The sequence below is a fragment of the Lissotriton vulgaris genome, chromosome 4_1 (genome assembly GCF_964263255.1).
Source record: "Lissotriton vulgaris chromosome 4_1, aLisVul1.2, whole genome shotgun sequence".
Taxonomy (NCBI): domain Eukaryota; kingdom Metazoa; phylum Chordata; class Amphibia; order Caudata; family Salamandridae; genus Lissotriton; species Lissotriton vulgaris.
The window spans coordinates 1,571,070,214-1,571,214,392 of NC_141691.1; positions in this window are offsets into that span (position 1 = coordinate 1,571,070,214).

The following is a 144,179-nucleotide window of genomic DNA, read 5'->3' on the forward strand; positions in this document are numbered from 1 at the left end:
ATTTAGCCCTACATGAGGAGACAGAAGTCTGGGGTGTCAGAACAACCTAATCCCAAATCATATCTAATATCTTGTGTTTGAGGAACTGTATTATCTAGAAGGAAAGGTCTCTCGGGCAGAGGCTGTTCTATACTGACTGCTAGTGCGTGCATATGCGACTACGTGTCTACATGAGATGCGAGGGGCCATGGGCCTACCATGGTAACAGGAGCTATGAATTACTTGCATGGAGACAGTGAGGCCGGGCCCTTTGCTCTGCAGCTGGGAAGGATGTTTTCCTAAACTACTAGACAGGAATGTATTTTCGAGGAGCAGAGCAGATAACTTGAAGGCTGAATACAGTCTTGGCAGGCAAGCAGGCCGAGCCTGGCACCGCTCGCCACACAGGGAGTAAGGTAGAGGTCAGGAAGGAGCAGACTGTAGCTTTCAGAAACAGAAGTCAGAAAGGCCTCGATGGCAGGAATCAGGGCCTAACTCACCAGAGCTAGAAAACATGAAAAGTGCACCATGTAAAGACGTTGGCAAGGCACACTTAGGAACCGAATATCCGACCCATTCATGGTGGATCTGAAAGAGGACATGTTAACGTTGGACGCAAATGTATTTGCGTCTTCATAGCTGGAAGTGGAGGGAACATACATGTACTTAAAGCACGTACATGGAGCCGTTGGGGTCTACGATAGGGGACACAATTGACTATGAAAATTCATATTACCTCAGCCCAATTCCAAGTGGCAAGCACATGTGGATGTACCCTGCGGTACTGCCAGAAGGAAACGTAGAAAGATGTTTTCCACCTTTTGCACCTCATCAATTTTGGCATGCCCCCAAACACCTGCCCCGTAGAGTGCACTTGATGTCCACTTGGCTCTGTAAATTTCTAATAGTTCTACTGTAGGGCGCATGCCCAGTTTATTCGCGAACTTAACCAATGCAGCAGTTGTCCTAATAAAGGAGAGTTTCCTGGATTCTATGGCGGGCTTCCAAGAGCTTTTCTGATCAAATATTATTCCCAGATAAGGATACGTGGGAGTGTTCTCAATCTTTTCTGAATCTACTAACACTGGCTTGATGTTATGAATCCTCGATCCTGCAGCCATAACAAAGGTTTTCTTGATATTAATCTTTAGGTCGAGACTAGCCATGTGTGTGCTGTACCTAATAACAGCACGCTGTAGTTCCATGGGAGTGCGAGACAGAATTACTGCGTCGTCCGCATAGAGTAAGACCGGGATTGGGGGATTTTTTATTATAGGGAGGTCCCGGCTACCCGTCAACATTGCCTTTTCAAGGTCATTTGTGTACAGATTGAATAAAAACGGGGCCAGGACACAGCCCTGCCTTACCCCACGGTCCACTCTGAACGACTTTGTTAGTTCTCCCTCCGTGCCGTATCTAACTTTGGCAGTTGCATCTGAGTATAGTTCGCGGAGGAACATTAAAATAGGAGACTCTATACCCATATCTGCCATGATTGACCAGAGCTTATTGTGGTTGACGCAGTCAAAAGCTGCGGAGAGGTAAACATATGCCATATAAAGGGCCCCTCCTAAGGCATTAACGTATTTCCCTATTAATAGGGAAAGGTTAAGTGCTTGCTCAGTAGTTCCTAACCCCTCGCGGAACCCAAATTGCAGGTCCGAAAGGACTTTGTTTCCTGAGGCCCACGATTGGAGGCGGTGTAAGATGACCCGTCCTGCCACTTTCCATAGTGAGTTCAGGAGGGAGATTGGGCGATAACAGTATGGAGATTGCCGATCTCCCTTCTTGAAAATAGGTACTAGGATTGACTGGGACCAGGAATCTATGAGCCCCAAATCGCAAGTATCCTGCAGGACCCTTGTTATAATGGGGGACCATAGGTCCAAATTGGACTTAAAAAGATCAATTGGGGCCCCGTCGGGGCCTGGGGCTTTACCATTTTTACTAGCCTTAAAGGCAAATTCCACCTCCTTGTGAAGTATGTGAATAGGCAGCGGGAAGTACGTCTGACCCATCCCAGGTGCGGTAGGTTGGTTTGCAGTTGACGAAGAGCCAAATACCCGCTCGAAATGCTCGACTCAAACCTGCTCGTCAATCGCTACGTCCATACTGGGCTTGTCTGTTAAAAAGGGAGACTTCACCACCTTCCAAAAAACGGCACTGTCCTGCATAGTGCAGGATTTATGAAGTTGCGTCCAGAGTTCTTGTTTAAGGATCTTTTTCCTGGTCTTTAGGGGCTGATTATAGGTCTTTCTAAGAACTGCGATATCCTTGGGGTTTCTGTTTTTGTTGTTTAAAGATACTTTTAGGTTCTGGTATGCTTTAGTGCATGAACTATTAAACCACCCCTTAATTCTAGATTTTCCTACTTTCACTTTTAAATTTGTGAACAGTTAAATTTAGTAATGCTATTCAACAGTGTAAGATGAAATGCATGTTTAAATTTCTTACAAGGGTAAGTTAAATTTGTTAATATCCCCATATGTCTATCCAGCTATAATACATAGTAATAGGTGACCATAGAGCATGCATAAGGTCAAGGTGTGTCACTATGCATCTCCAGCAAAGACCACTTATATGCAATTTCACTTTAAATAAATCGGGTGGTGCCTGGCATTAGTTTTGTATTATCTTTCATTGTATGAACCTAAGTTTGCCTTTCCTCAATTAATTGTTGTGAGTTCAGTAGAGAGACTCATTTATCCTCAGTATAGTCCAAATGCAACTGTGTTTTCCAGTCCCATCATGTTCACAACTCTAAAGGCTTAGAGAAAAGTTATGTAACCAATATAATCTAAATGCCCGAAACCACACCAATGTTCCAACTCCATTTTGTAATTTATAAGAGTATCATAGATTGACATGGTAATAATAGACAAGGCTGATCCTGTTTGAATTGCAGTGCTTGATTTGCTTGCATCTTTATCCCTAAGACTAAGGTGAACATAACTTAGAATGCCAAGCCTCGGAAGTATTTAAGGAGCTACCCCTGAATGACACTACTTCACGATTATCAGAACTCATAGCTATTATTTGGAAGTACATGTAGTTCATTTTCTGTCGTGATATTTGACCACTACATAGTAGATTCATGCAATGTTTCTGTAGAAGCTGTCCCAAGAACAAAAGACCTTCTGTATTAATCGTTGCATTGGATGTGATGTCAAGGTCCTCAATAAAGTATGTTATAAAAATAATGAGCTACCCCAGAACAGAAACCTGATTTACCTATTCAACAGTTCGACATGAGTAGCCATTTAAATGTAGCACACCTTAATTATAAGACCTGTGGTGAACTATAAATGGGCCACTACATGAATGTTCCTACATACTTTAAGTTTTGTAAGGGAAGGAGTCCAGAAGTCTAACATGACCTTAATGGTAAGCAGAAGGCATTGAAAAAAGGGAGATTTCCAAAGTACGAGCATTTGAAATTCATCCACATTGGAGGACCTGGCGAGCCTGGAGCCATGCATACCAACTGCAAGAGTTGATACAATAGGAGATTGAGGCCCACATTCAAGAGTTGCAGATCCCCTGAAACGTGATAGTATGTTAATTAGCAGGTATGGGGCTAGGTTGTCAACCTACCCAAATTAAAGGTTTATATATGCCTGTCCATGACCTGCAGTTTGGATCTATTGATGGGAAAGGAACGCATGCTTAGTAAATAGTTTTACCTCGGCAATACAATTATATTCACAACATGTATTCACCCATAAGGGGGAGTTGTTTGAAGGATCATTTGGCCAAGTTGGCAATGTTTGCAATTAGAGACTGTAGGTCACCAGATACAATACTAATTAATGCTCTACTGACTGGGTCACACAGGTATATTATTATACTGAACTCACAACAATTATGGAACTCAAAGTATCAATTTTGACAGACACATGCCATCCCATCGGGTCAAACCAGATCTTCTGGATTGTGTTTACCTGAAAAGTGTCACTACCAAATGCCTTATAGGAAGAAGAGGCTGACGAGGGCTCCGCAGAATTCATACTTTGGAAAAACACTGTTTTATACCAAATCTTTTTTCAGTTTATCAGATTCTGGTGGCAAGAGATGTGTTTTTTGTATAAGAGTAATATCTGTGGAATTTGTTTCCAAATGTACAAAACGTTCTTAAGTTTGATATGGTAAGTCGGTCCAATAATATTTAGGGAGGTCAAACTAAGAGGTTGATGTTGGATTTGTGGAGACATGAAATAAAGTGGAAAAATGTGGACAATCAGACAAGGTAATCTGCAACACCAAAGTCAGCTGCTGTGATAATGAGTAAAAGCAGAAATTTAGGGTTAATTGTAAGAATCACATAATTAATAAAATACTAACTTTTGTGTGCCATTGCTTATATGCGTTGAGACAGGCTCTCAACACCTACCCATTAAATCCGCTACACTTTCAGGAGCTTTGGAGAAAGCCGGACTACCACTTGGGCTACTGACAAGTTATGGCCCATAAATCTGTAAAGATGTCTCACAGAGCAGTAGGTGACTCTTTTGTTGATGCGAGGAGATGCGAAGCTGGAGGGTAGCCTACCACTGTGGGGGAGGCAGCGTATCATCACGAAACCATAGAAATGGTTTGTACTGGTAGAAAAAAGTCGATTTCATGTCTGTTGGTGACCGAGGAGTATTAAAGTAAAACACTACACAAGAGCTCCTAAGTGAATGCCGGGAAGACAGGTGCCTCATTGAAACTGGCACAGCAATGTTTAGCGCCCCTCTGTACAGCCTTCAGTACACCTCAGTATATGAACACAGGGAGGAAACTGCAGTTTGATCCTGGAAAGCAGCTGTGGACATTGATATGGACATCATTAATTCAGGATCAGAGGGAGCACCCACTAGACCACAGAGGCATGTTGGACCAAATCCCCTGGACCCCACTGGTATGGACATTAATCTAGACTAAGATATTGATGATTTACTGCCCAACATGCAGACTCGGGTACTTCCTTTATGGCACTTTGTCGCTAGATTAAATGCGACCAAAGATGATAAGGCCCAACTACATGCTTTTATCAGTAGTTCTCCTGGGAATATCATTGCGATGCTAGGGGAACACCAATAAAATGTAAGAAGAACCCTCATTCTGCAATCATTAGCCATCACGAAGTGTCGAAAAAATGATTTAACAGCCATAAAAAGCCAATTGGGGGACACAACTATAGCAACCAGAGATGCCTGTTCACGTACATATACTTTATTTTTAAAGACTTGGCGCAAAGGAACAGGATCACATCGGATGGCCCCCAAGGAGCAGGTTATCAAAAGAGCAAGAAAAATTATGAGATAGAATGAACAGTTTTTGTGATGGGCAGATCTATCAGGAAGCAGCAATGAAGATAAAACTGACAACAATGATTCATTCTTTTGGTACTCAGACAATCGTGCTCAGATGTTTCATTAAAAAAAGGAAATGCAATTAAGATGACCCTTCTGGTGCGATAGCATCCTTGAAATGCCACTACTTGGCAATTTATCCAACGTGACATAGGGTCTGGAAGATGGTATGGACAAACAGACAAGTTCATTTTCCGATGGTCAAAAATGGTCATTGATAGCCCAAAATGCTACTCGTACGCTGTAAGGGGCAGTGTGCAATCTGGCTAAAGTGTGCATGAATTTTGGGGAATGTTTAAAAGAACTATAGAAGCAGACTTAGGAGTTGGAATCTAAACTAAACATAAAGGTGTGCAATTTATCAAGCATGAGGGTCGAAACACTGAAATTCAGTGGAAAATAGAGGAGTTAGTTTGAGTATAGACAGTGAAAAAATAACCTCCATATTCTCAGGATTCACCATTGCATCGAAGTAAATGATATACGTGTTTACGTTGTGCCATTTTTAAACACGTTTTCCTTGAACTAAACACTCTGGCAGTGGGAGTATCAAATACAATTGCCTCATTGTAAGTAAGTAAGTAAGTAATTTTATTTGCACAGTTAATTAAAACCAATGCAATGCAATACAAAACATAAAAATTGAAGCACAATGTAAAATCACATATGTTTAAAACCATCATTGTATGAACATTTATGTTCTTTTCTTAGTAATTTTAAAATCATATCAGCCTCATTGGTTTCCCTTTAAGGTGAAACAGCACAGAACAAGTACAAATTAATGTTGGTATGTATTGGCAATTGTTTCCTGTGATAACATATCTTTGAGAAAACCCATCCTGAGAATCAAATTCAACTATATGACTATATGCTTTTGTAAGGCCAGACTATTGCCATGTCACGTTAGAAAGAAAATGGCACCTTCAGTAATTGACAAAACCTTTTCAGATAAAAAAACTGCCAAGCATACCTGCATGGGTCCGCACAGTGGAACGTTATAAAGAAGGGCACATTTCAAATTTTTTACTCGGAGATTAATGCACAGGCTTTTCTAGGTTCACTGAAATTACATGGTTTGACATTTGAGTATAAAGATAAGAAAAACTGACTAGTCGGATGAGATGTATTATAGCTCTTGTATAAAAGGCAACAGAGCTACACTAATTAAGAAACACCCATACTAGCCCTGCTACTCATATGCAGGGATGTTTCTCCCCTCACAGGTGGGATCTTTATGGTTAGGTAGTAGAACCCTGGCAAGGGTGGATATGTTAAGGGGCTGATGTGGTGCTTAGGGGACGGGCTGTGGACCTCAGGGGAGGGGAAGGTTGGGGTGATGGGGCGAAGGGTCTCATGAAAGCAAAAGAACTAATCGAGAATCGCACTATGGTTGTCAGAGAAGATCACAATGTAAAATATAGGACTGACATGAGGTGTGCAAATATATGGGATCATTTTAATAGCATAATACAATATCAGGGGTCTCAAAAGAAAAGAAACGGTAGAAACTATCATTTGAACTTGCCTGAATTAAATTGTATATTATACATCACCAAGAGACACATTTAGTATCTTAAGGTAGCAAGGGACTGAAATATACAGGTTATGAGGTAATGGCTAGCCCTGTCAGGGACTGTCAGGGGCTGTCTGGGACACAGTCAGGGACTTGGGCAAAGACTGGTAACTGGGTAGAAATTGAAGCGGAAAAATTAGTATAGCCCTGCCCAGGATCACACTGGATGTCAAAGGTTAAAAGGGATCCAAAGGATAAGCCTGCACAAAGGAACAAGATGGCTAAGACTCAGAAAGGACAGGCACTCATGAGGTGGTTCAGCATTCAGAATCACTACACCCAGGACAGATGTGCAATTCACTTATATATAAAACAACATTATCAATAAAGGGAAGTTGGGGTAAAGAACTCAGGATCTCCACACAGTAGGACTGAATCTCAGTAAGTACCTCACCAATATTTACTGTTACAGATACTGACTGCAAATACCCACATATAGGGTAAGCATGCAAAGGTAGGGTCTGTGGAGCTGATACCTATGGTGATGTTATAAATGTAACTCAAAGACAATATTCACAGTGAACCAGAAACATTACTGTGGTATTTCCCACCTTAATTCCCCCCGGCGTCTCTGCATGTAATGGAGCTGCTCGCGGTGACATCACTTAGAATGTCACAGCGACCAGCGTTCCAAGGCGAGCGCCGGCGGGCAGTGTGAAGCTGCCACCTGTTGTGGCCTGTGCTGTGGCTGGGGTCGTTGTTCTTCCCTTGACTTATTGAACCCAAATAATCTCCTAGGATAGGTGCATTTACTTTGCTGCATTACTGTCTAGAGTCTTATCATTACTGCTTATGACCTGTAGTCCCAGTACTTAATTCTTCCTCATTAACACTTAGGAGGGCTTCAAGTGACATTGCTAGCATGCAGAGTGTAACACCCCCACCCTTCTTTTTGACCAGCCCCGGGGAACCTACTATTCTGTGGAAAAAAGTGTTTTTGAATTATGCTACTGTGTGTGGCCCAAATCTTGGGCTAGAAAGGAAGGTAGCATTATTGGCATATTACCGAGGAGCGGAAGGGGAAGAGGTTTTAGATCACCTCCCAGATCTAGGGGCAGAGGAAGCAAGAGGTCTAAATGAGCTAGAAGTAAGCTTGAAGAAATTAGACTTACACTATCTCCCTAAGACGAGCACCATAATGGAAAGATACCATTTTGGGAAAAGAGTACAGAAGGAGGGGGAATCTATTGAAGATTTTGTGTCTGAACTAAGGAGACTGGCTTCTACATGCAAGTTTGGTGGTGCCAGTGAGGAAAGGATCGGGGACCAGTTTGTGTTAGCTTGTAGGATGGAGCGCGTGAGGGAGGAGTTGTGGCTTGAGGATGACCCACCCCTGAGGGAGGTTTTAATATTAGCCAAACAAGTAGAACATATGTTACTGTGCGTCAGTGAAATAAAACAGGACACCAGTGAGAAAAGAAGCGAAGACAAACCTAAAGTGAGCGAAGTTGTGACTGAATGTGAGGCTGTGTCTGTGATCAAGGGCCAGAAAATAGTGAGTAAAGAGCAGAAAGAGAACAAACCGGGAGGGTCATTCAAGGGCTCCTGTTATAGATGTGGGAAGCAAGGGCACATGGCCAATGACAAAGAGTGTCCTGCCCTCAAGTTCACGTGCAACAAGTGCAGAAGGAGAGGTCATTTTAGGCAGTTTTGCAAAAGTGGTCAGGGATTCAGCAGACAGGGCAAAGACAGGACCAACACTGTATGTGATGAAATAGTTGTGCGAGTGAGCGAAGAGCAGAGCTGCAGCCTCATAAACACCACAATTACCTATGTAGTCATTTGGGCCCACGGCTCCCGATGATCATACAGTAACACGCAAGGCAGTAACAGCAAGGGGGTAGAACTAAACACAAGCAAAATAGACAAAGAGCTAGCAAGGAGGAGTGCTTAACAGGAAAGGAAGAAATCACAGGGCACACTTGGCAGAAAGCAAGTAACAAACATACAAGGTAATAGAAGCAAGACAGCAGAATAGAAAGACAGAAAACTAGGAACTGGTACCAAGGAAATGGGAAGAAAGCCAGGGATTGGCAAATGATATACATAACGTAAGGCTACAAGGGTATACTTGAATAATGCTGGAGCAGGAGTCACACAATAAACTAGCACTGAAGGCTGTGCTGGAGCAAGAACAATCATTTAGCAAAAGCTCAAAAGTCAAGGTAGTACTGCAGGCAGTGCTAGTTCAGGAACAGGAAATTAATATAGCTCAGGAGTCAAGGTAGCATTGTAGGCAGTACTAGTACAAGGAAACATGAAATAGCTACAGTTCAGGAAACAAGGAGTCAATAGAGCACCAAAAGCAGTGCAAATCAGGAACAAGAAACAGATGAAGCTCAGGAACAGGAACAAAATATAACTATAGCTCAGGAACTCAGGAAACAAGCTAGCACTGCAGACAGTGCTAATTCAGGCACAAGGAATAGCTATAGCTCAGGAATCAAGGAGCAAGGATTAACTATGGCTCAGGAATTAAGGAAACAAGGATAATAAAAGTTCAAGAAAAGAGGGTTGGTCTCACCGGTACACAGCTACCATGACCAACACTGGACTGAAGGGAGCTGGGGCTTAAAAGAGCTCACGGTAATCACATGCATCAGGTGTGAGCAAGTTAGCAGCAGCCAGCCACAGGTGAGTCGAATTCCTCCACCCATCCTTGGCCTGCAGGGGTGGAGATAAAGCAGTGAGCAGGGTAATCTAGGTAATGGAGTTTCAGGCATGAGCAGGCTGGCTTCCACAAAATCCGGCATGGATTGGGAATGGATGCCTATTCCCAAATAGTGTCCAAAGGGCTGGAAATTAGTATATGCATGAACGGGAGGGTCCAGTAGCTTATTATGATCCTGGAGAGACACACAGGTCAACCCCCTCGTGGTGGACACACAAAAAATGCATTAAGCAAGTCGTGACAGCACCACATAGCAAGCCTCAGTTTGAGGTGTGGCGTTATTAATGAAACCCAGTTTACTTAACCGTAGTAGGAAAAACAATGATAGATCAGGAAGATGAGCTATTGTAGAAATATGTTCTACAACCATCCAATGTACCATATGTGGAATATATGGCCCCAATTTTGCTTAATTGGAGATGTACCATTTTTCAAGAACAAACACAATGGCACTCTACACTTATTTTCGGTGGGATCCTTAATTCTAATATGGAATGAATAATTCCATTACAACACCATGGGCCTAATTTTGATGCTGTTAGGAAGGCGTCCTAACAGCATTTGCTCCGTCCAAATTGGATCGGGAATGTATCTTTCCGACTGACTGAGTACCATGTGATTTAGACGTTAGGAATATTCAAATCCGAACCAGAGGGCATTCGGAATGACCATGCCATACGGAGCAGAATCGGACCACATTGCGGAACGATCAATTACTATGCTGGATTCAGACATCCTTTCTGAATTGTGCCGTCTGACTTGAGTCGGCAATCAGAATCGGACTTTGGGGACCTGTAGCGGACCCCCCTGCACCCAGGGCTTTCTCAATCGGGCCCATGGGGGTACCCATTAGTCCTCCTTTATCAGCAATGCACAGTGTGGGTCAGGCACCAGGGGGTGTCCACCACAGGGTGCCTGATTTTTCTCAGCCACCCCTTTCTTCAATGGAAGACAATGCAGTTTGTTGGAACATAAGTATCCATTGAAGTCAATCGGAGTCCAACCAAATCGTATCTGGAAGCATCCAGATGCTTTGTAATCAGTCAGTCTAAAACAGCCACACATAGGTCACAATTGACCTATTTGCCAGTAAAGGGGAGGGAGGGGGTGGGGTAGGCTGGGGGTGGCTGTCAGGGTGGGAAAGGGGGGCAGGTAGTAAGGGGGGAAAAAAACAAGTACGAAATGACATATGTTGTAAGGAGCAGCACAGAACAGGAGTCAGCAGTTTAAAGACAACACAACAAATGCAGTATGGCATGGTTTATTTATTTTCTGAAATTGTTACTATCTGCCAGTACAAGTATCAAGAAATGTTTTATGAACGGTTTTCCATGATGGGCAAGATCTTTGATGTGTTTTAAATGACGTGTAGGATAGCTACAATCAATGTCTGTGGTCTTAATGATTCAAACAAAAGACTTAGGGTCACTGCACTACTAAGAACACTTCGGCTGGATTTGGTTTGCCTGCAGGAAACACACATAGAGGCATCAAGGGGATATCTGATGGAACAACTGGGGTTTACAGTTCTGGCAAACTCTAAACAGACATTAAGAACCAGAGGGGTAGCAGTATTAGGGATAAGTAGGGACGTGGTGGTGATAAGAGAGAAAGAGGACTTATGGGGTAGATGGGTGCTATTGGAGATAGGATTTAAAGGAGAGGAATTAACACTTGCCACAATCTATGGGTCAATGGAGGATGACCCTGAGGTCTGCCAATATCTGGACACAGAGCTAGCAGAGTGGCCAGAGCCTATAGTATGCTGTGCCGATTTTAATATACATGACCCTAGTAGTATTTTTCTTTAGCCACAGGGTCAGTACACAGGGAGGAAGAAGAGGGTACACAGAGCACTTTCAGATATGGTGTTGCATAACTCTCTGGATGACCCGTGGGTCAAGACTCACCCCTATATGGATGGAAGTACTTTTTACTCTTTTCCCCATAAAGGTATGGTTAGGTTGGACTATTTTTTGATCACTAACTCCCTGATGACTGATGTACAAATAGAAAGGAAACCCCAAATTATCTCCGATCATAGCCAATTAATTTTAACAATTAGACTAGGGCAGACACAAAGAAGGGCTACTCAATGGACATTCGAAAGAGCACTATTAAAGGACGAGACATATAAAAAACACATGGAAGGGTGGATCAAGAGCTATTGGGAGATCAATAGGGAAGTGGTATGGGACGCCTTTAAGGCGGGGGTCAGGGGCGAGACATTGAGCTTTGTATTGTCCAGCCATATTCCTCCGCCGCTCATTACAGAGGAACAAAAGGAGGGGTTAGACTCTTCCTTTCATCTTGAGGAATTTATGTTAGCCTTGAATAGTCTCCCTTTGGGCAAGGCAGGCCCGGATCAGCTGCCAGTGGAGTTCTATAAGGTTTTCCAAGGAGTGATCGTTGAAGACATGTTTAATGTTATGCTTCAGGCACAAAAGGGTTAGTCGATACCTGAATCATGGGGGGAGCGGACATTATTTGATTTTAAAAAAAGGGAAACCTGCAACTACACCTGGCTCATACAGACCGATCACACTAATGAATGCTGACGCCAAAATGTACTCCAAAATGTTAGCTATGAGGATTGCTGGGATTATAGAGGGGGTTGTAAGTCCAACACACACGGGTTTATCCCTGGCAAGGGTACTACACAACATGTGAGGCAGATGATCACAATGTTCGATGCGGCAGGTACCCTGGGAGACCCTATGGCAGCGCTTTTTCTAGACGCTGAGAAGGCGTTCGATAGGGTCTCCTGGGACTACCTGTGGCAAACATTGAAATGGAGTGGCATAGGAGAGGGCCATATAAAAGCTATACAGACCCTATACAAAGAGCCAACGGCAAGAATTAGAGTCAATAGGGGATACTCGGCAGCAGTTAAGAGATGTAGAGGGACCGGGCAAGGCTGTCCTTCATCCCCCCTGCTGTTTACGCTATATCTGGACCCTTTTTTACAGAGGTTGGAAGGCAATCTTGAGATTCTCCCAATGAGAGAAAACGGCTGTGAGGTAAAGACGTTGGCCTACGCGGACGACGTGGTCATTTTGACACCTAGCCCATCTGAAGCTATTGGAGAAGTAGAAGGTGAGGTACAGCGGTTTGGGCAGGTATCGGGATACAGTTTGAACAGAACTAAGACTCAGATAGTAGGCAATAGGTTTGTAGTTTGTAATGATCAAAGGGTGGTAAGTTCGGCAATATATCTGGGAGTGGCAATCTCTTTGGATCTAGATACAGTGGTACAGAGTAATATGGCTCCCCTAATGGATAGGGTAAAGTTAGACCTAGAAAGAATGAACAATCTGCATTTATCTTTAGTGGGCTGTACTAACGTCATCAAGATGCTAATATTGCCAACATTTTTATACTTTTTTAGGTCGATCCCGTTATTCTTTGAAAATAGTTGGTACAATGCACTCAAGACAATCCTACACAGATTCATATGGGCACAGGGAAAGACACGAAGGGCCTATAGGTTCATATCCCTGCCGAGAGAGAGGGGTGGGTGGGGCGCACCAGATTTTAGACTATACTACTGGGCAGCTGCCATACAATATATGCAGGGGCTGTTGGGCGGTGGTGGTACCGACCAAAGAATTACGAGCTATTCCACCAAAATCTATGCTGCGGTTCTAGGGGCAGAGGCGGAAAATTGCTTTCTAAATTGTACTGACTTCCGATATTGCAAAAGGACAAAGTTCAAGACAGTAGGGGCAGCTATCAAAATCTGGAATGCTCTTCTAAAGAGATCTGGCCTGGGGAGATTCAATTGGTATACTAGGTTGTACAAAAATAGGTCCTTTCCAGTAGCAGTCTTTGCAGATATGGTAATTGCAGGATGAACAGAGAAGGGGATTCAACAGATTGGGGATGTGATGGATTCAGAGGGACTTGTGCAGTTTTCAGATTTGGTAAATAAATTTGGAGTCGATAGGCGGGACTTTTTTTAATATTTGCAAGTGAGGAGCTTCTTAAACACCAAACGGGGAGGGCCGGCGGGCTTCACCAAAATTGAAATACTGGAGAAAATTAGGCTAGGGGGGGATTGCACTATCCACAGTTTCTACGCAAGCCTTATAGAAGTGAAAGCGGACGATAGAGAGAAATACAGTAGGAAATGGGCAGAGAAACTGAACGGAGAAGTAGGATGGTTCGAGGAGTCCTTGGACTTGGGGCGTACAGTTCTTTGTTCTGCTCCCCTACAATCACAACATTATAAAACCCTATATTCACCGTATTTTACACCAGCAAGAATAGCAAAATGGGATGGCACTACGGGTACATTGTGTCCACGCTGTAATTCATTAGAGGCAGATATAATACATATGTTTGCTACCTGCCCCCAATTACACACTCTAATAAGAGATGTAGAGAAGTTCTTGGATCTATTCTTAGATATTCAAACAACGCTTAACCCTACGAGAATACTACTAGGGATAGGACCAGAGGCAAATGCACCGCAGAGAGAATTTATGTTCATCGCTATGGCAGTGTATAGATTAAGTATAGCCAGGGCGTGGCTGGATAAAACCCCCCCAGTAATACAAGTATGGTTGGCTAATCTTCTGGCAGCATACAATTTAGAAAAGCCTATCTATGCACGAAAAGGCAGGAAAGGGAGGCAGATAGGCTTAAGAATATCGGGGCCCATTTACAGATGGAAGCAGGGCTTGGAGTCACTTTGAGGACATAAAACAAGGAGGGAGCTAGATGCGATAAGCTCTCTTTCCTGATTTCCCTGTCCTACGTCTTAGGGGTTGTCTTTCAATATTGGTTATTTTTACTTTTATGTTTATTTTTTACTTCAACCAAGAGGCGGTGCCATAGCAAAATAAATTTGTTGTAATGAAATGTAATTGCAAACAAAATGATACTGCTTATTAACGGCTGAGAAAGTAGGATATTAAGTGCGTTATGATGTATAATCTGTGCAAACTTGAAAAACAAAAAATATATTTAAAAAAAAAAGGAATATTCAAATCCGAACCAGAGGGCATTCGGAATGACCAAGCCATACGGAGCAGAATCGGACCACATTGCTGAACGATCAATTACTATGCTGGATTCAGACATCCTTTCTGAATTGTGCCGCCCGACTTGAGTCGGCAATCAGAATCAGACTTTGGGGACCTGTAGCGGGCCCTCCTGCACCCAAGGATTTCTCAATTGGGCCCTTGGGGGTAGCCATTAGTCCTTCTTTATCAGCAATGCACAGTGTGGCAGGCACCAGGGGGTGTCCACCACAGGGTGCCTGATTTTTCTCAGCCACCCCTTTCTTCAATGGAAGACAATGCATTTGGTTGGAACATAGGCGTCCATTGAAGTCAATCGGAGTCCAACCAAATCGTATCTGGAAGCATCCAGATGCTTTGTAATCGGTCAGTCGGACTCTCCTGATCCGAGTCGGTTGGAAGCCATTCCCAAACTGATTCGGCTAGAATGATTTCCTAACCGCACCGGAATCGGGCACTATGAGGGAAAAACTCCAAATTGCATCAAGCGATTAGAGATTTAATATAGATACATTACATTAGTGATGCATGGTCTTGTACCATTGTTGATTCAGGATACACATTTCTATGATTTCATTAAATATTAATTGATGCTCAAATATATAAACTTTTGGAGAGTTTCTCAGATCATAATCCTATTGTACTGCACATTGTTGATCAGAATCTTATCAAAGAAAAAAAAGATGGATATTTAATAGAAAATTATTTAAGGATATGTATTTGGCTTGTGGAGCAGTCGATCTTGGAATGTATTCAAAGAAATATATGCTCAGCCAAATTGAACTCTGTTTGCAATACATTTAATGTGACAGTCCAGGATGTCACTCTTAGCTGTACTATAAATAAAATCTAAAGGACGCACAACAGGATTGAAAAAGTGCTATGAAAAATTAGAAAAATTAGAATTGAAACATCTGCAAGCAGTTTTAAAAATAGATTCTATCGAACAAGAAATACAGGACCTGATCATTAGTAAAACAGCGGAAATATACGAGTACTAAAGCAGGGAACAAGCTCGCAAATATGTGTCTAACAAAAATCTAAATTATGATATAAAGACTTAATTGGGAAAGTGCTTGCATTCATATTTTGTCAGTGGGCGAATAGATATTTCATAGTAGCCATTCTTGACAAAGACTGGAAATGGAAAGATAAAGCAGATGGTGGTGTACTCATGGTAATTTAAATAGGTGTCAGAACTGTGTAGTGGGGGTTGAAGGCACAAAATATAAACTGCAAGTGTCAGATGGGATAGCAATTATAATAAAGACCTAACAATCAAAGCTTCGCAAAAGAAGTACTACAGGTAAACTTACAAAAGCAGGGTGGACCTCACATCTCCCTACCTTGAATAATCTCATTGAAGAACAGAAGCAGAAGAAAATGCAGATGCTCCGTACATGGGTGAGAAATCGAAAATGAAATCAGCAGTACGCCTTTCTTTTCACTGAATCACTTATGAGCTAACCTCAATTGTGCAGGTCAGAAGAAAAGTGTATCTGTCATACCATAATTTATACAGAGAGAAAATGCACTTTAGCACTGATCAGCATTAGTAAAGTGCCCAGAATCCTATAGCTAACGAAAACAGGGTCAGAAAGACAGGAGGCAAAAATTTGGGGGCAGGTCTAACACACACCCCCCTACCAGCCTAAAGCCAGTGGAGACAAATCAACACCTTGACAGACTTCCCTGATTGGGGCGATAGAACATAGACCCGGGCCAGCAGCAACAGGGGGCCACTCTAGATCCACACCTTCTTGAACCCAGGTAGATTCCTCTGTCCATGCTTTGATGAAACACATTCCTCATGAGTTGTGCGAGAGTCTGCCTGGCACATGTCTCCATCCTTCTGTCTACCCAACAGTGCATGAAGACCCCCATGGATAGAAGTGGCCTCACCTGGGTCAGTCATGGGGTGCTCTGACCTCAGAGCTGCAAACCCATGACCCACTGGTCCTTCCACTTGGAACTGTCTGCCCCCTCACACCTTCCTCTGGACTCATGCAGACCCCCAACTGGAGTGGTGCTGACAGACACCAGAACTGCTGGGAAGCTTGTTACAGCAGTCCCCCCAAGCACAACTGACACCTTGGGACCCCCCTCAGGGAATCAACTCCCGGTAAGACTAGGCCCCCAACCAGGTGATCACTCATGGAACCAACCATGCTCTGGGACTGAGTTACAGACACCTTGGGATTCAGCCTATACACACTACCTCTACTCAGAGACAGGACAAGGAACTCCTCACTAATCACGCTACACTGGGACCTATCTGGGTTACTCCAAACCTCCCCTACCTCACCTGGTTAGGGGAAACCTGAGCTACCTCATTCAGGATCACTCCCAAAAGCCTCATCAGACCCTCTAGAATCCACCAAAGGTCTGCCTCCAGTGCAAGCTCCCTGGGATCAGAGGACGCCCACTCCACAGGGTGTTGGCTTAGCTCTGGAAAACAGGGACTTAAAATATGCTCTCAAACAATTGAGTCATACAGACCCTCAGATGTCTTAACCACGCTCCCGTTCACCATACAGTGCCTCACATCACCCTTTTGCAACTGGTAAGACAGCGTCTGACTGTTTCTGCCAAACGACCTACACTCTTCTGGGCGGTATCCACTCACACATACCAGGACTTCTACCATGAGGGAATCCCTCTCCCTGCACCTCTCATCTAGATTCAGTAGAGTGTCCCTCCCACTATTAGTCCTATGAACCTCTGTGCCATATCCCCAATCCACCTCAGGGACCCTGCGCACCACTGGAGCTATCTCATAACTTGAACCCCCTGATGCCAACCTCCTACTTCAAGTCAGGCGCCACATCTCCAGGTGTATGCACTTCTCTCTCAGCACAAGACATCACATTTTTGCTGCCAGCCTCTGGGACGGATTCTGCACTCACAGCTTCTATCTCCAGCCCAGCCAACCTTAGTTCCTGAGCAACACACATTCCCTTTTGCTTGTCTAAGACACTCAAGCCTCTCGAGCTCCTCATCAAGTTCTGTCTTTCTCAGCTCATGCTCCACATCAATCTCTCTCATGCTCGCCTCATGAGCCAGAATCATTTCCTTTTCTCTTATCTCCCATTTATATTGTACTAACTTCAACTCTTGATCCCTGGACCTCTGTCTGTCCTCCAGCTCCCCTGGGGACAATGTTCTTGAGCATACATTGCAGCCAGGCCTGGAGGTCTTTACCTTCACAGGCAGCTCCTGAGCTACTAAACCCCATGTTCCTCATCATACTCCTCAACCATCTGGTTTTTGGCTGTCGACTAGGTCAACAAGGCATCCCGCAGATCCACCTTCCTGGCGAAACGTCTCACATGACAACCAAGATCCTGACAGAAGTGCTTAGGTCTCTCACAGTGTAATAATACAACTTGTTAATGTTAAATGCAGTTCCTGCCACAGCAGCTGGATCACCCAGGTGGGACATGACTGACTTTCAAGGGGTGTCAAAAAATATAAGAACAAGAAAACACTATGTGGTCACTAAGTGGTCTAAGTGCAGAGGTTGTAGGACAACTGTGAGTTACTGTGGTACTGCACAAATGCCAGTCCTATTTCACTGCTGCCACCAATGTTAGACGTGGGGTTTCTGGTTGGCTAGGGTATGCACCTAAGCCAGGCGGAACCCACCACTTTAGTCAGGATAAGGGAGTTACACACCCAAGACAACCCCTGCTCACCCCCTTAGTAGCTTGTCAGAAAAGTCAGGCTTATCCCAGAGGCGATGTGAAAGCATTTGCGCAATACACCCACAGACACTAGTGGCACACTAGGCACACCACAAAAGAGACTCCACACAGGGTTATATACAAATATCATTTGTATTATACATATAACACATCAGACCACAATCACATAAATCACTGTGCCACTAGGCATTTGTCATAAAAATGTGCATAAAGCACATAGATAACTTTGGAAATACATGAGTATTGTCAATTAAGCAGCGGTAACATCATCTTTAGTGGTCACGAAAGGGAATAGGAAAGAAAAAGCTGCTAATTACCTTCAAAATTATATGAATCGCAATGAAACCATACAGGATTATTATGTTGTTGTCAGCACCACTCCGGTTCAAAGTTGATGTGGCAGGTAACCAGGGCACCTGCCTGTCCACCACACCAAGTGTGGCCAAATCAAGGAAAGGGCCCCCAATGAACTTGCCCAGGCGAGAAGCATGAGGTACCAATCCTGCACTGGTGCGTGGCTGGCGGAAAGGGCGGAGTCCCTCTTGGTGGACCCTGGCTGATGAGCGTCCTTCGCATATTTACCACTGGACTCCTCTTGGCAGAGCCAGCTAGCTGGGAAGCCACTTATGATGCCTCTGGGGGTGTTGCTCAGCAAAACAGGGAACTCTGGTGGGCGGCACCGGTTGCCAAACAATGCTGCAGACTCCCTCGAGCTAGTCTCACTGCCGTGCGGCCACTCTTGCACTTGTAGATCTTCCCTGACCTTGGGCTCTGCACACAACAGGGTGGGGGCTCAGCCCAGAATCCTAAAGCAAGATTAATGCTCACTTGGGCTCCAAGGAACGTAACATAGGGGGTTCTTTCATCAAAGTAAAAGCACCGGGCAATTCTTTACAGCGCCACGGAGCCTTCAAGTAAAAACAAAGCACATGTAGTCTTTTCAGCAAACACAGCCTCGGTAATTCTTTAGCAACGTGAAGGAAGGAACAGTGGAAGCTTTGATGACCTTCAGTTTCCCAGAACAGGAGGCCATCACACACAGACCCTTGGGGAGTCCTTCACAAGCAGTATACCACAGCAGGGTAAAAAGAGACAGTCCTTTTCCACCACTACAGACAGAACAGCAACTGCAAGCCAACCCACCCCTCATGCAGAAAAGGCAGCATTCCTCACACAGTTCTTCGGCTCTTCTTCTTGGCAGGGTCCTAATGTCCCTTTTTTTTAAGTTCAAAGAAATGTTATTGATTTTCCTTACAAACACGAAATACATAAAAGGAAGGGCAAAGTATTTTGTGTACATCACGTCAACCCTGTCTCCAACACTAGAAGACAGTAATCGGTGGATCAGACATTACATTACAATACAATAGGACACAACTTAGTGCGTTGGAATGTAGTAGGTTCTCGAAGAGACAGCATATACCCCAGTTTTACTTGGTAGTTCCATGTCAGGTCAATGTGCTTGAGTTGTGCATTCCTACGTAATGGTCCGTGAGGGGCAAACTGATTGAGAATAGTCGCCATGAACAGCATATTATCCTTGAAGTTGCTGAAACTCCTAGTTCCAGCATTGGACGAGTTATGGAAAATATATGCCCGCAGGAAAAGGCTAGAGAAGTGGATAGTAAAGCAAAGAGAGCAAGAGGTACAGAAGGAGTAAGGGTAACAGGAGAGAGGCTAGAGGCTAGAGCTCAGCACCAAAGTGGTAGAATTCGAGGTTGTGTATTAAAGTTAAATCAAAAGGAGAACCTTCAATTAAATCCAGCAGGAGGTCTCCATAGGCAGTGAGGGTCCTTAGGTGATATGGTGCGTGATCATCTTGGTCTAGCAACTCAGGGGGGTATAAAAACCATGGGACAGTGTCAAGCCCCTTCCAAGGTTTCCTGTGCCTGGGTTTCCAAGGGGAGGTATTTAAGACAGTATTGTCTGCTCCTCCATTCTTGCCATTTCATGAATGAGATTTTCTCAAGGCTTTTCCAATTACACAGGATTATTTTACACGCAAGTGTTAACATTAAATCAACCAGAAAGCGGTCATCCTCCCCTGACAAATCAGGATCCAAAAAGCCTGCCAATATATAAGATAGCTCTTTAACCAGGGAGATATTGGGTGTCTGTGAGATGTACTTGAAGATTTAATTCCAAAACTTTTCTAGCATTGGGCATAGCAGGAGCATGTCAGATAAGTCACCTGTGTGAGCACTGCAATTCCAGCATAATGGTGACTGGGTTAGATTTAATCTAAATTGTCTTGCAGGGGTCCAATATGACCTGTTTATGATCATAAATTTTGTTAGCGAAAGAGTAGGGGAGATTTTGTGTTTGAAAGGCATTAATGTATTTGCTTCCAGTTCAGTGCAATTGTTTTGCTGTTTGGTTCTGCCTCCCATTTTGCCACGTTATTCAAATGTTGTTTGCACGGTTCGCGGAGGAGTAGTTTGTAAATCCTTGAGACTGTGTGTCCTGCACTTAATAATTGGGTAAGTCTTGAGGGGAGTGAGGGGGGGTTAAAATTTGAGTTACGTTTCGAGATGTGGACTTTCAATTTCAGAACATCGTAGAAATCCAACTCGGTTAAACTCTTATCTTTTTTAAGTATGGAAAATGGAATAGGACCAGTCTCATTATATAGGTCTTGGAGGAACTTGATCCCTTTGTGTGACCAATCTTTCCAGAAAATGGTTTCTTTATTTATTTTTATTGCAGGGTTGTTCCAGATCGCCTGTAAATTTGAGGCATCCATTCTTGTTGCGTAGAGAGTGTCCTATCGTTTTAGGGCTTTTTTGTATTTGTCATCATGTATTTAGAATATTCCAGTTGGTTGGTCTGCATTGTCATAATTGCTTGAAGGGGAATTCTTTTAGTGAGGTGTAATTCCACATCTACCCATTGCGGATTGTAAATAGGGTTATCTATGAACCATGCAGCTCCCTGTTTGCAAAGGTATTCTATTTGATAATTAATAACTCCTCCCATGCTTTTCTTGAGTCTTAATTTACTTGTGGAGATCCTCGCTTTTTTTCCCTTTCCATAGGAAACGCTTTCTTTACCTTATTTACGAAGTTATCCGATAGCATCATGGGCAACATACTAACGAGATAGTTTATGAGAGGTGCAATGATAATTTTATTAGTTTCGACTCTTTCCCACCATGATAGGAATTTTGGAGACTACCCTTCTAAAAGATCTGTGATTTCTTTTTAAAGTGTTGTTTTCGTTCACCTCTAGAGTGGAGATGAAGTCGCTTGTGAATTCCAGGCCTAGATATTTTATTGGACCAGGTTGCCATGACAGTCCAGACTCGCCTAAAATCTCTCCGGAGCCACCTAAGTTGAGTAACTTTACTTCGGTCTTTTCCCTATTGAGTGTATAGCCTGAAACTCCCGCATAAACTTGGATCGACTTCATGAAGGCCGGAATGGCCTTTGCAGCATCCTTGGACATGACTAGTATGTCATCGGTGTATGCTCTTGTCCCTTGAAGTAATCTAAAGTCCTGGGGTTTTACCTGCAATACTTATACTCCATTTTGTTATTGTTCTCTGTGTGGCAAGGGTCTCTGAGCCCAGTATAAACCAGTCCTGTCCTCCATGGTGCAGTATGACCACAGGCGGCGGAAACAGCATTATGAAAATTAGACACAACCTATTAATGTGCAAACTCAACTCCTCCCACAACTCTAAATGGAGACCAGGTCTATTCAGTCCAGCAATGAGTCACCCAGGCAAGGCAGGGCACCGCAACCCCCCCAGTGACTGTCTAGAGTGAATGCACATCACCAGCTCCTGTCACTCCAACACCAGACACTGAATACACAAACAGTCAGAGGCACACAGGATGGTAAAGTAAGAATATGTCCACTTGTGTCATTTTCAAACACAGAATTTAAAAACCACCTTTACTAAAAGGTTTGTTATTAAGTTCTGAGTTCAGAGAGCCTAAACTCAATTTCTCCATCATATACCTATGGAACGTTGTACTAGTAAGATGTTACAAAGTAACTCCCATGTTAGCCTATGGGACAGAGAACCTTTCGATAGTGAAAAACTAAATTGGCAGCATTTCACTATCAGGACATGTCACACATAGCAGTACATGTCCAACCTTTCATAAATTAACTGCTCCCTGCCCAGGGTGTTACCTTGGGCCTACCATAGGGATGCCTTGAATGTAAGGAAAGCAAAGTTTGGGGCCTCACTTGCCAGGGCAACATGGCAGTTTACAACTTCGCACCCAGACACTACAGTGGTAGGTCTGAGACACATATACAGGGCTGATCATGTGGGTGGCACAACCAGTGCAGCAAGCCCACAAGTAGCATTTGATTTACAGGCTGTGTGCTATACTAGAGACTTACCAGTAAATCAAATATGCCAATATTGAATAACCAATCATATCACAATGTATACAGAGAGTATATGCACTTTAGCACTGATCAGCAGTGGTAAAGTGCCCAGAATCCTACAGCAAACGAAAACAGGGTCTGAAAAATAGGAGAGAATAGGCAAAACGTTTGGGGGTAAACCTGTCAAAAAGGCCTGGTCTAACCGTATGACATATAATAATTATCAGGAAGCTAGTAGGCTTGGGCAGAATTTTAAATTCTGCTCTTGGAATTGGAGGAATGTGGTGACTCCGTGTTACTCTTTTAATGTGGAGTTCCAACCAAAATCTGCCAATCGCCATGTCGCAAGCAAAAAATATTTCTGTTCAGGTAACGCGATAACAGCAGAAAAAATGCAAGGCTCCGAAAGTGGACTGGCAAGCGAGATTTGGCATCCCAAAGCGTGATGTTCGACTGCTAGGATGCCTTATTGCACTATTTCCTAATGTGAGAGGTCATGGTAAGAAGGCTGCTTTTCAAGTAGATTTTCTACTTGAGTGACAGCAAAATCAACTTGAATGCCAGTGCGCTTTTGAACACAGTGTTTTGCCATTCATGCTGATTTTTTCAGTGCAGAACATGGTACTGGCATTAAATCATATTGTGAACAGTGCAACTTGCATTTTTTCCATGCATTGAGAGAACTCTGCAGAATCCTACAGAGTTTTTATGTAACACTGTGGAATTCTTTGGAGTGAAATTTCACAAGTTTCTCCCACCCCTAAAAAAAAGTCTCAAGCACCCAATGATGATAGGTGTTAGAGCAGTACCAAGTACAGGCAAGTAATAGACTCTCCATGATGAGCATACAGAGTTGATTAGAGCATAATTACATTGTACCAAAAGTCTCTGGTTGGAATTGTGGATTACTGGAGAATCAATCACATATTCATTGCAGAGTTTCAGGCTGCTGCTTCCTTATGATTTGAAAATAAATGTATAATTGACATTGTCCCTGTGAGTCATTCCAATGTGGATCGGTATTTCTCAAAAAATATATTAGTGACATATTCAAATCTTTCACACACTTATAGTAGGGATCCTATGCTGGGGTCTGCACCTTGCACACAGATGAGAGGTTCTATAGCTGGTTCCTCACAAAGCAGCAGAATTTGCATAATGTTCACTGCAGTTAACTCCATTCTGTCTAAAGTCTCCAAGAACTCAGAATTCTTCACATCCATGCTGATTATCATGGTTGATGGTTCCAGCAGGCCATATGAGAACTTTCATTTGTAAAGTAGGAGATACAGAACCTGGTAAGTTTTCTATTTCTGATTGGCCTCTAGAGAAAAGTAGCAGATAAAAGATCCAGGGGTTCCTGTGGGCAAGTGGGCCATTAGGTTTTCTTGCTGGGAACACTTGCCAGGTAGCCTACTGAGAATGGAGGCTATGCAACCTTTAGAATTCTAAAGGAGAGTCAGGTCAAAGTGCTTGCTATTTTCAGGCTTGTCAAGGCTGTCAAGACATCAAACATTTTAGCCAATTTCCGAATTTTCTGGGACACCAGAGATTCTGATTTTATTCCTCTGATTTCTGTCTTCTATATCAATTGTCTTTTTATGTAGATACCTAAGTTCTTTTCCCAGGTCTCGTCTCAGGTGTATTCAGTCCAGTTGATATTCCATCGTGTCTGTTAGTTTGAGTTGGGTATGGAAAGCTTAGTGATTTCACTTCTACTACTGTCAAGATGATGTCCTCCAGAACTGATCCATTTGCTGATTTGATCGGCAGGTGCTCTGATCAGGAGCAGTGGTTTTGGGGGCACTTTATCTAATGGCTTCTGTGATGAGGAGTTGACAAAGCATTCAGTCTCAAATAAGGTGGGCAAACATGAGAGGTTAGCCCTATAGCAAGAGGACCCAATGTAATCACTCAATGTCTAGTTTAACCTTTTACATTCCGGATTTCACCATAAAATCTTGCATCAAACATACACAATTTTCTATAACATGAAACACATTTCTTTAAATTAATATTTAAACAGATAAACTATTAAAATATTCACAACTTGATCATGCAAATTGAACACTGATTAACAGACCTAACTAGTTTATCATCAGGAAAGAAACTGACAGAATCAAAATGGCATGTGGAATAATCTATCCTTCCTCCTGACATAAATCAGAAGATACATTTTAAAAATATATAAATCTATATATCCTGAACCCTTTCAATATCAACATTTACTTTTTTTGACTAAGCAGCCAAACATTTTAAAAAGTAGATATCAATATGCGACCTCTGGAGTAATCCTGAAAACTAGCCAGTCATGTAGACCTTCAAAGACGTGCAGGGACACATGATAAGACATTTAGGTATGGGAGCAAGTTTCCTGGAGATAGAAGTTTGAGCAATTGAAAGTGAAAGCAGTCACGGAGGGGCCTGAAGAAGCCAAAACTGAGAAGAGGAAGAGCAGTGGGCTGTACTAATGTTTTGACTAAAGTTAGTGAATTTGAAGAAGAAAACTAGTTTGAAGTAGATGGACAAAGTAAATGATGTCAGAAGTGCTAGTATGCAGGGTCGGTTAAGTATGTGCCACTTGGTGAATAGAAATAAAATAGTTGAGTACTTGAAGTTGTTGACATTTCCCTTCAGCTATTGTTCAGCTGTTCTTTTCTCTCTTAAATGTATATGGAGTTTGAGTGAGAGAAAATATTAGTATAAATAAGTTTGGCAAAGTGTAGGGAGCTGTTGAATTGTGAGAATTAGTGGTGCACACTGGCTCTTTATCTACCTTAATCCGAGATAGCCACCATAAGTTGTAGTTCCATTTCAAGTTCTTCCAAGAGTAGAGTATGGCAGACTCAGCTGGTCTCCTATGGGGTTTTATGTTCTTGGGCTGTAAGCTGCATCTATGATCTCCAACGAGTGCTGCTAACTTTCCATTGGTGCATTCCGTAACACTGTGAGCCAGCTGACAAGCACTGGACCAACTGTGGCCTAGGTTCTATTGGCTAGTTGGTGTCTCCAATACTGTGTTGGCAGATGATGGGGCTGAGCACAGCCAGTAATCATAGATCCAGTGGTAAGGAAAGCTGTTCTATGGATGTTTCTCTGGGCCCTTGGTATGTACTCTCTTTCGCTAATTCTTGGGTGGTTCATTGTGTGCTTATTCTAAGAGGAAGGAAGTGCCCACAGGGGTTCATTTGACCACATGCATCAATAAGAGGTTGGTAGTTCCGCAATTCCTCCATCAGGATGGCAGGATAGAAAAGGCTTCAACAGGAGCTGGCCATCTTGTTGGCAGCCAAGCCTCGCCTCCCATCTGGATTCATTGATGGGTTTTGGACAGGTAGAACATGATATACTTCAATATGATATTGCATGAACCCAAACATGTAGCAAGTATGTTCAGTAATGCCTGATGGCCATAAACAAATAATTCCCTATTGCATGTAGTAATAAGCCTCACAGGTTAGTGTCATTGCCGTAAACATTTGGAGACAATTCTTCAATGTGAATCGCCATAAACTGCCCACTGATGATGAGAGTGCATGCAACATTGAAACGTGGTTATCTGACTTCCTTCCACTACTCTCAACTGTGGTTTCGATTTGCAGGTTATTATTATGCTTAAAAGCAAATTCAAACCCCATTCATTTGCTAACCTTTCAAGAAGATAAAAAAACAATTACAAATGCAACCACCATCAGAGTCAGTAAGATGGAAGTTTGCAGAGCTCAACAGGTGGCGGTTGTTCCTGCCAGGAACTATTACCTGCAATTGTTACTTTGAAGTAAACGAAGCATCAAACTGGAGAATCCAAGCAAGAAATGTATACCACTCTGAATCTGGATGTGGCAAAAATATTTGCTTTTCAGTGATTACAAAACTCCCAGTATGTACAAAGTCCCCTTGGGATTATAAAAGCAGGGGTTGCTTGCTCATTGATATAATATTTCTCTCTAAGGGCCATATCAAGTACACTGTTAATGTATTCTAGGAGTGACCCCAACACCTTTCAAAATGCATATTTGCATTTAAATGATGTAGTTCTTTTTATCTATTATCGGAACATCTGAATTAGAAATGCTGCACATAGGTGTTGTAACATTAGAAAGTGGCAAAATGTGGAGATAACACAAACAGTATTCGAAAGAAATTGAGCGAGGAAACTGTGGTTCTAAAGGTAAAGGTTGTTTCCTGAATGAAAGCATGAACATTAAAGAAGTGGTTCTTTGTCTAAATCAATCTATTGTTTTCTCAAAGCGCACGAATGTGTCCAAAATCAGTAAATGACAATCACTGCTTAGGGCGACATAGTAAAGAAAGTGTGTATTTAAAATGTAAAAGATGAAATTATATGATGTAATTACATTTTGTATTTAATGTCTCGGTCATCCAAAATGCATGGATCAAAGACAAATTCATATCTAATTTAGACAAATAAGGTTTAATGATATTTCGTAAAAATATAAAACTATTAATAACGAGTAACTATGATTATAGTCGTGAAATAAGTATTCTATGAAGTTAATATTCGATAATGCAACAAGGCCCCAAGTTATCTCCGTTTATAAAATATTGGTCCAGAAATTAATTGTTTCCCTTTTCCTTTACATATGGTTTTGTAGTTGGCAGCTCCATTTCAAAGCTTTATTTTACGGGACACGAATTAGTGGCAAGCGGCGTTAATGTCCAAAATACACCTTATCATCTTCCTGCAGGTGTTTCTTTACTTCACAGAAAACACTGAATTTAAATTATGGTTTCATGTATCATGCATGTACAATACTTGTTTTCTCTGTCATATTGAGCCAGCGTCTGGAATTTAGGATTTGGAACAGGAAGAATGCTGAAAAAAAATCAACATTTTCCCTTGATGAAGGAAGTATGTGAAACCCTTTGGAAAATAATGTTTCCACGCAACACATGTAATTTTCTTTGATATATATACGAATGTGTTTTCTAATAATCTTGGTGTACAACACATGTAATTATCTTTGATATATATGAATGTGTTTTCTTTAGCATAAACACACTATAACAGGACAGATATTCAATAAAGAATTCTCATGAAGTTATTATTCCTGTCAGCGAGAAAGGGATTTGAATGTGTTGCCAGCGAGGTGCTTGGCCATATGTAAGGCTGTTTTTAGGTGAGTTTGTTGCAGTAAACGCTAAAGCAGTTAAGTGCAGCCTGGCAGCTCAAATATTTGCAGTAAAGCAACTGAGCAATATATAAAGCAAGGCATATAAGAACAATATCCAAGCAGCCAGTACGGATGCAGAAGTCAGCAGAGCTGCATAAAGTACCATTTTGACAAATTGACGTCAGTAGAAAGTAGCATAGTTGAAGGTAAAATTAATGAGTAAACCACTTTATGCAATGTGGTGACCATCTCGGAAACAAAGAAAATAACAATCCAAGAAGACAGCGACTACTATTGACTATTGACTTAAAAGTCAATAGAGGGAGCAACATCTGGCAGGCAACTAAGGCCTGGGTAGAGGGTGTGTGTGGGGGGGGGCAGATGCAGAGAGTGGGGAGCAAAAGAGACACCGAGCATTAGAGGTGCTTGAGGTCTGTAGAGGAAGGGGCAGAGGAATGGTGAGGTATGTGGGTACAGATGAGGGAATACTTGGATGACTAGAGAGAAAAGTGGGTGAGATATTGAAAGACAGAGAAGACAGAACAACACATGTGCTCCCATTGAGTGCTTACGTAGAAAATCCTGAAATTAAATCAGGAGCAAAGAATTGCAATAGAGGAGGAAGTCTTCCATGAATGAGCAAGTGACAGACCCAAAGCTGCCCACTCTAAGTATATGTTAACATATTGGTTACAATGCTGACTACAAAAGAAACTTGAAGATGTCTGCAGTATGGCATTACAAAGCACATAAAGAAGATACTGGCCAAACATTGCTGCATCTCGCTGACATATTTTCCAAATTACATGGTAGCTAGCTTCTGGTGAGGTTAGACTATTAAAGACAGAAAACTAATAGACCTCCTTTTCTTCAGACATGATTTAGCAATGGGTAAAGCAGTCTATATGAAATATTTACTATCTATTTCCGAAAGCCAATATTTTCATTAAGGAAGAGGTAGCTGCTTTGCTGTTTATATAGAAGTAAAAACAGTGTTCCATTAATAAAATGGTTGATACAGTAGCTAGACTTAGCAATAAGGGCCCCATATTTGAGCAACTTTGCATGAGTATATTCTGGTGTAAGAGGTAAGATCACGAAGAATTTAGCAGTCAGCCAGGCGAGTTGACAAGGCTATGTATAGGCCTTAACATTATTTGCTCACTTTGCCACTGGATTCAAGCAGACCTGGCTGAAGACGGCTGTAATGCCAGAAAACGGTCCTAGGAAGCTTGTTTCCGGTCCGGTCCAGGGGAAGCATGGCTTGGCATTTCGGGCTGGACTGTTCCCATGAGGCACAGGGTCAGACTGATTTGCATATGGCCATGTCTGAACTCGGGTGGCAAAGTCGGTTAAAGAACGGTGATAGATTAAACCCAGATCTGTTGACTGGGTGTGAGTGTTTGATTGGTTCAGATGCTCCGTCCATCACCACCCCCCTTTTGTACTGCTTTGTTCGCCATAAGTTGGCATGGTGTGCTCAGACGTGAGTCCCTTGCTCACTTTGCCACTGGATTCAAGCAAGCCTGGCTGAAGACGACTGTTATGCCAGAAACCGGTCCTAGGAAGCTTGTTTCCGGTCCAGGGAAGGCATGGCTTGGCAGTTCGAGCTGGACTGTTCCCATGAGGCACAGGGTCAGACTGATTTGCATATGGCCATGTCTGAACTGGGGTGGCAGAGCTGGCTGAAGAACGGTGATGGATTAAACCCAGATCTGTTGACTGGGTGTGAGTGTTTGATTGGTTCAGATGCTCCGTCCATCACCGCCCCCCTTTTGTACCTCTTTGTTCGCCATAAGTTGGCAGGGTATGCTCAGACATGAGTCCCTTGCTCACTTTGCCACTGGATTCAAGCAAGCCTGGCTGAAGATGGCTGTAATGCCAGAAACCGGTCCTAGGAAGCTTGTTTCCGATCCAGAGAAGGCATGGCTTGGCAGTTCGGGCTGGACTGTTCCCTATGAGGCACAGGGTCAGACTGATTTGCATATGGCCCTGTCTAAACTGGGGTGGCAGGGTGGGCTAAAGAACGGTGATGGATTAAACCCAGATCTGTTGACTGGGTGTGAGTGTTTGATTGGTTCAGATGCTCCGTCCATCACCACCCCCCTTTTGTACCGTTTTGTTCGCCATTAGCTGGCAGGGTATGCTCAGACGTGAGTCACTTGCTCACTTTGCCACTGGATTCAAGCAAGTCTGGCTGAAGACGGCTGTAATGCCAGAAACCGGTCCTAGGAAGCTTGTTTCCTGTCCAGGGAAGGCATGGCTTGGCAGTTCGGGCTGGACTGTTCCCATGAGGCACAGGGTCAGACTGATTTGCATATGGCCATGTTTGAACTGGGGTGGCAGGGTGGGCTAAAGAACGGTGATGGATTAGGCCCGGATCTGTGGACTGGGTGTGAGTGTTTGATTGGTTCAGATGCTCCGTCCATCACCACCCCCCTTTTGCACCTCTTTGTTCGTCATAAGTTGGCAGGGTATGCTCAGACATGAGTCCCTTGCTCACTTTGCCATGGGATTCAAGCAAGCCTGGCTGAAGATGGCTGTAATGCCAGAAACCGGTCCAAGGAAGCTTGTTTCCGGTCCAGGGAAGGCAAGGCTTGGCAGTTCGGGCTGGACTGTTTCCATGATGCACAGGGTCAGACTGATTTGCATATGGCCCTGTCTGAAATGGGGTGGCAGAGTGGGCTAAAGAACGGTGATGGATTAAACCCAGATCTGCTGACTGGGTGTGATTGTTTGATTGGTTCAGATGCTCCGTCCATCACCAACCCCCTTTTGTACCGCTTTGTTCGCCATAACTTGGCAGGATATGCTCAGACGTGAGTCCCTTGCTCACTTAGTCACTGGATTCAAGCTAGCCTGGCTGAAGACGGCTGTAATGCCAGAAACCGGTCCTAGGAAACTTGTTTCTGGTCCAGGGAAGGCATGGCTTGGCAGTTCGGGCTGGACTGTTTTCATGAGGCACAGGGTCAGACTGATTTGCATATGGCCATGTCTGAACTGGGGTGGCAGATTGGGCTAAAGAACGGTGATGGATTAAACCCAGATCTGTTGACTGGGTGTGAGTGTTTGATTGGTTCAGATGCTCCGTCTATCACCACCCCCCTTTTGTACCGCTTTGTTCGCCATAACTTGGCAGGATATGCTCAGACGTGAGTCCCTTGCTCACTTTGCCACTGGATTCAAGCAAGCCTGGCTGAAGATGGCTGTAATGCCAGAAAACGGTCCTAGGAAGCTTGTTTCCGGTCCAGGGAAGGCATGGCATGGCAGTTCGGGCTGGACTGTTCCCATGAGGCACAGGGTCAGACTGATTTGCATATGACCATGTCTGAACTCGGGTGGCAGAGTGGGCTAAAGAACGGTGATGGATTAAACCCAGATCTGTTGACTGGGTGTGAGTGTTTGATTGGTTCAGATGCTCCGTCCATCACCACCCCCCTTTTGTACTGTTTTGTTTGCCATAAGTTGGCAGCTTATGCTCAGACATGAGTCCCTTGCTCACTTTGCCACTGGATTCAAGCAAACCTGGCTGAAGACGGCTGTAATGTCAGAAACCGGTCCTAGGAAGCTTGTTTCCGGTCCAGGGAAGGAATGGCTTGGCAGTTCGGACTGGACTGTTCCCATGAGGCACAGGGTCAGACTGATTTGCATATGGCCATGTCTGAACTGGGGTGGCAGGGTGGGCTAAAGAACGGTGATGGATTAAACTCAGATCTGTTGACTGGGTGTGAGTGTTCGATTGGTTCAGATGCTCCGTCCATCACCACCCCCTTTTGTACCGCTTTGTTCGCTATAGGTTGGCAGGGTATGCTCAGACGTGAGTCCCTTGCTCACTTTGTCACTGGATTCAAGCAAGTCTGGCTGAAGACGGCTGTAATGCCAGAAACCGGTCCTAGGAAGCTTGTTTCCGGTCCAGGGAAGGCATGGCTTGGCAGTTTGGGCTGGACTGTTTCCATGATGCACAGGGTCAGACTGATTTGCATATGGCCATGTCTGAACTGGGGTGGTAGAGTGGGCTAAAGAACGGTGATGGATTAAACCCAGATCTGTTTACTGGGTGTGAGTGTTTGATTGGTTCAGATGCTCCGCCCATCACACTCCCCTTTTGTACCGTTAACATTATTTAAGCCATACCACAATGATGTAGCTGAACTACTCTAGTCCAGCTTTGACGCCCCATACCTATCAGGGAATTCTATTCCCATACCATTATTTACAGATGACAGAAATGTATTATCATACCTAAAAGTAGACTTATAGAACATTCTAAATAATTTTCATGTTCTGCGAATGTAAGTTTTGACTGTGAATCCTGCAAGGATAACGTTGATGCTGTATAGTGTGAAAAGAGTAGTTAAATGCTTGGTACTGTTAATGAACCCCCTTTGAAAGGAACCTGCTCTCATGATATTTGTGAATTAGGTTTGCTAATCATAGGAGAGAATTTCCACCTACGACAATATAATTGGTGCATGCTCATGAGGGGGGGAGGAGAGCAACACAGTTAAATTTCACCAGGAAGTTGTGGTGTAAAACAGTGAGACACATGTTTTCTTGCATTAGATTACAGGTGGTATCAACTACCCACTATTGGGCCATGGTTTGGAGCCATGCAAATTCAGAGGCCTTTGCTATTAGAGAGCAGACATTTCCAAAACTACAACTTAACTTATCTCAAGTGCCTTTATAAGCTCGCTTTTATTACAGCTCTGAATAAAAGGTACTAGTCATAAGTAGACCACTCGGGATAAGAATGTGGTCAAACCCATAATTAACCTATTACAGGGAGGCATGGAAGGAGATAGCAGGGTGATTCAGTGCATACTTTGAACAATGGGTAAGATTCTAACTAAGTTCAACTTCAAAGACCATTAAACAAATTCTAACCTAATTATCAGATCGAAAAGAAAAATAGTCAGGGATTATAAAGGGAACTGGGTCAAAACTAAGTGGATAGAGAGTGCAGTTTTGAGTCAGCTATGTGTAATACTGATGTGAAAACATGTGGGGGGTTGACACTATATTTAGAATGGCTTCTGCCATTCCGCTAGCTGTTAAAAATCGGAATATTACTGCTTGTATCTTTAGCCTACAATTGACACATGGCAAGAAGCCCCATAAAAAGTTCCACCCTGCCCAAAGAGGAACAAATCAATGGAATGTTTCTTGGTATTGTGACATTTCGATTCTGGCTTCAAAAGGTGCTTGTTAAAACCTCTTTTAATCAATGCGAAAGTGAACACCTAAGAATGATGGCCCCTGGGGGAAGTAGAGTTGCAGACTACTTTTTCCCCTCGGTGCTTCATGCAAAAAATAGGATAAAGCTAGGATAGTTGGTTGGAAGGGCTGGTTGTAGCGTCAGGCTTTATAAGAGCCAGGAAGTTCATGTATGGCCTTATCCTGACTTCAAGCATCGCCGGGTGGGGATAGGTTTTGAATAAAGGAAGTTTGTAGCAGTGTCCACGCAACATGCCCATGCTCACCTTGAACAGGTGAGGGCAGCGCTGCACACTTTATGAGCAGCTGACAGGGAAGACCTTCTCAGGCCTGGTGTCCTTGACCAGGACTGGGTCAGTTTGGCTCACCTGACTCATTCCGTTTCGGCCAAGGAGGTCAAGGCCGTTGCGGCCTGTTTGTCTCTGTGGGGAACAGGAGGGAGAAGAAGGCCCCACGGGGGCACAGTAGGAGCACAAGGTGCTCTACTGGTGAGTGAAGGCAGGCCGGGAGGCGTTGCAGCCCTCCGGCTAGGTTAAAGGGCTCCACCTCCACCGATGAGCAGGACAGCTCTGAGGAGCCTGAGGGACAAGGCCTAGTACCGATGCACTGATTCTGCCAGTGGGAGTGTCCCTAAGGGTATGATTGACACAGCGCTGATGGGGCAGGAAGGGTCCTTGGACTTGTGTGTGGGAACAGCCCCATTTACAAGCACCAGGGCAGTGGCTGGGTCAAATGGCCCAGCCACCAAAAAAGCATAAGAATGATGCCAGAGGTGCGGTAAGCACAGTGGTTGAGGGAGGACATAGGGATGGGTCAGCTCTGAATGGTCAGGGGAATGCAGTTAGAGGGGCCATGCCTGGTAGATGGCAGGGAGTTCATAAAGAGGTGCAGGTTAGGGAGCAGCACTGCTTGGTCCAGGAGACTGAGGAACACCGGGAGTGAATGTGCAGGGCTAGGGAAGAGGAGACGGGCGCTGGTAAGTATGCAGCTGGGAGTGTCTCCATGGACATGGATGGGGATGAAAAAGTAGCCTGCAGCTTTGGGGTTAAGGCAGGATGTTGGCTCTGGGTGCCTGAAGGGGGGACATGAGCTCTGGTAGGCAGGGAGCTGTTGCGGCTTGGACCCGATGGTGCTCGGGACCTGCCAGTTTGGTGTAGCCTGGAGGGGTAAATGCTGATGAAGCCCTTGGCAGAGGCTGGCAGACAGATGGCGAAGCCAACAGAGCACACGTCGGTCCCGGGACATTGATCCAAAGAGTTGGGGAGGTCCGTGGCTGTCGCTCCTACAACAAGGGCTCATGCATTAAACCCTAGACAGGACTGTTGGGCCCAGCGTGGCAAGAATGCAAGTGTGCTTAAATGTGGCAGTGTGGCTCATTGGAGTGAGTTTGAGGAGGGTGAGTGTGATGATGCATTGGTGCTGGATTATGACGAAGGTAGCGATGATTGGGTAAAAGGTAAGCAGCAAGATGAGGATTAAGTGGAGACGCCTGAGGTGCACAACTAGGCAAAGGGGTGCAAAACAAGTGGTGCAGCTAGTGTTTTGAAAAATGCAAGTGAGGACCGAAGGGGCACCTAGGTCAGGGCATCAAAGCCAAGCGGTGGAAGGAACAGGGAGAAGAAAAACATGGAGCCTGTCTGTAGGTACAGGGGATTGAGGTCAGTTTGGGACAGCAGGGAATGTAAGAAGGGGGTTGTCACTTGCAGGTCAGTGGGTGTTGGGGACGGGGTCATAAACACTGGGGCGGGGAAGGCTAAGAGTACCTTGAAGGAGATAGGGACACCCAAGCGGTCTGGTGGCAAGAACGCTTCTGAAGGAAAGAGGTGTCAGATGGATAGCTCAGGGGAATGAGAGGAAGCAGGGGGCAACAAGGCCTCCAATGGCAACAAACATAATAAGAGGCTGCCTTGCATGGGTTTGGTGAATCCTTTGTGGTCCCATCTGTCTAAACAAACTAAGAACAGGATTTGGAAGCACAAATATGTAGAAGTTTTAAAGCTTTTGTACAGGGATATTCTGCTCCCATCACCCATGTATATTCAAGAATGAATGGTCCAAGTGCAGGAGGAGACAGCCTATCACATAGTGTTTCACATTCACCAACAACTCCCTCCCCATTCACCTCTGGATCAAGGATATTACAGCTCTCAATTGCCTCCTCTCCCCCTCGAATATTATCAAATCCCTAGGCATCAGCATTGACCATAACATGAATCTCATCCCACACATCAAAAATGCCGCCAAGGGTGCCATCTTCACCTCCACCACCTCAAAAAACTCAAACCTTTCATACCAGCAGACGACTTTAAAACCGTTGTCCAATCGCTTGTCCTTTCCCGTATTGACTATGGTAACGCCACACTCGTTGGCACCCCTAAAGCCCACCTAGCACCGCTCAAATCTGTCCTCAACCTTGCCGCCAGACTTATTTCCAATTGTAAAAAATTCGACCACATCTCTCCGGTCTTAAAAAACCTCAATTGGCTCCCAGTAGAAAGTAGATCCACCTACAAAATTGCATGTATCACGCACAAAGCCCTTCACCTAAACACCCCCTCCTACCTGGCTGAGAAACTGCAAAAAGCTAGATACTCCAGGTCCCTGAGGAGCACCAACTCCCTTGTCCTAATCCCTCCCAGACTCAAGCACAAAAAACCCCAATCTCGTGCTTTTTCCGGGAATGCACCCACGATCTGGAACTCTCTCCCCAAAGATCTTCGATGCAACCCCTCCTGCCCTCTCTTCAAAAAAAGACTGAAAATACTCCTTCACAACAAATATTGGGGAACCTAACCTCACTGATGTCTGACTCTCTACACTCCTTTCTACCTGATTCTCGTCTCCTCCTCAACCCCTTCCCCGCCTCTCAATCTGCCTCTCCCCTTTTCTTCACTCCCTTCTCCCTCTGAACATCAACACCCCCTCCCCCTATTGATCTCCATCGCCCCTAAACACCCAGCACATTCTATTACCCTATTTTATGTAACTCATGTTTTAATGCACATTGTTTTACTTTATTGTAATTGTTTACCTATCTTGTAAAGTCCTCTGTGGTACCCCTGGGTCCAGTAGGGCTATATAAAACCTTGGAAATAAATAAATAAATCAGTGGAAGGCTTCCAGGGGCCAAAGTCAGCAGGGACAGTCTGGACAGAAAGGAGCATACTCCCATTACGGCAGATGCCCAGTGCACTTAGCTGTCAGTGCATCCTGACAGGGAGGCAGCTTTGCGGCTGGAATGGGGTTTTGCAGAAGCTTTTAGGATCGGGTACTAGGGGCCTAAAGGGCATAGGTGGGTGGACAAAGTGCGGTCTGACAAGGAATTTCCTGAGGTAGTGGCAGCGAAGTTGGACATAGAAGTCTTGGAAAGAGAATAGCGGGACCCTATTTTGAAGGGTCCATCTCTGACATGATTGTTTCTCCTTGTGGTTTGTGCCCAAGAAGGTGGCAGGGGAATTTCAGTTGATCCATCACTTGTTGTGGCTAGATGGACCTTCTGAGAATGCCTTTATTGTGGAGGAGGACTCTAGGGTGCTGTATGCGTCACTGGACGATGCTGTTCGTCTGTTGATACAGTGTGGCCAAGGAGTGAAATTGGCAAAATGTGACATTAAGCCAACTTTTCGGTTGCTGCCGATACACTCTGTTCATTTTTCACTACTGGGTATGCAGTTCGGGGGGGCCATCTACATTGACAAGGTTTTGCCGATGGGCTGTGCCATTTCTTGTTGTTGCCTTTAGTACGTTCCTGCAATGGGTTTTCACCAAATCTGGTGGTCATTGGGAGGTGACTCACTACCTGGATAATTTCCTGATTGTAGACAGGAAGTACTCAGTAAAAGTGTCAGGGCTCTGCAGCCTTTTCAATTCATGACCGGGTGTTTCAGGGAGCCTTTGGCTCTGGAAAAGATGGAAGGCCCTTTTGAGGTTTTGAACTGGATACGGGACAGATGGTGGGTGAGGTTGCTGCAAATGAAGGTGGAAGAGATTCAAAGATTCCTGTTGAAGCTGATGGGTGAATGCAAAATTCAGTTGCAGTGTCTACAAAAGTTACTTGGTTTCTTGAACTTTGCATGTCGAGTGGTGTGGGCTGAACAGATATTTTGTTGGTGTCTGGGCATGGTCATGTCCGGGGCGGTTTTTACTAATCACACAGTGCAAATCTCTTTGGCTGTCAGGGCACATTTGGGTGTTTGGAGGATGTTTTTGGATGACTTCAATGGAGTATCCATGTGTTTCTTGGATGAGAACACAGTTTGGCAAGTACACATATTTTTAGATGCGGCAGGTGCTCAAGTTGTTGGACTGTTTTGGGACGCAAGGTGGTGTGCAGAACGCTAGCCAGCTCATTGGTTAATTGCCAAAAACACACTTGATGGACAGAATGCAGAACAATGTCTTACATTCACCCCAGTACAAAGATCTGGGCCTAAATCCATAGTTTCTTTGCACTACACATCAACCTAGGTCACACAATGGCTATATGCAAATCAGCCTTGACCCTGTGCCTCATGGGAACAGTCCAGCCCGAACTACCAAGCCATGTCTTTCCTAGACCGAAATCAAGCATCCAAAGACCGGGGTCTGGCTATCAGCCTTCTTCAGCCTGGATTGCTTGACTCCAGTGATGTGGAGAGCCTGGGACTCACGTATGAGCATACCCAGCCAACTTGTGGTGAAAATTGCAAAAAGCACAGTTGATGGACAGAATGCAGAACAATGTCTTACATTCACCCAGGTACAAAGATCTGGGCTTAAATCCATCATTTTTTTGCACTCCACACCACCCTAGGTCAGACAATGGCTATATGCAAATTAGCCTTGACTCTGTGCCTCATGGGAACAGTCCAGCCCGAACTACCAAGCCATGTCTTTCCTAGACCGGAATCCAGCATCCAAGGGCCGGTTTCTGGCTATCAGCCTTCTTCAACCTGGATAGCTTGACTCCAGTGATGTGGAGAGCCTGGGACTCATGTCTGAGCATCCCTGCCCTGACCGCCAAAGAGATTTGCACTCTGTGATTAGTAAAAACCTCCCCGGACATGACCATGCCCAGACACCGGCAAAATGTCTGGTCAGCCACACCACTCGACATGCAAAGTTCAAGAAATCAAGTAACTTTTGTAGACACTGCAACTCAATTTTGCATTCACCCATCATCTTCAACAGGAAACTTTGAATCTCTTCCACCTTCATTTGCAGCAACCTCACCCACCATCTGTACCGTATCCAGTTCAATGCCTCAAAAGGACCTTCCATCTTCTCCAGAACCAAAGGTTCCCTGAAACACCCGGCCATAAATTGAAAAGGCTGCAGAGCCCTGACACTTTTACTGAGTACTTCCTGCCTACTAACAGGAAATTATCCAGGTAGTGAGTCACCTCCCATTGACCACCAGATTTGGTGAAAACCCATTGCAAGAAAGTACTAAAGGCAACAATAGGAAGAGGACAGATGTCTTTTTCGGGATGACTGAGTGCATCTTTTACAAATGAGGAATGCATACTACATGATGGAGGTGCTGGATAAGGTTAGCTGACTGTGGGAGGAGATTATTTGGTTCAGGCGAGATCAGTGTTGAAAGGTTTGTTGGAAAAGTGGGGGGGAGTCAGAAAATGCCCTCTATGTTTTTTCGGGGTGGTGGCATTTCTGGAGGTGACGAGTCACATGCTGTCATATCCACCCCCTCAGGGGGTAGAAGAACGAAGTACAAGTGACAAAAGACAGTGTGCGGTACGTTGTCAAGCGAGGAAAGAGTTTCAGTGGAGGGTGTTTGGATAGAAAATGAAGGAGAGTCTGGATATATGGCAGGAGCCCAGTGAGTGGAACAGGGAAGTATGAAATAAGGTATGAGGGCTTGGGAAGTGAAAGTACTTGCAAAAGTTAATGTTGTTTATATGTTGATTCAAGTTCAAAAGAAGTGCTTATAACTGTGATCTGATAAATGGTTTTTACACTAAATTGTGTTTTTATTGCACAAAGAGCAATTTTAATCTGCACAGCAACTGCAAAGAAATCAACGTTAAATGCTGTCTTCCTGTGAAAAATGATTCATTCAGAAAAAAGGGTATCTGGATGAATCAGAAATTATAAGAAATGTAGGAATCCACATTCCCCACCTGGACAGTTCAGTAGATACTAGTTCTTAGTTTAATACTGTGAGGCATTGCTGTGGGTGTGCTTACCACTAATGTGCCTGTGGTGCAGTTCTTGGGTCTCAGGCTGTTGTATGACGTTACAACGCATTCAATTGCAACGTATGCCTTTACAACGCATGCATTACAATGCGAATGCCATTACCACGTATAATCTTTACCACGATAAAGCCTTTACCACAAAGACTTTTACAACAACTTTCATTGCAAAATTATACATAGTAAGGGCATATTCATGGTAAAGGTTATCTCAGGTCCCTGCCCCAAGTCCCATAACTGGTTCTTTGCACCCTCCCAACCCCAGCTCTCTGATCGTTTTTATTAAAAAATACCCCTCCCCTGTACCCCTGCATGACCCCCTTCCTCTATCCATCCCTCAATCCTTCTAAGATATACCCCTCCCCTGAACCCTAAAAATGGACCTCTGCATGATTCCCAAATCCCCAAAGCCTTCTAACAAATACCCCTCCCCTCCCATGCCCTGAATTCTAGAAACAGCACCCTTCGTGACCCAACCACCAGCACTTTATTTAGTCAAATAATAACTTTATTTATAAAGTAAAATCCCCCTTACTTCTCCAGGACATCTCCTCTCCAAGTTTTTCTGAGGCGTGGATGGTGCATGTAGTAAAGAGGAAGCACCTTTCTGTTTCCTCTAACGACGCCGATAGCCTCCACCACCCTTACCACACTCATACCTTTATCACACGTCTTTACTACATATCTCATTGTAATGACATGGGTGATAAAAGCTGTGCATGGTAATGGTGTTTACCCGTCACACACTTACCTTAACCATACACACCTTTACAACTTAATTTGTTGTAAAAGTATGCATGGTAAAGGCTATATGTGGTAATCACGCATGTGTTGTAACGCATGTGTGGTTAAGGGTATTCGTGAAAGCAGGCCAGATTTATGTTGGTGAATGGTTAGCTTCACTGTTATCTATCCCCACATATTATGTCAATATCCTTCTTATAATCAGTACAACACTTCAGGTGTGTAATGCAGTCGCAGCCAGCATGACTAGTGAGTGGGGGAGTGGAGGGGCATGCAGGGGGGGGTTTATTTCAAATAAATGTTTTACTTTGTTTTTTCTTACCTTATGTATTTATTTATTTATTTAATTTGTATAGCGCGTTATAACCACCGGGGTCTCTAAGCGCTGTTTGTCCAGATTACGTAGTGGGGTTCGGTATTTACTTGATCTTAACACAACGCCTAGAGGCTGCTCCATGCTTGCTTGAACAGTACAGTTTTTAACTTTTTTCTGAAGGATAACAGATTGCATTCCTTCCTTAGTTCTGGGGCCAGTTTGTTCCACAAAGCTGGGAGTGTGTTGGAGGAAGCACGTCCCCCACCGTGGCCAGTTTAAAACGGGATTGGGACAAGAGGGTAGCGTCCGACGAGCGCAAAGTCCTGCTCGGTGTATATATGGGGATAGGCGGGATTTCAAGTATCTTGGTGCATTACCATACAGCGCCTTATGTACGATACACAATCCTTTGAATACAACCCTCTGCCGAATCGGGAGCCAATGTAGCTCCTGCATCAGGGGGGAAGAGTGGGTAGTCCTAGGTTTCTTGTAAATCAGCCGGGCTGCGTCATTCATAACCCCCTGTAGCTTATCCAGCAGCCGCTGGGGTAGACCAATATACAGGGAGTTTCCGTAGTCCAGCCTAGCCAGGATTGTGGCTGAGACCACATGTCTCAAGGTGGAAAATGAGAGTAGTGCAGAGATCTTCCTCAGTTGTCGCATCAGGCCTATACAGGTGCCCACTACCATGGTGACTTGTTTTTTCATGGAGAGTTTATCATCCACGTACAGGCCCAGACTTTTGACTGCAGTCGCCGGTTCCGGTGGCACACCCAGCTCCACAGGCCAGAATTTCTCGCTCCAGGGGTTGCCCGTGATGGAAATAGGCAACACTTCCGTCTTGTCCGGGTTGATTTTTAAGGAGTTCTCAGACATCCAATTAACCGTGGCTTTGAGTATGTCCTGCAACCTGGTAGACGCTCCCGGGCCATCATCCAGCCGGATGATTATCTGGGTGTCATCGGCGTAGTTGTATACTAGGCAGTCCATCCTATTCAGGAGTGCAATTAATGGCTGCAAGTAAATATTAAAGAGTAGGGGTGACAGGGCAGAACCCTGTGGAACCCCACAAGTAATGGGAGCAGAGGTGGAAAGGAAGTCCCCCAACTGTACTCTTTGTGTCCTGCCCTGTAAGAATGATGTAAGCCATGCATGTGCCGTACCCCTGATACCAGAAGACCTCAACCGCGACAATAGTTGTTCATGACACACGGTATCAAAGGCCGCGGAGAGATCCAGTAATACCAGGGCGCTCGGTGTTTTTATACCAGCTCGACTCCTCAATTCATCCAGGATTGATAGCATGACTAATTCCGTGCTATGGATAGCCCGCTCCGGTCATGTCTGGCATTGCTTCCTCTCCATATAGGAATCAGCCAAGCAGGCAGTGTCCCTCCCCTTCCCTAAGCCAATCACTATGCTGCAATAGCAGGGTTGTGATTGGCTAGGCCGCCAACCGTACAGAGGTCTACGGGGAGGCCGTTTTCTCCATGTAGGCTGCATACAGCTGACATCGGGAAAACGGAGAGTGTGCATGACTGGATTGGTCAGCCTTGGGACTGACCAAACAGTCAGCGCCCACAACAATGGGTGACCCACTCATCCCTTGCCTGGAGCAGGACCACCCTCCCACCGGCCCCAACCAAACCCATCTGCTTCTCGCAGTGTGAAAAGCAGAGACATTAAATGGTATTCATAATACCTTTTTAAGTTTCTGCTTTTCGCTCTGTGAGAAAGCAGTGGGGCGCCCTCTTCCACCCACATGGAGGATTCGCCCCTGGTGTAAGAGTGGGCGTGTATCAGGGAGGTGCCCATGGTCACGTTGCACTAGGCCTCAGCTAAGGTGACCGGTCCTTAGAGAGATAAATGTTATGATTAATCAGTCTACACCAGGCCCTCGATGCCATTTACATGGCCTCAAGATCTTAACAGAGCTGCGCCATTAAGCATAGAACACAACATTCAATACTTTTGTTCACTACCTCCCGAAGAAATTAGAGTCCGTTATAAACTGATTTACAAGTATTAGTTCAGGGCACGTAGGTAGATTACAGAGTCAAGAATCTCATTATAAACAGAAATTTGCCGAACTCACCATGCATTTACATCCGTAAGCTCACTGAACACATTGAATCCTTTGAAATAACTGTTTAACCATATTCTGGAATAATGAACAAATAATAGTGGTATGTTGCCTGCGTGCCTACCATACAGTTCTGTACCACGTGTGGGGTTTTACACTAAAGGGTTAGAAAAGCCATTAATGTGCCCTCGCTTGCCAAGAATCTTCAAATCTAAATAACATGGACTGGAAATCTCTTATGCAACGTGGCGTGTGATTGGAAAGCCCAGTAAGCTGACGTCTATTCATAGTAATGTCAGGATCAGATTAAGTTAATGTGAAGACCTGGGTCCGGACAGAACTGCAAATCCACGTCCTTTAATCCTGTCCAATCCCATAGACTGAGTTCCTTTGCCTGACCTGTCTGACTGGTACACTCTTGCAAGGTAACGTACAGCCAAGCAAGGTGATGTGCAAACAAATGGATGATGTCTGCAAAAACCCTAACAGTACTACAGGTTTATGAAGCGTGTTGACGTATTCAAGTATGTTTACAACTTCGACAGTAAATCATTCACAAATCTATTTTTAAACTATGTATTTTTTTTCTTTAAATATATCTTTATTGGCATTTATAAACATAATTTTAAACTATCTATTGTACAGTGGCTGTGTGTATTTTACCAATCTTCATGTACTAAACGATCATCAGAAAAACTGAGTTTTTGTAAAATTGCTACAGAGGCTCTATTCTTATCATCTCTATTAAGAGCATATATACAAGCCCCTATCGCCACCGCAATGTCACTTTTGGTGACGTTGTGATGGCGATAGGAGCTTCATCTTATTTACAAGGCAGTGTTAAGACACTTAACGTGGTTTAACGCTGCCTTCGGCCCCCTTTCACGCTACAGTTAGCGTGAAAGGAGCGAACAATGGGTGTTGTGGTGGTTGCGCCACCGCAACACCCACTGATTTTGACGTTGCACCCTATTTACAAGAGCAGTGTAAATAAGAGGCAGCGCCACAATTAAGACCACAAAAAATCTGGTCTCCAACAGGCGAAACGAGGAGAAATGCTTTATTTCTCTGCATGTTTGCTGTTTCCATGTGAGCTGCCTTGGGCAGCACACATAGGAACAGCAAAAGGCCAATGATTGTTTATGTGCAGGAAGGTCCCCCTTCCTGCACATTAACAATCATTTTGAAAAATGCAGTTTGCAACTTCTATGTGTGCTGCATTAAGCAGCACACACAGAAGGGACAGCTTCCTGCACATAAACAATCTTCCCCTCAATGTTGACAATCTTGCACTATGGTGCAAGGGTGCCTGCGTTGACGCTAGGCAGGTAACATTTAGTGCCAATGCAGGGGGAATCACAGGACTGCACCATATTCTAGTAAATATGGCGCAGTCCTGTGGTTCTAAAGTGATGAAGTGTGTTGTTAGTCTTCTTGGCTTAACAACACTATTTGCCACTTTCTTGTAAATATGCCCCTCAGTGTATTGAGGTCATGTGACCTCACTTTTACCTTCAAACCAGGCTCTCATATACCACCATCCCTAACAGAGCAGTGCAATGCAGGAACGATTTGGGCAGATTTAGGTGGTTCCAAGTGCTTTTAAATGGGTCGCACTGTTTGGTACTCAGTACCTGTTCTTCTTTAACACCTTCCAAGCGTCGAACGTTCAGCGCCCAGTGCTGAACGTTCGAATAACGAATGCTGACCCGTCGGCCAAAGGTCGTGCGCAGCACTGACAAGGTAGTGCTCGTGACGACCGTTGGCCGACGGCAGCACTTAAAGGGTTAATTTGAAGGGGAGAGTGCATGCATAGCAGCCAACCATTCCTATTTTTGCATGGACAGTCCTGGCAAGTTGGAAACTGGCCCGGGTAATTCACTATCCCAGGACAGTCCCAGCAATTGCCCTTCCAACCATGCCAAGTGTCTTGCAGGGAATTTTGATGGAAATTTCAAACTTGAGGCCAAAGTAGCCGATTTGGAAAAATTCCAATGCAGCGAATTGGGAGAATATTTCCGAATCAGCTAGTTTGGCCTTAAGTTTGAAATTTCCGTCTCAATTCACTGCAATTCTCTCTTTATTGAAAATACCCTATAATCTGCTTAATGATAAGTAGGCATAGTTAAATTATGCTAAATATGTGGATTGGGTGGAGTGGGCAGAATTTTGGGGTAGTAGGTGGGGTACAATTTCAAGTAAGTAATTTATAGCTGTGCTGCAAAGCCTCCCTGAAATTATTTTTTTAATGTTCGCCACTATGGTGCATGCACTTCTCATCACTGTTGTATATATTTAACGGGAGAGTACTGGCACTTCTCAGAAGTAAACAGATATTTTAAATGGTTTGTATCTGTACTTCTATATTTCCATTTAAAGCACTAGATTTCACCCGAAAGGCAAAATGCACTACATAATTACATATGAAATAGTAGTGTCACATACCTCAATTTCGAGCAATGTGCCATTTGGATGATCAGTCCTTCTCGATCTAAAGCTCAGTTACCTTCAGTATCCTATCTTTCTTGCAAGGTATTAATATAAATGGTGCTTCTCACTTGTGCTATTAGTGAATGTTTTTTTTCTCAATACGGGAAGTATTTGTGCTTGAAGAGTATTACATTACCAAACTCTGCTGCAGCACTGCAGCGAAATTTGCAAGCTTGCTGAACACATCAAAAGTGACAAACTCGACAGTCATTCTTTTCAGTTGTTTGTAGAAGCCAAGTATCTCTCCCTCTCACAAGGTAATATTTACGGTATTGATCGAGAGTGCAGCTGTCGCCAGACTATTATGTTAGCATTACCAGAGAGGGACATTGGCTCCACCCAAATGCTGGGAACTAGTAGTATATGTTTTGATTGAGCAGACGTTGTATGCTTCCACAGAAAAATGTGCTTGCCCTCCATACAGCTCTGATAATTATTTAGTTTATTTATCAAGCTGCCTGAGCTTGACCTTTCAGGGCCACACACATCATTGTAAAGCTATAAAGGTGGCTTAAATATCTAGATAACTTATGGTGTTTTTCTCTGTCAGCAGCACAGATGGGAGGACGGCCTCCAGTGACCTACATGGATTTTTGGGTCTGGCTCGACAGTGCAACTGTCACTTGACATTTTAACCTACAGCAATATCTTTCTCCTGTTTTTTGCTTCCACTCAAATACATGTTTATTCCCATGCTATTTACTTATAGTTCTTCACATTTCCATATATTGTTCTTTTGACCGCATCGCTGCAGCGGTTATTTTTCCGCTGTGCGGCTTTTTTCAAAAAGCCGCGTTAGATGACGAGCTCAGCTCGTCATCTGCACACGACCACCGTGGCTGATGACGAGCTGAGCTCGTCATCAGCAGCGAAGGGGTTAAAGCGAGACCTATTGGCATTGCCAAAGCTTCTATCACCATGCTAAGATCTTCATCCTCGGGCATGGCACGCAGGTTTGACTCACTCAGAGGCATATTTTCAAAAACTTAACGCTGCTGTAGCATCAATATTTTGATATTACGGCTGCTTTTTTTTAATCGTCATATTTACAAGTTGCTGCTAACTGGATTTAGCTGCACTTTTCCGGCAAAAGAGTGAATTTTAAAGATCGCCACTTCTGTTAGCGAAAGTTAAAGAGAATGAGATGCAAGGTGGGCGTTCCTGTGAAAAAACTGCTGCTAACTCCACTTTGTGATATTTACAGGGAATTCCTTGTATGGTGCAAAACCCCAAAAACTGCCTCTAAGTTCAGTTAGAGGCAGTTTTTTAAGATCAGAAAATAGCTGGTCTTAAAATTGGTGCAAAAATTTGGAGCCTCATTTTAGAGGTTTTGGTGCTGGACAGCACAGCAAAGAATATTTCTATGCTGACTTGTGCCAAAACAAAAGCTCAGAATTGCCCCCCACAGTAAGACAGGGTGCAGCCCTAGGCCTCTTTCATGAAAACTGTTGCATCACTGCAACAAAACAGTGTTGGCACATTTTTCACTGCGCCCTCCTTGCGACACCATTGATTCGCCGTATTTACTTTATGGCGCTCCATGTCGTAAGGATTTACAGATATGTCAGTATTCCTGACGTTTCTGTCTGTGCTAAAGTCATTCATTGCTGGATTTTTGTTGCCAGCATGACACAACTCCAGCAATGCATGAGTGTAGGAAGGTGGCTACCTGACTATGGTCACCCCAGATTTTTTGCCTTGTGTTTAGCTGGTTTTCGACTTAGTTGGCCTGGTTCCCTGCTAATTAGGGCCCCAGGCTATCTGCTCTCTCTGTAAAATGGATTCCATGTACCCTAGGTGCATAACTAAATTGGCTTGGGTCACCTTATCAGCCCCTGTACAGAGCACTATAGGTGCCCAGGGCATAGGTGCATCCAAGGCCTACCAGGGGCTACAGCATATCTTTTGCCACCCCTGGCTGGCTATCCAAAATTGACACAACTGGCTGATCACTCAGCTGGGGCAAGGTGGTGTAATCACCCCTTGCTTAGATATAGTATGCCTTTATCAAAACCTAACTGGACACATATATACCAATAAGTCACTCCTATGGCAGGCCTTAACATTCCTGGAGGCAGTGCTTGGTTTTATGTGAGATGGTGCTCTAGCATGAGCCGAGCCTGTCTGCAGCTGTCGGGACCAATTCCCTAAGCTGTTCCGGGATAATGCCATACCATATACTATTAAGTGCATTATAATCCATTGTGGTTATGTGCTAACTTTGGTTTGACATTATCAAAACATGTTGTGTTTGGTGTCATACGTTTTGGAATACTACCCCCTCGCCAGTCCTGGTGACGGGGGTAGCATTCCACCCTTCTAGAGGGATAAGACATGTTACTTTACTGAAACGCGGTTGATTTTTAAAAGAGCCTCAGCATCACAAAATGGACGCTTCTGCCACAGACACAAGTCTGACCTCCTGTTGCTGACCAAAACTCAGTCGAGGAGGCCTGGACTAAGGCTTTCCTGTCGCGGGGAGGTGTCACACCACCCCAGACAGGAGATAGTGGATTGTAGCAGGGAGGTTTGAATGAAACCAGACAGTGCCTGGGGAGCACAAGGCTTCCCCATGCATAATCCGGTCAAACCGGTTCTGGGGCACCCCAGCCCCAGTCCCAGCGTGACCCTAGACAAAGGGAAAGGGGTGTAACCACCCCCTTCCTGGGTCCCACCCATAGGAGGGACCTAGCAGGTAATCCAGCCCACCAGATTGGTATAAGAGTGGGAGCAATGCCCAAGCATTCAGATTATCCTGACTGAAACTTATGAAACAAAACTCTGGACCCTTCGACATCCTACTCGACGTAGAAGACTGAAGAATCTCCCTTGTGGTTAAAGAGTGACCACCCTTTTCCAAACAGGCACCATCCAGCACCTCAACATTTGCTTTGTTGCAGTTCCCGCCGGAACTCGAGCAACAGAGATTGACAAGACCCAGTTTTCCTGCCTTTTAACAGCCCGATTCACAGTCCCTGCAAAGCTGAGACCCGTGGATGCGACCTGAAGCGTGGGGCCGGCCATCTTGGAAAGACCTTGAGGCGCTGACCGTGCAGCTTCTGAGGCATCCTTGAAGCTGTGCATTGAATTTTGAGAAGCCCCAGCCCTGAGCCACTCCTGCACTGAAGCTCACCCCTCTACACTCACCGAGTGCTGCGTGGGGCCCTTCTGCAACTTTTGGCTCAACACGTTGGTCTGGTCACTTGCCCATTGGCTTGTGGCCCCAGAACCGATGAACCTTCAAATTTACAGTGCAAGTCTGGTTGCTATGGACTGGCCCTCGCTCCCCTGAAAAGGAGCACCCTCTCTGGCTTTGCTAGTCCGAGAAAAAAGCAATCTTCCAGTCCTGCATGGATTGCTCTTGCCAAGAGTTGTTTGCTCCAATCTGGAAGCCGACACTGCCGACAGCGAGAGACTTTCTGGGACAGCTCGTGATCCCCTCCTAGACATCCTCGGTGCCCCAGAGTCCACGTGGCAGCGGAGAGAAGCTTCTCAACAACCACCTGATTGCGCCCGACATTGCCTGGTTCCTTCCTCGTTCCACCCTGGTCACTGCTGAGTGACCCAGACTCTGTCCCCTCTGCTTTCAGGTACTCTACAACTTCGATCCACCCTTGTATCACACCGGACACTTCTCCTTCCCGACGCCTGCAGCATTTTCATCTTCAGGCACCATCGACCTGCGTGACGAAACCCGACACTACTTCGCACCCGTGCACCCGCTTCCTGTGGGTGAGGTAACTCAGCAACGCCGGTGTTCCCACACTGGTACACACCTCTAGTGCATGTGTCTTAAGTTTTGTCCTTATAGGTCAATCGGAAGGTTCCTAAAACAGTAACTTTATAACTGTTATGCACCATTGACTTTGCATTGGTGCATGCGTGTGCTTTAAGCGCTGCACCCGAGTCCCGCTGGCTTTTCCCGACTTCAGCATTGCTAGTCCCGATTGGTCCCAGCGATTCCCTAGGCCCTAGGCCTAACAACTGTTCGATTGCTATCTCTTATACCACTTTTTTAATATATGGTCTGAGTGGCCACCAGGCCTCATCCATAATTGTGCAACTTTCATATGTTTAACTGTGCTTTTGTTTAAAAGCTTGTGCCTCTAGACTCATAAAGAGTATAGAGGATTATTTTAGTAATAAATACATATATTTTTATAATATATAACTTGTGTGGTGTCCTTTCATTTGATATTACAGGATTGTGATTGGTAAAACAGCTCGCTTAACACGACCTCTTGAGTTAAGCCTTTAAGGCTGCTTAGTCCATTCTACCATTAGGATAGCTTGTTTAATAAGGTTGACTTACAACCAGACACCATAAGGGTTGTTTGTACTGATACAAGGTGCCCCCAGAATTGGAGACATCATATATCAGGCAATCTTCTGACAATGGGGCAGGCCTATCCCTATGGCATTGAGTCAACTGTGTACCTGCCATGAGGCAAGCACAATGTTTTGACGCAGGGGCGTCCTAGAATTGTCACAGTGAAATCTCATAGACTTCACTGTGCCACTCTTACGAGGTTTTGTTGAGTGAGAATGGCCACTCTGCATACATCCTAGCTGACACAGGTTTAATGTGGCATAGGGGTTCACAAGGTCACGCATATGCCTAGATGTGTCACTTTGTACAGAGCCTAGTTTGGTATCCAGGGTGTCTGCTGTAACCTTCCCCGGCAGTCAGCAACCTCCAGATGCTTGGTCCACTGACAAGGAGGAGCTGCCAGGGTGTCGGTGCAGTTCGAGCTCCATTGGTGGAGTTTGCACGCTATGGTGTTGGCGTCTGTAAGCGTTGGGGGAGTGGTGGTGCTGAGGGAGTTGCCGAAAAGTTCTTTGAGGGCCTAGATCCAGCTTTGGCTGGGGGGGGGGGGGGGGGGGGGGCGGTGATGGCGGTGGTGTACCGTGGGCGTGGTGAAGGCATGATGTATACTCTGATGGTTCCCACTGGTGGAGAAGATGGGATAGAGCATGTGTCTGGCTATGAGGGTTGGTGCAGTGAGGTTTGCCAAGAGGGTGGTGGTGTTCTGGTCACTGGGGTTGTCCAGTTGGAAGTTGAGGTCTCCGACTAAGATGTAGTCAGTGAATGGGAGAGACTGGGTTGCGATGAGGTCTACAATGGCATCAGTGAATGGGATGTGGATGCCTACAATGGCATCAGTGAATGGAATGTGGATGCCGTGGAGGGTCGGGTTAGGATTGGTCCAGATCTTGAAGTGGAGGCGTTCCATGGTAGCCTCAGGTCATTAGAGTGCGTCATCAGTCGGAGTGTGCCTTTTAGACAATGGCAATGCCTCCTCCTCAGCGCATGGGGATGTCCGTGCGGTTGAATTTGTAGCCATCGGGGATGGTGATGGCAATGTCTGGTCTGGAGCAGAAGTTGGTCTAGGTTTTGGTGAACAAGGCAATGTCTAAAGAGGTGGCATCAAGGAGTACCAGATTTCTGTTGGGTGTTTGTTGAGGGACCACATTTTGAGGAGTATGTAGTTGAGCCGGTCAGCTGTGTGGTTGGTCCGCTGGGCGGCAGGAGGCGCTGGTGTGCTGATGTGGCAGAAGGTGCATTTGCAGTTTTGGCAGGCACAGGGTGAAAGGTAATTCTACAGTGATGCTAGATGACAGGCAGGTGGTCCTGGGTTGATGGCGAGGAGTGTGCTGGTGTCATAGGGGTGGAGTGTTCAAGAGGAAGGGTCCTTGGCCCTGGGCATGGTGCAGGGGTGGATGGATGCAGACAGACTTCCTTTGGCACACCAGTGGTACACCCACTGCACATGTCTGCAAAGCGGCCACCATTAAGTAGTGCTGCGGGGGACTAGACAGCTGGGAGGCAGTCAACTTGGGGAAGTACACTGGAGGGTGCAGGGACGTGGTGGGGGAGCGAGGGTTGTAAATATATTAAAATACATTCTTATCTTGAAGCCTTGTCCCGCATCTTCTGTGCTCCTACTCTCCTCAGTCTGCTTCCAGGAACAGGAAGCAGGCTGCCAGGCTCCCTCCCCATAGCCAATCACAACTCTGCAATGCGGCATTATGATTGTTCTTGAGCACCATGACAAGGCGTTCAGCCAGGGGCTGGAGTAGTGGGCATGTTCTCCATGCAGACTGTAATGCAGCCTGCATTGCGAACATTGACGTTCGCATGACTGCTTTGGGTGGCCTGAGAGGGCCGACCAAACAGTAATTGAGCACTTGAATGGGCATACCAATTTGCCACTGCCCTGCTCCGAGAGTAGAGCAGCATCAATCACCCTACCGCCCGCAAAGGAAACATAGCTTGAGAATATTCAAAAGTTATCATCATGTTACGTTTTCTCTTCTTGCACTGCTTGAAAGCAGTGGGGTGATGCTCTTCTGCCATAGCGGATGAGCCGCCACTGGGGGTGCTTCACCCACAGGTGCAAGGTCTGAGCTCAACTCGACCCCCGGGCCTGCTCTGCTACGCGTCCCACCTTCTCCTCACCTCGACATTGACACTGTGGCGCAATGTGCTGCACTCTCTCCAAATCTGTGACTCAGCCAGCAGGATCCTCAATCAGGCGGGATTTCATAAGCCTGGGTTCAGCATTCGCCGCCAAGTCTGCTGGAGAACCTCCCGATGCAGGTGATGCAACAGAGCCATCTTATGCGTGAAGTTGCAGTGCTCCTGTCACACAAGTTTGGTGCAGTTCAGGGGCCTCAAGCTCCACAGCATCTGGCCAGCGCAGCATCCTCCGGTCTGTGATTGAGAGAGGCACGGCCCACCATTGGTAATCTCCTCTGTACACCCCAGTGTAGTGGTGGAGCGTACTACGAGATGCAGATCTCCCTGGGTGGGGAACGTCGTTTACGACGCAACTTTTAGCACGCAGTGCTATTACAACGCGGTTTTTAAATCGCATTCTATTACAACGCATGACTCTGGGGGGCGCTCAAGGATAGGGAATACTTTTAATTTACTATCCAACACCTTCCCTAGTGTCAACGGGGACTGGTGTTGGAATAGTAAATTAAAATATTCACTATCCAACACCCCTTTCTGTTATGCGTTGTAAAAGAATGCGTTATAAAAACCGCGTTGTTACAGCATGCGTGCTAAAAGCATGCGTTGTAACAACGTACATCCCCCTACCGTTCACAGCTCCAAGGGAAATCAGGCAATCTTCTCACGCAGGTCAGCAACGAGTCTCCATGCAACCTGGCAGACTTCACCACCAGGTAAGGGCAATCGCCGATGCCTCAATGTCTACCCCCACCACCCAGCAACTCCACAGCACCTTTACATACTACTCCGGGTCCCACACGCAGGCCCAGCGAGGCTCCCTGGCCCCGGGAACTGTCCACACTTTCAAGGTTTTGGCTGCCATAGTTTTGCAAGGAGGGCGCTATGAAAAGTGATGCATCACAGGTTTTCCCCAGCGATGCGCATCTTTCCATATATGTAACCCGGAATCTGCATTCCTCTTCCCCTGGGACTCTGGCTGGTCCTCCCGGCTGTTCGGGGGTATGGGGAGGTTGTTGACCTGTGCTGCACTTATCCCTGGCTGCTCCATTCGGCATTCCATTGTTTTTCTTTTTTATTCATTAGCGGTAGACTTATTGGCTATTTTTGGTTCTAGAAGTAAAAATGGTGAAGTTCTGCTGGCTAACGTGAGTTTTTTTTACCGCAAACTGTTCTTTTGTCAGTTTTCGCCCACAGACGTCAGAATTTACATCACCTTCATGCTAGTGTTTGCAGCAGTTTCCACTGCGGATACCTGAAAATATTGTTATGTAGCGACATATTGTAAATACATGGCTAACAAGGCTATAGTTTTCGGCGATATGCTACGTTAAGAAAACTGCCGCCAACTAACCATAGCGTTAGTTAGCAGCAGTTCTTGTAAATATACCCCTCAGAGTTTTCAATCACAGAATATACTATAAGTGATTCCTTATATCAACCGTATCTGGCCCCTAGTAGGCCCACAGTGGATTTTGTGTTCAATTACTCTTTCTATGTATAAAAGTAAAATACTTTAGTGGACCAAACCTCCAACCTGTAACTGGCTGCAGATGCTCAAAGTTAGATACAAGTGATGCGCCATTCCTGATAATCACTCTGAAGAATACTTAGGCATCTGTTCAGAATGTTTCACTATTTCTGATGGTTTAACATTTTTAAGACGGCATTTTTTTATTTATTTTATTTGCTTTATCCTAAGCTAACTTTGAACTTGATCTTAATATTATTGATTTTAAATTCCATTAAAATGTAACAATTTTTGTTGCTAATATTTATGTTAGGCATCTTTTAATTCGGAGTATCCATTGGATTCTTGTACATCATCTTTGCCATTGGCCTTTGTACTTTTAACTTTTTTCATGATCATTTTCCACTGATTTTGAAATAAAGTGTTTCACTATTGAAAGTTCACTTTTGATATGTTTTCTTTTACCGCTCCTCTATCCATTGTTTGTCTTTATTGTTTGCAGTTTTCCTAATAAATATGCATAGTTCAAATTTAAATAACATTTCAGATGCATGCCCTTTCTCTGAAGATCACCTCTGCTCAGGCGAAGCTTTCAACCTTTAGCCAAGTTTGTAATCATGGAGACATCTTTACCTCTGTGGACTGTATTACTCTGCGTACCAATAATGTAGGTACATTTCTCAGTCGTATTAATTGTGTGTATACTGCAAAACATGTCTAGAAAGTGTTTTTACAGGTTAAATAACCTAATCATACTTATTTAAATGTCATTTATACAAGACACATGTACAGTCTATTATGAATGTGACATGCACCAATCCACGACGAGTCGGATTAAATATGAGAAATTGATTTAAATCCCATTAGTATCCTAAATATTAAGCACCGTATTTGAATATTCATTGACGAATAAAAAGACAAGAAGTAACTACCAAGGAAAATCAACCATTACTTTACTCAAAAACCACGTACCTCCCATAGTTATTCCCTGAATTCTAACGGATCCTAACCAAACAACCATATGCAAAAAAACAAAATGAAATGCAAAAAAATTAACCAATAAACAAGAGGTCAGACGGAGGTGGGACACTACCTCCTCCACTGGTGACATCAAGTGTGTTCACCAATATCCACTTATGTAAACATGTGGCTTTGCTCAGCTGGGGATTTGTCTACCCCATGCACCTTATTAATGTTTCAATGCCTGTGACAATGAGTGAGTCTAAGTGCAGCAAACATATGCTGAAACATATGACTGATGAATAAATTATATTTCTGCTTATAGGGATTGAAGTCATTCACACAGTTTAGAAGAACCTAGAGCAGTGGCAAGCCACAAGGTTTACCTATCATTTTATTTTCTACATAGCTAGAAATTACTATGGTTTGCATGGCATTTCCCCAGATACTTTTCTTTCTTTTGCTGAACCAGTTTTTGCTGGCCATGGGACTCTACGCATTTTACTAATGCTGACCAGCGTTAAAGGTCTTTTGTTCACCTTGCTAAACCTGTGAAAATTAAAGTGTCCCTAATTGCCACATTGAATTTACTTGTAAGTCCCTTATATATGCTACCATAGTTACCCAGGCCTGTAAATTAAATGCTGCTAGTAATCTGCAGCACTCATTGTGCCACCTAAAAAAGTAGCACTGTGAAACAAGTCTCCAGGCTTAAACTTCTCTTTCTGCTATTTATAGATCACCCTAAGTTAGGGCGTCAGAACTCACATGACAGTGTGCATGGTATTTACGAAGTAGGATACATATATTTAATGTTTTACATGTCCTAGGAGTGAAAAGCTTTCACAGTTATTTTTGACAGTGTCAAGGCTGGCTCACCCATAGATGAACACTGGTTACACTATTACGTTTAGTAAGTACTGAATTCAGTTTGAGAGTAGCTCGAAAAATGGTTCAGGAACTATTTTAATAGTCACTTAAAATCCAATTTAAAGGCTAAGTCAGATTTTAAATTACTATTTTGGAAATTAGAATTTTAGAAACTTTAAATTTTCCTGTCTAAAAACCAAAGGTTTTCTTGCCAGTGTCCAGCTGTCACCTGACTCCTTATGGCTTCCCAGTGGTGAGATGCGTATTGCTCTTAGACAATGGACAAAGGGTGCTGGGTATGGGATGAGGGACTCCTTCCTTGACAGAATGGCATTAGTGGCTGTGCCAATCCCCTTCCATGGATTCAAAGGAAGTCTGCCTTGTCACTGGCAGATGAAGCTCACACCGAGGCCTGCCCCCCTTTGTCTCTGTAGTCAGGCTGGCACCAAACCAAGGAGCATTGGAACTGAACATAACTGGTTTAGGGAGTGGATTACCCTCCCCCACAGGCTGGCACTGGGTATAAAAGTGGCATTCCCAGAACTTCTCAGCAAAAACACTCCTGGACTTGTGAAGATTGTAAGAAGGACTGCCTTGCTGTCAAAAACCCCATGAAAGAGTCAGCCTGCTTGCTTTGAACCCAAGGTCCCAGAAGTGACTCCAAGGGTCAGTTGGTAGGACTCTTGTATGAGCTACAGGGACACAACACACTAACAGAGTTTGCTCTTCAGAAACTCTTCGTCGTTCAGCCCATCCTCATATCCTGCTTCCAGCCTTCCCTGCCAACGACTTGTCAATGACCACTTTTTCTCCATATAATTCAGAAGGTAAACTTTCCACTGGGATGCATCTGGTTGCTGTACCCAACCAGCGACCCATCTCGGTCAGCCAAAACCTTTGCCTTTGTGATCTAGAGTGACCATATAACCACAATTGGTGGTTTGTGCTTTTTGACTATATTTTTAGTTCATATCCTTGGTTGTACTTATTGCATTTTTGCCTTTTTGATGTAATTTTATTTATTTAAGCATATTTTAATTTTCGAAATTAATTTGGGATTATTCTTGCATTGTATTTTTACTCTATTGCTGTTTTAGTACTGTATAAATCACATTGCCTCTACATTAAGCCAGACTGTACTTAACCACGCTACCAGATGGCAAAGCACAGGCTTATTAAGTGACTTTGGTGGTTCAGACTCACAAGAATTGTGATTATTATTTGAGGAGGCTTCTCTCCCCCCAACTAATACTCCAGTTTATAACAGAAATAAAATACATCCCTCCAAACCTGTTAAATTTTGAATATTAGCACTACATTTCTGTGAAGGCCATGTCTCTCTTGTGCATTGTGAAGTAATTTTTAACATTGAGTAGTAAACAAAATTTCCACCAGTCTTCAGTGTAATAAGAGCATTATGCAGATTATTGCTCATAGCGTATATACTATTACTCAATTTTTAGGTCTTGTATTTGAGAGAGAAGCTGCCAAATACACATTCTGCTAGCCTCGTATATAGAGTGGACTTGGTGTCAACTCTAAGTACCACTGGCTTTCTCTGACCAGTGTCTTTCAGTCATTGGCTTGAGACTTTGTCAATCACATTTTGTGTCTGCACATTGCATTATTCATCGTTCACTTAATGCTGCTGGCTTATTAGATGTATCCTTCCGCCCTGACTAGAGTGCTTGCATTAAACTGCATGAAGGACTACTTCACAATGATATTTGGACAAAAAATCGAGTTGTAAATATTGTGATCCAAAAACATTCTGATGCAGAAATATCGCTGTAAAATGTTTTGCTTTTTTCTGGGAAGTGATATAGCTGTCAAGAATATAGTTGTTGCTAATATCGTTTTCAATAATATAGTTGTAAAAAATATCATTTTTAAATGAATTTAATATGTTTTAGTTCATATATTAATTTTATGTGTTATTTGTATAATTGTTTTTTTTAAATACAGTTTGGAATTGTAATTGATTTGGAATTTTTAATGTAATTGCTAATAGTAATTTATAGTGTCATAGTGGGTTGTTGAGTTTGTAGAGGGATAGGATGGGAAGTTAATTAAGTATTAATTAATTAATAATTAATTATTAATTTTTAATTAAGTATGTGTTTGATATTAATTATGTATATTATGTAATACTGATTTATTTTACGTGTATATTGGGTGAGGGTTGCTAGGTTTTTCGGGGCATATCGTGGGAAGTTATTTAGGAACTAATGAATTAAAAGTGATTTATAATGTATTAATATTTAACTAATGTAATACGGCTGTCACCACAAGTACCAGAAGGCAACAGCAACTGCCACGCCCACTTAGGCAAGGTACGGGGAATTATTTAAGGTGCCGCCAAAACTGTTCTGCTGCTGCAGGCGAGTTCCGAACCCCTGATGAAGTGAAAATGAAATGCGTTGGGAATGGACATTGAACTGTGAAGACTGGGAGTGTCTATGTTGCCGCTGTTCCCAATAAACAGATGTCGGCAGATACTTACCCGCGTTGTGGCATCTTCCTCAACAGGCAAACTCTATATATATATATATACATATATATATATATATATATATATATATATATATATATATATATATATATATATATATATATATATATATATATACATACATATAAATGTATATAAGTAAATATACAAATAGATATAGATATACACACATATATGTGTATATGTATATATATATATATATATATATATATATATACACATATATGTGTATATGTATATATATATATATATTCAATGAAAAAACCATAGGTTATAGTCCATATATAGTTAGGAATTAGCATTTACAAAACCTTATTTTACTCGCATAAAACCATTGAAATTCCATATATAGTTAGATGCGCTAACTATATATCGCGCACCCGCAATCCACTGCTGATGATGTCACATATTACATCATTCATGACATGGTCAGTGACATCACTGATGACATCACTGATAACAACTCAAATGACATCACTGATGACATCTCAAATGACATCACTGATGACATCACTGATGACAACTCAAATGACATCACTGACAACATCACAGATGACATCATTCATGTGTTAATACGATGAACCTCTACAGACTCTGATATATCCTTAGATACACTCAGTGAAAACAGACACTCACAGATTGTCACTCATCCATGGAGTTACTCATACACCTAGACAGTCATGCAAAGAATCAATCACACCTCCAATTCCTCAACTATACAGTTATACACACCTTACTTATTGAAGCATATTCTAACACATATTTACTCTCTTATATAATCCCTAATAAAAGTTCACAATGATCCATACAGCCATTCACACATTCACTGGCTCTAATGCACAGTTATTTATATATGTTAACTCTCACATGTACTGTGTTTTACATATGTACTTACTTTGACATGTAGCACTGAGATATCCATTCACTCACCAATACACTCATGCACACAGTCAACCGCCCATACAGCTGTTTCCACATGCACTTTTGAAACCATACATCTAGTGAATCAACTGCTCACACATCTATGCACAGAGTCACACACCTCCCAGCCACTCACACATATACTCAGTCTCCCATACAAATACTTGAGCAACCAATCAATAACCCATATAGTTATTCATATAGCTACTGATCAACACATGCAGCAGTTTACAGAACAACAGATATAATGATGCACAAAGTAATATAGTTTATTCACTAACCCATGCACTCAGTGAGACACATTTAATCACTCCCTCATACAATCAGTCATGCACCTACTAAATCCTTCATCCAGACATTTATACATCCACTCATTCTTCAATATGTAAGACATATTTTAACTTTACAGAAACATACAGTCACTGGATGTTGTGATCAGTGATGTCATCAGTGATGTCACTGACCATGTCATGAATGATGTAATATGTGACATCATCAGCAGTGGATTGCGGGTGCGCGATATATAGTTAGCGCATCTAACTATATATGGAATTTCAATGGTTTTATGCGAGTAAAATAAGGTTTTGTAAATGCTAATTCCTAACTATATATGGACTATAACCTATGGTTTTTTCATTGAATTTCAATGGTTTTTTGAAAGCTAATATTTGTATCTGTAAAATGTATTCTTCTTTAAATCATAAAATATATTGTACATGTTTTTTATACATTTAAAAAAAAAAAAAAATTGTTCCGCTCCTAGTCCGCGAACTGGTCAGCTTCCCGTTAGCTGAATTCAAAGCCGCGACTTGGTGCGCGAGCCGGTAATCGTTCCTTAAGCGTAACTGTTACGTTATCATGACGTTTTGCGTTGTCGCGTAATACGTTATCCGACGCGCCAAGTTAGCGGACCCGGAAGCGGATTGGATAGTGGCGCAAAGCGCGAAACGTAAAGACAGCAGGTCATGTGACTCGATAATAACACTTTTCATTAGTTCATTTCACTTTTGGTTTCCTAATGATGTAATACTAGGTCATGTGACCTAAAAATAACACTTTTCATTGGTTCAGAACTTTTGCTTTTCCCAAATCATATAAACCCCTCCTTCTTTCCTCACTCTGACTTTCATCTTGGTGAGAGAAAGACCATTTACCTGAAGTTCAACAATGGCTTCCATTCTTGCTGCAGCTGGTGCACCCCCACCACCACCTCCACCTCCTCATAAGAAGAGAGGACCACCAAGTCAATTTACCTCCAACAGAGAGCAGGAAGAGGAGGAAGAAGAAGAAGAGGATCCAGATCAACAACAATTTATCCCAGAGTTGCCCCGTGTTTCAAAGAGAAAAACTAGTTTCATCTGGCAGTTTTTTTCCATCCCTCCAGGGGAGAAGAAGGTGAATGCGAAATATGTCACCTGCCTCATCTGTGATTACAGATTGTCAAGAGGCACAGAGAAGAAATATAGTATGGGCAACTATACTATGCATCGACATATGACCAGGTGGCATCCCTTGAACTACAGCCGGGCTGAGTTAAGGGACCTACAAGACAATCCCCCGACAACTCCTGTGGCCAGATCTACCTCATCAATGTCTTTGTCAGGAAGAGAGGCACAGGAAACTGTGCCAAATATTCAACCAAATTTCCAACATATGAGGTTTACTTGTATATATTGCGGTGCAATGTTGTCGTATGGGAACATGAGCATCAATTTGATTAATATGGTGTTCGAAAACCATAAGTGCCCTAATGCACCCAAGAAGTAATTTTTTTTTTGCTCCTGTTGAGCCGTTTTCAATGCCTGTTTTTTTGTTGTTTCCCCTCCATAAAAAACACAAAAAAAACATAAAACTGTTCTAAAAATACAAAAAAATCAAAAAATGTTCAGAAAAAAAAAAAAATATATAAAACAACAAAAACAAAAAAAAAAGTTCTTTTCAGAACTACCTCCCCTTTCAAATAAAATTGCTAGAATGTTTATCACTCTAGCAAGCTCTATTTCTTTTGGTTCGCTTCAAGTTCGCTGACCGGTTCGCGAACTTTAAGCGAACTAAAAAAATATTTTTTTTAAAAAAAGAAGAGTTAGTATAAGGGAAGTAAACAGAGAATAATGTAAAAAGAAAGACAGCTATAGAGAGTAAATGAGAGATAGTGTCAGTGACATCATCAGCAGTGCATTGCGGGTAAAAAGAGTAGAAAACATTTACCTTATAATTCTTGTTACCTTTTTAAAATATTTTTTCATACTTTCATGCACTGTACGCATTAAAATTGATACTTACAGAAGACTCAGCTTACCCATATGTACCTCACATTTCTAAATGTATATCATAAGTACAAAAAGCATAACATTAATTATACATGTTAAATGGTTTATTTTTGCTGTTCTCAGAATGTATCAAATTTCACTTAAATCAGTGACTTGAAGGTATTCATCATGTAACAGCGGGGAAAAAAAACACAATCAAAATGACTGTGTTTAAAAAACCCATACAACCTAAGAAATCTGATTTCAAAACTCCTTAAAATTAACTTACTTTCTATGACGTCGAAGGATCTCCTATGAACAGCATCCACTCTGTTGTGCTATAAATATTTTCAGCCCGCCACTTTCTGAAAGAAAACCTCCATCGATACGAAAAATATGTTACATAGAAAAAAAGACTTCTCTCATTCTATCACATGTTTCCACTAGGCCAAATCATGTTGCCGCGATTCGCAAGTCTTGTAATTCTTCCAATCAAATCCCGACATTTTCTATTTTCGCAACTTGCAAAAAGAAAACATTTGAGATTATTTTCACAATCCTGGACTACTAATATCTTACTCTTCTTTGTCACTCATGTTCTCCTTTTCCTATGACACTGATACTGCTTACTATGAAGCAGACTTACTTGCATCAGGTTTATATAGTCGGATTTTACAAAATAACATTATAATTAAAAGTTTTGGACCAATAATCTAGACAGCATTGCAGACTTACATTCCCTCAACTTGATGAACCTTTTCCAATTCTTCACAGGAAATCTCGAGATTCTTTCTTTAAAATTTTGGTTTTAAAAACACCAGGTAAGAATTTTTAAGGTCAAACGGCAATTTTTTTTTGAAACTTACAACGGAATCATTGCAGAATGACCAGCCGTTTCGAGACTTTAAATAAGCTGTATAATGTCCTGAAGTTGTTGAAGGACCATCGTGATAGATAATTGCTACAGTTACAAAAGTCCTTCCTGATATTGAAAGCTGAGAAGCCACAAATTTTTTTATTAAAGTTGACAATTTTGATCCATCAGGCCTACATCGTTGGATCATTAAAATGACATACTGTCCATATCTACGTATAAGTAATGTTGACATCATTTCAGATTTACATTGGCTACACTCCATGTTGTGATCCGCTGCATTTACTAGCTTATTAAAGGAGACTGATTTACTGTCTGGCAAAGTTAAATATATAAATCTTTCTGAGTCTACACTAGTAGTACTTGATACCCTACAATTCTCGCAGTCATGCTGCCATTGATAAGAAAGCCCAAACAGGTGATCTACATCTACACCCTCAACTTGCAATATATCAAGCATATACATTAAAAACTCCTGACAATCTTGCTGATTATTTTCAGAGAAGTCTGTTTGACCTGAACATTCATCTAACAGATAACGAACTTCAGACACACTTTCTACTTTTGTTCGATCAGTGCTACATTTCTCGAAAACAGAATTCAACAAACAGCATAAAATTTGTTCAGAATTCAACAGAATCTGTTCTTTTAAACTCTCTAGTGAAAAGAGAACATTAACCACTACATTTGCATAGCAGTTGACACCAGAACTGTTTTCAAATTGAAAACCGACAACATCTTCAACAGAATCCACTTTCTTTCTGCTAACAATTTTCGGTTCATTGACTTTTAGTCTTTTTGCAACAACCTCCCTACTATTACTGCTATTTCTACGTTTGCGGCCTACCACACGTTTCTCAAACAAAGGATATTGAGGCAAATGTGGCGCATACTCTCTTCTTAACCTATTGTATTCCTTAACACAATCTAGATCCGCACAAATGTTTGTGACATCACAGTCAATCAAGTACAATCCCGATAAAGTTCTAACTCGTGACAATGCCACATATGCCATACCCTCCTTGAACACAGAACTGCCAATATTCACCAATGCACAGTCTACACTTAAACCTTGCGATTTATGGATTGTCACCGCATATGCCAAGCAAACAGGAAACTGTTTACGGCGAACATATAAATCTTTAACAAGCAAAAACCTAGCAGAACAACGACCAATTTGCTGTACTTCCTCAATGCCATCAAATGTAATTCTTAAAAATTCTATTCCATCTCTATTTCTGTATTTCTCAAAATCAACAACATTACCCATTGATCCATTTACCAGACCTCTTTCTACATGTAAATTCCTTCTCAAAATAATTCGGCAATTTAAACACACATTCAAAGTCTTTTCAAAACCCGCTGTTTTAGATATAGTCTTCTCTAATGAATCCAATTTTGATTTCAAATTGTCTGACAAAATAATTGTTGATCCCATATGCTCTAATTTGTCGATAGCTTCAAGTTTCACAATCTCTTGCTTTTCTAAATTCAACATTTTGTTGTTGAAGATGGCACATTCTGCAAGAGTTGGCATGAGACATATCCCGGATTTCTTCTCAGTAATTTTCTGAAAAATATTCTCAGGCACAATCTCTTGTTTGGGATATAAATTTGACAGTAATTCTAATATCTTGTAGAATATTCTTGTAATCTTCATCCTTTGCCTGACGCATATTTTGATGCAGTTCTGCATAATTGAAGTTTAACCATATATTGACGTTGCCAATGCTCCCTAGGCACTTCCTGGTATCTTCATGCGTGAGTATTTTGAACACAGGTTGACCTTTTACTGGTGTCAGCTGCAGAAGATCTCCGAAAACAATGATGTGTTTCCCACCAAATAACACATCATATTCAGTTTTAAGTACTTCTTGCATTCTCAAATGCACAAAGGCAAGCATGACATTGGAAACCATGCTTACTTCGTCAATGATAAGTAGTTTCATTTTCCTCAAGACTCTTGAAACTTCACAGCAAGCATCTCCAGATAACTTGTTGTATTGTAATTTGTTGTCATGCTCCACCGGCAGCATCAGTAGACGATGCAAAGTAATACCTTTAATGTTATGTGCTGCCAGTCCAGTAGGAGCGGTGACAACACAAGACAGCGATGACTCAGTCCTTTCCTGCAAATAACAAGAGATTGCTTTAATGAGGAAACTTTTTCCAGTTCCCGCTTCTCCACTCACGTACAGTCGGACAGGCTTCAACGATGTACATGAGCACTTGTTCTTCTCATGACTTAATCCGTGCTCAATTTCCGTGGTAACTTCATCATATATTTTCCTCTGCTCAACGTTGAGTTGTTTTTCCAAGTCTTCTAAGTTAACTGAATCCTCCTGAGCATGTGCCATGGCTCTTTCCACTTCATTCATAGCAGTGGCAGCTTCATTTTCGATAATAGGTCCTCCAAGTGGATCTTGACTCAATGAAACAGAACTCTGACTGTCCTGAGAACTGTCTCTGGCAATCTCGGCTGCAATCGTTGCTTCCTGCTCAATTTCCAAAGTTAGCATTTCTTGATATTTAGAAAAAGCAGGACATTCTATGGACTCCTTGGCTGCATTGAAAGAGTCTTCGTAACAGAGGAAATCTCCAAGCAGTTCCTCTTCTGCACGCCAAGGCTTGAAAAGTTGCAAAAGTGCTAAATAAAAAAACTCCTTTTTTGCTGGAGATTCACCACTCAATTTTTGATGGTTTACTAATTGGCATTTTCTTTGCTTGACCAGGCATCCCTCACTTCCAATTACAGCATACACTCCTTTCTCAATATCTTCTTTGATGTTCCTCTTGAATATATAATTTTGGAGAACCTCATATAGACAAACATTCTCAAGGTGACTGCTTCGATTTGGATAATATGTATCCAACATGTTGGTCTTCAAAATGTCGGTACTGTTTGGTTCCTTTTCTGCCAAATACTCAATTTCCCGGACAGGTTTTAGAACTCGATTTCGCGTTGCAGCAAGACCAAGACTCGCCCAAACGAGACTCCTGGATTTGGCATAGAGACTTGCTGAAGACAACCGGTCAGAACATTCGTAAGCTCCGATTTCTCGATGCGACAACATCTTCAGACTGAAACTGTACAACTTCTTGCTGAGGCTCTTTTCATGAGAAATATCCTCCCACATATCCTTCAGTTCGGTCTTTTCTTTTTTGGTGATGTAAGATGTCACATACCGAGCCACAGCCATACAGTTGTCAGCCACAAACTGTATATCCATGTTAGCATTCCACATGGACAAAATCACTGAGTTGTAGTCATTGATGTACTTGGACTCTTCGTTCCTTTTCAAATTGTATGTATTCTTGGGTGATTTCCTCGTCACATTATGTCGCAGCGAAGACATCAAACTGTTCACTCTTCCTTTAGAAATCACCGGTCGTGGAAAGTTGAAACGACATTTGGTGTAGAACTTGTCCTTGTTTCTGAATTTACGACGACAGTACTTTCCACAACGATGGCTTTGGAAACGTAGAACTTGTTCTCTTAGACTTTTCTTCTCCGTTGCATTTGGAACAGCACACGTAGAATACTGTTCGATGAAATTCATCACTAAGTCATCCGGATCTGTTCCAAATTTAGGTGCATCCTTGATCCACAACAACATATGTATATGAGGGGCACCTCTTGCTTGGTACTCCTTTCTCCAGAAGAAATCCAACACCTCTCCAAGAGGTGGATTCTTTTTATTTGTGATGAAAGACATCATAGCTTCAAATCTATGATTGAAGTACCTGCATACATTCACTGGATCCAAAGAACACAGTTCTCCAGGTGTCTTGAATTCAATGTTTTCAATATTTCCATTTGCCTCTCGTAGAAATTCAAGTAAGTCTTCCCAGCCATACTCGGCACAGCTCAGAGTGAGGAACCATGTTGGAGTTCCTAAGTTCCTCAGCATACATTTTAAATCACCATGACGACGGTACCAGTACTCATTAGTACCACGCTGACACGCCATGAGATTAATTAAGTGAGAATCCAAAATACTGTCTTGGACATTGACTTTATGCATAAAGTCACTTGCCGAGATGTTTCGCATCTGTATACCACTTTTTAAGATGTGGTTCACTGCATATGACAGTCCAGACAGATCGCTTTCAAACAGGAGATGAAACAAATAGGGAATGCATTGCCGAAACCTAGGATCTGCTGCATACAATCGTAAAGTCCGGTATTCAGACGCAGGAATTTGATGAGGTCGCTCATCATATCTTCCTCCTTGACCTGTGGGAAATAGCTGTGGGAAACACCGAGCTTCCAAACTTTCCTCCCAAACACTAATGGGACTCCCTTTGGCTTGTTTCATTTGAAACAACTCAATAGCATTCCCCATGACTTCCTTGGAATGCAAAGGATGAACACTATAATGTTCATATATTTCTTCACTTTTAGAGGCCTCTACTTTCTCAATTTGGCCAGCACACAAATCGCTATCCTCTTCATCACTTACTTCCTCTTCTGCAACATATACATTCTTATAGTACTTATTATTTTTCTTCAAATACACTGTTGCCTTTTTGACTTTCCTAACATCCACTAAATCTTGCCATATTTTCTTATTCTTTGTCGGAACCCCATTAACCAAGATAACCAGAGGTTCCTCTTCCACTTCTTCTATTCCAATTGTATTAATGTTTTTGTTCAAATCTAGAGGCAAATAAACAACTCTTCCCTTTAATCCTCTCTGTAAATCTGCTGGAGGCAACTTCCCTGTCTTTGGCTCCATTCTTACAATAGCCTGAAAGGGATGGATACTTTGAATCAAAATAGATTCATAAGTATTTAAATCCTTCAATTCAGAAGGAATCTCAACCAATTCCAGATTATTATGAACTGCCCTAGCAGGCATCTGGTTTTGGTTTAATTTATTACAACAATAAGTACACACACGTTGATCCGATCCCAAATCAAAATAATTTTCTACCATCAAGTATGTGGCAAAATCCTTCCATTCACTATTATTTTCCCTTTCACTTTTTGCATATAAATCCACTACCTTAGTCTGATTCTTATAATAAGTGCGTCGACAACATACACAAGTGAAATTAGGCCTCTCACTTGATTTCATCTGAAACGTGGCAATTTCCTTCTGAAAATTATCTGTACTGGAAACCTGTACATTATCTTCCACATTACCCTCTACTTCTGGGTCAATTTGAACATTCTCATCTTTACTACCAAAGTAACAAAACTCAATTTCTTCACAAATATTCTTCACATCTATTTCAGAACCATGCAAAAGAGCAGCACATAATTGTTTAAGCATAATTGCTGGACTCTTAGCATAATACAACATTCTCACTAATTTTCTCACTTTATTATGATGCACTGCTAGCATCCTGAAATGATGAAAAACACTCTGGCATACTCTCCTGGAAAGACAAGCCAGTGAATGACCACGCAAACCTGTCATTTGTCTCACTCTGCAAGGATCTAAATCTTGCAACAACTTCATTTTCTGCTTCAAACTTTTCTTATTAAATGTCCGTATAAAATCACAAAGCAAATTGATGGAAACCTGTCGCACACTGCAAATAGAACTACACTTCCAAATGTACACAGGACCCTTAGGACGTCTTCCTAAAACCTCATCACTTAGCGCCTCTTCTGTCTCTGTTGTCACAAGTTGTTCTTTTTCAACTGGACAACCATCCTTCACTTCATAAGCTCGACCACTGATGTCAACTGCATGCACCAAATCATTATCCTGAAAATAAGTCTCCTCATTAAAAAATGCCTCAGAACTTGAACTATGCATCCATTCTCCGGAAAAAACTTCACAAAAGTTAGTACGATTTACTACTCTCTTCCATCTACTTTTTGTTTTGAAATCAGAAATTACCTTGCTTAGTTTCCTAATTCTATTGATTACCAAAATAAACAACTTTCGCTTAATTTCAAAAGCATGATCAATAATTTTCTCTACATTTTTCTTCTTCTTATAAAATGCCGCTTTCTGTTGGCCTTTCTTTTTAATATTTTTCAATAAATTAACTAATATCCTATTACGGAACATTCGATTTCGAATGTCCCTAAACTGTTGTTTCCTTCTACTATCATGCACAGAGTTATCTCTTCCTCTACCAGTAACATTTGTGATGGGTCTCTCCTTTCCATTTAAATTACTTTTCTTTTTGTGAACTGAAACATTTTTTTGAGCAAAACTTTTTTTACTACAAATATTTCTTAAGAATGATTTCGTGCTCTTACCCGGACCTTTCTTGGTGTTTTGACAAGTATTTGGGGAAGAGGACTGCTGCAATAAAACATCATCCTGCTGTCTTTGACGTTTTCTAGCCTTTCTTATTCTACTTTTGGAAGGCATTTTACAAACTATGAAAGAATCTGCAGTTGAATCTGTGGAAAAATATAATATAAAATGTTATTAACCACTATTACCAAACAGTAAATAAATAACAGTCATCTAAAACTTAATGCCGTACTAATTATTTAACATAGCAAATATTTTCCACCAGCACTGCATCACAAAAATGACACTCAATGGTACAAAACAGGCATACAACACTCATAAATCACTCCCTAATATTTTAAATCATTAATTCAGGATGACGATAAGATGTAGCCTATCTAAAGATTTGTTTAGGCCCAGATCTTTAGACTGGGGTGAATGTGTGTCATTGATCCACATTCAGTCCATCACCTGTTTTGTTTATTTGAGGTGAGGCCAACACATGGTTGCAGATAAGATTATCACTGAAAAAAAACAAGGTAAAAAAACATGTGAAGGCCTACCAATGAAGTAAATCATTAAATGAAAACCAATACATTTCTAGAAATATGCACTACTAGTGCTTCATAAGATGTTTTGGGTCATATTTATAAGGCATTTGAGTGTCTAGTATGCTATTTTACGTTGTTCATGGTGCAAATTTATTGTAAATACGCTCCCACCTGCGGTTGGCAAATTTAGATTTTGATTATGGGAGTTAGATAGGCATGTTAATAATTTCCCAAAAATGGTGTATAACCCCAAACAACCTTTGAAGCAAATGCTCTTAGCCATGTTATCCACCTCCCATTGGATAACATGGCTAAGAAGTGCTTGCGAATGTGAAAAAAAACGGCCGCAATGCATGAATATCGCAGAAAAATCAGCGATATTCATACATTTTCCAGCAAATGCTCTTAGCCATGTTATCCACTTCCTATTAAATAACATGGCTAAGAACTGCTCAGGGCCCCATGAGGAACGCTTTCCATTTAAAAAGGGAAAAATAACATCAAAGACACTAAAATGCCTTCTAAATATGACCCCAAACAACCTATGAAGCTCTAACAGTACATATCCTGAAATTTAATTGATTTCAAAATTCGTTTTTAAACACAGCATATAAATCAATTGTATACCTGCATTCATGAAGAAATGACTAAAAATGTCCTTGAGACACATGAAAGTGTTTTCTGGAATGCCCTAGCACCATTTTTGGGACACTATTAACATGGCTAGGTAACTCCCATAATCAAAATCTAAATTTGCCAAGCGCAAATGGGAGCGTATTTACAAGACACTTGCCCCAAGAGGAACACTTTCCATTTAAAAAGGTAAACATAACATCGCAGAAAAGTCAGCAATATTCATGCATTATCCAGCAAATGCTCTTAGCCATGTTATCCACCTTCCATTGGATAACAGAAAGCTGATTGGCTCTCCGGTGTCTGTCAACATTCTAAATAGTCCGGAGCGGCCGCCATCTTATCTCTCGGTAGGATCGAGAGAGAAGAAGAGGTGAAAAACGAAGGGGGAATTTATTGAAAGGGGGCAAGGTATACCCCTCTTGACCCCCTAGGAATGTTGTTGGGGTTATTAAAGGGTCCCGTGGGGAAAATAAAAAAAAAATGATTTTTCACGGTAGAAGCGCTTCACGGGCCGCAAACTGGGCCGCAAACTGGTAGCGAAACGGGAATTCGCCATTTTGTGCTTCGTTTTAATTGTTTAGAGACAAAAATTATCGCCGCACATCGGCCACAATGCATGAATATCGCTGAAAAGTCAGCGATATTCATGCATTATCCAGCAAATGCTCTTAGCCATGTTATCCACCTTCCATTGGATAACATGGCTAAAAACCGCTCTGTGCGTGAGCTTTTTTTTTTTTTTTTTTTGCTGCGTGACGTTTGTTAACGTTCGATTCGATGGAAATCAGGAAGTGTTGAACACCATTTTGTCACTGCGAGTAAATATTTTATTATAAATGAATCCTTATTGATAAACATTGTCTGCGCCATCTTGCGTTTTTGTCCAATGCCACAATTTTGTCGTGCACGGCAGCCATTTTAGATGCCTTGACCAGGGCCACTCTCTGCACGCCGCCGATTCTCAGCATGGCTCCCCACCCTCGCACGCATCTCCCCCACGCAATGGTCACCCCCGCTCTCTCTCTCATGCATGGGCCATATACTTCCCCCATCTGCGCTGCTCTTCTCTGAGAATCACACCCTGTGCCCGCTCGACACCTCCCTTTCACCCTATTCACTACCGCACCCTCTGACACTTCTCTTCCTCTGTGTCCGATTGTCCAGGCCGGACCTAGGCTATCACCTAGCCCTGCGGATGTAGTTTATGGCTCCAGCTGTAGAGTATTCAGACATGCCAACCCTCCCGATTCAGGTGTGAGACTACTGATTTCAGTGCTAGTCTTTCGCTTCCCGATTCCTGCAAGGAAAAACCCGGGGGCATATTTCCAACAACTAGCGGTAATTTTTGTCTCTAACTTGTTTAGAGACAATAATTATCGCCGCACTTCGGCGAATTTTATCGCACATAAATTGATTTCTTAAATCGTTTTTAAAAACAACATATCTGTTTCAGCTTACATAACAAACCATGGAATGGGCTCCATGTACCACAATAACTTGTGTTACTGCATGCCAGAATGTTACACCAAATATGCAATTACAATTTCTCTATAAAACTAATTCTATTACTATATCACTAGAGACAAAACCACATTTTAAAAACACAGCTTTCTTCATCATTTTCTCCTTAAATCATACTATTCTCTATCTAAATTAAATAAATCTTTTCTCACCTTAGCAAATATTGTTTGAGTTTTGAAAACAGTCTCAGAAATACACCAAATTGTCTTCAGCAGAAGAAAAAGGATGCACTCCAAAGGCTGCAGCTATTGAAAGCACAGAAATACAGATATTCATTTCACATATCTCTCATATTAGCCAATCATACCTCTTCCCTCACTTTTTTCAAATCAAAACCCTTCCCCCCTCTGCCCTCTCTCCCTTGTTTCCATAGCAACCACCTCCTGGAAGACCTCTCATGTTTGCAAATTCACACAACAATGTTTCAATTGAACTCTGAACTCTCAGTGCACTTGCGTATCCAGAGCAATCTTTCAATAAATGTTTCTTCCTTGACCATTCAAATTACATCTTTCAAAGAACACATCCATGCACCCTAACTTTCTGTTTTCAGAAATGGAAATGCACCAATCACTGCTAATGAATCATTAGCATTGTAAATCCACAGTTTTTTTTCTTTAGAAACTCCTACAGTTTCAACTGCCCTTTCATTACCACACTTCATCTGACTGCAGAACAACCTTCTCCCACCATGTTTAAGGTCTGGATTGTTGGACATAGTTACATCCACTGGGCTCAAAGGTATGCTGAGAGCAGAAATTTACCTAACCTCAATTTACAAGATGTGGAAATTAAGTGGTTGGGCCAAAGAGGATTAAAATGTCACCAATTGATACCATTGGTGAAAACCTTTATGCATTTGCCAAAACCTGACCTGTTAATAGTGCACTGTGGAGGTAATGATTTGGGCACTTTGACAGGGGTAGGTCTGGAAATGCTTTTAAAGGACACCTTTGAGCAATTAATGGCACTTTTTCCTCAAACTGCCTTGGTATATTCCAATATATGCCAAAGACAGAAATGGAGGTGGTCCAACCAATTTTGTCCACAAATTGAGAAAGCGAGGAAGCATGTAAACAAATCTGTTTCAGCTTACATGAGAGACCATGGAATGGGCTCTCTGTACAACAATAACTTGCGTTACTACATGCAAGATATCTACAGAGGAGATGGAGTTCACTTCTCAGATGAGGGCAACAGAATTTTCATTCTGAATTTAAGACTGTGCATTGGTACCTACTTATAAGTACCTAAATGTACCATAAACCCAAAAGCTCTTCTCAGAGCTACCCTACATCTGATCACTCACAATTATTATTTTCCTCTAACTTTTTTCACTAATTTTCCACAAAATTCGCTCCCCGGAGCGCTACCCGGTTCGCTAACCGAAAGCTAACCTCGCGGATTTTTTAAAAAAAAGTTTTTTTTCCGCACATATAAGCCTCCTCAGCCACGCTCAGAAAACCTAGGGGGTCAAGATAAGTCTACCATGACCCCTTCTACCCATTCTAAACATTATTTGCCCTCCATCTTGTATCTTAATGCGACCGAAACACAAAATGGTGGACTCCCGTGACGCTTAAGGTTCGCTAACCGGGCCGCTTTCCGGAAAGCGGTCCTAAAAAAAGGCGGGAAAGTAATTTACAGAAAAACGACTAGAGACACTCTCACCAAATATAGATTAGCTCATACTACATAACAATCCCTTCCATTCTCACAAATTTCATTGAAATTCCATTTAGCCATTTAGCCTGTAGACCTCTCCAAGTACCGTGAGGTAAATTACTTCACAAAACACATCTGAATTGTTGGCATTGACAACCAATGAAAATGTTACTTTCATTTTCTACTTTTATTACCTGACATTTGATTGGTTATATACCTGTATATATATAAAGGGAGAGAAGGAAACACAGCCATTTTGACTACTACTTCTTGTTGTACCTCCTATTTCAATAGCTTCAAAAAACTTCAACTTCTTTGTGAAGGTAAGTTATAATTTAATATATTGTGCACTATGACTTAATATAGTAGACTTTTTTTGCTAGATATACACTATCCCTCTGTAGTAGTAATGTATTTAGATAGACTTCTCTGTTATAGTTATCAATGGAGTAAGGCTTGTCTTGGTTAAATCACATACACTTTTTTATAGTCCTATTTCCACTCTCATACTATACACTGCCAAAAGATAAATTCACTGATAAAAACTGCCTATCTAAAATTAATCCCAACAGTGCCCTATCTCTACTAATATATATTTTTTTAATCCAAATTTCAGGCAAAATTATAGTCCTATTTCCACTCTCATACTATACACTGCCAAAAGATAAATTCACTGATAAAAACTGCCTATCTAAAATTAATCCCAACAGTGCCCTATCTCTACTAATATATATTTTTTTAATCCAAATTTCAGGCAAAATGGAAGGCGAGCAGCAAGTTTCTTTTGAGATGGACCTGCAAGAGAGCAGCCAGGAATTAATTGAACAAATTGACATGGAATTTATGGATGAAAGCTTGGATAATGAACTGCTGCAATGTGTCCAAGCAGTAGATGTCCTCCTTGCAAATGAGGACATTTTGCAACCTCACAGATTGCAAACAATATATCAAGAAAATAATGACATTTCAGACACTGAAATGTTAGAAAGTTTAATAAATTATGAAAAAGAATCAAAATAAAAAAAACACTTTAAAAAAAAGAAAACAAAAAAAAACAGGAAAAACAACAAACAATTAACATACAGCATTAGAAAAGTCTTTCATTCTTTTATCCATAAAGTTCGCTGCCCAGAACGCTTTCCGGTTCGCGAACTTGGCGCTTATCACGCAAAAAAAATTTTTTTTTTTTTTTTTGGACCCTCCTAGGCCCTTTTAAAACCTCCACATAAAACCTAGGGGGTCAACGAGGATCTACTATGCCCCCTTATGGTAATTTCCCCCTTTGTTTTGCCCTCCTCTTGTCTCTCGATCCTACCGAGAGACAAGATGGCGGCCGCTCCGGACTGTTTAGAATGTTGACAGACACCGGAGGGCCAATCAGCTTCTCATCGCAAAGTTCCGTTACGCGAAAGGTTCGCTAACCGGATAGCTGCCCAGAGCGCTGTTACAGATATATATCTTGATTTAAACGTTAATTTCTCAAAATCCACTGAAGCACATATATTGAGACCTAGCAAAGGCACATCGGGCTAACAGTCCCTACAATTTTGCCAAGTTTCGTGAAAATCCATTCAGCCGTTCGGGCTAAAAGTGAGTCCAACCGCCCTATGGAAATTAACATGGGAAAAACGCGTTTTGGGACCCCCCTTTTTTCTCGGCCCCCCCTCCACAAAACCCCCCCAAATTTTCAAGGGCTGCTCAGAAACAAAATGTGCCATTTTCCTGAAAATTTCAGCCAATTCCGTCCACAAACGCCAAAGTTATTAGGCATAGAATTTTCAGAAATCCCATAGGGAAAAAATCCTAACTATATATACCTACTGGCGACCGCCAGTAGGTAATATATATATATATATATATATATATTTTTTTTTTTTAAATAAAATATATATATATATATATATATACATATATATATATATATATATATATATATATATATATATATATATATATATATATATATATATATATATATATATATATATATATATATATATATATATATATATATATATATATATATATATATATATATATAAGCTCAAATCGTTTCCTTTTTCCAACAAACGATAACACACTCACGGGGGTTATGCAGCAATAGTTTAAAAAAACACCACAGTAACCGTGAGTTACTCCAATATTTCGGTCTAGACCATGTACCATCTAATCCCAGAGGGGGAGATAGATTGTTATGCCTGCGTAGACTTTAGTCGCGACATATAATAGACATGCAGACCAAACAACCGGGTGGGATCAACATTGGGGAGGAACTTACAGTGCATTTGGGAAGGTGATGGGATAGGTTGGTACAACGTTATATTCCATGTTCACAAAGGATCAATAGAAATGCGATGAGAATCCTTATAGAGAGATGTATTGTTACTGTGATCAGCTCAATCTGCTCTCTCTCTCTCTCTCTGTGTTTTCCCTTTTCTTCTTCTTATATCTCTGTAACTTTTCTTATACTTTTTAATCTTTCTTCTCTCACCTCTCCAATTTATCAATACATGTAACGGAATATCATAGTACTTTGACCTATGTATAAAACTAGGTTTATTAACCAACTCACCAAGATGAATTTGAAGGGGAGTTTAAGGTCAAATGTGGTTGTATTAGCCGATTTATGGCTAATTTATGAGATTTATAAACGTTGCATTTTGTTGAAATGAGATAACAAATGGGTGTTTAGTTAAGACATTGCGGTCCTGCTGTCATTACATTAGTCGGTGACGTGCCGATACACGACGAGATTACCTCTTTGTTCACCGACAGGGGAAGTGATATCCCATTGATGGGTTTAAGTACATGAGTGCCCAGCACAGTTAACACGAAAAGAGCCCCATGTAATTGATAGATGACTGCACTGTCTTAATATGGTATTTTTATGGTGTTGATACAATCGAATTACAAATCGATTGCAAAATCGTAATTTGTGGCAAAGAACTTGCCGGTGATAAGCTGATACACAGCAAGATCGAGCCTAGTTAGACCAGCAATGATACAATGTAACACTTGAAATTGTGCTATTGTTTGTGAAGAAACCTCTACTAAATGGCCGCCGTTTGCGATGTTATTGAAGTGTCCATCATTCATTTCATTGTCAGGAAGTAAGGTGTATATAATGTGTCGGAAAGACACGGAAATGTAAACACTGACGAAGGACTCTTAGGTCTGAAACGCGTCTGTTTTTTGTCCGTGGCTGATTAAACTGTTGCTGCATAACCCACTTGAGTGCGTTATCGTTTGTTGGAAATAGGAAACGATTTGAGCTGCTATTAACACGCGTTAGTACTGACGCGTAACAGCACCCGCCCGGGAGTGCCTCGGGATTTTGGTACACCAGGAGCTGGAGATATATATATATATATATATTGTGCTTTTTATAGTAGTAAATTTAAAGAATCAAAACAAATATAATGTCTGTCAGTCATAAACAGTTTTCGGCATTTTCCCAGGAGCATTTGTAATAGTATGCAGGGGGCTCCATGGCCCCTGCTGCCCCGGGCCTAAATATTATATAATGGACGGGGTCCTTTGTGACTACCGGACCGGGGACCATCACCTCCCCGGGGGTATGGTAAAGATTGGAGGGGGGCCATGCAGCCTCCCTCCTGGATCCATACATGGCCCTTGGGTACTGCCATTCCCCATTACCAGCTCCTGCTATGTCCCGGGGTGCCCACCACGGGAAATAGCTGTTTGATTTGGCTTGGTGGGAACTTTACTGTTCCCTTCAAGCCATAGAAAACTGTGCTCCACTTTTATCAAGCAAGAACACAAACATTGATCTTGCTTTACAGAAGCAGGGCACCATTGCTTTTACAGAGAGGGAGCTGCATGTTAACAGCTCCTTTTCTGTCAAAGCAATGCTGGCTCTTGCAGGAGGTGGAGAGCCGCCAGGGACCACGGGGCCTTGAGATTCACCTTCAGTCCCTAACATTTCTAAGTGGGTGCCCTGAGTGGACCAGAACACCCAAAGTAGAGGCCGGGCCCTGGGGGATAGGGTCCCCAGGACCCAAGTTGCCCCTGGAGTGGGACTGAATGGTCCAGCTCTCCTTGTTTTTTCTAAAAAGAATAAGAATAAGGTTGAAATATGCTTGGAGGGGGATTGCATGATCCATTTCTTTTATTAAAAAAAGGCCTAGGCACTGGTGATAGGATCCCCAGGCCCAAATCAGAGCAGGGAAAAGAGCTACGCAACCCTCCTCCTGTAAAAAAAATAATGCGGGAGCAGCAAGTCGTGGGAAGTCCCACATCCTTTCTTCACTACTCTGAAAACAACTCACCTGGTGTCACACTGCTGGTTGGGTGATGATGTTCCCTTGGATGCTTAGGTTCCTTGGGGGCCAGGTACTCCTTCTTTAGCCTTCAGTAAGTCTCTGACAGTGGGATTACAGAGAGGTTTTTGGAGTCATGCCCCTTTTCTCCTCCACTCTGCAAATACGCCTCTTGGCACACTAATGTTTGGGAAATGAAGTCCACTTTACTCTTTGAGGGTCCTTGGGGGCCAACTACCCCTCCTGTTACCCAATCGCAGCTAGCATGGATTGGGGGTGGCGGGTGGACAGGGGTAAATATAAATAAAATAAATCTTACCTCCTCACATCTCTCTTCATTCTCCCTTGTCGTCATCCCTCTGCTCCAGCTGAAAGAGGAACCAGCCGGGCTTCCCTGGCCTATCACATTGCTGCAATGCAGTGTTGTGATTGGTAAGTAACGAATGTTCCCCTGACCAATCACAACACTGCAATGTAGTGTTGTGATTGGTCTTAGCGCTGTGGTTTGGCGTTCAGATGAGGAATGGGGGCCTGGGCTGATCTTTATGCAGTCTGTAATTCAGCCTGCATGGAGACCAGGCAAAGTGCGCATGAGTGTTTGGACGGCCAGAGAGGGCTGGTCAAACAATCATGCACACTTTACAGAGTGCCACCACTCCTTCACCTGGTCTGAGAGCAGCGCAGCCCCGCCTGCAAAGATGCAGGAACAAATAAAATGATAAAAATGTCCAGTTATTATCATTTTATTTTTTCTTCATTTCCACTGCTAAAAGCAGTGGGAAGGCTCTACTCTTACTCAGCTTAGGACCCACCTCAGCTGTTGTCTCCAGTCAGATCCACGGATTTGGATTTCTGAGAGGCTGTCGATGGCCATGCCCCCATTGTCACAACTCTGCAAACACAGCTCCTGGAGCCCTACTAGTTGGGGGATGAAGTCACCTTAGCTACTGAGGGTCCTTGGGGGTGAACAACCCCTCCTATTACCTCCAGTAAGTTCCAGAAAGTGGGATTGCTGAGAGGAGTTTGGAGGCCATACCCTCTTTCTCCACCACTCTGAAAATGCACCTCCTGGTGCACTGCTGGTTGGGGAATGAAGTCTTCCTGGATGCTCAAGTACCTTGCGGCCAAGGATCCCTCTTGGTACCTCCAATTAGTCCTGCACAGTGGGATTCCTGACAGCTGGTCGGAGGCCCCATACTCTTTCTCCACCACTCTGCAAATGTTACTACTTCTTAAAAAACCATAGAACTTCCCAGAAAAAAACAAAGGTTACAGGGATGATTTCCTTAGTAATTAGCATTTAAAAAGCCTTAGAAATTCACTGAAACAACAAAGGTTACAGGGCCATTACAGTTAGGAAATGGATTTTGAAAAAAAAGTAGAAATTTACTTAAAAATAAATAAGGTTACAGGGACATTGTTTTCGCCTCAAGTTTCATTCATACAAAACCAGTGAATTTCAGCAGTAATAGTTAGCTGAGCTAACTATAACGTGCAGCCCCGCAAGGCAATGCTTATGACCTCATATATTACATCACTGATGACATCACTGTTGACATCTCAAATCACATCACTGATGACATCATCTACTGAATCACTGACACACCAACTCACTCCTCATAGAACCTTCCATATATCCACTATCACACAACTATTCAGAAATCCACCTTCCATATACCCACTATCACACAACTATTCAGAAACCCATACAGAGACTCATACCAGTACTTACACACCCACTCACTGATTCATAGATCTACACACACATCCACTCACTCACCCATTCAGCCACTCATACATTCACTCACTCACTCACTCACTAGTAAAAGCCCTGACATACCAACTCATACACCCATAGCACCAGTCACAGTCACACATAGAGCTACTCACATACCTACTAACTCTCCCATACAGTTGATCACAATTCCACGTACTCACTCATTTACTCATACAGTAACCAACACACACTCACCTATACAGTAATTAACACAAGCACACACTGACTCATACAGTCACTCTCACATTCACTCACTCACCCACAGTCACTCATATACCCCATCCCTCAACTCTACTGCCTTTCACATACCCAGTTACTCACCCATACACCACAGACACATCCATGCACTAACCCACACAGCCATACACACACTCACTCACCCATACAACCCCTCACACATGCACTCATTAAACCATACAGCCACAGACCCTCCTACTCATTCACACATACAGGAAGTGACACATCCCCTCTCCCACACAAAAGGCCACTCAGACACCAATACATGTACTCAGACAACCAATTACTCACCCAGACAGCCACTCCTGTACCCACTCTTACACCCGTACAGCCACTTAGACACCAAGTTACAGACTGATAAAGACATCTACACAACCGTTCACTCACCAATACATTCACTGAGACACCTAATCACTCACTTATACAGTCAGTCACACGCCCACTGAATCATCCATACAAGTAATCATAAACCCACTGATTCACCAATACACCTTGGTATAAATATTTAACACTAATGCACTTCTTAAAAACACTTGCAGCCACTGGATGATGTCATCAGTGATGTCATTTCAGATGTCATGAGTGTTGACACAGTGTCACTGACCATGTCATGAGTGATGTAATATGTGAGGTCATAAGCAGTGCATTGCGGGGATATAAGTTATAGTTAGCCCCCTCAATGAGCATCAAGGCCACTCCAGTCCTAGGTAGTTCCCCCCCATCTGCCCGCCATCTGCAGGAGTCGGCATTGCTCTCACACACAGTGAGCTGCTATAAATGCAGCTCCATGTGCGGAAGCAATCATTTCATCTGTTTCCCTGACGGCATGACAAGGGTCAAGGAATCAGATGAAAACTCTGATCCCCGCAACCGGGATTGGTTTGACAGCTCCTGCTTGCTGGGAGTGAAGTTATGTTTGCTCTCACTTACCTGGAGCTGTCAGGTCCCTCTAAGCAAAAGCAAAGTGCTGTCTACATACACTCACACATCCACTCACAGATTTGACAGCTCCCGCTTGAGTGGAGTGGAGTTATGTTTGCTCTCAGTTGGCCAGAGCTATCAGCTCCCGCTAAACAAAAGCAAAGTGCTATGTCCCAATGGTGGGAACCCTAGGACATAGCAGGAGCCGGTCCTGGGGTGTGGGGGTCCAGGGCCATTAATGGCTCCAGGAGGGGGGTCGCAAAGCCTCCATTTCTTTAGAATGCATTGGCCGGCACCAAGGAAGTGGTGGTCCCTTGGGCCTGGGAGGGTGTCTGCGCAGCCCCCCTTTGCTATTTTTTTACCCTGGGGGAAGTGGTGATCCGGATCTTGACGCCTAGCAGGTTGAGCAGGTCGTGTTCACGGTCCAGGAGGTCGGACCTCCAGTGCATGGCCTGGTTGCGCCGGAACCGAGAGTGTTTATACATGGCCCGGCACACCTTCTCCCACAGCTTCCGATGCTCCCGGAGCCTGTACCCACTAGCGATCCTGCCGCCTGCCGCGATGGTCTTGGGGAGGCGGTGCTGCACATAATAAACCAGTGCGCCCACCTCCTCCGTGCTGAAGATCTCCCGGGCTGTGACTTGCTTCCCCCACAATCGCCCGCATGGGAACCGGGTATGGGGTGCGGGACCCTTCCCTTTCTCCTTCTCGGCTCCCTTTGCCATGGTCCAGGACAGGAATGGAAATAATAAATAGGAAAAAGAATAGGAAAAAGTAAATAAAAGAAGAGGTACAAAAAGTAGTCTTAAAGTAACCAAAAGTAGAAGAAAACACAAAATATAGATCTAGAAAAATAGTTGGATAGATAATAAGTAAAAAAGATTAAAAAAAACTTCAAACAAACAAAGGATGGCAAAGATTGAAGCTGGATAGGAAAAGCATGCCCAAAACCATAGCAATGAATGAAAAACAAGATGGCCGCACCCATTGAGGACCGCGTGGGTGAGTTTGCACGATATTTTCCCCGCGAGTACGCAAAAACACACGAGAACTCGTAGTACCGCGCCGCACACAATGCGAGATTGCAAATAGCGCCCGGAAACGGAAATACGCAACGTGCACAAGATAGCCACGCTTATGTATGACCGCATGGGTAACTTCGTGGTCGGTTCGCTGCAAGCGACCTGCAAATACGCAAAAAACCCACGAACACGCAAAAGAAAATCGGCAAATTTGCACGAATTCGCGAACTTTACGGATCGCGAATTTGCTTTCGCCAGAATTCAAGGACCGCGAATTCGCAAATTTCGCCCATACTTAAAGTAACTGTGGCATTGATTCCGCTCCGGTAAAATGCGCTCCGAATCGTCGTACGGAGCAATTTTCCCCGTACGAATCGTACCCGTACACGTCCCCGTACGTACGACGAAGTACGATCCGTACCAGGAGCCAAAGACCGTACGAGTCGTACAGGACTCCGTACGACTAAAATATCTGTACGAGTCTCACTCGGAACCCGCTGTACGTGACATCGCAACAGTTCGCGGCTGGTTTTTACGACCCAGCAAGTACGATTCGTGTCGGGTACGCAACGTACAACCCTTTTTTTACGGGAGCTGGAAACAGCCGTAAACGCATAGTTCGGGCCGAAACAAGTACAGAAGGCCCTCCCCGGGGACGCCGCGTACCCCCCATGATCACCGGGGTATGCGCCGTACCCCTGCGATCATGTGGGGTATGTGGCGTACACCCAGCGTACATGGGGTACGCACCGTACCCCATGTACGGCGGGTGTACGGTGCGCACCCCGTGTACGCTGGGTGTACGGTGCGTACCCCACATGATCTCAGGGGTACGGCGCGTACCTCGGCAATCATGGGGGGTACACGGCGTACGGTGTGTATGTGATTGAGCGCTTTTCCGTACGAATCGCCCTTACCTGACGCAGACCGTACGAATAGCGTCCTGATCACCCGGTCCGGATCGTACTCGCCGGGTCGTACGGTGTGTTTACGAGTCGTACGGATTCGGCTACGAATACGATTCGTACGGGGGATTTTTTTTACGGGATCGGAATCGAGCCCTGAGTGTTAGTCAAAGGCCTTGCAACAGTGAAAAATGAGTTTAGGAGACTTTAACTGTCAGGGCATGCAAAACTTTAACACACATGGCCTACTTTTTAAATAAAATGCATCCTGCCCAAAGAAGCTTTTGGGCCCACCTTAGGGACAATTTATACATATTAAAAGAAGGTTTAGGCCTGACAAAAGATGTATTTTCATAGGGCGAAATGTAAGTTTAAAATTTCACTACATGCTGCAGTGACAAGCCTAGGACATGTTTTGAAATGCTACTTTAGAGGGTAGGAAAAGGAGTGTTGCAGGTACACTAATAGTATTTAATATACAGGCACAGGGTAGGTGCAGTACCAGGTGAAGACAAATATTTTGGGGGATAACATGCAAAGGATATCAGATCTAACACAACACGTTTATCAATATTATCAGAAAGAGTCAAGTTCATTGCAGCTATAAATAAGCAACCCATAAGGCAAGCTGCATAAGAGTCTCTTTTGAGACAATCTGGAAATTTCTGGTTAAATTCCTTCAGACAATACAATCCGGTAGTGTACATTTTTATAAGTTTGGATGTAAAAGAAGAGTTACTGAATCAAAAGGAAGATATCTTGAAAACACGTTAGATTCCTCTGACAATTAGGGCTTAGAAGGCTACTCATAACACACATTAGCACAGAGGTGTGCATTCATTTTTTTCTAGTACCTCCTATTTAATAAAATGACCCCTATATTCCAACCCAGGAGTGTCATCCTTATTAGGGGTGTGCGAAATTCATAAATTATGCTTCTGCGTAATGTCATGAAGTTTTGGCCAAATTTCACATACTTTATAAGAAAAGAGAATTAGTGCCAAATGTGTCCTGACATTAACTTTAGATGTGAGGAAACCTTCATGCTATAAAATAGTGCAAAAAACAAAGGCACTATGGGCAACGTTTTGTTGTTTGGGTGCGTTTGAGGTATGCATTTATTGTAATGACATGACGTGACGTAATGGCGTAATTTCAGGAAAAACATAAAAATCCTGATATTATGCAAAATATGCCACTATACTTAACATTTTGGCCAGATCTAATCATCATCATGAATTGGATAATTACCTCAAATATTTCCCTCTGAGGTTCCATGGATGGTTTAATGAGAAGAGACTGGGGTGGGAGGTGCTTATCTATAGCAGAAGAAACCATTTAATCAATCATGGATATTAACATGGCCATATCAAAGGAAGACATAGTAGACCTGGAGGAAGAGTGGCGCCCATGCTTTCTGTGATGTTTAGGATTATGAGAGCCTGGACTCTGCACAGCTTTGCTTCTGAGATGCTGGTAGCAAATGAGTTTGCTTTGGCTACAGTTCAAAATGAGCTCAGCAGACATGATCCAGTTATATTGGGCAGCTGCTTTTAATATAGTATCTCTCTTATAAATTGATTCTCAGACATCGGTTTTGGATACAAACGCCTTAGACTGGTTTATGGCATTTTTTTCTGAACATAGGAAAGCCATTAAACTTGAACAGTATGTTTCTTTGAAGGAAATAATTATATGTGTGGTTTTATAGGGCTCCTTTCTGAGTTGCACCCTTTTCAAAGTCTATGTAGCACCTTTAGCAAAGCTGATTTGGTTATTTGGATTTGTATTCAGAGGCTATTCTGACGAGGCACAGTTAGCCCTAAGCTTAATGGAAGTTAGAATCCCCTTAGGACTAATTATAAAAATAGTATGTTTGTTCTATTTAGTTGGATGACCAACAACCATCTTTAGATAAGACAGTGGGGAACCCCTTCAGCTCTGAAGGACAGATATATAGTATTGTGGTTCTACCTATGTCCATCAGGGTGGTGGAGGTTATTATTATGAGGAGAGAGGACTGCAATATTCTCTGTGTGTTCACAGTGTAGGCCCTGGAAGTATGGTGCATGGTGCCATCTTTTTGTGGTTCACAAAAAATTAACGGTAAACACCATAAATATTCGATTCAGAAATATCAACTTCCCAGAATATCGAATTAAAAATAGAGAGAGGACAGAATATCGAATTACCAAAATATAGTTGGTTAGAATATCGAAATTACGGTAAGAAATATGGATTTCCATAATATCGAATTTAAAATATCGTTTTCCATAATATCGATTTTTTTGGGCTATGTATGCTAGTATATGTGTTAAAAATATATCTTATATTTGCAATGTATGTTTAATTTTTTAAAATATTGAATGTTATGTTATTTAATGTTTGCGTAATTTAATTCCATAGCGGGTAGTGGATTTATAGAGGAATAGGGTGGGAAATAATTAATTATAGTAAATTAAATATTAGTTTTTATAAATTAATAATTATTTTTAATTTAATTTAGCGTTTTAGTTCTGTAGCAGCTGTGGGTTTATAGGGGAATAGGGTGGGAAGTAATTTAATTGTAATTGAGTAAATATGTCTTTTTATTTGTATGCATTGATAATGAATTAATTGTTAATGAATTATTAATTGGTAATTTTTTTTATTAATTAGTAATTAAGTTTTAAATATTTAATTAATTGATAATTATGTTAATTGTTTTCATTTATTATTTGGAGTGGGTTGTGGGTTATAGGGGAATAGGGTGGGATGTAATGTAATAGTAATTAAATATTTATTTAAATTATTTTTGTGTATTGATCAATATTTTATTGGTAATAAAATATTAATTGGTAATTTTTTTATCTTTTTACATTTTTGGTATTGAAAATCAATTTGTTGGTAATTAATTATTAATAGTTAATTATTTTTTAATAAATAACATTTATTGGTATTTATAATGAATTAATTGTTACATATTTTTTAATTGGTAATTAATTTTAATTTATTTTAAATTAGTATTGATAATTAATGTATTCTCATTTAAATATTAAATCATTACTTTCCCTACTGTTGCACTCTCTGGAGTGGGAATAGTAATTTTTTACCGTCCCGCTATCCAACGCTTTCCCTACTGTTGCACTCTCTGTGGCGGGAATAGTAATTTTTACCCTCCTGCTATCCAGCGCTTTCCCACTGTTGTGCAACAGTAGTGAAAGCGTTGGATAGCGTAGGGGTAAAAATTAATATTCCAAATCCAGTGAGTGCAACTCTCTGTGGTGGGAATAGTAATTTTTACCCTCCTGTTATCCAATGCTTCCCTACTGTTGCACTCTCTGGAGTGGTAACAGTAATTTTTACCCTCCCGCTATCCAACGCGTTCCCTACTGTTGAACTCTCTGGAGTGGGAATAGTAATTTTACCTCTACGCTATCCAACGCTTTCCCTACTGTTGCACTCTCTGGAGTGGGAATAGTAATTTTTACCCTCCCACTATCCAACGCTTTCCCTACTGTTGCATTTTCTGGAGTGGGAATAGTAATTTTTACCCTCCTGCTATCCAATGCTTTCCCTACTGTTATACTCTCTGGAGTGGGAATAGTAATTTTTACCCCTACGCTATCCAATGCTTTCCCTACTGTTGCACTCTCTGGAGTGGGAATAGCAATTTTTACCCTCCTGCTATCCAACGCTTTCCCTACTGTTGCCCTTTCCGGAGTGGGAATAGTAATTTTTACCATCCTGCTATCTAATGCTTTCCCTACTGTTGAACTCTCTGGAGTGGGAATAGTAATTTTTACCCCTACGCTATCCAACTCTTTCCCTACTGTTGCACTCACTGAAGTGGGAATAGTAATTTTTACCCCTACGCTATCCAACGCTTTCCCTACTGTTGCACTCACTGGAGTGGAAATAGTAATTTTTACCCTCCCGCTATCCAATACTTTCCCTGCGGTTGCACTCACTGGAGTGGGAATAGTAATTTTTACCCCTACGCTATCCAACGCTTTCACTACTGTTGCAATCATTGGAGTGGGAATTATAATTTGTACCCCTACGCTATCCAACGCTTTCCCTACTGTTCTACTCACTGAAGTGGGAATAGTAATTTATATATATATATATATATATATATATATATATATATATATATATATATATATATATATATATATATATATATATATATATATGTCAATATATTTTTAATAATGGTCTAATTATTTTTATAATATTATTAAGTAAATATATATTAAAACATTTTTTTCATTACATTTATTATTTTTACATTTGACTGTTTCTTACATTATTTTAACTATATTTTATTGAATTGTGTTTATTTTTTAATTACTTTTATAGTATTTTTAATACATTTAATTTTTGCGTAAATTTAATTCCGTAGCGGATAGTGGGTTTATAGAGGAATATGGTGGAAAGTAATTTAAATATAAAAAATTAATATTAGTTTTTATGAATTGATAATTATTTTAATTTAATTTTGCGTGTTAGTTCTGTAGCCGGTTGTCGGTTTATAGGGGAATAGGGTGGGAAGTAAGTTAATTGTAATTAAGTAAATATGTCTTTTTATTTGTATGTATTGATAATTATTTAATTGGTAATTATTTTTTATTAATTGGTAATTAAGTTTTAAATAATTGATTCATTGATAATTATGTTAATTGGTTTAATTTATTATTTGGAGTGGGTTGTGGGTTATAGGGGAATAGGGTGGGATGTAATGTAATTGTAATTAAATAATGATTTAAATTATTTTTGTGTATTCATAAACAATTTATTGTTAATTAAATATTAAGTGGTAATTTTATCTTTTTAAATTTTTGGTATTGAAAATTAATTTGTTGTTAATTAATTATTAATAGGTAAATATTTGTTAATAAATAACATTTATTGGTATTTATAATTATCTAAATATTAAATATTTTTAATTGGTAATTAATTTTAACTAATTTTAAATTAGTATTGATAATTAATTTATTCTTATTTAAATATTAAATCCTTACTTTCCCTACTGTTGCACTCTCTAGAGTGGAATTATAATTTTTACCCTCCCGCTATCCAATGCTTCCCTACTGTTTCACTCTCTGGAGTGGGAATAGTAAGTTTTTACCCCTACGCTATCCAACGCTTTCCCTACTGTTGCACTCTCTGTAGTGGTAACAGTAATCTTTACCCTCCCGCTATCCAACGCTTTCCCCACAGTTGCACTCTCTGGAGTGGGAATACTAATTTTACTCCTACGCTATCCAACGCTTTCCCTACTGTTGCACTCTCTGGAGTGGGAATAGTACATTTTTACCTTCCCACTATCCAACGCTTTCCCTACTGTTGCACTTCCTGGAGTGGGAATAGTAATTGTTACCCTTCGCCATCCAACGCTTTCAGTACTGTTGCACTCTGGAGTGGGAATAGTAATTTTTACCCCTACGCTATCCAACTCTTTCCCTACTGTTGCGCTCACTGAAGTGGGAATAGTAATTTTTACCCCTACCCTATCCAACGCTTTCCCTACTGTTGCACTCAATAGAGTGGGAATAGTAATTTTTACCCTACCACTATCCAATGCTTTCCCTGCTGTGGCACTCACTGGAGTGGGAATAGTAATTATTACCCCTACGCTATCCAACGCTTTCCCTACTGTTGCACTCATTGGAGTCGGAATAATAAATTGTACCCCTACGCTATCCAACCCTTTCCCTACTGTTGTACTCACTGGAGTGGGAATAGTAATTTATATATATATATATGTCAATATATTTTTAATAATGGTCTAATTATTTTTATAATTTTATTAAGTAAATATATATTAAAAAAAAAATCATTACATTTATTATTTTTACATTTGACTGTTTTTTACATTATTTTAACAATATTTGATTGAATTGTGTTTATTGTTTAATTACTTTTATAGTATTTTTAATACATGTAATTTTTGCGTAATTTAATTCCGTAGCGGATAGTGGGTTTATAGAGGAATATGGTGGGAAGTAATTTAAATATAGTAAATTAAATATTAGTTTTTATGAATTAATAATTATTTTAATTTAATTTTGCGTTTTAGTTTTGTAGCCGGTTGTGGGTTTATAGGGGAATAGGGTGGGAAATAAGTTAATTGTAATTAAGTAAATATGTCTTTTTATTTGTATGTATTGATAATTAATTAATTTTTAATGAATTATTAATTGGCAATTATTTTTTAATAATTGGTAATTAAGTTTTAAATAATTGATTAATTGATAATTATGTTAATTGGTTTAATTTATTATTTGGAGTGGGTTGTGGGTTATAGGGGAATAGGGTGGGATGTAATGTAATTGTAATTAAATAATTATTTAAGTTATTTTGTGTATTGATAAACAATTTATTGTTAATTAAATATTCATTTGTCACTTTTTTTATCTTTTTACATATTTGGTATTGAAAATTAATTTGTTGTTAATTAATTATTAATAGGTAATTATTATTTAATAAATAACATTTATTGATATTTATAATGAATTACTTATTAAATATTGTTTACATGGTAATTAATTTTAATTAATTTTAAATTAGTATTGATAATAAATGTATTCTTATTTAAATAGTAAATCATTACTTTCCCTACTGTTGCACTCTCTAGAGTGGGAATAGTAATTTTTACCGTCCCACACTCTCTGCAGCGGGAATAGTAATTTTTTCCCTCCTGCTATCCAGCGCATTCCCACTGTTGCACTCTCTGGAGTGTGAATAGTAATTTTTACCCTACCGCTATCCAATTCTTCCCTACTGTTGCACTCTCTGGAGTGGGAATAGTAATTTTTACCCCTGCGCGATCCAAAGCTTTCCCTACTGTTGCACTCTCTGTAGTGGTAACAGTAATTTTTACCCTCTCGCTATCCAACGCTTACCCTACGGTTGCACTTTCTGGAGTGGGATTAGTAACTTTTACCCTCCCGCTATCCAATGCTTTCCCTGCTGTTGCACTCTCTGGAGTGGGAATAGTAATTTTTACCCCTACGCTATCCAATGCTTTCCCTACTGTTGCACTCTCTGGAGTGGGAATAGCAATTTTTACCCTCCTGCTATCCAACGCTTTCCCTACTGTTGCCCTTTCTGGAGTGGGAATAGTAATTTTTACCATCCTGCTATCTAATGCTTTCCCTACTGTTGAACTCTCTGGAGTGGGAATAGTAATTTTTACCCCTACGCTATCCAACTCTTTCCCTACTGTTGCACTCACTGAAGTGGGAATAGTAATTTTTACCCCTACGCTATCCAACGCTTTCCCTACTGTTGCACTCACTGGAGTGGAAATAGTAATTTTTACCCTCCCGCTATCCAATACTTTCCCTGCGGTTGCACTCACTGGAGTGGGAATAGTAATTTTTACCCCTACGCTATCCAACGCTTTCACTACTGTTGCAATCATTGGAGTGGGAATTATAATTTGTACCCCTACGCTATCCAACGCTTTCCCTACTGTTCTACTCACTGAAGTGGGAATAGTAATTTATATATATATATATATATATATATATGTCAATATATTTTTAATAATGGTCTAATTATTTTTATAATATTATTAAGTAAATATATATTAAAACATTTTTTTCATTACATTTATTATTTTTACATTTGACTGTTTCTTACATTATTTTAACTATATTTTATTGAATTGTGTTTATTTTTTAATTACTTTTATAGTATTTTTAATACATTTAATTTTTGCGTAAATTTAATTCCGTAGCGGATAGTGGGTTTATAGAGGAATATGGTGGAAAGTAATTTAAATATAAAAAATTAATATTAGTTTTTATGAATTGATAATTATTTTAATTTAATTTTGCGTGTTAGTTCTGTAGCCGGTTGTCGGTTTATAGGGGAATAGGGTGGGAAGTAAGTTAATTGTAATTAAGTAAATATGTCTTTTTATTTGTATGTATTGATAATTATTTAATTGGTAATTATTTTTTATTAATTGGTAATTAAGTTTTAAATAATTGATTCATTGATAATTATGTTAATTGGTTTAATTTATTATTTGGAGTGGGTTGTGGGTTATAGGGGAATAGGGTGGGATGTAATGTAATTGTAATTAAATAATGATTTAAATTATTTTTGTGTATTCATAAACAATTTATTGTTAATTAAATATTAAGTGGTAATTTTATCTTTTTACATTTTTGGTATTGAAAATTAATTTGTTGTTAATTAATTATTAATAGGTAATTATTTGTTAATAAATAACATTTATTGGTATTTATAATTATCTAAATATTAAATATTTTTAATTGGTAATTAATTTTAACTAATTTTAAATTAGTATTGATAATTAATTTATTCTTATTTAAATATTAAATCCTTACTTTTCCTACTGTTGCACTCTCTAGAGTGGAATTGTAATTTTTACCCTCCTGCTATCCAATGCTTCCCTACTGTTTCACTCTCTGGAGTGGGAATAGTAAGTTTTTACCCCTACGCTATCCAACGCTTTCCCTACTGTTGCACTCTTGGAGTGGGAATACTAATTTTACTCCTACGCTATCCAACGCTTTCCCTACTGTTGCACTCTCTGGAGTGGGAATAGTACATTTTTACCTTCCCACTATCCAACGCTTTCCCTACTGTTGCACTTCCTGGAGTGGGAATAGTAATTGTTACCCTTCGCCATCCAACGCTTTCAGTACTGTTGCACTCTGGAGTGGGAATAGTAATTTTTACCCCTACGCTATCCAACTCTTTCCCTACTGTTGCGCTCACTGAAGTGGGAATAGTAATTTTTACCCCTACCCTATCCAACGCTTTCCCTACTGTTGCACTCAATAGAGTGGGAATAGTAATTTTTACCCTACCACTATCCAATGCTTTCCCTGCTGTGGCACTCACTGGAGTGGGAATAGTAATTATTACCCCTACGCTATCCAACGCTTTCCCTACTGTTGCACTCATTGGAGTCGGAATAATAAATTGTACCCCTACGCTATCCAACCCTTTCCCTACTGTTGTACTCACTGGAGTGGGAATAGTAATTTATATATATATATATGTCAATATATTTTTAATAATGGTCTAATTATTTTTATAATTTTATTAAGTAAATATATATTAAAAAAAAAATCATTACATTTATTATTTTTACATTTGACTGTTTTTTACATTATTTTAACAATATTTGATTGAATTGTGTTTATTGTTTAATTACTTTTATAGTATTTTTAATACATGTAATTTTTGCGTAATTTAATTCCGTAGCGGATAGTGGGTTTATAGAGGAATATGGTGGGAAGTAATTTAAATATAGTAAATTAAATATTAGTTTTTATGAATTAATAATTATTTTAATTTAATTTTGCGTTTTAGTTTTGTAGCCGGTTGTGGGTTTATAGGGGAATAGGGTGGGAAATAAGTTAATTGTAATTAAGTAAATATGTCTTTTTATTTGTATGTATTGATAATTAATTAATTTTTAATGAATTATTAATTGGCAATTATTTTTTAATAATTGGTAATTAAGTTTTAAATAATTGATTAATTGATAATTATGTTAATTGGTTTAATTTATTATTTGGAGTGGGTTGTGGGTTATAGGGGAATAGGGTGGGATGTAATGTAATTGTAATTAAATAATTATTTAAGTTATTTTGTGTATTGATAAACAATTTATTGTTAATTAAATATTCATTGGTCACTTTTTTTATCTTTTTACATATTTGGTATTGAAAATTAATTTGTTGTTAATTAATTATTAATAGGTAATTATTATTTAATAAATAACATTTATTGATATTTATAATGAATTACTTATTAAATATTGTTTACATGGTAATTAATTTTAATTAATTTTAAATTAGTATTGATAATAAATGTATTCTTATTTAAATAGTAAATCATTACTTTCCCTACTGTTGCACTCTCTAGAGTGGGAATAGTAATTTTTACCGTCCCACACTCTCTGCAGCGGGAATAGTAATTTTTTCCCTCCTGCTATCCAGCGCATTCCCACTGTTGCACTCTCTGGAGTGTGAATAGTAATTTTTACCCTACCGCTATCCAATTCTTCCCTACTGTTGCACTCTCTGGAGTGGGAATAGTAATTTTTACCCCAGCGCGATCCAAAGCTTTCCCTACTGTTGCACTCTCTGTAGTGGTAACAGTAATTTTTACCCTCTCGCTATCCAACGCTTCCCTACGGTTGCACTTTCTGGAGTGGGATTAGTAACTTTTACCCTCCCGCTATCCAATGCTTTCCCTGCTGTTGCACTCTCTGGAGTGGGAATAGTAATTTTTACCCCTACGCTATCCAATGCTTTCCCTACTGTTGCACTCTCTGGAGTGGGAATAGCAATTTTTACCCTCCTGCTATCCAACGCTTTCCCTACTGTTGCCCTTTCTGGAGTGGGAATAGTAATTTTTACCATCCTGCTATCTAATGCTTTCCCTACTGTTGAACTCTCTGGAGTGGGAATAGTAATTTTTACCCCTACGCTATCCAACTCTTTCCCTACTGTTGCACTCACTGAAGTGGGAATAGTAATTTTTACCCCTACGCTATCCAACGCTTTCCCTACTGTTGCACTCACTGGAGTGGAAATAGTAATTTTTACCCTCCCGCTATCCAATACTTTCCCTGCGGTTGCACTCACTGGAGTGGGAATAGTAATTTTTACCCCTACGCTATCCAACGCTTTCACTACTGTTGCAATCATTGGAGTGGGAATTATAATTTGTACCCCTACGCTATCCAACGCTTTCCCTACTGTTCTACTCACTGAAGTGGGAATAGTAATTTATATATATATATATATATATATATATGTCAATATATTTTTAATAATGGTCTAATTATTTTTATAATATTATTAAGTAAATATATATTAAAACATTTTTTTCATTACATTTATTATTTTTACATTTGACTGTTTCTTACATTATTTTAACTATATTTTATTGAATTGTGTTTATTTTTTAATTACTTTTATAGTATTTTTAATACATTTAATTTTTGCGTAAATTTAATTCCGTAGCGGATAGTGGGTTTATAGAGGAATATGGTGGAAAGTAATTTAAATATAAAAAATTAATATTAGTTTTTATGAATTGATAATTATTTTAATTTAATTTTGCGTGTTAGTTCTGTAGCCGGTTGTCGGTTTATAGGGGAATAGGGTGGGAAGTAAGTTAATTGTAATTAAGTAAATATGTCTTTTTATTTGTATGTATTGATAATTATTTAATTGGTAATTATTTTTTATTAATTGGTAATTAAGTTTTAAATAATTGATTCATTGATAATTATGTTAATTGGTTTAATTTATTATTTGGAGTGGGTTGTGGGTTATAGGGGAATAGGGTGGGATGTAATGTAATTGTAATTAAATAATGATTTAAATTATTTTTGTGTATTCATAAACAATTTATTGTTAATTAAATATTAAGTGGTAATTTTATCTTTTTACATTTTTGGTATTGAAAATTAATTTGTTGTTAATTAATTATTAATAGGTAATTATTTGTTAATAAATAACATTTATTGGTATTTATAATTATCTAAATATTAAATATTTTTAATTGGTAATTAATTTTAACTAATTTTAAATTAGTATTGATAATTAATTTATTCTTATTTAAATATTAAATCCTTACTTTTCCTACTGTTGCACTCTCTAGAGTGGAATTGTAATTTTTACCCTCCCGCTATCCAATGCTTCCCTACTGTTTCACTCTCTGGAGTGGGAATAGTACGTTTTTACCCCTACGCTATCCAACGCTTTCCCTACTGTTGCACTCTTGGAGTGGGAATACTAATTTTACTCCTACGCTATCCAACGCTTTCCCTACTGTTGCACTCTCTGGAGTGGGAATAGTACATTTTTACCTTCCCACTATCCAACGCTTTCCCTACTGTTGCACTTCCTGGAGTGGGAATAGTAATTGTTACCCTTCGCCATCCAACGCTTTCAGTACTGTTGCACTCTGGAGTGGGAATAGTAATTTTTACCCCTACGCTATCCAACTCTTTCCCTACTGTTGCGCTCACTGAAGTGGGAATAGTAATTTTTACCCCTACCCTATCCAACGCTTTCCCTACTGTTGCACTCAATAGAGTGGGAATAGTAATTTTTACCCTACCACTATCCAATGCTTTCCCTGCTGTTGCACTCACTGGAGTGGGAATAGTAATTATTACCCCTACGCTATCCAACGCTTTCCCTACTGTTGCACTCATTGGAGTCGGAATAATAAATTGTACCCCCACGCTATCCAACCCTTTCCCTACTGTTGTACTCACTGGAGTGGGAATAGTAATTTATATATATATATATATATATGTCAATATATTTTTAATAATGGTCTAATTATTTTTATAATTTTATTAAGTAAATATATATTAAAAAAAAATTCATTACATTTATTATTTTTACATTTGACTGTTTTTTACATTATTTTAACAATATTTTATTGAATTGTGTTTATTGTTTAATTACTTTTATAGTATTTTTAATACATGTAAGTTTTTGCGTAATTTAATTCCGTAGCGGATAGTGGGTTTAGAGAGGAATATGGTGGGAAGTAATTTAAATATAGTAAATTAAATATTAGTTTTTATGAATTAATAATTATTTTAATTTAATTTTGCGTTTTAGTTTTGTAGCCGGTTGTGGGTTTATAGGGGAATAGGGTGGGAAGTAAGTTAATTGTAATTAAGTAAATATGTCTTTTTATTTGTATGTATTGATAATTAATTAATTTTTAATGAATTATTAATTGGCAATTATTTTTTAATAATTGGTAATTAAGTTTTAAATAATTGATTAATTGATAATTATGTTAATTGGTTTAATTTATTATTTGGAGTGGGTTGTGGGTTATAGGGGAATAGGGTGGGATGTAATGTAATTGTAATTAAATAATTATTTAAGTTATTTTGTGTATTGATAAACAATTTATTGTTAATTAAATATTCATTGGTCACTTTTTTTATCTTTTTACATATTTGGTATTGAAAATGAATTTGTTGTTAATTAATTATTAATAGGTAATTATTATTTAATAAATAACATTTATTGATATTTATAATGAATTACTTATTAAATATTTTTTAAATGGTAATTAATTTTAATTAATTTTAAATTAGTATTGATAATAAATGTATTCTTATTTAAATAGTAAATCATTACTTTCCCTACTGTTGCACTCTCTGCAGCGGGAATAGTAATTTTTTCCCTCCTGCTATCCAGCGCATTCCCACTGTTGCACTCTCTGGAGTGTGAATAGTAATTTTTACCCTACCGCTATCCAATTCTTCCCTACTGTTGCACTCTCTGGAGTGGGAATAGTAATTTTTACCCCTGCGCGATCCAAAGCTTTCCCTACTGTTGCACTCTCTGTAGTGGTAACAGTAATTTTTACCCTCTCGCTATCCAACGCTTACCCTACGGTTGCACTTTCTGGAGTGGGATTAGTAACTTTTACCCTCCCGCTATCCAATGCTTTCCCTGCTGTTGCACTCACTGGAGTTGGAATAATAATTTGTACCCCTACGCTAGCCAACGCTTTCTCTCCTGTTGTACTTACTGGAGTGGGAATAGTAATTTATTTACTTATGTCAATATATTTTTAATAATGTTCTAATTATTTTTATAATATTAGTAAGTAAATATATATTAAAAATATTTTACTTTACATTACATTTATTATTTTTACATTTATGCTTTTTTACATTATTTAAACTATGTTTTAGTGAAATGCGTTTATTATATAATTACTTTTATAGTATTTTTAATACATTTAAAAAATTCGATGTTTTTGTTAACAATATTTTAACTTTCTATATTTTGGAATCAATATTTTAGTACTTACCTGTTTGTAGATAGGCATTCTATATTCTGTCCCTCGATATTTTGGAGTCGATATTTTGGGAAGTCGATATTCGGTCCCTCAATATTTAGTCACGGAACCAAAGTAGCACAGCAGGAGTTTGTTTATGAAAGCAAAAACCTAATGGTCACCATGTTCTGGGAGATTTCTCCCAGAGACTGATGTCGATATTTCATTTTTTTCGGTTTGTAACTGCCAAAGTTTAACTGGAGGAGACAGATAGAACAAAAAGGCCATCAGATCTATTGTTTCTAAATTGGGTGTGCAGGTCTGCAGGGCCGGCTTTAGGGCAGTGCAACTGGTGCAGCCGCACTTGGCGCTGACCTGTGGAGGAGGCACCTACCTTAGTTGGGGCGCTGTGTTTAGCAATAACTTATGATTGGAGAGATGAGGGGCACTTTTGCCAGGTGGTAGTGAGATAATCCGAGGAGAAGTTTGTGGGGTGTGGAGATGCCAAAAATGATTGTCACACCGGGCACCTCCAGCTCTGAAGCCGGTCTTGCAGGTGTGGTCTGGTACCTTCACTCTTACAGTCTCTATTCCATTGGGCCATCGGAGTTTCGATGTTTGAGCCAATAGGGGCACTGCCAAAGGAAAACGGATGGTTGGCCTGACTCATGATTGAGCGGACAGACCAAGGATCTGGCGGACAGAGTGCACAATCAAATTTGTGATGGGAACCCTGTCTGCAAAATGCTAAGTCTGGTTTTAAGAATAATGCTTGGTTAAGAAATAGTGGTCATTTAAAATGGGGACTTGCCCTTCATCGGTTCTCTCTGCACATAATTGTGGCATCATTTTTGTTGATGTTGTTTCCTCTGCAAATCATGGGGCCAATTAGGATTGCTGTGATTCCGCATCCTCCGGGCCGGCGGAACCCACCGCCGGCCCAGAGGATGCGGAATCACCGCAGCAGTGCCTCCAAAGACCCCCTGGAAGATTAGGATGGCTGGGAGGTCATCGGCGGACGGGAAAACCGTCCGCCGCTTTTACGCCGCGGTCACCTTCCGACCGTCGCAGAAAAGCTCTAATATGGTGGCGGTGTCTATCAGACACCGCTAGCCATATTAGGATGGGGCAGGAAACATGCTTTTCCACGGTGGCTTTTCCGCCGTGTAAAAGCATGTGGTCTTTCAGTTTGGTGCCTGTTGCGGGCCCCCTAGATGTCAGGGGGTGTGGGGTGCACATGGGGGGTACCTATGGTACCCCCCTGCATTTACATGAACAAAGCGGCAGGCACCGCGCGGTGCCTGCCGCTTTGTGCATGTAAATGCAATACATGCATTTTTAACCTTGCGGCGGGTGCTGCTTCAAGCAGCACCCGCCGCAAGGTTAAAGATACGGTATGTGACTGCCAGGGTGGCAGTCACATCCTAATTTGCATAGAGGGATCGCCGCTGCCCATGCGGACGGTCCCTCTACCTCGGGGGTGGTAGATGGATGCAGGTCCGTCCGCCATCCTAATGATCCCCTATATTTCCAAAATATGAACCCACTGTTTCTCACTGATAAGAATCCCCTGTAAATGTTAACCTTTCTTTTATTTTAACCAAAGGAGACACATTTCTTTGCTATTCAAGCAGATAATCAATCCATATCTGGTGAATGCAATTGGCTATATTTTGGACTCCTCAAAGATTTCATTAATCGGCTTCAGAGTTTCCAAAAATGTGCTGCCTGAATTCTATTAAATATGCCTCCTGATTTCAGATTTCCCCACCACTTTTCACTGGTTACCCATTGGCAAAAGAGCAGCATTCAAATGCCTATGCCTGTTCCAGAAACAATATATATTCTTCTAGGGAAAGACCATTTTCTGAACTCTTCCAGTTTTACAAATTATTTTGTGTGCATCAGGTTGCTACCTCCTGCACCCTGATGATACCAAAGATTAAAAGAAGTCAATCGTAATCAGCTTAACCCGGATCTCTATGAGCTGTTTTCTTTAAGCTATGTTTTAGCTTTGTGATTCATATCCAAGCATTCATCATTTAAAAGGAGCAGTAAAACATTGCTGTCTGGCATATGGATGTAACTTGATCATCCTCTCTGTCTAAAGCAAATCATGTTTTAGATATGGACCAAGAAATCACATTGCAGCTCTTGGGATATTTTATGACATATTTATACTTTATCATACATTATTTCTGTTTTTTTTTCCTCATTTGCCGCAACCCTAGTGCAAGAAAACTCCTCCGACCACCACAGTGTTCCGCTATATCCATCCCTTAGATCTAATAATGTAGCTTGAACATAGGCACAAGGGACTCTATTGGCGGAAGAAGGCGATCAAGGCACTACAGGGAGACCTGCATCACTCCATCTAGGCGTATTATCACCACCTGTTGGACCAAGACGAAAACTAGAAAGGCCCTTGTTATAGGTCCATGGAGCAGGAAAAAGGCATAATCATGGGACCCAGGAAAAAAAACGGAAGTCCTACCTCCAATTTACTAGATAGTCCCAAAAGGCAAGCCTTTTCCTATTACAGGATCTAGCCAGGTCAACTCTGGAAACTTCATATAGTGATGACAACCAGCCCTCATAGGTTGGTGGAACTGCATCCGCCCAGAACCTGCAAATCTGTCTCTTGGCCAAGAGAATTGCATAAAACAAGAAGGATCTGGCATGTCCGGAAATATAGTCAACCGCTCCAAAAATGATCAAAGGAAGAGAGATGTGTAGAGTGATATTTAGAATAGAAGACAGAGCATCTATCACCTTCTCCCAGAAATCACTGATGGCGGGGCAGTCTTTAAACATATGGACATCCGAGGCCTCAAGCAGATCACATTTGTTGCATTTTTCCCAGGCTGATATTTGGCTAACTTCTGGGGGGAGAGGTATGCTCGATGTACCGTGAACAGATGGTTAGGTCTCAGCCATGTTGATTTCATGATGTTATATAGAAGACTAAATGAGTTCATTATTTCTGTTATGATACATAGTTTCAAGATATCCTCTGTTTTTCCATATTTCCAAAAGCATGCAATTAATTATAAAACCTCCCCCTATACGAATTTATTAGAGAGACATATGCAGAATATAAATGTAAAACAAGCATTTGCAATGCAATCGGTCTCGCCTTTGGGACCTTATATGTATATAGCTATGCAGCACAATAGCCTGGGTGCTGAAACCTCTACTGTTCTTTAAGATGGAGTGAACGTAAGCACCAAACTGCGTGACACGGCAGGTATGGGAACACATGGAGAGAAATTTTGTGTTCAGCAAGAAATGGTGTAGTCCAAAGCTCTGTTTTTAATATAAAATCAGGGCCTTTGGTTGTCATATCACTGAAAGTAAAAGATCTGAAAATAATATTATTGTCTATGGGAGCTCGTGGAAGACTATATCTATGGACTGGATTCTAGAGAATGCTAAAGATATTCTGGTATTTTACTGACATCTGCTGGTCGTTTTCTATCAAGAAAGTTCAATAGAGGCAGTTGCCAGAAAAATTAAAAAAAGAAAGTCCCTCAGCAGAAAGCAATTCTGGTATTTTACTGACCTCTACTGGTCTTTTTCTATCAAGACAGTTGAATAGAGGCAGTTGTCCAAGCAGAAAGCAATTCTGGTATTTTACTGACCTACAATGGTCGTTTTCTATCAAGGCAGTTGAAAAGAAAAAAGTCCCTAGGGGAAAGCAGACAAGTCCTAGGGCTGATCTCTAGAGCCCACAAATACATACACATATAAGTGTATACTTAAGTATATACAAGAGGTCTTGAATGCTCAACCTAAAAATAGTGGTGCCAGGAACATGCCCTGAGGCACTCCAAAGATAACCCTGAACATCATCACCCCTCGCACTGTTGTGGCCATTGTGACGTAAAATCCCTAGGGTCCAACTTTATCTTATGTAGGCCGCGACTCCATCTTAGTCCATGGAATTCACTATCTTCCTCAACTTAGACAAAGGACATTACAATATTCCTTGGTTTCTGCAGATTCATTGTCATGTCTGCCTTTTAATGCAGATGTTGCCGGACCTTATCTTTCTAAAGAACTGTGATATTGTCAAGTTCTTCGTTTAATGACATAGATACATCTACTGTGACATTTGTCTGAGTCAAATGTCTCCTCTTCACCATGTCATGGTTTAATAACATTACAAACAGACATATAACCAAATTAATGTATTCTGAATTGACATCTTTTTACCTTATAAGTTCACAAGGAAACGTCTAGGATACATACCTTGATGTAACTAACCTATGTCAGGATATAAGGGCTGCTACTCGACCACTTGACAACAGAGGTCCTACACATAGATTATCGCCCGGGAATCTGCAGGGTCAGTCGCACCTGCTGCCAGCACACTGAGCAAATGATGCATCTCGCCTAAAGACTGAAGCTGATAAAGCCAAGTCCCGGAGGAAGACTGATTGACTACTCACTGCTACCTCATTGGATGCTTGCCATTCCTGGGGAACACTGTCTTCACACCTCCACCGATAAAGAAAGCCTTTGCTGTCAACAAGATATGCAATGCATCTCTTCTCCTTATGAAACTTTATACTGTAAGCTGCTCTGCCTTTCAAGCTCTCATAGTATAGGCCATAGACATAGGCATTATGGTATTAGGTTCTAACTGACATTTTAATGACATTTCAACAGTTCTATAATGTTTATTTTATTCCCATTATTGATAACGTGCCTCGTTGCTGTTTTTATGATATTCTGTGTAGTTGTTTTAGGTGTATGAGAAACAGATTGTTCCTGTAGTATAAATACTTGTAACTTAAAAGTGTTCATTCTTCTTAGTACAGAACTCCCTCCAGTTTCATGGATCTAAGACAGAGGTTTTACATTGCTCACTGGACAAAATCCTGCGCCCTTTACCCAATGATTTTTGGCCTTCGACCACTAAGGACATTGTTGAATCAGCAGGCTCTGCTCGCAACTTGGGAGTAATTCTTGGTCATCACCTACAATTGGACAGCCATATAAATAATACAGTTAGTACCTGCTTGTTGTTACTAAGAATGTTGCTTAAAATTCTCCCTATGCTACCTTTGTCGGTGAGACCAGAGGTAGTGCGTAGTGTTATACTCAGTAGGTTAGACTACTGTAACGCATTACTCTTAGGAGGCCCTAGCTCCTTGATAAAACAACTGCAGAGGATCCAGAACATGGCAGCCAAGCTGGCTCTTTCGCCTGTGCGTTCTGCATCTTCATCTCTGGCTCTTAAAGATCTTCACTGGTTACCCATGCACCATTTGCTTTAAGACTTCCTGTATTGTCTTTATAGCACTTCACGGATTGGGACCCATTGCTCTTCAGAGCGAATTTCTGAAGCTAGGCCTTTGCGCTCCTCTTCCGCTTTTTTGGTTGGGGTACCTCGTATCCGTAGGTCACAGATGGGCGGTCGCTCCTTTAGCTTCACTGCCACTAAAATATGTAATGCTCTTCCACTTTTCTTAAGGAAGCTGATGGAGCTGACCTATTTTAAAAAGGGTTTGAAGTCTCATCTCTTTCCTAGAGATGTCTGATCCTCCCCTGCTTGTGTTGTGATTTTGGAGCCAAAGCGCCAGGATACCCTTTGGGTGACAGCATGCGCCATATAAGTTTACTATACATACATACATACATACAGTGTGTGTCTGATACTGTGAAAAATGAAATAAGGTTTATTGCTTTTTCCACAGTGCCCTGATCCCTATATGGGATTGTTAGTAACCCAAAAGCAATACCTCTATATCAATTATACATTGAGGAGTGTTTGTGGGGCTACACTAACTTGTCTTTCACATCCATCACTGGTGCATTGAACCAAGTCCATCTATATCACCTGTGGGTAGCTAAGCGCCCAATCGAGGGTTACATCAAAGTCATAACTTAAGCAACAATTAAAACGTGTGCCATTTCTGAAAGTATTTGGATATTATAGGAAGACTTAAATGAGGATGAACTTATCTTGTGAATGCCCATATGCCTTTTCTAAACACTGCATTCATGTCTACCCCTAACTGCCAAATCCATATTAGGATCTTCTATATTATTTCATTACTTAGTGATCCATTCCCATTCACCCTTTTCTCTTTGCAGCACTTTATTTAATACAAAGTAGTGAGTACATCCAGTATTTTTCTGTAAAATGTGGCCAGGTGTATTAAACTATTCGAGGACGCAAATTCTCCAATTTGGAGTTTGCAACAGCAAAAAAAGTTGTTCCCCCTGTACAAAACTCAGTTTAGGAGCTGGTAAAATTTAATGACATCTAAACTGGGTTTGTAACTGTATACTAAATCACGATTTAGATGTGGCGTGTTGTAGGAATCCAATTCAAATTCCCATTAGATACCAGATGTGTTAACGATTTCGAAATTGAATTGCAGTTGCAAACTGTGGAAAAGTTAGCGGCTCCCACAATGGGTTGGTAACTTAGTCACAAAGGAGAAAGGGTCCTATTTGGACCTATTCCCTTTGAGGTGCAAGTTTCAGCAGCAGTAGACCGTTATTAAGTCTCACTAAATTTTTGAAAAATTACACTTCTACATTTCTAGGTGCTCTAGTTAAGATGTGTTACTCTTTCCAAATGTAATGGTATTAATTTACTGGCCTCTGCGGGTTGGAAGCCTGAGTTAGTCTTACTGGGATTTGAATTTGTGACCTCCAAACAACCGCATACCTCAGCATCAAACGTTTCACTCGCTCTGCCATCCTGCAAGGATATATTACAAACAACTTTAATAATTAAGAGCTGTAGCCTTTGCAAAATCTGCATTTATAATACACTGATCTTAGCTACCAAAAATAATTGGCTTTTCTTGACAAATGTGTGAGCTAAGTCATAAATCATTTGATTGCCTGAGGTTCAAAGATCTTTTTTTAAATATTTTTTCACCTTTCCTCTATTTTGGATTTTGTTGACGAGAAATAGGTGGAGTGGAGGCCTAAGCATGTAAAGTAGTAAGGAAGGCCATTTGAAAGCGAAGTTATTTTGCCGATATTTTAGGTCATGAACTTCATGGCACGTTTTCCTCTTTTGCAGGTTGCTGTTCTCAGGAAGACAAGATTTGTAATAAAAAATGAGCCCTAATTTATTCTGTCCGTGACAAACATTTGTTATAAACTGTCCCTTGCAGCTCACTGTATGGCTAACTCTGCACTCACATCGAGCTCTGAAAGCCAACCAACAGGAAACAGTCCTACACAACAATATTATATTTATACTTTTTGTATATATGGGATAAAGTATATCTTGCTGTACATTAGTAGGATATTGCACGTCACTGAGGAATAGGAAGACGAGGAACAAGGCTGAAGGCCACGTTCTTTCATATGGTCATGAAACATGAGCTGACTTGCAATATCCTTTTAATGCAGAGGGCATTTTATTCCTTATAATACATGGTCACACCATTAAACTTCACACAAACCAGTTAAATCCTTGAAGTGTTGCTCGATCGTGTTCATTGCACACAAGAAGAATAAAAGCAAAATGTGTACTGTGAATTTAATTTAAACACAAGAAAAGGAAAGGATGGGAAGCCAAAAGTCCCCCTAACTACCCATTCCTTCTACCAGAACAAACTGCAACTACAAACAGGACGTTGATAGAAAGACACTTGAGATTGATAGACGGTAAAGGCTTAAAGGGTGGATTCATCAAGACCTGTAATACCAAAGGGAGATCCCAGGCAGGTCAGGACAATGAACCACTGGTCACTGAAGAAAAACTCATGAGAGAACAAGAGGCCAAAGTAGCAATGACAGCTCACCAAAAATAACCTGTATAGCTGCCCAGTGAGCCCTCACCTTGGAAGGTGCCAAACCCAGGTCAAAGCCATCATTTAGAAATTCTACAATTCTGAATGGATCAGATGGGGAAAGATTCTTGGTATTGCATGAAAATGCAAAATGCTTTCAATGACGGTCATATGGCTGCAAAGTAGAAGGTTTTCTTGACAACTGGAGATTGGAAGTTACTTCAGAAGAACAACCTTTAGCTACTAGAGCTAACGTCTCAAGTGCCAAACCCCCAGGTTGAGACGTTTGATATGTGGGAAACTTAGAGGAGAGGAGATGAGAGAAGAGAAAATTAATGAAAGGCAGAGAGTCACAGAGGAAGGGAAGATCCTGCTCATGGAGTGAAAATTGCCGATATTAGAATTCTTATTTTGGCGTTAAGCATGAATTAAACTTGTTCCTTGGTGTATACTGTTAAGCACAATAAGATAGGACCTGATGATGACTGTTATAGGAATCTGGCTTTCTATATAGTGTACTAAAAAGAAGTACACTGTGAGACCAGAGAATCCCTAAAATGGTACACAGAGCTAAAAGCAGATAATTCTAATGTTCTTTTTGTGGTAGTTAGGCTCATCATAGGGTAGTGCTAAGCATGTGTTGTACTCACAGAGGCAATACATGAGAGAGACACTAAAGGATAAATCTGAGACCAATTTGTAAAAATGAATATTTTTTTTAAGACCAAGAAAACAGTTCTAAGTTAAGTACTTTTGGAGTTATGATTTTTCAAATTTCTGAAAAAATATGACTTGTGCACAATTGTGCACCATAGGAACCAATGGGGAAACTGAAAAAATGCATATAAAGCCAGGCAATGTTTTCACAAAGCTCACCTTCTAGTGAAGAAGTGTGGCTCAATGATTAGAGCGGCAGACCCTGCTGCAGAGGTCTAGCCCGGGACCAGGGTTCAATTCCCCGCCTCAGCGGGTCTTGGGCTCAAAATTCCACGGACCTGATAATTCTTGCCTCGGTGCCTATTCCAATCATGGAGTCCCACTCTGCAACTCTGGGCAATAGCTTGCTTAATCTCCACAACGGCCCCCACAACGCTAAGGATGCCTGGCCTCCACCGTGGGGGTGCCCAGGAGTGGACGCCTCACATGGAAAGCCAGGATGGGTTCCACAGCGGTATTTGTACAAGCGCCTTGAGACCCTTGCGGGTGAGTAGTGCGCTATACAAGTATCAATTTACATTTACCTTCTCCTTTTAGGTCGAAGTCCGGACCAGGTCCAAAGTTCCAGCAGGAGAAGTTCAGGAGTGTTCCAGTTCGGGCGGGGGCAGAGTGCTAAGGGTCTTGGAAACCGGTTAGCAAAGATAAAGGAGGACACTTGAAAATGCACTGCACAGGCGGACTTACAGGTAAGTTTGTGGGTCTCCTTAGAGGGAGGAGGTCGCATGGGCACCCATGGAGCAGAGTTGGTTAGTAGAAGCTGGAGCAGTTGGGGCCAGGTGCAGAATGAACAGGTCAGCCGGGCTTCGTGCATCTTCAGAGTTCTCGCAGTCAGGAGCAGGCAACTGAGAGAGGCAATCTCTGGACAACAGGCCTCTCAGGTGCCTTGATGTTCTTTGATGGGTACTTGCTTCTGGTGCTTTGGAAGTCCACACTGAACTCTTCTTCTTCGTTCTTACAGTTGGGGATCTGGCACCCCAGGTATTGGTACGCCGTGGCTCCGGTAGGTCCTGGTGTCGCCAAACTTGGTGGGGAGGCAGATCTGATGCTCCAGAGCTGTTGTACCTCTTCTTGCTTTGGTGCTGCATCAAGGTTTATGGGGAGCAGAAAGTCGACAAACCTGACTTCATGAGATCGGTGTCTGCAGTGTGTAGGAGAGTGCTACCTTCACTCCAAGGAAGCTTCTCTGTGATTTCTCAAAGGTTGTAGGTGCTCTAGAGTTCCTGGAGTACTTGCAGGTTCAAGACAACATAGCAGGTAACCATTGTGGAGTCTTTGAAGCAACTGGCAGGATTTGGTGCCTTTTGTAGTAAAGGAAGATGCAGAGTCCATAGAGGACATATACTACACCTTTCTCTTCTGCAGCTGGACTTCAATTCTCATGTAGCAGGTCTTCTTTGTCCAGGTCTTCTTTGGTTTGGTGAAGCTGAGGTTCAGGTCTCAGGCAGCCACCTAAATAGTGGATTCAGGGGTGTTAAAAAAGGAGACAGGTAATATCAAATGGGCTATCTATCTTTAGGGTGCTTACACCCAATAGTGATCACTTCCTGTGGGAAGGGGCATTACCCTAGCCCTGATTGGAGGTTTTCCCACCATCTCGAAATGGTGGGAATTCAGGAGAGGGGTTCCCCTTGCCTGCCCTGCCCTAAGGGTGGTGTAGGCTGAGGGGGGACCCTCCTGCTCATCTAACTAAGTGTCCGTCCTTTCCTCCTAAAGTGGAGCAGGATGGGGGCTTGGCCTCCCCCACTATCTGGGGGTACCTGGGTTGGATTTCAAAGGTGGTTTTGCCTTTGAAACTTCCTGCCCCGGAATGCCATCCTGTCCTGGTGGAGGTGTGAAACAGCCCCACTCAGAGCAGGTGTTGTTTCTGTCCTCTGAGAGTGCTGGCTCTCCCCCATGAGGTCAGAAACATGTCTGGTGGTGGCAGGCTGTTGTAAAAACCATCCTGAGACCCCGCTAGTGTTTTTTTTAGGTTTCAGGTGATCCTCTAAAATGTACATGTATTTATATAGCGCAAATCACCAACCCGGTATCTAAGCGCTTGCTTAGGGAACCCGTCCTGGTATTCCCCTTTGAGATAACCCCGGCAGGGTATCCACAAGGTGAAAGCCAGGCATCCCACCGCGAGGGGCCGTTGTGGAGATTAAGCAAGCTATTGCCCAGAGTCGCAGAGTGTGAACCCATGAATCGAGTAGGCACCGGAGCGAGAATTGTCGAGTCCGTGGAATTTTTGAGCCCAAGACCAGCCGGGGCGGGGAATTGAACGCTGGTCCCGGGCTGACCTCTGCTTCCAGGTCTGCCTCCTCTAGCCAGTGAGCCACACTTCTCCACTAAAAGGGTCTCCTTTGTGAATTTATTAATAAATCCAACACTGACATTAGTGAGGATTTATTAAGACAAGATGTTTGGTACCAAACATCTTAGAAAACAGTGAAGCCATCATGGAGCTGGGAAATCTGTGCCGACAAGGATCCAGCCAATGTTCACTTTATGGCTTCCCTGTTCACGTACAACATCACAGAATGGTCTGTACATTGTAGGGGCATATCTGCTCATTCTGATATGGCCACACATAGGATATAGTACACCCTGCCTTAACACCAAAGGCCTGCAGTAGGTGTGACTTAGCTATATTTTAGGCAGTGTATGGTTGGCATGGCACATAGTGTGCCATGATGACTCTTCGGATTTCCCTAAGCCAAGATACGCAGCCTAAAATGCCAGAGTGCATATTATTGGTGAGGGGGCCCTGGGGTGACACAACCAGTGCTGCAGCCCCAGAGGACCCTCCTCAGTACCCATGCCCTAGGTACCAGGGGTACCACTTACTAGTGACTTACAGGTGTAACTGAAGTTGTGCCAATCGTGGTATAGTGTTTTGGGAAAAAAATCTGGGACTGGACACCTAGTTAGCAGGGACAAAGTGCACTTACAGTTCAAAATCACACCAGGCATCAGACAAAAAGGGGGGCTGACCATGCAAAAATAGGCACTTTCCTACAACTGAACATGCAGACTTGCGAGCAAGAGGGAAAAAAATCCATTTGTGCCCTTTTTTCCCCAAATAATTTGTTTTCATATATACATTGGCTGTAAATCAGGTGTAAAAAGTAGTGTGCTACCCAAAGCAAATGTTATTTGTGGTGTGAAGATTTTGCATTCGCTAATTGCTCTGGGACCTAATCACCTTCCTGTGGTGGCATGGCATGCACAGTCAGTAAATACATTCATATAGAACAACAGTCCACAATCTGCATTGGCATAGGCCTTAGTACTAGCTGTAATAATCTTTGATGTTCCTGGATGGTAGGCTCTCAAGCATTACCATAATTTAATATGGTGAATCTGCAGATGATGAATGATAATAGCTCAATGATGAGAGATGGTGATTCAGCCTCATTCTGCAGATGCCACATGGGCACGATAAGCTGCACTTTCTTCTGATGATGACGAATCTGCGTATTGCTATGACTGGCTTCATGATCTGGCCGCTGTACTGTTAACACTTACCATGACATGGACATGCTGTTTGGGCAACTCTGCCCACTTTCATCGGCTTGTGCAATGCTGTGAACCAAGGCTGAAGTGACTTTTAGAAAATGGGCCATGTTATTTTCTTTCACTGAAATTATGCTGTGTGTGAATTTTGAGAAGAATTTGTTCTGGTCTCTTAATGTGGTTGTTTATTTAATCATAAGCATCTGTGCCTTTACTGTTCCTTTCATATGTGTTCTGTTGGAGCACTGCCTTGGCGCCATTGTGTGACATCTGCGCAGAGTGTATTAACAGTTTGCTTCCTGCTAACTAGCTGTGCCTACATTGCATCTCTCTGGTGCTACCATACTAGCAGATGTGAAGTAATTCTTTAATGAGCATGTGTAAATTGTAGACACTGTGGTGCCGTTCCAAATGAAGATATCTATATATTTTTAAAATCCAGATGCTTAGTAGTTTGCCTTCGGAGGCAACCGCCTGTGCACATTCTGACACTACTATCATGAATAGACTTAGATGTCAACATTTTAACTCATTTGGTGCCAATGTGTGCAACTTCTATTCAAATGAACAAAGTAGTAGTAAGCAGGAATTCCAACTTTTCCAGCATTTCATCTATAGAGAGATTTAGGGTCTTAGTTGCACTTTAGCAGATGTGAAACTCCATCAACACCTAACAATTATCACATTTGCCCTATTATCAGGGGCCAAAGGCTATACTGCACTTGTAATACAGCAACCACGACATCTGCCAAGTTTATGACAGCATCTTTCTGCCAAACAATAAATACAGTCCTTAGAATTGTATTGGCAGTTCACATCCAATTCTCCTTGATAACTTATTGTGCAACGTTAGGGTATTTTAGAGTTTCCATTAGCTTGACCTTCAAATGGTTGTGTGATGGAACAATTTATGCCTCAACAATGCATGCCTGAACCAGGCGGTCTTAACCACAACCGCGTCTTTATCATGGATTGCCTTTGACCATGCAATTTCATGGTAAAGACATGATTGGTAAAGGGACATGTGTGATAAAGATCACACTCCAGCCGCTCTGCCAAGAGCCCTAAAATGTGGCCCTCCTGTGGTCTATTCTACCCGCTCTTCTCCTATAAACCTCCCGACCCCATATCCTGAACCTTAATACTCAACCTGAGCCCCTAAAAACTACTATGACCTCAGACCCTCTCCCTGTAAACTAAGACCAGCCCCCTTAACCCTATCTCCACTTCCACCCTGCCCCAGCCCAACTGCCCCTCAACCTAAAAATTGCCTCTTTCATGTACCTGCCCTGAGCCCTAAAACTCAGTCCCCTAAAATCTACTCTGACCCAAGCTCCCTTCCCTGAGCTCTAAAACCAGCCTCTACCCAATAAAGTTTATTTATTTATTCATGTACGTAACTCTGGTCGGCCGTATGCTGAGTTTTACTACCCCCCACCTTGCCCCTTCCCAGCCCGCCCCACCGCCCCGCAGCACTCCCTCCAGTAGCCTCGACTGGCTAAGTCAGCGGTGTTCTGACTGTTTCCCCCTTCAAATCCCTGTTCAGATGCAACTGCCCATCTGAGCCAGAGTTGGGATTCTGAGCGTTGTGGTAAATACTAGAAATCTGAATTATTTCAAGATATGTTACACCACAAAAAATCCTCGGACAATATGAAAGGGGAAAAATACTTGAAAAGAGACAAAACGTGATAAAATCGAGTGCACTAACTCTGGTTAAGCATTTAGGCCTAGATGTAGGTAATAGCAATTTACCGAATGGTAAATACCGAATTTTACAGATTCGGTATTCACTATTCGGTAATTGCTATGTAGGTAAAATATTCGGTAAAAATACTGAATCTGTAAGATTCGGAATTTGCCATTGATTCCTATGGGCCTTGAAGCCCATAGGAATCAAAGGCAAATACCGATTCTGTAATTACAGAATCGGTAAAATTACCGATTTTGCAAGGGTGACAGGGTGTCACTTTGACACCCTGTTGCACCCCTGTTTCTGGCTTGTGTGCGATGTGACACACAGACATGCCCTTAGGGCAAGTCTGTGTGCCACATGGCACAGGTGTACATGCACAGATGTGCATGTACACTGGAAATCGTTATTTACCATGGAATAGTATTCCATGGTAAATAACGATTCGGTAAGGGCCTGTGGCACTGATTACAGTGCCACCTACATTTTGATTTACAGAATCGGTAAATTTACCGATTCGGTATTTTACTGATTCTGTATATTTACCGAATCGGTAAATATACCGATTCTGTAAATGAAATGCCCCCTACATCTCAAAAGCCAATTACCGGTCGGAAACGGCCGAAAACGGCCGTTTCCGACCGGTATTAAGGCTCCTACATCTGGCCCTTAGTTTCATACTCAGATTAAGAACACTTGAATAATAGTGCAATGATGCTACCAGTAAATACTGAACCTATTAGAGTCAGTATTTACCAGGTGTGCAATTACCACATAGCCGATATAATGAGGCCCTATTATTGATACGGGCCATCATTGCGTAAAATAGTTACATTTGTGAGCTCTAACATATTGCAGCCCATTACTTAAGGCCTTTCTCCCCAGGGTTGAATCTTTGAAATTGTTGATTTCCCAGATGAAATGAGTAAAACTCACTTAGGGCCAGATGTAGGTAATCCTGTATTCCCGATTCTAAAATACCGAATTTTACTGATTCGGTATTTTAGAATTGGAAAATGGGATTTAGGAAAAAAATCGGTAAAAATTACTGATTCGGTAAAATTCAGAATCTCTGATTCGGTATTTACCTATTCGGTATTTACATTGCTGGGCTTTGTCCACTCCTGTAGCTGTGCACAGAAGCGCAAGACGCCGTAGGGTCCGGGAGGGAAGCACAAATGGCCAAGGTGACGGGGTCTTCTGCGGGCTGGAGGGCACGATGGTCAACATGCAGTGCCTGCAGGCAAAAGCAATTACTGCAGTACAAAGACAAATGCGCCACCTAAACAGTAACATGGACAACATGAACCGGGGCATCACCTCCATGGCGGAGAGCATGAGGGACATGGCAGATGGGATGAGGGACATGTCCCAGTGCATGATGTCACTTTGTGAAAAACTGCATGATGACTGCACACAGAGTTGCCGGGAGAGGCAGTGCATGTAACATCAGACAAAGACCATGAACCGTCTTGCAACAGCAACTTCCCTGCTATGTCGCCATTCTGTTGCGATGCAGGAGGGGCTGGTGCACTGCTGAACAGATCTTACCAGGGGGATGGGGAGAGTTACAACAGCAATGGAAGTGCTCCTGACAAACCAGTCAGCCAACGCTGGAGATGTAGGTGTAGGGGACACTGATGACACACCAGCAGGAGCAGCAGCAGCACCACTATACTGGACATTAGGAAGATCAGCAGACGCCAAACTACAGGTACTGGCTCAACAGCCAATGTTCAATCTCAACCTCAGGCATCATGCAGTGTTGTGCGTGGGCGCAGACAGTAATGCTACCCACACTCCAGAGGACATGTTAGGGTGAGGTAACCTGTGTCCGCCTAGTTAGGCTTGGCACAATTTGGACTAAAATGATGTGTCATTTGAAATTTACTGTAGTGCCCATTAAACTACTTCATTCACATTGAACCCCTGGCTGTGTCTCGTTACTTACTTAAAAATAGCTGCATGTGATCTCTGCCCGTCTCAGTCTCCCATCAGTAGCTGGCGCTACTCCTGCTGCATAGGGCTCTGGCTGTTCAGTTCCATCATCAATGTCCCCATGATGTGTTATTTCCACTTCCGTGCCTTTCTTAGTGGCCAGGTTGTGCAGCATGGCACAGGTCGCAATGATTTTACAGCAGATCATAGGAGTGTACTGCAGTGCACCTCCACTCTTGTGGAGGCAGCAGAACCTGCTTTTTAAAAGTCCAAATGTGCGTTCAACAACGTTGCGTGCTGCTCTGTGTGCCACATTGTAACGTCTCTCACTCCTTGTACATGGATTCAGGTAGGGGGTGAGGACAAAGGACCGCACAGCATAAGCGCTATCGCCTAGGTGGAAGAGAGAGTGCCATGAGTTACATACTCAAAATACATTCATGTGCATTATCTGATGATGTAAGATGTAATCCGGGACCGAACAGTCCCCAAGCACCTGATTGCCCCCAGGCCCCCGGAGACACCCCACAGATCCTTGAACCATGGGTTTCTTTCCAGCTGCCAGACGCACTGCCTCCAGCCCCACAGTCCTGATGATGATCCCAATTATTACGGATCGAAACGCCGTTGACTCCCCAGCGAGATTTTAGGCGCCCTTTACTCAGTGGCTTTCAATACCACTCTGTTTTCAGGCACTGTATATAATTGTTCACATTACACTTTGCGCCGTGAACGCTGTTTTCACTGTCACTTGCATCGCCGTAGTGCCACTCACCTTTGCACTCGTGCACCTAGTACAATTTTGGGCTGTCACTTGTTATTGATTAATTGCAGTGCTGATACCAACTGTAATTGAAATTGTCCTATACAATTTTTGATATGCTGATATAAATGATGCCTTGAGCACATACGATAATCAAGCTGAGTCTCCTTGCTCCTTTATGGATAATGCTGTATAGAGATCCTGTTTAATTGTCTATAAATAATACCAGTTGGGATATTGTCTATTGTATATATCTTTTCACCCCAATCCCAACAAGGTTGATGGGTTTTCGCTCCTGTTTACTTTAAATATGGCACATCTATGATGTTGCAAGGAGGGCGCACTGAGAAGTGTTGCATCGCTGCTTTGCCACAGTAATTTGACACTTCTCATAAATGAGGACCTACAGTTTTACATTCTACATTTATATTGCAAAATTGACAACAATATCACATAATTGCAGACCTGCAGAGAAGCCCTACATATGTTGTAAAACTTAGGTTCAGTCAGGGGCGGAGCTTTTCCTGGACTCAAGATGGCCGCAACCCAGGTGAGCTCCTGAGACCGTCACAGCAATCCTGCAGGAAAAAATGCAATCCATGGCCAGAATCACAATAAAGAAGAGGCCCAAGCATACCACTTGAAGTTTGCCATCCCACCGGCTGTGTGGCCTACCTGTTCTCCCTCATGGTGAGCCCCGAGTTGTTGTGAATGCAATGCAGGAGCCTGGCTGCGGCAGTGCTGGGTCTACATCTCCACCTGTCCCTGGACCTACCGGGGTTTGGCACACCCCCACACCCAATGATGATGTTAAGGGGACTCGTCCCACCCCTGGCTCCTGGGTGTGGTGCTGACTGGGCCCTGTGTGGGCCGGCCTCTTGACCTTGCTTGACCTGCTGCACAGGGTGCAGCTGCCCTGCTTCCATCTGCCACACCCATCAGGTGGCTCTGATATTCCTGGCAGCAATGTGGGAAAGCGATCACAGCTGCCCCTCGGGCAGCGGGAGTTCCAGCACGCTTCAGACCTCGGCAGCAGTACGGGAGGACCTGACGAGGAACAGCGTTTACAACGCTACTTTTACCACGCACTACCTTTACCAAGCAACTTTTACAACGCAAGTCGTTACAACGACTTGCGCTGGGGGGCGCTGTAGGATAGGGAATGGTTTAATTTACTATCCAAAACCTTCCCCACTATCCACGGGGACTGGAGTTGGAATAGTAAATTAAACTATCCACTATCCAGCGCCCCCCAACGCAAGTCGTTTTAACGACTTGCGTTGTAAAAGTTGTGTGGTAAAGGCATGCGTTTTAAAAGCATGCATAGTAACGACATACATCCGGACCTGACACGCCTTTGGACCCCTGAGGCACTGAAAATTGAGTCGAGAATGTGACGGACTGCTGATCCTGCCTCGCTCCTCGTGCAAAGTGTTGACGGCCTTTCTCCTCCTGCTCTGCCCCTCCGAGAGCACATAAGCTTTTTTTCTGGACTCCCAGACCAGCAAAACACTTGGAATTTAGTGGAGTGTGAACTGAACAGATTAAAACGCATTGCTGGAGCAAATCAAGGGTTGTAACTACAGCAGATTGTATAATGATCCTGAAGATGGTGAGTCCTATAGGCTAAGCACACATAAACCCCTGCAGGGCCAAGAGAGATATTAATCATTACCCTACCCTGTGCAAGACCCATGCACAGTCACTGTGGCGGAACTGATATAACACCTTAGCAGGGTGAATACAAGAACAGTTTGTCAGCATAACTAAGCAGGAACAAACCCGCTAATACCCTATAACTCACTGCAAATACAGGCACCACATCCAGGGCACATAACCTGCAATATAATAGGGAAGCCAGATACCAATAAGCTGAAACCGCAGTTTGAACAGCCAAATCCACCAGAATGAGACAGGATGATACAGAGACGGCAACAATGGAGCAGGGGGCCACTGTCACTGAGCTAGGGGGTGACCTATGCCAAGTATTAACAATGATGCAGCAAAGTTTCACTACAATAGATGGAAAGAGTCTCTCTCCTACCACATGGATTGCATATCAGAGCTTATAGAGAAGCACCCAGAGAAGCTAGATATGGTGGAGAGAAGGGTGTCGGAAGCCAAAGATTTATAGACAGAAACCACAGAAGTTCAGAAACAAATGGGGAAATTAATGGCAACACTGCAGAACTAGGCTGAAGACCTTGAAGCGAGATCAAGGCATAACAATCTATGCATAGTGGGACTGCCTGAATCCACTGTGACTGGGAATATGGAGCTCTTTGTGGAGCAGCTACTTACTACCTTGCTGGGCAGAGACACCTTCATGTCCTTGTTTGTAGTGGAGCATGAACATCGCTAGTGACCCCCTGGAGCCCACCCACACCCACTGATAGCGAGACTCCTTAATTATAGAGAGAGGGACACAGCACTCCACCATGCCAGAGAGCTTCAGACACTACGTTGCAAGGGTAATAAACTTTCTCTCTACCTTGACTTTAACCCCAGGTGCAGGGGCCACAGAGACAGTATGCGCCGCTGAAGCGGAAGATGTGGGAGCTCAGCATCGACTACGCAATGCTCTACCCAGCACATCTGCGAGTCACGTTGGATGGTAAATCGAAGATTTACACAGAACCTAACAATTCACAGCAGCCGCTTAAGGCCTACACTAAGAATAAGTCCAGCAGGCACGTGCAGGATCGCACCTAAGTAGACAACCCCACTCCCAGAGAATTGGACCAGCAGGACTGAAAGTCAAGCATCACTATTGTTATGTAACTACTCAAGTGGTAATTAACGTTGATAGGCCACTAATAATTACTTTTCTACAAGTCATTTAGAATCATGTAAACAGTAACAGTGTAGTTTGTTGCAGCTAACTTGCTGAAATACTCAATAAGGCCGCGCTGAGGGAGGGAGCACAGTTCATACACATTGAATTGTTCACTCTCTGAATTTATAAATTAAGCAGAATAAATAGTTAGTATATAGTAGCTTGGGTTAGAGCCCATTACTAGGCTAACAAATAACCATTGGATGCCATGGATATGTTATGCATGTTGATAGATGGTCAAACAGGTACATAGAGCAGCTTCGGGGTAATCACCAACGCACACCGTTTTGGGAGCTTATTTTGGACCGTTAAAAAGGGGAACCAATGGGTGGGGACTACAAAGCCATGTCATTTGTTGGGCGATGTGGCGAGGATAGGGGATGGGGGATTTCTATATAGGCAGTCATTCTTCATAAGCAGCCAAGATGATGGAAGCAGGAGGAGCTTGATTAGCATCATAGATATAGTCATTTGTAGATACATCCTATAAGCGAAGGTAACGATAATATTGCAAAACCTATACTAGGTGGCGCCTCAATACATTTTCTGTCATGGAATGTCAGGGGACTAAACGACCAATGGAAAATCTGCAAGGTGGGATTATATTTACAGAGACACCATATAGCTGTTGCCAAATTGCAGGAAACACATTTGGCATCCTACACCTGGCTGTTATCGCAATGCAGAATGAAAGGTACTTGTTTTGCAGTGGGATTCAAGATGCATACACAGGGGTTTTGGTGTGGGTGCACCAAGGAGCAGGCTTACATATTCATTAAGTAGATGTTGACCCTGGAGGAAGATATGTTGCTGCTGAAAAGATAACCTCGATGTGCTAGTGGTAGGGATTTATGGGCCTAATTATGACGACCCTCAATTCTATTGCTCCTTGCACTATAAATTCACCACATATACGAACATGGCAAAACTTTGGAGTGGCAATTTAAACTGTGTTCAATCCCCTGAGTTTGATAGATCTAGGGACCCTCCCAGGAGACCTTCAGTGGCAGTCAGAGCCATAGATCCAATAGCGGAAGTAGGCGGGCTACTAGATGTTTGGTACGATTGCTCACCTCCTGGCAGAAAGCATACTCACTACTCATCAGTACACAACATACACATTTGCATAGATTATTGGTTCTCCTAACAAGAGCCAATACCCCTTATAATAGAATGTGGGGATTCATGCCATTTAGTTTTGTTTACTGAACTAGGACTACATCTTCCAGAAGCCCAGGGCCCCAGAAACAGGCCCTGGCACCAGCTGTTACTCATTCATTGTGCGGGATTCTTGCCATTTCATTTTTTTTACTGAGTGAGGACTACACGTTCCAGAAGCCCAGGGCCCCAAGATGTGGTCTCTGACACCAGCTGTTCTTAACTCATTGCGCATTTTAATTTGCTCGGTGCTCCAGAGGCATGGGATACTTGCCATTTAGTTTTGTTTACTGAACAAGGACTACACGCTCCAGAAGCCTAGGGGCCCAGAAGGTGGTCCTTGACACCAGCTGTTCCTCATTCATTGCGCTATTTAAGGAGCATGTGCAACCGCAGTGCAAGATTCTTGACATTTCGTTTTGTTTACTGAACAAGTACTACACGTTCCAGAAGCCCCGGGCCCCAGGAGACGGTCTCTGACTCCAGCTGTACGAACTGTCTCTGTAAGGCCTACGTTCATGTTTATGTAAGGTCTGAACATCAAAAACTTGGTCATGGTAAAGAGGAAACACCGGGGAGGGGTGGCAGCTAAATCGCCTTACATACCTTGTCCCTCCTCCTCTATTATGAACTACATCACAGGCGCTATGGGGGTGATCGAAAAACAGATAATGAGTTTTGATGAGTTCCTAACCAAGTGTACTACCAGCAACTCTTGTTCAACTCCAATTGAGACAGGTTTAGGCCCCACTCCCAAACATGGTATTCCAACAAGCAGAGGGCAGCCCCTCTTTCAAGCCAACCAGTCACTCAACCTCCGAGAAAACACCCTAAAATACTGCCCACTACCTTGACCCAGATCTCCCCTGTTCCCCGGGGATGGGGATGGTGGCATTAAAAAAAAACTTCTCAGCAGGACCAAATTTTAAGTAAAAAAAACACTAAAGCACTAGCCAATCATCTGTCCTCTCTTCCTGAGGACCATGCTTCCCTGATGGCTATGGTACGGCCCCTCACAGATATGGTTAGTGTAGTAATCTAACATCTGTTTTCTATGTCTACAATGATGTATTACTTCATTATGTCATGACAGTACTATGGTTACAGAATCTTCATGTGAAGACCTGCTCTGTATTCTAATGTTTGACAGTTTCCTGGGAGCTGTTGTGACTGATGGTTAATAAATCACATCTGTCTCTACATTTGTGGTTGTGTGGGTTCACTTCAAATTGGCGACGAGGGTGGGATCATTGGTCACTTAACCCACGTGTGTGTTCATTCAACTGGACTGTCATTAGACTGGATTTGGAAAGGAAATATTTTAAAATTTGAATATTTCAACTTTAACGCTGATGGGATCAAGGATCTCAGCGTAAACCAGGAACACGGTACAAGAGGATTGGCTCTCCTGTTCAAGTGGATGCAGTTACAAAATTTGCTGTTAGGATTAATGGCAAAAACTGGTGGAATCTGGCTCGTGTATATAAACTTCCACAGAAGGTTGTATATCAGATGGGTTGTGGAAGAAACGAGGAAAAAACAGAGGTTGGTAATGCGGGAGGAAATGACTCAAAATTGCTTAATGTTCCTCCAAGGAGGGGTAGTAGGATTAGGGTTCCTACAAAACGTATGGATTTATAAATGAATATAGTTAAGGACAGTAGTACAACGTGATGAAAGGTTAAGGTTGGAAATGTAATGCTTTAACTTAGGAAATGAAATGATTTTCAATTTAATTCTTTATCTTGAAATGTAATTTTGCATTGAGTCTTCTTAAGAGGTGAAGCTATTTCTTTTTCATGTTTATGTTTTACAAATTAGTTATTTCTTCCTTTCTGTTTTGGCTATTTTTCATATTTCTTTATATCTTTTCTTGCATTTTTCCCTTATTGTTGCAATGGTGCTATATAATACTTTGTGTTATTTTATTCTGTTAAGGAAGGGAGATATTGTAGTAATCTAACATCTGTTTTCTATGTCTACAATGATGTATTACTTCATTATGTCATGACATTACTATGGTTACAGAATCTTCATGTGAAGACCTGCTCTGTATTCTAATGTTTGACAGTTTCCTGGGAGCTGTTGTGACTGATGGTTAATAAATCACATCTGTCTCTACATTTGTGGTTGTGTGGGTTCACTTCAGTTAGGCTTTCATTTAGCACCCTTACCGAGCAACTAAAAGTAATTGAGCGGAGTGTCTTAACTTACCTGGACACCTTACAAAAGGGCCACGCACCACCCGTATGTCTCCCCCAAGCGAGAGAAAATAAAACACCATCACAGCTTTCTTCATTTCCCAACACATCCCAAACAGTCCAACCTGAGCACCTCCCACCGCCTTTAGCTTCATTAGGGGCCGGGGCCCTGACCACTCTCTCCTCCATTATAAACCAATCAGGTCGTAGTCCCAACTCTTCCTCCCTGCTCCAACAGTCACAACTTGTTATCAGGAACCCTTTTTCCACAACATACAACTTTACTTCTAACCCACCTCCATTTAATAACGTCATTACTGACCCACCACGCTCTTTTCCTGTTTTAAAATTGGAACACTTGGAGCTTCTACCAGCCACCACACCTTACATGGTCCTAGTTAATGCGCCCCCCGCCTCCTCCTCTGCCCATGAGTCATGGGTGTCACTTAGTAAAAAATCCCTAAACTGGATGAATGCAAGGGTAGGGCTAGGTGGGGCACTTCAAAGCCGACCTGAAAAAGGATTAGGCGAGGTAAATGGGTTGGTCTGGGGAGAAAAACATTTGAGGGAGATTGTGTGGTGCTCTAATTTACATCCCCCAACTTAGTCAGACTCATAGTAGAGAGAGCCAACTCCCCATCCTTCACTACAAAGCAGAATGTAGTTTTACCTCTTGGCTTCTTATACCAGCCTCCTGCCCCTTCCCTAACTTTTCATCAACCAGTACATCCCTACCGGGAGCAACCCATTGCACCACCATTTTCACCTGAAACCTCTAACAGGTTTGATTGCCTTTCTACACTCAGTGGTGTGGATTGACTGAAGGCCTCTACTTGTCCAACTGAGGGTGCACAGTTTGGAATTTCCACTTCTTCAGCGCTCGATTCGGATATCTGTTTACATGTAGTGGTGGAATTTGAGGGGAAACAACCTTTACTACGCAGATTTTACACCGCAATACTATCACAACGGGGTTATTACATTGACCGTGTTGTTATAACGTAGTGCCTTTACAACGTTAAGTTGTTACAACGACTTGTGCTAGATAGTGCTCTGGACTATAGAATAGTATGATTTACTATTCCAACACCTTCCCTAGTGTTGCACAAACACTTAAATCTAATATTAATCTTTGAGGCCCCATTCTAACCCTGCTTTTCAGAGCCTCTCGGAGTGAAGGATTCCTGTCCACTTGGCCTGAGTCTCTCATCCTTCCCATATTTAGGATAGGAAACCGTACTAGTCCAGCACAATAGAGACCAATTTCTTTGCTGGAGTCTCTAGTTAAGCTAGCTGATGCATTCTTCCAGGTAGACTGCTGGACTGGGCAGAGCCCAACAATAATATCTCGGATCTGCAATATGGATTTCGCCAAGGCTCGGGGACTACAGAACAGGCCATTAATCTGAATTTACTTATTGGGAAATACGTGCATATCAAAAGAGGTAGTTTGTATTTAGTATTTGGAGACCTAACTTTGATTTTGTGGTACATGACAAATTATGGTCAATCATGATTAACATGGGTGTAGATTGCACTATTGTGAACTTTCTCAGAGACTTCTATGCTTGAGGCCGGGGCAGAGTACGTTACATCCTAAACAGCAATTTCATTCAGCCATTCAAAATAGAAAGAGGCGTACGGAGGGAAATGATGACTATCTATAATCCCAAATGCAGACCAACTGCCACGTACAGGTCGGAGCTTTGGTGATATGTGAATGCTGATTTACTTCAACTAGTAAAAAACGCATTCCTAAGGAATCTCCTTGTTCTCCTGAAAAGCTCCTCAATCTTCGTCTTCCACTCTGTATTGGGAGTTCCTTATTTAGCAGACGTGATCAAGATACATCCAGTTTTGCCCTGGGATAACATCTGGTCCTCTGATCACACTGCACTTAACTGCTCTATCATTGAAGACTGTCTTAGATCTACATCTGCACTAAAAATACCCCGGCTCAAATTCGTGCCTATCTTCTTGGTAGACATTGACCACCCTGAGTTTTCTGATCATCCTGAGCTCCTAATTACCATCCAAAGAAAGCCCTTAAATTGAAATGCCTATTATTAATTGAGGAATCGAGCTTAGAAAATCCTTTGTTTTGAAGACCCAGATGATTCTGCCTATCTACAATATGCAACCCTATTTAGCTAAGGGTACAATTTGCACCTTAAATTCGTGCTGACCCGGTTTTGGCTGGATATCTTCCATCATTTAACCGTCTTTCTTACTATTAATATCTGGTCACCCAATCTTGTGAAATGCCTCTACAATGATATCTCCACGCAGAACACCAATCATATTGTCCTTTTTTGTAAATATTATTCTGGCCTGAGATAACACCTTATTAAACCTCTGTTATTATTACTAGGTTTTGTACAATATCGACCAGCTTTTATGTATTTGTAATGGCTTCCGAGCTTGTATATATGTACTGTGTTGTCTCGGTTTCTACTGGCTGTTATAAAATGTAGGAAGCAGTATTAGAAACCTTATTGATCATTCAGAGGAAGTACGTTTTTATTCATGTTTGTTTTTAGATGCTGTGTTTTTATAATTTTTTAACTGATTTTTAATCTTGATATTGTCATATTCTGTAGCTTTTATGATTCACTATGTGATTTCGAATAAAGCTCATTTTGACTTGACTTGAATGCGAACATTTACCACACACATACTCAGATCATTCCAAAGTGAGACTGAAACTGAGGATTGGCAATATGCAACCCAAGGTTATCGCCTGGCGTTTCACGCAGTACAAACAACTAGACACAGTGTTCCGCAAGGAACTTGCACAAGCGATAGACCACTATTTTAGTACCAACCTAGGGAATGTCTCCAGTATGGCCACTATTTGGGAAGCGTTTAAGGCTTATATCTGGGGCATAACTATCTCAAAGAACGCAGGGGTGCTCAGCTGTATTAGAGTTCGCTCACAGAAATTGGAGACAGAGCCAGCCACACTAGAACATATGACACAGGGTGTGTCTGAGCCTGAGGTGCTAGCGCAGATCAGGGAAAAGATAGACAAATTCAATGAATTGTCCCAAGCCGAAATAACACACCGTCGGAGGGATGGAGGAAACAGAAGTGTGGAGGCCATATAGGATTAATAATGGTTCTTTTATTTCAGCTGTTCACTTGGCAGTTGCATGAAAGGGAAGGGGTGGGTTGGCTTAACACTAGAGTCCAGTAAGGGTTCATATGTTGTAAAGGGCCATATATTATACACAGTTGTGTTTTCACTGTCCTTTCTTCAAGTAGGGGACCCAGGTAGCTTGTCGTGAAGTGGTACAAGACAAAAGAAAAGAAGCAGTAAGTATGGTTAATGTACCTATCAGTATCCGTTCTCCACATCCGAGTGGAGGAATGTGTGCTAAAGGGAGTGAGTAAACAAAGGGAAAAAGGCAAATAAGAGCATGCATACCCACAGTAGTTATCAGTTCCCCCTCATGTCTTTTCTTCCTTATAGTATTGGTCTCCTAATACGTCTTAGGAGGCCCCATTTGATGGGAGAGGACAATAGATGAGTGTGACTCCAGGCAGTGAGAAAAAAAGGTGCACAAGAAAAGGTAGAGAGTAAAAGAAACAAAAGGGCAAAAACTCCCACATGGTAATACAGTATATGCATGTCCTAGAAGCAGATTCTAAACCATACTCTCTTGGTTTGACCCGGTGCCTGCCCCTTGCCCCTTCTCCCTTACCACGTACTGCGTTATGCTGCAACTCTCCAGAGTTGTGGCTGACTCCTCGCTTCCTCTGGGAACCACCACTCCTTGGACCACACATAAGAATGCTCCCCGTCCTCATCATCTTCAGTTGGGGCATCCTCTCTGTTGAGGTCTCCGTTACCGGCACCCTACTCCACTACTGTAGCATTGTGCTCCTCCCTGGCGACTTCCACCTGGTCGGCCCTCTCTCCCGCAGCGTCCTTCCCAGCCTCTTCTTCTTCCTGCTTGTCCTTCATCAGTGTCCTAGCCTCATTTTCTCCTCCCCTTCTCCCTTCTGATTGGCCCTGGCATATCACTTCCTTTGTGCGTGGTTGGTTCAGCCCTAGGGACGCTGTGGATCCTGCCAGCGAAAGTAAACAAGAGTCCTTCTTCAATATTTGTTTTATGTCCTGGCTCTCGTCAACGTCACCGGGTCGCAGGTCACATGGAAACCATGTAGATGGAGGGGGAGGTGAGTTACCGGTTATGGGGGGGTTGCGAAACAGATCCCCACACACACTTAGGGAGATACACTACCGCTAGAGCATACGGCGAGGTCGAATGGCCCAGAGCCACACTAGCAGCCCTGGCTCAGCCCGAAAGAGGTAGATATGAAGTGTTATTCCTGCACAACAATAGGGCATAGGTGTGCAATGCATCCCAGATAGTAGACATATTTCTAAATTATTATGCAGACCTGTATACCTGTTGAAACCCACACACACAAGAATCCACGGAAGTATATTTATCTGACATAATCATGAAGTGGCTGACCAACTCCCATAGGCAGTGGCTAATGGCCAAACTAAGGACACTGCAGCATTGAAGGACATGCCCAATGATAAAGCACCGGGCTCGGACGGCCTAACAGTTGCCTTCTACAAGGCCTATCAGGATCGACTAACTCCACACCTGCTCAATCTTGACGAAGAAATGGCTTGAGAAGGTATAATTCACTGACTACGCGGGAATCCATCTTGATTACTCTATTCAAACCCGGTAAATTTCTGGAGCAATGCTCCTCATGCAGGCCACTGTCCTACCTTAATATTGACTCTAAGCTGTTTGCCAACATTTTGGCAAACAGACCGGCCCCCTTACTCCCCATTGTGTTGGACTCAGAGCAGTCCGGGGTTCTACCTGGTTGTTCTCTCATTTGCAACCTATGCACACTGTTCTGCACCATTACATGCATTGACCTGAACATGCACATGGCTGCAGTCTTCTTGGATACATTCAACTCAGTAGAGTGGAACTTTCTAATGGTGGTGATAAGGCGTTTTGGGGTGGGGGAGATGTTCATTAAATTGGTTGAAGTACTATACACAGTGCCAGTAGCAGGTTCGAGTGAATGGTTGGCTGGCTACTCCATTTGTGATTGCTAGAAGCACAAGAAAAGGATGCTCGCTTTCTCCACTGCTATATGCATTAGTGGCAGAGCCCTTTGCTGGTGCCCTGCAAGAATACCACAGGCATAGCAAAATAGGATTCCCACACTACAATTTAATAATATCCGTGTATGCAGACAACATGCTACTATATCTGCTCAACCCAGAACAAAATGTATCGCAACGTTACAAGAGGTGGAAAGATTTTGCCGCCACTCAGGTATAAATTGGAGTAAGTCACTCAATAATCCCATCACTACTAATACCTCCCCTCTGCAAATGGAATATCTTATAAGGTGGACCACAGATCCAATACGTTTCCTAGGGGTCCAAATACATGCCGACACCGAAGTGGTTATCTGGGAGAATTATGGCTGTGCAGTGCAAATACTCTCAGAAGCCATTGAGAAATGGATCCGACGGCCACTATTGTTGCTGCGGCGTATTGCACGCATGAAAATCCTCCCACGCTTTCTGTTTTACATCATGAATATACCAATCCTATTACCGAAGACACTGTTTTGTACTCTTCACACTCTATTAATCAGATTTGCCTGGGCTGGGAAACAGCCCCTTGTACAATGGGAGACGTTGACAAAACATTACTTTCCGGGAAGTCTTAATGCCCCAGATCTAGAAAGATATTATAGTACAGCGCAGCACATACACGCATACTACTGGTTGCACGGCCCTCACGAACCCCGACACTTGTATATATATAGAGAGAGAGAGACAAAGTGAGTTCTCTCCTTCTACCACAGTTCTTGCTGACCAAGCCACAATGAAGAATCATAGACCCTGTAGGGAACACAAAATACCAATTATGAAAAGTGGCAGATATGCAAAAGATCACACTCTCTTACCGCCTGAAATTACCCGGTGAGTGGTGAAGCTGGGTTCCACTGCAAAAGGAGAAGGCTTTTATACAGGCAATGCACACACTAAATATAATATATATATGGGGGACTATTTCATAGATGAGACCTAGGACCAGTTGCAAATACAAAAACCAAAGAGACCATTGCTCATCAGGTATCACTATAACTGAGCAAGACAGTCACTGTATGTGCTACTGGGAGATGATATGACAGAACCGCAAGAAATCACTTCACTGACATATTTACTACAGGCCCAGACCCCGCAGTGTGGGATCTCAATATTACACACACTCTCAAGGACAGGAAACAACCTAATACTGATGAAGTCATATCAGGAGTCGTGAGACGAATTCGGTATATATAACCAAGGAGCAATGGTCATATTGCTGCTCGGGTACGAAATCTATTTCACAGAACAGAAGGCACTGGATAATACACTTCAAATATCTACATAGAGTATTCTATACTCCAGCCCAACTATATAAATACAAGCTGTGAGAAGATGACAAATGCTCAAGTTGTGGGGCTGCAGGGGAAAATTTCACACATCTAGCCTTCGATTTCCCAGGATCTGCAGGTACTAGAAAGCAGTCTTCATGCCACTACAGGACTTGGCTGAGACACTCGTGCCTGAAACACCATTAGTACCCCTTCTGGAAAACATCAAAGATGTGCCTAAAGTAACCCGTAGATCGTAGATTGATAGCACTTGGCATATTATTGGCAAAGAGGAGAATTGCCATACGCTGGATGACAGGCCCTCTATCCACATTGTCAGAATGGTGTGCTGACTTGTGCTATTGCAACACACATATTCAAAAAATTATGCAGGGTCAAGACTGATTTTCATATGGCTGGGTCCAAACTAGATTGGCATGGTGAGCAAAACCAATGGATTTAGGCCCAGACCTCTGTACCTGGGTGAATGTATGACAATGTTCTGCATTCAGTCCATCAATTGTTCATTTTGCATTTGTCACCCCGAGTGTGACGGGTATGCCCAGACGTGGGTCCGGTGCTCTCCATGCCACTGGAGTCAAGCTATCCTGGCTAATGAGGGCTGAAAGCCCGAAACAGCTCCTAGGATGCTTGTTTCCAGTCCAGGGAGGACCTGGCCTGGCAGTCCGGGCAGGACTGTTCCCATTGGGCACAGGGTCAAGACTGATTTGCATATGGCTGGGTCCAAACTGGAATGGCATGGTGAGCAAAAAAACAATGGATTTAGGGCCAGATCTCTGTACTGGGATGAATGTATGACATTGTTCTGCATTCTGTCCATCAATTGTTCTTTTAGAACACACAGTCAGGTAACTACAATGCCCTTATACCCATACATTACAGAACTAGGAACATTTGGGGACCATACCATGCATATGTTACCCATAAAGTTACGGAGGAAGCGGAAACGGAAAGTCACAACAAAACGGGGGTTGGTTAGACCAGGGAAAGAGCATATAAACACCACATATTACATGAAACCACAAGCTGAATAGTTCTAACCCAAAGAATAGTACCAAAGGGTGCTATACTGTTGATATTAACTAAGTATGGTCGAAATTTGCGAATTTGCGGTCCGCGAATTTGTGCAAAAGCGAATTCGTGGTCTGCATGATCCACACATTCATGCGAATTTGTGGATTTTTTTTGCGTGTTCGCGGGGCGCTTTGTGTGTTTGCAGGCCGCTCCCGAAGTTACCCATGCGGTCGTACATGGGTGCGGCCATCTTGTCCGCGTTGCGTATTTCCATTTTTGGGCGCAGTTGCATGCTCGCGTTGTGCGCGGGGTGCGATTGCGTGGGCGTGTTTGTTTTTGCGTGCCAATGGGGGAAATATCGCGCAAACGTACCCACACGATCCTCTATGGGCGCGGCCATCTTGTTTTTCATTCATTGCTATGGTTCTGGGCATGGTTTTTGAATCCTTCTCTAATCTTTGTAATCCTTTGTTTCTTTAACCTTTTTTATCTTTTTTGCTTATTATCTATCTCTCTATTTTTCTACGTCTATATTTTGTGTTTTTTTCTACTTTTGCTTACTTTAAAGCTACTTTTCTAAACTCTTTTCTTTTCTTTTTCCCTATTCTTTCCTATTTTTTGTTTCAGCTGTCCAGGACCATGGCAAAGGGAGCTGGGAAGAGGAAGGGGAAGGGTCCCGCACCCCGTACCCGGCTCCCATGCAGGAGATTGAGGGGGGAGGATGTAGTGGCCAGGGAGATTTTCACCACAGTGGAGATGGCTGCTCTTATAATTTTTGTTCTGGGCCACCTCCCTAAGACCGTGGCAGCAGGGGGCAAGCCCGGTCAAGGGTATGGCCTCCAGGAGAGTCGCCAGCAGTGGGATAAGGTGTGCCGGGCCATGCGTAGGGAGTCGGGGGTCCGGCGTACCTATGACCAAGCGACGCACCAGTGGGCCGACATTCTTGACCGGGAGCAGGACCTGCTCCACCTTCTAGGCGTGGAGATCCCTGGCCTTGGTGAGTAGCTATTTAAGAACTACTTTGTTTTCTTCTGCTCTGTGTTATGTTGCTAATATATGTTTTTCCCGAAGATCAAGAATGCTGCCGATTCGATTACATTGCAGGTAAATTAATGTTTAAATAGCTTCTGTGATTGAGGGTGCTTGCCTGCTCAGTGGCGTAGCTACTATGCTCACTTGTTTGCAACTTTGTGCTCATTTGGCCTGAATATGTATGAGTGTAGTACTTTACAGAACTGCGTAATGCTAGAGAGACTAGAGACTCAAGTCTAGTCCTTCCTTTGTACTCCTGCTGCCACTAAGAAGAAGAGATAGTGGTGGATTGATAGGTTGAGTATAGTATGACTTGTCATTAGTAGTAGGACATTTTTTAGTGGTCTGCAATCATGATGACGGACTGTGTCTGTCACGTCGCGTGCTGCTGAGTGGTGGCAGTCGTAGTAAAACCTTTTTGTTGTTGGTTTAGTTAGTGGTTTACATAACTTTCCAAGTAGACGGTCTGCAAATCCAGCAATACTGTAATAGTATCCTCCTAGTTGACCAGATCAGAAAGGTCAATACATGTAGTGTATTTGTTGCTAATTTGTTTCCCCAAGATAATTTTAGATTGTGGTCTAAGAAATCAAATATTTAACAAAAAAACAATCATCGATGTTTGTGTTTATTTCATGATCATCAGCACCTCCCAGGGGCAAGAAGACAGCAACACCCCAGACTCCGGCGGAACAGAGTGGGCAGGAACGGTCCTCTGCAGGCTCTTCTGCTGGCCCCAGTACTTTGTTCTGTTGTTAATATAATTATACTTCCCTAACTTTTACAGCTCCTATTCATTACAAACTGTTTCCTAATTCTATTTTTTTCAAAATAGACTTTGATCTTCTTGTAGACTGTTTCTACATTCTTATCCTGCATCTCTACCATTACTCTCTGTGCTACTACTATTTACTATTATTATGAGTCAGTCTGTGTAGGTAGCTAAGCTTGCCCAGTTGGCAAACGGTGTTAAACAAAACTCTGATACAGCAACAGTTCTAGAGGCACTCAGTGTAGTCCTCTGGGTTGCCCTTGCTGTCTATTCCAGTCTTCTTAATGTTAGTGCTTTGACAATTTCCAACAACAAAATGTCAATGTCCACCAAGAATAAGCTAGTAGTTGGCTTTTTGATTTGATAGTAGCACATACAATACCGCAAGTGTTTCAGAGACTATTCTGCACATACAGAAGTATGGACAAGAGAAATAGGGCATTGTTGATGATAGGTGCAGTTTGACTTTCCACATACCTCAGTCAGAAGTAACTGTGCGGGACTCGGGAGCCTTCACCTTGTTGGAACTTCAAGTCCTCCTGGTGGTGATGAGGAGTAGTTGGTTCTGTCTGTAATTATAAAAATGTTGCACGTTAAAGAGCAAGCATTCATCAGTTTTGCCAAAAAGAGTTGCATGTTATGGCTAAGAATATAAGTTAAGGGGGGCGTGGCTAGCAGCCAACGATGGCGGCCGCAGCTTAGGGAGGCTCCCGGGTAAAGGCGGCTTTCCGCAGCAATCCATACAATTATCCTGATCTACTCCGGCTACAAAGGGTGGACCGGACCCGGAGTCCGTGCAGCGAGCGACTCCAGAACTTTTTGGGTCGGCGATAGACCGCACAAGCACATTCCAGCTGGCCGGAGACGGAGGAGGAGCCGGGCCTGCACTCGACCGCGAAGCCGCGGAGCCGCAGTTTGGTCGGACCCGACCGGAATCGACCTGAGGCCGGGGCCGGGGGACAGGAAGTGTCGGCTCTCCAACTGCATCACTCCAAAGACCCGCGAACGTTCCCCACAACGACCCAAGCTCAAGAACACGCTTTACAGTCACCTGTTGACCCTCTCCGGGCGTGCAAAATTCTACCGAAGGCGCAGAGGACGTAGCGCACGTTGGGCACATTACCCGGCGGAGACGAACGGGAAGGCCGCTGAGCCGCCTCAACAGCAACTGCGATATGTCGCACAGGGGCCCCAAGAACACAACAACCCAGGCCAAGTTGGACAAATTCGCGTATGAGAGACGCTCACCCCCCCAGGACCAGCGAAAAACCGGTGGGAAAATGGCGGAAGCCGAGGTGGCGAGAAAGGCCACGCTGGACGATGTCCTGGTGGCGCTGGCGCAAGTACAAGAGACAGTGGGGGCCACGGTGACTGAAGTCACCTTAATCAGGGCGGATCTTCAAAAAATGAACGAGCGGGTCAAACAGGTTGAAGTGGTCACCAAATCGCTGGTCGAAGATGTGTCCGAACTGCAGATAGCTATGGAACGCCTGCAAACTGACAATAAACTACTCAGGGACAAGCTGGACGACCAGGAAGGTCGCTCACGACGCAATAATGTCCGCATTCTCGGGGTACCGGAATCGGAAGACACTGGGGCCCTGGATTTATATGTGGAAGATTTGATAAAAACTCGACTCCAGCCAAAAGGCCTGTCCAATTTTTTCTCGGTCGAAAGGGCCCACCGTGTCCCGGGGGGGAAACCCAGGACGGGGGGCGCGCCACGACCAATACTGGCGAGATTGTTCAATTTCCGTGATCGGGACGCCATTTTACAGGCCGCGAGAGTGGCGCCGGCCATTCAGATTCAGAACTCAAAAATTGCCTTCTTCCCGGACTATACAGCGGAGGTTTCTAGGAAGAGGCGAACGTTCCTAGAAGTGAAGAAAACCTTGAGAGAGAAAGAACTACCATACTCAATGGTATTCCCGGCCAAACTACGAGTGGTGGCGGACAAGAAAGTATGGTTTTTCGACTCTCCTGACACGGCCCGAGACTGGCTGGAGGGCTGGCACACCGTTGGACGACAGCGCAGGACGAATAGACCAGATCAAGATCGCAGAGGAGACAGCAGAAATGGCTCGCAGGCGTCTGGTCGTGTGGAGGGTGCAGAACGTTCGCCTTCCCATGGATTTGAAGGGGGAGGCGGAGATGAATGACTCCGGCTACGGACTCTGAACTGACCGAGATCGCCGATCATCAACCTAACTTGGTGCTCCATAGCTGCACGCTGACTCTGGCATGGCAACCCCGAGAGCCTACAGGGGAGCTGCCAACCCGGGGAGAAGCTCTCCCCCCTACACGCAAGTACTCTGGTTTTGGGATGGGTAAAGCAGTCTGCTCAGTTGGGGTGGCGGGCAGTTGGAGGTCCGTTAAGCTGGGGGGCAGGGAGGGGGGTTTGTTTTGAACTGTTTATGTTAGGAATGTGCACAAAGGGTCGAGGACAATTTTTCAGTACTTATGGGAATCAGGACACATTGCTGGGAACGGACAGTGACACTATGCCCCCATGATGCTTCTGAACGCCTTGCTGTAAGACGACGCAGCCGATAGCCCGGTTACATTTAACCACCCCCAGATGGCTAACAATTCCGTACCGACAGGGGGGGTGAATCCCTCTGACACACAATGCCCACCTATGACCTTGATGTCCTGGAATGTGAGAGGCTTGGGGGACAAGGTTAAGCGGGGATTGGTATTGACTGCTATTAAGCGTCTGCGGCCTACTGTGGCCCTGTTGCAAGAGACACACCTAGTGGGGGGGGCTACGAAGGCCTTGGATAGGCGAGGTTACAAAATGTGGGCCCACTTTGCTTTCACGTCCGGCTCCAGGGGGTCCGGCGTTCTAGTACAGAAGAACTCACGTTTCCTGCCCCTATCAATTAAAACTGACGACCAGGGCTGCTTCGCGGCCGTGCAGGGACAATGGGAGGGAAAACTCTTCAACTTGGTATCAGTGTATATTCCACCGGCATTGCATTCGGTCCACCTCCCGAGGCTAGGGGACTTCCTTTTAACTCTCCCCGAGGGTGAGACCATTCTAGGGGGGGACTTCAACGCGGTCATAGACCCACAGCTAGATAAACACCCCTCCCCCAACCAGACAGGGGGGGAAACGTATTTTCGACGATTTACCACGGCCATGGGCCTGACGGACATCTGGAGGCACTTACACCCGGGCATGCAACAATACACATTGCATTCCACGGTACATGCCAGCCTGTCTCGCATCGATTATTTCCTGTCACTGGGGGAAGCCCTTTGCCATGTAGATACCCTAGTGATACACCCTCGAGGTATTTCAGACCACTCACCGCTCACACTGAAACTTTCCCTACAGACGAGAGCACGTAAGCGCATTTACCCCATGCACGCATCGTATTTTAGAGTTCCACAGGTTCGTAAAGCACTCAAACACGCCACGAAACAATACTTTCTTGAAAATACACATTCAGTGCGTTCCCCGACAACGCTTTGGGAGGCCTATAAAACGGTTCTGCGGGGCCAAGCCATTAACACTATAACCGGACATAAAAGACAACAGTCACAGGAACTAGCCGACCTAGAGGTTACTTTGAGGGAACAAGTGTACACCCCGGCTCGTAATATTACACCTGAGAGAGCCAGGGCGCTCTTGGCACTGATTGAAGTTCAGACCCTCTCGCCGGAGGCGTTGAGCGAGCTGGAGACGGACATTACGGCCGATGAAATTCAGCTGGCCATTAAGGCTCTAAACCCGGGCAAGGCATTGGGACCGAATGGGATACCCATAGAATGGTATCAAATGATGCCGGACACCCTCAGCACGCATTTGTTGGGGATGTTCAAGGACAGTTTGGAGAGGGGTTCCCTTCCACCAGACCAGCGTGTGGCTACTATCGTAACAATCCCCAAGCCGGGCAAACCACCAGAAGACTGTTCCTCCTATCGACCCATTTCCTTATTGAACGCGGAAGTGAAAATCTTGGCCAAGCTTCTGGCACAAAGGATCCTGCCCCATCTGTCCTCGATTATACACCCGGATCAGTCCGGATTTATGCCGCATAGGAACACAGCGCTGAATTTGCGGCGACTGCATGGTATCCTGGCCAGAGCGGACACCATCAGCACGCCGGCAGTAATCCTAGCACTTGATGCCAAAATGGCATTTGACCTGGTGGAGTGGGGGTACCTTTTCGAAACGCTGACGCGTATGGGATTCGGGCCTCGCTTTCTAGCATGGGTCAAACTGCTGTACACAGCCCCAGTGGCTCACGTAGTGGCGAACGGCCACATTTCCCGCACTTTCCCGCTGGGACGGGGCACGCGACAGGGATGCTCTCTGTCATCCCTGTTGTTCGCCATCTCACTGGAGCCCCTTGCGACTCTCATACGAGCCTCTCCCCTCCTCAAGGGTATACCATGGGCCGGGGGTTGGGAAGACCGTCTGTTCTTATACGCAGACGACATGCTGCTGTATTTAACAGACCCAGAGGAGGGTGTACCGGCCTTGTTGCGCATTTGCGACACGTACGGCAGGATCTCCGGCTACACGCTAAACTGGTCCAAGTCAGAGATATATGTCTTACGAGGTCCGGCTCCGGATCTCGGCAATGATTGCCCGCTACGACTGGCGGGATCTTCTTTCAAATATCTAGGCATACACATCACTAGGGACCCGACTGAATTCATGGATAAGAATCTGAAGCCGCCCTTGGACAGACTCAAGCGGGATGTGGAGTTCTGGTCCGGCCTACCACTAACACTCCTCGGTAGGGCGGCACTTTACAAGATGATGGCGTTACTGCGCTTCTTGATCGTCCTTGATATTTCGCCCTACCCTGTGCCGCCCAAGTTTTTCCAGAAAGTGGCGGCTCTGGTCTCCAACCTATTATGGGGCAACCTCCCGGCGAGAGTGGCACAATCCAAGTTACACAGAGACTGGTATAGCGGGGGCATTGCACTACCGAATTTAAAGCTGTACTATTGGGCTGCACACCTAAAACCCATTAATCAATGGATCCACACACCGCATACAGAGCCAGCATTTCACTCAGACAGGGTGCAGTTGGGCGCTGATAGTCATTTGGGTCCACTGTATGATCACCGCAAGATGCGAACTCTGGTCGGCCCCACCAAGTTAACCGTGCAGATATGGCATGCAGCTACGGCAGCTCTGGGCTGGAAAGGGAGAATCACTAGGATGACTCCGCTGTGGGACTCTCGCACACTGGGCAACCTGAGGAACACCAAGGGGTTTGCACAATGGGACACAATAGGCATCTCCGTGGTGGGTGACCTATGGGAGAGGAATGAGGTTATCCCATTTACCCGACTGAAAGAACTCTATGAGCTCAACGACAGGGAACTCTACAGATACATTCAGGTCCGTCATGCACTATTGGCAGCCGTCCCAGCAGACACACCACTGCCAGAATCCTCACCCTTGGAGGATCGACTACTCACTGATTACATGTTAGAACGGGCGACATCCCTCACTTATCGCAAGTTACTCAATAACTCCCCTGAGCCCACATCACACCTGAAAGAGAAATGGGAAGGAGAGATTAACAACATGGATGAGCATGAGTGGAACGAGGCACTTGGGTCCCCTAAAGAAGTAGGCATCTCGGCACGCATGCGGCTGGTGCAATTTAAGATCTTGCACAGGGTCTATTATACAAGGACAATGCTACATCGCATACACAGGGTGCCCCATCCTTACTGTCTGCGTGGGTGCGGGGAGGAGGGCACGTTCTTCCATACCATTTGGGACTGCCCCAAGATCCAGGAATATTGGAAACAGGTGCTCCGCACACTCTCACAAGCATTAGATCACTCCATATTGCCTGACCCGAGAAGGTGCTTGCTTAATATATGGGGGCCTACCGACTTGACCCGATACGAGCAACTTTGGGTCACGGCGGGGCTAATGGTAGCGAAACGGGACATAGCACAGCACTGGGGGGCAGCAGAACTGCCAACCAAGTCCCAATGGTGCTTGAACATGGATCGAGTGATGTTAACCGAGCGAGCAGTGTACACCAACCGAGCCTGCCCCGGGAAATGGAATAAGATATGGCTGAAATGGAATGAGTACAGGGGGGACATCTGCGAACCCCTACAAGAGGATGAACAGGATGAATCTGACGATGAGGGAGAGGAGGGCTTAACCTAGACGGGATGTAGGAATGGGGAGGAGGCCTGGGCTGCTGTAGGAGGCTTCTTCTTAGAGCTTACCCTGATGAGTCAAGGGGGTGGGGGCGTGTGTAGTAAGTGGAGGCATGCGAGCACTGTGTAGGGGTGACGTATTTCCGTACTCCCAAGAGACACTGGAGACTTGAGATGCACTGATTCGTGTCCGACCATAATGTCATTCCTAACTGTTGTTGTTTTGAGTTTGTTATTTTTCGAAAAACGAGAAAACTCCATCAAAACCTCATTTCCTGCATCGAATAATTGCTCGACTGGCACTTTTGTTTTTTTCAGTACGCTCCATCACGCATTTATAATAACTGTGGCTTCATTATCCTTTGTGCTGAACATCATTGTATACAACGCTCCTCTGATAGCGGCCGACCCACAGGGTTGTAGGCATTCCGCTGTGTACTATGCAAAGTGCAATAAAGGTTTTGGAAAAAAAAAAAAAAAAAAAAAAGAATATAAGTTAACACCCTCCCCAAAACCGTGACTTCTTTTCAGTCCCAATAATTAAAAATTGTTTAACATTTTCTCTTCCATTATGAGACGAAATAGGGGTTGGTGTATGGCATCTAAAAATATGATTTGTATTTTCTAGGCGTCACAACATTGGATGCGGCACTTCCCACCACCAGTGCCGGGGCCAGCAGCGCGGAGGGGGTCCACTCCAGGGGCGGATGCGGCGGCGCCACAAGTGCCACCAGGAAGAGCTGAGGGGGATGGCTCAGCAGCGGCGGACGGCGGTAAGTTATTATTATACTCCTTACTTATTGACATTTTATAGTAGGCTTGCAAAGGAATGTATGCTGTACTGTACTGTACAGTAGACAGTACACTACTACAAGTACACTGTACTGTTAAGAACAGTTACTGATTTAGAACTACATTTTAGCCAATCACGGATAAGACAGTCACCCTTGACTTAGCAATAGCATTAACGGCGGTAGTTCTCGAGTAAGCAATGGCCCCCTCTATTTGACTTCAAATCAGCTGGGCAACTTTTATCATGAAGACAAGTCATATCAGATGAACTTGCGGGATGTGATGAACGAAAAGGGAAAGAACGTAGGGTCAATGGAAGGATGAGCGAGTCATAACATTTATGACTGTAAAGAATGATACGTGTTTTTGAATGCAGGCAGAGGTGGCTGATAGGAAGGAATCAGATGCATGGCTGCTTGAAGCAAGGATGGTTGGAGGAGAAAGAAAAATGACTGCCTGTGTAGGTGAATAAGAAAATTCATGTGTGGTGTGCATTGCAATATATCATTTGGGTGAAACTCAAATGCAAGTCAAGACGGTGGTTTACCAAATGAAATGAAAAGGATGTTATTTGATTGTGGAGAAAAAGTAAAGTTGTTACAATTGAGACATTAAGAAGAATGATAGACGTTTACTTTGGAAGCCTGGATGGTATCTTCTTCCGCATACATAGCAGAGGTGTATGTAGAGCAGATGCTCAGTGCATGAAGAGTGTTACTTTGTTCAAAAAGCATGTCCGTGCCAGAGTAGCAAAGCAGAGGAAATCCAAATACTACAAGTTGTGATTGTTCAGAAACTCTCCCTTGCCTAAAGTAACAGTACAGTAGTTTACTTTGCAAGCACAGCATATATTGTGTATGTATTGTATAGTTGACAATTATATAAAGTAAAGTCCCTTCCTCCAGCAATTATGGTTACCACACTCACTCCCTATGTTCATAATTGTCTTTCTGCTGTGTTAATCATGGGTGTACTATCACTGTTGTTCACTCAATCTATCACAACAAAGCACCTAAAGTCATCCATCATATAAGCAAAGAGATCATGTGATCAGCTGGATACATTATCAAAAATGAATAATATTCATTTTCCTTTTGTAGTACTGAAGGCCCAGGGGGGGGGGGCAGTGTGAAATATAAATTACATTGAGCAGTAGCCTTTGATGTAACCGAGTATGGCCAGTGCCACCCCTATACAAAAGTAAGAGCTTCCCTATCCCTACCTGCATGTACTGCTTAAAGTAATGCATGCAAGTCTGCGTCATCATGGCTTGTGTCTCTTTTTCTTGGGTGCTAGCTGACTGAGCTGGCATCATGCCGGCTACCACAAGTTCACGTACAAGTAATTTCTTTCGCAAAACTAGAGAAAAAAAGAAGAATACTGGTGTACTCTCTGGCTCTCTGACTATGTATTGAGTCCATAGTGCTGCCTCGTAGTAGAATTCCTGAAACTCCCTTTGTTACAGGCCTACAAAGACGGCGGAAAGATACATGCCAAAATGTTATACTGTGCTTGCAAGTTGCTAGTGTTACTGTGAGACAACTTTCTGTTGAATTATATTGTGTTATTGTTAAAGAGCATTGGTTACATTATTTTTTCTTTCTTTCTTCATATAGATGCTCCAAAAAAGCTCACCAGACAGGAGATGGCTGTCCGGGCCAGGGCCCGGAAGCTGGAGGCCATTTGTGTGGAATATCGCCGGCTGTGGGCTCGGGAACAGGAGGAGGGGGCGTCAACAACCTCCTCCAGTGCCCCCGTGTCCACCAGCCAGCACCCTCCAGCACGGCGATGTGCTCGGACAGCCTCCCTCCGCCACTCAGCTGCAACAACACCAGCAGCTGGCCCCCCAGAGCCTGGATGGCATGCCTGCACCGACTATGCCTCAGAGTGGACTACCTGGGGGGCAAGGTGGACAATCTTGAGCAACAGCTCTGGGACCTCCGCAAGGAGCGGCGGGACCGCCTGTCCACACACCGCCGTAAGGGACTGTGTCCCTTGCCCCTTTTTTAAAGACTGTTGGGGGGGGTGGGAATCAGGAGTTTGGGATTATTTGGGACTTTACAGAGGACTATTTGAAATGGACAATCCTTTGGGTTGGGGGGTGGGACTAGTTTATTTTTGTTAGGGTAAATATATAATTATTTATTTTACATACTTCAACATAGTGTATGCATTGATGTTATTTTGTGGGGTGGTGGGCGGGGTTACGGCACAATTGGTTTCCTCAAACTTACCAGCATGAATTATCTAAAAAGTCCAAAACCCCTTATTCTACCTCCCCAAAATGCTTATCTTACCTGTGATTCGTGTTTGAGAATAGAGCTAGACACAGCGCTGGCTGCATGACAAATGGCGATTACGCCACCCAGGACCGAAATTCCGTTGTTGTGGTGTTAGTAGGAGTGGTACCACACTAGCAGTAGCAGCATATGAAAAACAAAGTAAAAAAATGAGACATTGAGTGGCTTGAGAGGAGTATTAGAAGGAAAAGTAGCCTAAGCAATGCTGAAGATAAGTATGGGGAAAAAAGAATTGCATGGATGATTATGGCTACAACAAGAACAGTGACACAGCAGCGTGACAAGTCTTCTTGACATGTAGGAGGATGATGTTGACGATGGATCCAATCGATGGTGGGCATGAAATTCAGAATTTATTTTAAAATACTCATTGTTGTTTTTTAACCAGAATTACAATATCCTAGGATTCATCTAGCTGCCTTAAAATTGATTTGAGGAGGTTGCTTGCACCTTATCCTCCCCAGCAAGTGTGTGGAATTATTGTTGTGATTTACTCACACCACAATGAAAACCACACAGCCCGAGGGAAGAGGGTTAGGGTTTGAAACTTGGATGGGAATGGGGTTTGTGGGGAAAGATTTGTGGAGAGAGGGAAAAAAAACACAGCATGGACAAACAACAAATGAAGATAAACAAATCTTTGGATACAAAGCTATCCATTAATCTTTTAAGGGACATAAAGGAAGTGCATCCACTACTGCATGCATGAAGTTGTTTGCTAAATGGATAGGTTACTGAAAAGTAAGTAGTGCTTTCTACAATGTACTAACTATGAATAAACAATGTGACAATACAGGGCTGCAGTAATTACGCAATTTCACTTGCCTATCTGTCCTCAGAGAGAAGAACCACTTAGTACATTAAATTAGTTTAAAAAATAACAAATAAAAAAGTATACAATGGCTGGAGGGATGAATTGAAGCAGAGAGCAAATAAATGCACAGAGTCAAGCTCATGGAAGTTCACAGCAATAACATTACTTAAAAGATAAGTAGAAATGAAGATGGATACTGTAACTGTATGTTGTTGTAGTTGTCCTGTTGAATTTGGGAAGTTACATGCATCCAGCCATTCCTCTTTTTCGCGGTACTCCTCCATTCCATCTGACGCTCTGTCGATCAATGTTGGGGACCAGAAGACACCTTGTCCGCTGCATGCCTGGCGGATGCTTAATTGCGACTCGCTAATGGTAAGCCTGAGTTCATCCTTTTTCCCATTGCACAGGGTAAAAGCCGGCCTGTAAGTGTTGATGGAAAAACAGAAAGTGATATTAAAACACCACAGAGAAAAAAATATAAGGTACGCTCTATAGTGCAAAAATAAAACTTTCAGTTTTAGAGTCGACAGTATTACAATACATACAAGCATCATTTCGAAAGTGCGTACTCTGAGTCTCCTTTTGAAGGATAAATAAGCGTGGGCGAATATTGCGGATCTTTCCCCTCAAGCTAGGTGTAAACTGCGATTTTAGAACAAAATTTGACATTCCCAGCAGTGCTCCCAGACCCCTCAACCCACCCCCAAAAATCTAGAACACCCCCAAGTAGCCCCCCAAAAACATGCAGTACTGCGACCTGGCTGAGTCCTACTTGAAAATCATGCTAAAACGCACTCTGAAAGTAGGCCCAAAACACCCCTTTTCCACCATGGATTTTCTTCAAACCACTTGCAATCAAAATGAGACATTCCCAGGAGTGCTGCCAGACCCCTCAACCCACCCCCAAAAATATAGAACACCCCCAAACAGCCCGCCAAAAACATGCAATACTGCTAAAAAAAAACTTCACCACCATGGATTTTCTTCAAACCACTTGCAATCAAAATTAGACACGTTCCCAGCAGTGCTCCCAGACCCTTAAACCCAGTCGCAAAACTCTAGAACACCCCCAAACAGCCCCCAAAAACATACAATACTGCTAGGCCTAAGTTTAAAGATGCCAAAACGCCCCCTGCATCTAGGCCCAAACCCCCCTTTTCCACCATGGATTGTCTTCAAACCACTTGCAATCAAAATCAGACCTTCCCAGCAGTGCTCCCAGACCCTTAAACCCAGTCGCAAAACTCTAGAACACCCCCGAGTAGCCCCCGAAAAACATGCAATACTGCTACCTGGCACGAGCCCTAACTTAAAATCGTGCCCAAATGCTCTCTGCAACTAGGCCCAAAGCCCCATTTTCCACAATGGATTTTCTTTAAACCACTTGCAATCAAAATTAGACCTTCTCAGCAGTGCTCCCAGACCTTTAAACCCAGTCGCAAAACTCTAGAACACCCCCAAGTAGCCTAACAAAAACATGTAATAATGCTACCTGGCACGAGCCATAACTTAAAATCGTGCCCAAACTCTCTCTGCAACTAGGCCCAAACCCCTTTTCCACCATGGATTTTCTCCATACCACTTGCAATCAAAATTAGACCTTCCCAGAAGTGCTCCCAGACCCCTCAACCCACCCCAAAAATCTAGAACACCCCCAAGTAGCCCTCCAAAAACATGTGGTACTGCGACCTGGCTGAGGCCTACTTGAAAATCGTGCTAAAACGCACTCTGAAAGTAGGCCCAAAACACCCATTTTCCACCATGGATTTTTTTCAAACCACTTGCAATCAGATTAAGACATTCCAAGGAGTGCTGCCAGACCCCTCAACCCACCCTCAAAAATATAGAACACCCCCAAACAGCCCCCAAATACATGCAATACTGCTAAAAAAAAAAATTCCACCGTGGATTTTCTTCAAACCACTTGCAATCAAAATTAGACCTTCCCAGCAGTGCTCCCAGACCCCTCAAACCACCCCCAAAAATCTAGAACACCCCCAAGTAGCCCCTCAAAAACAGACAAAGCATATCTAATTGTATGCAGCAAGCCACATAGCCCCAATTTCACATGAACTGCTGTCTGGACTCTGCCTGGCATAACAACACTACACTGCCTCGACCACACCATACCACGACTAGACAGACATGTAGTTCTGCTGTAGTAATTGTTGTAGACTGGTTTACCTGTTTGCCACTCACGAATTGGCCATAGTTCTTCCGTAAACCGATGTTGATGATCCATCCATCCCAGTGAGTGACTGTAAAGAAAAAAGATATATTATTTAATCAGTCATCATGGTATATTGGCAAACAGTAAGTACAAGGACATTTTGCATATTGAAAAATGCAAAGTAGTGGCCCCTGCAGTTGAAGTACAATTTGAATTAAACAAGGTAAAAAAAGCAGAGTAGACTTGAGTTACATTTGGTGTGTAAAAGATTAAATAATAACAGAAGACATATGATTTGTTTCATGCACAACAAACAAACAGCAATTGCTTTCATCAGAGCCAGACAGCTATTGCTTTCCACTGCATGCCATCTTCTTCTCATTATTCATTACCTCTTTCACTTTTTGTCCGCATCTTCTTCTGAAAGTGAAGGCCCACAGGGTAGCCTCTCCTGTCAATTTCAGAAGTAACTGTCAGCAATCAGCATGTAGTCAGTAGTTTCAGTACCACTTGAGGGGACTCGTCTATGAAGACAAAGTTTCTTGATTCTGCGTAATCCAGCCATCTGCCTTGAGCGAAATGGATAGGGGGAGTTTGGAGGAGGAGGATAGAGGAGCATGATTGAGTTGTGAACTTGTAAACCTCAGGAATGCATACTGCGGCACCTTCAAATCAAAAAGGAAAGAAGATGAAGACAGTGCTGCTGATGGACTTGTTGTGATTAGGTGATTAGAGTTTTTTTGTGGTAAAAGTTGCAAAAGAAAGAAAGACACACAGGAATAAAAGAGAATAAGGGCGGAAAAAAAAGGAACTCATTTTCAGGCCTCAGTGTCAGGGAAGTAGAGCTCGTCCTCAAACTCTGTGAATTGAGACGGGAGTAGGTCAGCTAACAGAGAAGAACTTTCGTCACCTAAGTCGGTGTCCTCCTCTTCTTCCTGCGTGCATTCACGTATTTTGTAATCTGGTGGTATGAAGTGCTGATTTATCTTGATCATTGTTAACCTCTCCACATTTTTGGGCAAGAGGCGGGTCCTTTTTGAAGTTATAATGGCACCAGCAGCACTGAAAACACGTTCAGAAGACACGCTTGCGAGAGGGCAAGGAAAATAATTTAGAGACAGGTTGGTGACCAGTGGCCATCAATGCCTTTTCCTATACCAATACAGCAATGGGTTCTGATTAACGAAGACCTCTGTTGTGTCATCCAGATAGGCCTGCAACATCGACTCAAGGTTCCCCAGGGTTGCTCCACTTTGTGAACCATCTGTGGCCTTTGCATCACTGGAACGAGCAAACGCTTGATGAGTTAGCCAATCCGCTTCCGACAATATTATGGCTGGGCCTGTTGCAGGTGAGGATGATGATACGGCTGCTGGTGTCGTTAACGGCTGTGAGGGAAAGTGACTCCCTTCGGCCACAGATTCAGAAGTGGACCTTGACACCAGATGGCCTGCTGATTCAGTAGTACTTCTGATGGTTCCTTCTTCAATTTTCTGCTGCTCTTTTTCGAACCGAGTGGCTGACACAGCTAGCTAATGTTTGTACTTTGTAAGATCTGCTTCATCAAAAGGAATGAATGCTTCGCTGGCCACAGCCTTTTTGTACCGTGGATCCAGAATAGTGGCACAAATGTAATGTTGTTCTTTATGTATTTTTTTAAGCCTTTGATTGTCAACTAGGCGGCTTAATAAGCTCTCCACCAACTGATATGCGCCTTGCTTTTCAGCTTCATTTCGGAACGTTGAAGACACCGCCTTCGATTGGTGCTCTAGCATGCACAACAATGGGCTAGCTTTGCCCAAAATACAGTCCTCCCTGCTGACTTCACGCGTGAAGACCTCAAAAGGACGAAGCATGTCTGTCAGGCTTTTAACTAGCTTCCATTCCTCCAACTCTAGCCACATGTTTTTATTATTCGAACCCAGTTCATAGACATACTAATTGATTACCACCCACTGCTCAGACAGACGTTCAAGCATGTAGAAGGTTGAGTTCCGACGTGTTACCACCTCCTGGTTGAGTCCTTTGACTGGCAGTCTACGTTCGCTGCTTCTGGGCCTTAAAAGAATGGCTGAAATGTGTGTAGATTCTTCGGCAGGTGGTCAGTAACTTGCTGACTGTCTTTTCTTTTTTCAAGAAATCTTGCACAACGATGTTTATACTGTGCGCCAAACACGGCACTCTGAAATATTGACCGTCCTGCATGGGCTTAATTATATTAGTGCCATTATCCGTGGAAACATGACTAATCATGCGCTTTCTTGGATGCAGCTATTTAAAGACCTTACTTTCAAACTCATTCAAACTGTTTTCTGCAGTATGAGATTTCTCCATGGCAAACATGGCTACTGTTGCATGTTTCCGAGTAGCTTGAAAAACTGTGTCCTGGTCAACACCTGCACGTAACTTCTCTGTAACCCCTGCAAAAGAGACCCAGTATGCTGTGATGCACATGTAATCGAGGGCTTGGCAACTGGTCCACCTGTCTGTTGTCAGGTGGATAGTGTGAATAGCATTCTTCTGCAAAGCTGCCCCACTCACCTCCAGCACATCTTCATGTAGTGCTGGAACCGCAACTCGGGCAAAACAGGACCGGCTAGGAACCTTCCATTTAGGAAAGAGTGTTGCCACAAATTCTAGAAAACCCACCCCTTCCACAAAAGAAAAAGGGAGAAGGTCCAGCGCTAGCATTTTAGCCAGCTTTGTGTTATACAGACGTGTTATTGGGTGGTTGCGTTCAAATGTTGCCTCCGACTAAAACATGGGTCTAATGGTTGGCTGAAACATTTTACGGGATGGTGTTGATGCAGACTTCTTCAACCCAGGTAGGCTCATTGGTTTACTTTTTCGCATTTGTGTCTCTCCCAGACTCTTAGTGTGCCTCATACATGTTGCAGGGGTAGAGAGTGTGCTGTTGTCAGGGGTACTGGTTGTACCAGAAAAAATGTCTGTCGCTTCTTCACTCCCCCCCTTGCACAATATACCCATCGTCATCATCATCAGATGCATTGAATACATTTAGATTTGTTGTACTTTGGCTCCCTGGATCTTCCTTAGGTGCACATCCCAAATGATAGTGTGGTGTTTTTTGAGATGACCTCTCTGGCCTCTGGTGTCATAGTTGGCACCAAGCTTACCACAACTAACTGAAAGGTTACAAATAAAACAAATGACCATGTCTTCTGCCTTTGAGCTAACAGTAAAGAAGTCCCAAACTGGGGACTGGAGATGTCTGCTGGTGGTGGAGGTGCTACATTAAGTTTCAATGCCAGATGAAGTGGAGGATGGGCGTTGCTGAAATGTACTCTGTTGTGCACTTACAGCACCACTACTTGAGGTAATGGAGGAAGAGCTAGATGAAGGTCCCAGCCGGCCCTTCTAACGAGAAAATATGGAAGCTGTAGGGGGTGTTGGTGTACTAGTTAACTGCGTTGGTGGTGGTACCAGTGCCACGCCGCCCACATTCCGGTCAGCACCAATTTGGGATAGGGTAAAATGTCTGTCTGCTGTATGCCCGCTGGGGCTGGAGTGACTTCTGTGATGACTGAGTCGTCGTCAGATTGTTCATCAGCAGCGGACTACACAACTTCTTGTTTGTCATCCTCACTCATAATTGAAAGCTTTGCGGGAACCTTCCTTTTAGGCTCTGCTACCTTTGTCGGCTCATGGCGTGCTTCACTCTCAGACTCAGAATGCATTGTAGTTGGTGGTGGGTTCCAATCAACATCAAGATCATCAGAAGGAAGGGGGCTTGAAGAAGAACTTGTAGTAGCCCTCTTTGATCTTTTTCTTGCTGGGGATCTGGAAGAAAATGAATCATCAGGAGGAGTGGCTTCCTTGGATGATACCTCTGTTTGAATTTCGATTTCCTGATGTCCCCCTACCTCTGGAGGAACAAGCATTGTGGGCAGTTGTGCCGCTCCATGCGCTTCTAGTTGCGCCTCTCTATGCACCTCTCCATGCGCCTCTCCTTGCTCCTCTCCTTGCCCCTCTCCTTGCGCCTCTAATTGCGCCTCTAGTTGCGCCTCTCCTTACGCCTCTACTTGCACATGTACTTGGGCTTGTACTTGCTGCACCTGTGGTTGTTGTTGCAGCTGTGGTTGTTGAGCACTCGTCAGATGAGTTACAACCTGCGTTGATTGGATGCTACTTTCTTGCGATGAGCCAACATCACTGGTCGATGGTGATTGAACAAGTAAAGTGGCTGCCTCTGCAGCACTCATGGACTTGGACCTAACTTGGCGTGGTGGCACTGAGCCCAATGAAGCGGAGGTGCTGCTCCCAGCTTGGTCCCCGGCAGACCCCGCTGCTGCAGCGTAGTTTTTTTCCCGAAAAATGTGCTCCTTCTTACTGCCAACTTTCTTAGTAGAGGAGCTACAGCCACCTTTTTTTGGGCCCATCTTCTTCAGATGTCAGAGCAGCAGGCCGCCGTTGCACGAGTTGCAGAGTTGTCAGTGGCCACACGTTTTGTTGTGCAGCACACACCGCAGCAGGACCTCTTCCTGGCACTGATGATGAACGATGAGGCTGATTCGTCTTTGTGCACCTAAAAGCAAAAGAAGCCAGAGGAACATCAGTTAAATAAATGTTGCATATGTTGTGCTTTAATTAATAGTTTGCAACTAGGCATTTATTATTATTACAACACACCCCAAAAAGGAAAGACCAAAAATTAAAATTGCTAATTTATTTCTAATAAAAAATAGATTTTTAAATTATTAGAAGAGAGACCACACAGAGAGGGTTGTTTCATGCACCACTGAGTACCCCTGGGCATAATGGATGAAAGCAAGGCATACTGGGTACAGCAGGCCTATGGCACAAAGCACACTGCCTGGCTTCAAATTGGACCCTTGACCACCAGCCACATGGTCAGGCCCTGCCTGGACCAGGCCTCAAAATGGCCCCCACCCACAAGTCCAGGCCACAACAACACCCATAAAAGTAATAAAACACACAAAAATCACCACAGTCCAATGCAATCCATGCCCTCAATGATGTTTAAATTCAAGACACCCCACAGAAAGACTTGGTCCATGCACCACTGAGTACCCCTGGGCATAATGGTTGAAAGCATGGCAGACTGGGTGCAGGCCTATGGCACAAAGCACACTGCCTGGCTTCAAAATAGCCCCTAGACCCCACCCACATGGCCAGGCCCTGGACCAGGCCTCAAAATGGCCCCCACCCACATGGCCAGGCCCCAACAACACCCCAAAAAGTTGAAAAACACACATAAAATCCCCACAATCCAATGCCATCCATGCCCTCACTGATGTTTAAATTCAAGACACCCCACAGAAAGACTTCGTCCATGCACCACTGACTACCCCTGGGCATAATGGGTGAAAGCAAGGCAAACTGGGTGCAGGCCTGAGAACACTGCTGGGCATCAAAATGGCCCCTTGACCCTCAGCAACATGGCCAGACCCTGCCTGGA